Genomic DNA, 144179 nt, shown 5'->3' with positions numbered 1-144179 from the left:
ACAGTAGGCAGAGAGAAGCGGGGTGTGGGGCGGAAGCAGGCTCCCCGCTGAGCAGAGAACCCGATGTGGGGCTTGATCCAAGGGCCTTGGGATCATGACCTGAGCTGAAAGCAGAGGCTTCAACCCATTGAGCCACCCAGGCTCCCCATGTTTGCTGGTATTTTGATTGTATTGCATTTAGTCTATAAAAAATTTAGGGAGAATGACAATATTGAATCTTCTCACTCAGGGTATAATGCTTCATTTATTGAGGTTTTCTCTAATCTTTTCAGGATTGTTTCATAGATTTCAGTGTACACATTGGCATCTCCTTTATCAAGTTTACCCCCAAGATTTAATATTTTTGGTATTATTGAAAATGATACTGCTATCTAATTTCAATTTATGTTTATTGTTGACATACAGAAATATAACTGACTTTTTGAATACAGACTGGAGGACTTGAACAGCAGAAATATATTTTCTGGAGGCCAGAAGTCCAAGATCAAAGTGTGAACAGGATTGGTTTTCTCTGAGACCCTTTGTTAGGCTTTCAGATATCTCTCGTTTTTTGTCTTTGAATGGTCTTTCTTTTGTACAGTTCTGTATCCTAGTCTCCCTTCTTATAAGGACACCAGTCATATTGGATTATGGCCCATGTTAATGAACTACATTGAACTTTTTCTTTTAAAGACTTTATCTCCAAATATATCACATTCTGAGATATTGTGGGTTAGGGCTTCAACATATGAATTTGTGGGGAACACAATTGAGCCTATAACATAAAGTAAAGTAGAGAATTGAGGGTTTTATTTTGGAGTTCCTACCTAATTAACAAGCTCTTGGTTTTCCCTATCTACTTTTGTTTGGGTTTGGGTTTTTCATTCCTTCCTTCTTCTCCCCAACTCCTCTCTCTCTCTTATTTTTTTATTTTACCATTGTATTAATTCTCTATTACAATAAACTAATACTTTAGGCACATTGCTTTCTTCTGAAACCTCAAATTCAGTGTTTTGATATGTTTTCACTCATTCTTTCTTGCACTTTACCTTTGCATTCCATATATTTTTCTCATCCTTTTACTTTAGATTTTAAAGTAAAATCACTTTGTTTTAGGGCCATCTCTTACAGACGACATAGGTTCCCCCCCCCCACCAAACTCAGTCTTTTTTTTAAATTAATGGTATTATCCCATTTTTATTTGTTACTATGACAAACAGACTTAGCTTTACTTTTTGTCATCTCATAAGTTTTCAGTTTTCTATGAGTTTTATTATTTCCTTTGTGTTCTTTATATCCTATCAGAGAGTTACTGTTCAGTCGTCATAACTGTTGTTGTTTCTTTTCCTACCTGAGCAGATTTGGAAGGTGTTCAAGCAGTTTTCAGACCATTTGTTAGTTACCTTTTGCTGAGCTAAAAACAGCCACTAAACACTCTATAATGGAAACATGCTTCTTCACAGTCATTATTTTTCACTGAAACCTTTTTGTTGTTTAACTGCAGGGTGGGTTTCTGTATTATAGTCACCATAATCAAGGACATGTAGTCTATGCTTATTCTATGGTTATTACAGCTTTTTGGATTAGGCATTGGAACTTCCCTTTCAATATCTAGTTATGATGATAAAGCATCATTCAAGGACATTTTATAACTTCCATAAAAGAATAATTTTTGCCTTGCTTTACTTTCATCTCTTGAAATACAGACAACAGTTTTTTCCTCACAAAAGAGTTTCAAGGATCTTATCATTTTTAGATGATTATGGCTTGTTCTGAAATGAATAATAACCATCATGATCTATCTCTAGCAAGATATAAGGGTTACATTAAAAAGAAATATATTCTATATGGTTGCTATCCTGACAAATATTCTTATCAGGCATCTGCACTATGATGAATATGGCTTCTAATATAATTTATCTTTAAAAACTTGTTTTAGCAGATCAACTATTGTTTACTTAGTGAACAGAAATGATGGACTTGGCTTAACACTCATATAGCTTTTGATTTCCATATAAAGCTCCATTATCTAAACAGACCACTAATCTCCTGACTCAATTCTCTGTCAGAATCTAACTTTCAAAGAAGAGCATGTGCTATTTGTGAGTAGTAGGTCTATTGTCCCTTTAGGTAACTTCAGCAGTTGTTCTCAAAGCCTACCCAAAGGCTGAAGGTGAACAAAACATAGCAGAATTTAAGAATTTAAAGTTGGCTTTTCAGACAAAAATAAGTTGAATAAATTAGCAAAGAAGTCTTTTTTTTTTTTTAAGATTTTATTTATCTGTTTGTCATAGAGAGAACACAAGCAGGCCGAATGGCAGGCTCCCTGTTGGACAAGGAACCCGATGTGGGACTCGATCCCAAAACCCTGGGATCATGACCTGAGCCGAAGAACCCGATGTGGGACTCAATCCCAAAACCCTGGGATCATGACCTGAGCCGAAGGCAGAGGCTTAACCGACTGAGCCAACCAGGCGCCCCCAGCAAAGAAGTCTTTAAGAAAGTCGTCATTTGACAAAGTAGAAGTATTCCATCTTCTCTCTCACTTATACCATGACTTAGAAAATACATTTATATTACAAGACATTCCTTAGATAGTGCATCCAGATAAATAGGTATCAGAAAGGGTACTTAGATAAATAGATATCAGAGTTGGCTCTCTTTCTGCTTTACGAAGTTTTATTTCCCACAGGCACATCAACAATGTGAACTAAATGGTATCATTCCACAACTCACCTCTCAGTGCTTCAGTCGGGTGGTGACAATTCTGAGTTTAGCCACCTTGAATAATAGGTTGGAAAAACATATAAAGAGGCATTGGGAGCTGATAAATAGACTCAATTTTGTTATTTCTTAGATGGATGAGCTGAAAAACAAATCAGGCTAATCTGAGACTTCACTTGGGAGTTATGTTAGTTCTAAGTTAAAGCTGCCACTGAATAATGCCTTGCCTAAAGGTAATCTTGCGGTCAGTCCTTTAGGATATGTCTCATTCAAAGGTACTGCCTCCATGCTTTTCGTGCTGGGTTGTCACTGTGATTGAGCTATGAACTTGTTCTGTTTTACCTCTAGAAATTTTGAGAATTGTCTAAAATTATTTTTAAGGTCAAGATAATATTAACAGGTATTATTCCATGTAGATAATTCCCATTGAAAATAGGACAAAGTAATGATTTATCAAGACATGTAAAAGAAGAGCAAGATTATAAAAAGAAATGTAAAGCATAACAATACATGTAAAAAAAAGTGAGTGAATGAGAATCCTCATTTTTTAAAAAGGTTTTACTTATTTATTTGTCAGAGAGAGAAAGAGCACAAGCAAGGGGAAAGGCAGGCAGAGGGTGAAGCAGGCTCCCTGCTGAGCAAGAAACCCTACGTGGAACTCCATCCCAGGAACCTGGGATCAGTATCTGAGCTGAAGGCATATGCTCAACTAACTGAGCTATCCAGGTGTCCCCAGAATACCTCTAAAAAGAAGAATTTGTGGGGCGCCTGGGTGGCTCAGTGGGTTAAAGCCTCTGCCTTCGACTCATGTCATCATCCCAGGCTCCTGGGATCGAGCCCCACATCCAGCCCCGCATCAGGCTCTCTGCTCAGTGGAGAGCCTGCTTCCTCCTCTCTCTCTCTGCCTGCCTCTCTGCCTACTTGTGATCTCTGTCTGTCAAATAAATAAACAAAATCTTAAAAATAAATAAATAAATAAAAAGAACTTGTACTCCGAGAGAAGATAAAGTTGAAAGGACTGGAGAAGTTTCTCCAAAAAATTATTAACAAACCGCTTTACACCATAAATAGAAATGTACTTAAATCCTTGACTGATATTTGAAAATTCTTTAATTCAGAAATGCAAAATTATTTGTTTCTGAGAAATTTCTCCAGGGATTTGATATTTCTCAATAAGGATATCTGTACATCTGTTTTTAAAGCTTTGAGTTCATAAGTTAGTAGCTGGTCAAAAAAATTGTGTAATTTCTAGACAACAAAAGAATTGGGCCTTTAATACTAATTCCTTCTTCAGTGTTAGTATGACAGTAATCTCATGTCTGGAATTCCCTTAAAATGTCACTGGAAATCCCCTGTATAGTTTTTGCTCTGTGAAAAAGACAGGAAATTATGAAGTTATCAAAGTGATATCTGTGCCAATATTTGCTCATCCCAAAACTATATTGCCAAATCCAAGTTCCTTCTAATGTATCTGTATAGAAACAGGGCTTTCAAGAATGGGATTGCATGGAATAGGACACAGATAATGAAGGAACTATGGTGAATGGGGTGGGAAAAGGAAATTCTCAGACATGATCTGATGATCCCAAAGATTTTGATGTTAGGAAGGCAGAAGATTTGGGATCGACTTTAGCTCCACAATTTCTCCAGTGGAAACCTGGAAAATTTACTTGATTTCACCAAGCTTCTTTCTCCTTTAGCAAAATGAGTTTAATGTTATTTATCTTGCTGAGTTACTATGAAAATTAGGTCAAATATTGCCGTTGAAAATACTTATAAATTGTAAAGCAGCTGCTGTTGTTTTTGCTGCCATTATGTTCTTGCTGTCTGTGTACACTCTGTCCGTACTTCTCAAGCAGGGCTATGCATAAACATTCACAGTGGAACAGCTTCAACAGGCACATGCCTGGACTCCATTTAGGTGTTGAAGGTGGGCTCAAACATAACTCGTTTGAAAAGACCATCCAGGCAACTCTGGTGTGCAACCCTTGTTAAGAACCATGAGATTTATTATACTCTACTCCCAAGCCTTCGATTTCCTGGTTCCCTAATGTGTTATCACTGCCATGAACTAGAAGGCCACGAGGAGGCATCCTCTCTGTTTACAGTCCCAGGTTTCAGTCAATGGTCATTTTAGCCCATAAGTTTCTAGTGAAGTGCTGACATACGACTTTTACTATAACAGTGAAGAGTTGTCGTTTGGGGGATAAACAATTCAGTAGCTTAAGGAATGCCAGTATTTTTTTTTCCGTCCAAAACTAGCTAAATACCCATTTCAATTCTATGTAATCTACCTATCCCAAAGCCCATTCCCAGACTGTTGACTGACGGTGGTCTATTCCTAAAGATTAGTCATTCTTCTCTCCATCTTCTTAGAGGTATAAAGATGTCAGCGTGCATGCTCCATTTGCTGCTTACTGTATCTCTCGGTGGAAGACAAAGAAGTTGAAATCTGCCCTCTCAACACACACAATTGCCGATACTTACTCATTTCACTATGTCCATGTAGCCCCCGTATTATATTACAGGCACTGAACTTTACTTAGGAAATACATGTAAGTAGTGTTTGGTGGTGAGAAATTCCTGTCAAACAGAATCACCAGAAAGCAAATATAAGTACCAGCAATTATAATTTTGTGTAGACATGCAATAAAAGGAAAATGAATAATGTCTTCAAGTTAATTTAAACCAAAGGCAGGACATGAAGAGTGCACTAACCATGAAGAAAACCTCACAGCCAAAGCTGTGGTGATTAATATTGCTCCTATCTGCTGAGCATTCTAACCCCTTCCAAGGCTTATCTCTGTTTATTTTAATACCATTTATTATTCTTTACTGCATGTAAACGCCCCAATTGATATGATCTTTTCCCACCAACCCTATTTGTTCCATTCACTCATAATGGAATTTGTTGCTTGGGTAACTCATATCCATCCTTTCAGTTCACTTCAAGAGTCTCTTTTCCTCTAAGTCTTCCCTGATATCTACTCTGTTCCCTAAACTTAGGGAGGTACTCCTCTTTAGCTCTTCCTTGCTGCACCCATAGCATGCTGAAAACTGCCTTCTAAATTTCTAGGTTTCATGGTACCTACTTAACAGTTCATGAATATGGAAAATATCTTAATTACTTTAACTTTCTTTCATTCCTAGAATCCTCTTTTTCCTTCATAACATTTGTCAAATTTCTACATTCCTTACTCTTACACATTTGGCCCAGTTTTTAGGAGATCTTTAAGCATTTCAGTCACACAGTTTATCTTTTAAACTGGTTCAGATTTTGCCAACTAATATGTGACATCACATACTTTCACAAAAACAAATGCATGAATTGACCTTTCAGGCTTAAAATATTGTTGTGCTTCACACTCTCCAAGAAGAGCATAACTTAAAGATAAGGAAGCTATGACCATGTGTGTTTATGTGTGTGTCAGCTATATAAGCAAAACAAAAAATTTTTCCCTTTTTCAAAATTATGACACCAAATCATATAGTCTGAATCAGTGATTCCAATGTCCTGTGTGGGCCTGTCATCCTAAAAAGTGACATAAAATCAATATAAGAAGATTAATTTATTTTAAGATAGCTATGTGTATACATATATGCTATTATTTGGTTGATGCAAAAGACAGAAAAAAATCAAAGCAGAAAGTTTATGCGAAGGAAACTCCATATCCACCACCTTGCAATAACCACTATAAATAGTCTGGCATGCATTTCCAGGCTCTTTCTGCTATACCTATGACATATACCACACACACACATACACACACACACACACACACACACACACACAATTTTACATAAATGGTATCATACATCAATTTGATAATTATCCTTTTCGCTCAGTAATATATTGTAGACACATTATTATGTCATGAGTAATATATATTTATGTATGTAACAGTGGCATAATATGCTATTGAAAGTATTTTAAAACTTTGAGGAGAAATAACAATGATATACTGAAATAAGAGGGCATCAAAATTTCAGGGTAATCCCAGAACTTTGCATGGCAGGAATTAGTGCATTGAGCCATCTGGGAGGCCTCTATGAGCCAGGCTGATATCCTGTCAGCTCATAGTTGTTCATGCCTCCACTGTGCAAGGCCCCAAGAAAAAAAAGACAGATGCATGATTACACTGCCTAACTCTGAACTCCCTTTTGTCTGTTGTCCTGTTCATTATTCTTGGTTTGACTTAATCATCCATCTTCAGCTTTTAATTGTAATTTTCATTGATACCACATGGTCTTTAAATTAACTTTAGTTTTGGTTTCACACACACAACAGATATTCATAAATCCAGCTCAGATGAGCCTGCGTATTTTGAAGGCTCCTCCAGAGACAGAGCTAATGGAAACCAGTCCAATCAACATAATCATACTAAATATTCAGTAAAGGCAACAGTGAAGTCAGAGGATACACACACACACATACACAGAGGGACAAGTCAGAATAAATATTAGATCAAAGTCAATAAAAATCAGAAGCTTTTGAAGAATACCACATGTACAGAAAGACTCACCACACTGAATAGGAAGTAATTTCTAAAAAGGAATGAAAAGAGGAATCTTGGATTCTGTAACTATCTGCTTTCTTGTTTGTAATCAGAAGTTCTAAGTTAGTTATCAGTCAACAAAAGCATGTGGAGTTTAGTTTCTGGTCTTGCTGTGACCCTTCCAACATGAAAGAAACCCAACTCTCCTGGCCCCTGGACCCAGTATTTGCCTTCGTTTGAGAGTTCTTGAAATTAAAACCCTTAAATAAATTCCCAACATGTAAGACCTTTACTCTCAATCCTCCTCCACATCATAATCTTCATAATACTGTGTACTTCTTTGCTTGAACCCAGACTGTCTTAACTATCTTTTATACCCTGCGAGTGGGCCTTGCCAAATTACCATTTCAGAATTTGTTAATTCCTCTATATTTTGGCCTCTTCTCTGAATTCGCTGTCTACTTTTTGCTATCTCTGCAACCTGCTCTTAACCTTAAAATGCCCTCAAGCTTTCTCAAGGGAAAGCATCACATTATTTTCTTTCATCCCGTATACCCTCAATCTAGAAAGTATGATTGATGTTTTCTTGTTCTTCATTGCTACTTTTAGGTCATTATCTCCACATTCTCAAGAAGAGGAGAGGGAGGGGAGAAAATGGGAATGGGAATGAAGGGGAGGGGTGGAGGAGGGGAAAGGAACAACTCTTTGAGGCTTACATCATTCAATCATGTCAAATTCTCTACCTCTTAAATTCTGCCATCTTCTGAAGTCAGGATCACTGTCAGTGAACACTAGAGAATTTGATTATTGGGTTGTTATAGTCCTCACCATTCCCAATAAACATCCTTGTTCCCTTGGGTCACCTGGCCCAATACTTTGGGATCTTAGGTCCTCAGTCTCTGCATCTCCAATGAGTGTGATCTTGCCTTGGACTTCTCTATGTCCAGTAATGCAGTGATTCAAATATATTTCAAATATATTCTTTTTCTCTCATTTAAAAAAAATTATTTCTGTTATAACAATTCTTTGACTTTGTCATGATCTCCAATCTAATGCTTCCTCTGCTTTCCTCCAATTTATGTCCCTCTTCCTTCTTTCCCTTCTGAGACCATTTAGAATACATGCTCCACTGTTTCACTAATACTCTTGACAATGCTACAAATTTCATCGCCTTTCTACTTTATTCATTACTCCCCTCTAAGGAAACCCTGTAGCTGAATGTTTGTGCCTCTGCTTTCTTGATGAGACCCTTTAAGGAGCAGCATGCAATCAGAGAAAAATCACACAACAGGCCAGGTTGGCTCCATCGTAAACCTGCAGTCACCAACTTAAAACGGTGCCTTCAACACCTCCTAATCTCATCACCTCTCTCCAGTTTGGCCCCTTCACTCTCACGCTCACCTCAAGAATTATTTCCAAAGTTTTCCACTCTCCTAAAACCACTCCTAAAACCACTCTCCCTAACTCAGCAAAATAACCTTTTCATAAGATATAGGAACTTTACAAAGAACTGGGAATTTACCTCACTTCCTTGGTATCAAACATCCATTTACATTTTCAATCATTGGAGCTTTCTTTTTTCCTAAAAAAAATTAAAAGCTTCTCTATTCATTCATCTGTTGATGGACATCTAGGTTCTTTCCATAGTTTGGCTATTGTGGACATTGCTGCTATAAACATTTGGGTGCACGTGCCCCTTTGGATCACTACGTTTGTATCTTTAGGGTAAATACCCAGTAGTGCAATTGCTGGGTCATAGGGCAGTTCTATTTTCAACATTTTGAGGAACTTCCATGCTGTTTTCCAGAGTGGTTGCACCAGCTTGCATTCCCACCAACAGTGTAGGAGGGTTCCCCTTTCTCCACATCCTCGCCAGCATCTGTCATTTCCTGACTTGTTGATTTTAGCCATTCTGACTGGTGTAAGGTGATATCTCATTGTGGTTTTGATTTGTATTTCCCTGATGCCGAGTAAATATGGAGCACTTTTTCATGTGTCTTTTTTCCCAGCTGAACATCTGAATTCTCTACCACCTCTGCTATGGACTCATTGTTATCTTGAATGATTAAGAAGGTTTTGTTACTGACTTTTTTCCCTCTTGCCTATGTATTCAATATCTCATCTCTCAACTGAACTTTTCCGTTGAGTTTTATTCAGTTTACATTTCTTTCATTCATTCTCAGCAGTTCTTTATTCCTCTGCGGCTACTTCCCCAGTCTCTTCTTTTCTTCCCATTCAGAGTTCTCAGGTTATCTGAACCTTTTGTTTATGTTTCATTTCTTCACTCCTCAGCCTAATCTATCATCTGGTTAAATGACTTCCCTGAAATAAAGTAAATACTTCCCCTCTATAAAGTAACAGACCTCTGTAATAATGCTTAATTCAGCTTATATTTTTTATCTTATTTGGTCCTGCAATGCAGTATGTCACCATTAACTATTTTCCTTCATGTGATCACTTCACTGTGATCCCTTGATAAATGAGAAGAGGAGAAGGCCTAGGAATTAAACTCAAGAAGCCTCATTATCTGTTGACTTCGGAGGGAAAGATGATCTTTTGAATGTAGCAGATAAGGCCTATGCCTTGTGGTTTTTTCACTTACTCAAACTTTCATCCTGGTTTATCTGTATCCACAGCCTTAATATCCAACACCCACAGGACTGGAAAACTTTACATCCAACCAGTACATTTCCTCTGAGCTCAGAGTACTATATGCAACTATCTATACATCTTATTCAGGAATTTCAAAGACACTTCAACAGATGTCCAAAACCAAAATATATATATTCCCCTGAATCTGGTAATTTTCCATTGTTTTAAAACTCAGCACATGGTAACACCACCCAAATAATTAAACCAAAAATGTACATGTTTTTATTTCCCTCCACCCTACATATTCCATATTCATTCTCATCAATTTCTATTCATATTTTATCCTAAATATCCCTCAACATTGTCCACTTTTTCCTTGCACACCACTACCACTCTAGTCCAGGCTATTGAGAACTCTCTCCTAGATTAATGCAAAGGTCTTCTAACTAGCTGGTCTCCATTCATCATAACTTCTTCTCATCTGTTCTCTGTGGTAAAACTAGTGTTCTTTTAATATTAAAAAATTAATATTACATTATGGTTAATTCTTCAAGGTCTCCCAGTTACTCTTAAACTCAAAATAAAAATATGTAATATAACCTAGGAGGCCGTGTGTGGCCTGGCTCCTACTTATCTCTCCAGTTGTATTTCGTATTATACATCCATTACTCTCTCCTTCAAAGTTACACTGACCTTTGCAGCCCTTCAGACTGAGCAGAGCCTTTGAAAATAGTTTGTCCAACTATAATCCTCACCTACCCTCTCCTTACATAATTAATGGCTATGTATCTCTTACTTCTCAACTCGAGTGTCACTTTCTCAAGGAAACCTTCCCTCTCTTAGCAGGGGTAATTCTATTCTCTCTCTATCTTGGCCCTGTTCACAGTTGCATTTATACACTTCTTTGTGAAATTAGATGATTAATATCTTCTTCCCTTTGTTAGATGGGAAGTGACGTAAAAGCAAGTAAAGGTTTGTTTTCTGCTCATTGTTTTATCTCTGGACTTAGGACAATGTTTAATAGCAAGCAAATATTGGTTGAATCAGTGAATTGCCTGAAGAGGATTGAAACTCTCCTAACTCTGGTGCAGCAGACTTTTATCCCAGAGAATTATTTTATGAACCCCTGAGTCAGATCTCATTTCTGTGCTTCCGTGACCTACGATTCTGCACCTCCTTTCAGAAGCAGGCATTTCCCCTCTTTACACTTGCCCATCTGAGAAGCATCATCAGTAGAGGAGATAAGTGAGGAGAAAAAGAAAAACATCAATAAAAGACTACCCCTTTACTCTTCTGTTAAACATACAAAAGTCAAATTCACTGTGTACCCAATTCAATGTCATCTACTCACTCTGTACTCAGGTACATGCCAGAGGACACTAGAGGCTTTGGGTCTCAATTGGGTTATAGACAAGTTATTCCTCCATCCTGGGGGGACAATTGAATGAAAATCCATGCATGGCATAGTTTAATCTATTATTTTAGGTAACAGTAAGCTTGAAACACTCAGCACTATTTGTCCTTATGATATGGTGTGGGACTCTAAGCTTTGATTGTTTATCTAACATATTTGCAAACTCACATTGCATGAATTTAAACTTTGCCAATCATCACTCCTACTTTACTCATTATTGATGGGCATGGTCTGCTTTAGTCTATTTAGCACATTATATTGGATGACATTCCAAAAGAGTAAATGTGCATTTTCTCTAAGCACACACAATAGATTACAGTCCCAATAGCTTTTTAGGCACAAATGTTGACTCTGGTAATTTAACCATGACCCTATCTCTGAATTTGATTATACAGCTCTTGTACACTTTGGTAGAGCTGTAAGTCTCAAGCAGCCAAAAAGAGGCCAAATGCTAACTCTATAACATCTCAGTCTTGGAACCAGCCATTTTTAGCAGAAATTTCACAGGAAAGACCTTTAATTTAAAAAGAAAACAAGTAAAGTGCAAGTAGCAATGGGTATGCAATGGTGAACTAGCACTATCCCAGGCTGCTGTAAACAAAGTCTGTGAGAAGGACATAGGTAGCAGGTTACACTTCATAACCCCTGCGCTGTAGTGGATGCTTTTGTTTTCCCAGCTCTGACTACCGGCTCATCTCCAAGTGGAAGATAAGCCATCAACGAGTGGAAATTGGGACCATTTTTCTGGGAGGAAGTGTAGCAGTATGCATCTAGAGGTTTTAAAATAGTCTTAGGCTTTAACTCAGAATTTCCATTTCTGGAATTTATCCTGAGGAAGGGTTGCGGGAGAAATACAGAGGTAAAAGTACAGAGATTCTAGTTAAAGCATGGTTTGAAATAGCAAGGAAAACAAGTGGAACAAATAGAGAGTGGTTAAAATAATTATGAAAATGCAAATGATATAATAAATACAAAAGGCCAAAGCCAGTTGTTAGAAAAGCATTCATTTGGAGAATATTTAACAACTAGGGAAAATGTCGTATATGATATTGAATTCTATCGTAATTATGATACTTGCTTAATAAAAGACATGTTGTTACATATATGCAAAAAAGGTGTCAGAAAGGAAAATCCTTGAAGTACGAAGTGTTTAAGTGTGAGCAGTAAAATCATGGAGGATATTTATTTTTTTCAGTATACTTTGGCATATTTTCAAAATGTCCTTCCTAAAATGGTATTATTGTGAAATAGTGTTGCTTTTTAAATAAACAAGAATAATGAACTTTTAAAAATCTCCCCACCACCTCAATATGTATCAGTATCAGCTAAGAAATATGCAAAGTGAACAGAGAGGACCCCGGGCCAATAGCAATGGGGATTATACCACCGGAAAAACAGTAAGCAGGGCCTGCCGATCAGGGTCAAGGAAGAGATTTGTTTGTTCCTTGAGACTTGCCTATTGAAAACTAAACAAATGCCAAATACTGCGCTAGCTGCTGTGGGTGAAGTAGCAAACAAAACAGATGCCTTCATATCCATGGAGGTACAATTCCACTGCCTGATGGAAGAGGGAAACAGTAGATAAATTGGAAAGAAGATAAAAGGAGGGCAGTATGTGTCTTGTTGTTATCTGGCTATGATTTTATGAATTCTTATTGAGAAATGACTGAAAGTTACTATCAGAGCTCCACTGTAAATTATTGGTATGATGCACATTAAATGTGTACTACTTTTATAGAGTTCATTGTTCAGTGCTAGTTCAGCCAATCTCATTTAGTTTTCTTGAAGTTCATAATAGAACCACCCTTGGATCTTATTGTAGATGGCATACAGGAACCTGATTTCAATCATCACTGTAGTTAAGATTCCAGTGCCTGCAATGAATAAACAGATAAACTGCTTTTCTTTTGTTACTGAATGGCAATTTTCCTCAAGGTAGCCCCAAATTGGCAGCAATTGCATGCTATCACAAAAAAGATTTTATAATCTACCATTTTGTTGTTGGGTTTTTTATTGTTGTTGTTGGGTTGGTTTTTTGTTTGTTTGTTTTATTTTGTAATCTCCTTACTATTTAAATACTGGATGAAGTTATGGCAGTATTCCCTGGAGGAAATTGAGTTTGACAAACTTTTGAAAATTCCTAGAATAGTCTATTTTTAGCTGAACTTTGAAAACTGAAACTATATTTATCTTTCCAAACATAAGGAATATTAGAGTTAAGAACCACGTTTGTTTCCTACAAAAATTAACCATTTCCTAAAGACCATCAAAGATTAGTAAGGGTACCTGGGTGGCTCAGTGGGTTATGATCTCGGGGTCCTGGGATCGAGTCCTATATCGGGCTCTCTGCTCAGCAGGGAGCCTGCTTCTCCCTCTCTCTCTCTGCCTACTTGTGATCTGTCTCTCTCTGTGTCAAATAAATAAATAAAATCTAAAAAAAAAAAGATTAGTATTAATGGCAAATTAAAGATTAGTATTAATTGCCATCACCGGTTATGTACTCTTCTTTTAACAAAGTCTAACAACTTCTATAACTGGCTAGCTAATTGCCTAGTAAATACTACAGCAATGTGCTCAGTGGTAGGGAGAAGTCAAGTCACTGACTATAATCTAGTCTTAACACGAGCGAGAGACACTCATTTGTCACATCAAAGGAAATCTGTGCAATAGGTGCCCACCTAGGACTTCAGTATTTTGGACAGACAGGAGACTCAGAAGAGATTTCAAGAATTGAGAAAAATTCTGAGACATAATTCAGCAAGAGGCATTCTGTATTCTAGTATTCTGTAGTCCCCTATCCCATTTCCTGTATCATGTGCATGGAGTTCTTAATCCTTTCTTTAGAAGGTATAATGCAAGGCAGTATAATTCTGCTCCAAAGCTTCAAGGCTGCGTTGCCTCCTCAGTCTGGATGTGTATTTGATGACCAATAGATCATTTAGTCTGCTAATTCTATGTCCAATTGAGTATTCATTTATTCATTATCTATTTGTGTGACAGAAATGTTTTCCTTTAAAAAAAAAAAAATGAAAGGGCTCCTGGAATATAACGGGGATATACTAACTTCTGCACTTCGTTAAGGTAACTTGTAAGAACTGGAAAAATATTCATGTAAAAGAAAATAGTATTTTCGGTATCCTGGGGAGAAAGGGCTTTTAGGCAACAGTGTTTATCATGAAGTGGTGATGAGGAAGAGAGGGCTTTTCAGAATTACCAAGTGTTCAAGATGACAAGAACTTGAATAGATCTTAATTCTCCCACCCCCGTTTTTGGCAGGTGGGGGGACAGGTGGTTGCAGGCAATGTATTTTGCCTACACCTTCTGACTGCTTCAAAAAGGCAGGTTCCAGGGCGCCTGGGTGGCTCAGTGGGTTAAGCCGCTGCCTTCGGCTCAGGTCATGATCTCAGGGTCCTGGGATCGAGTCCCACATCGGGCTCTCTGCTCAGCGGGGAGCCTGCTTCCTCCTCTCTCTCTCTCTCTCTGCCTGCCTCTCTGCCTACTTGTGATCTCTCTCTGTCAAATAAATAAATAAAATATTAAAAAAAAAACAAACCTGTAATTCTTTAAAAAAAAAAAAAAAAGGCAGGTTCCAGTTTCATAGGTCAGAAATGAATCACTCTGCTAACCTCAAAATTCTATTTTCTTTTATGGGATGGATGCAATAGTTAGGCCCCTCTTTTCTCTAATAACATTAAACAGCAAGCTGCAACTTGAGAGAGAAACTTCTCACTGGAAAATCTTGAGAATTAAATGGTTACAAGTGTAACATATATCTTCTGGGAAATATGCATAATAATCTTAGTGTAACTAATTCTAGAGCCGTAGATGAAATTACCATTTGTTAATCCCATTTGTTTCTAGGGAGAGAAAAAAAATCATTATGGGATGGCAAATGTTGGAAACCTAATACCTATAAAGGAGCATTTTACCAAGGCTTTCCTGCAAACCTCTGGTTTAGATGGTATTTGGCTAGTTATACACTAGGAAGTAGGATGGAGTAAACAATAGCTTCAGTGATAAGAAGTAAAGAGGACTCAAAAGAGCTTTTCCACCAGGACAGAGTAGTGCCTAAAATTCCCATCACTGATTATTCCTATGTGTGAAATGTTTTATATCTTACATTACATATTTTTTCAATGACTTATTTCCCACTGCATGTTTTTGTCTTCATTATAATCCTAATAATTTTGGATTATGATTAATGAATCTTCAGAAGATTCCAGTATAATTTCATTACAAATGACACAGGTGGTAAGACCGATTGGTCTTTCTCTTAGTACAGAATTGATAAAAAAAAAAAAAAAAAAAGCATAGATCTTGCAGCCTGACAGGCTGGCTTTGCATCACAACTTCACCTTTAACTGGTTGATCCTGGACTTCATATTCCTCATCTGTAAATGAGAACTTAAAACAAAACTAAACAAAAAACCAAGGGGCACCTGGGTGACTCATTTGATTAAGCATCTGCATTCAGCTTTGGTCACGATCCCTGAGTCTTGGGACTAAGCCCTGCATCGGGCTTCCTGCTCAGGGCAAGTCTGCTTCTTCCTCTTCTTCTGCTCCTACCCCCCTCTGCCCCGCTTGTGTTCTCATGCTTTCCCTCTCTCTTCTCTCTCTCAAATAAATAAATAAAATCTTAAAAAAAAAAAAAAACCCTACATAGAAGGGTTCAAAGAGTAAACAAAATAATCCATAGAAAGACATAACATATACAAGATAAATATTAAATATTATCACCTAGAGAACAATTCCATTTAAAAATCAATGTATTTCTTCTCTACAATTTGCAGAAACATTAGAAAAAATGCACATAGCTTGGGATTTCATAAATATTCAAAATAAAGAACAAAAAAAGCACCTACAAATAATTTTTAGTTCCTTTTCATTCCATACCTTCTAGAGAGGGCACATCTCCTTCAGCCAACAAGCCCTGTCACCTTTCAACATCTCATTTCTCTCTCCTAATAAATGAAATGAGTAGACTAAGTGCACAGGCTTCAAAAGTTTTTATTGTTTCAGTTGATGAGATGCTGTTCATTCAAATGAAAATTTCCCAGAAGCTCAACTATTAAAAGCGGCTCCATTTAAATTTGGGAATAGGTTAGGAGCAGAACTGTACCTACCCCACTAGACCAGAATAAAATATGTTACTTCTGTTAATATTCTGTGATCCCAAATACAAATTCAAGGTTCTTCAATACCATACAGGCAAAGATTGAAGGCAATTGCTGATAAATGAAGTGATAAATCATGAAGGAAACTTTAATAGCATTATTTACTTAGTGACTTGATTCTGCTGGTTATTTAAAACTAGGTTTTAAAAAAATAGGCCAAAATTTCTTATTGCAGGACACTTCCACAAAGTTATGTGACATCAGCAAATGAAGAGTGTGGCATCACGGAATAAGATCAAGCATTTTTAAGTGCTGTAATTATGGGAAAATAATAATAATAGTTGATAGATACTGAGGATCTAGTTATGTACCAAACAGATAGTTCTAAGCACTCATATGAGTTAACCCATTTAATTCCTATGACAATACTATGGAATCACATGCTTTTTATGGAAAAAAAAAAGAAAAAAGAAAAAATGCTTTTTATGATATTCTATTTTACAAATGAGAAAACTTCAAAAATGTTAAGTAATTTGATCAAGATTATATAGTTTAGTAAGTAGGACTTCTGGGATTTAATCCTAGAGAATCTGGGACTCTACTAATATGTCCTTAAAAATATTTCAAAGATTAGACGAGGACAAGGGGAGATGGAGAGGAGAAGGGAACTGAGGGAAATTGGAAGGGGAGGTGCACCATGAGAGACTATGGACTCTGGAACAATCTGAGGGTTTTGAAGGGGCGGGGGGTGGGAGGTTGGGGGAACCAGGTGGTGGACAGGCTTCAAAAGTTTTTATTGTTTCATTGTTTTATTATTAGGGAGGGCACGGATTGCATGGAGCACTGGGTGTGGTGCACAAACAATGAATACTGTCACGCTGAAAAGAAATTAAAAAAAAAAGATTAGACATGATTTTGATAAATAAAGAGAAGAACCCATAGAAGCATACATTAAATAATGATGTAAAATCATATAAATATAAATAAAATGCTTTAAACTCCATAGAGGTTAGAGACATTATTAATTGATAAGGAGTTTTAAACAATTTAGTTTTTCTTTCATGATATCTAATTTTATTTCTATTTCATTTTCTGTTTCATCTTCATCATTCAGTTTATTAAAGTAATTTTTAAAACAAACAATATTTAATTATAAATGTTTTTAACAAAGCAGATTATTACAAATTATATAAAATATGTTGACCCTTTCAGAGGAAAATTGGACAGAGAGTTAGATTTCATGTTAGTAATGCTTTATTTCCTATAGTATGCCTATAAATAAACTCAAGAGCGTCCACTGTGTGATGTCCTTCCTTTGGAGAAAAGAAACAATAGTAGTTGCTTTGAAGTAAGGACATCGTAGGTTTCCCTTGAAGAGGGCTACTCTACTTTCCTTTGAGGATATCCCCATCTTGTGGAGTCTCCACTGCCCTAAGGGCCTGTCATGTGGAAACTCCCGTTTGCTTTTCAAACCAGAGGCTAGAGTTCTCAGATAAATACCGTCACTTATGAACTGGGCAAAAATCCCAACTTCCAAAGGGGTGTCTACACATGTTCAGTGCGTATGTCCAAAGCATGTGCCCCAAAGTCTCAACCAGAGAAACGTAGAATTGTTCCAATGGCTCCAAACTGTCTTTTTGAAGTCTTATCTCCTGTGTGTTCTGATTACTTTGGCTTACCAGCAGGAAGACTGTTTTTGCTAAATTAATGCACAGGAGATGTGAGGAAGATGAATGTCCTCCCCGTTGAGAGGCAGCAGGAGGGCCAGCTGCGGTGGCAGATGCTGTCTGTTTAAATACCTCCGCTCTCAGCCTAAGTGCCCCAACCTTGAGGAAGACTGCCCGAGGCTGGAGTCAAGGTTGTCAGACTCCAGCACACTTGCTGCCCTGATGGCTCTCCTGCTTCTCAGCAAGAATGTGTGCTTCCTGGTGCCTGCTCTCTGTAAGAGCGTTAAATTCACAACACAGAGGCGTGATAGTCAGCACTGTGCTAGGAAAGAAGTGAGGTTATCTACAGAAGAGACTTCTAATGCCACAAAACAAACTGAGGGGAGCCAGGAGGAGAGGAGTAGGGAGAGGGTAGCAGGGTTATGGACATTGGGGAGGGTACGTGCTATGGTGAGTGCTGTGAAGTGTGTAAACCTGGCGATTCACAGACCTGTACCCCTGGGGCTAATAATACATTATATGTTTATAATAAAATTTAAAAATTAAAAAAAAAAGAATAAAGACATTGTTCAGGACTCCCAGTGCACATGGGCAAGGGTTGTTCAGCTCTCTAGAAAGTAGTTTATGCCTTATTGGTGAATCAGGAAATCAGTTTTGTGAGAGGGGAAAGTCATCTGTTTAAAAAAATGAAAATAGATGAAGAATTAAAACATCTTCTAACCATGTATTGTATAGTATAACATACTAAATACACATACACACATATATACATATACATATAAGTTGTGAAGCAAATTAAATCATGACCCACCCCTAATCCTTTTACTTGAATATTACCTATCCCTATATCATGTTCAAAGTACATGTGGTCCTTTCATAGCCCATCTCTTGCCTCCCCATCATAGTCCAGAAGTAAGTTCTATCCTGAAGGACATTTCTCATTCTCAATATTCAGAACTACAGTCCCTTATCTGAAAGCCCATAGAATCAGATGTGTTTCAGATTTGGGATCCCCCCGCCCCCCGAAACATCACATAGGTCATATTCTGTGTATGACGGACACTCTCAACAGAGTCTGGAGAAAATTCTGTAGTCAAGCTCATTAAGACATCCAAGGCAAAAGAGGCAAATACTCACTCCTTTTATAAAGAAACACCACAAATAGCCTTGTGGGTTATTTTTTGTTTTTGTTTTTGTTTTTGTTACCAAATAATAAAGTTGCATATGAAAATAAACTTCCGTGGGGCACCTGGGTGGCTCAGTGGGTTAAGCATCCAACTCCTGATTTCGGCTCAGGTCATGATCTCAGGGTCCTGAGATTGAGCCCCTGGTTGGGCCCCATGCTGTGCTTAAGATACTTTCTCCCTCTGCCTCATCCCCCTGCCCTCTAAAAAATAAATAAACTCTCTTTTGTAGCTGTATAGATTTTGCAAGTGCGGGTAAAGGAGCTTGTGTCTACAGTTAAATTTATTAAACTTTTCTCAGGTACTTAATCCTTTTTGCATTTTGTTTAAGAAAACTTTCCTATCCTGCAATCATAAAGATACACTTCTAAATCTTTTTCTCTTATTTGTAAAATTTTACCTTTCTTAATATATTTAATTCATCTGGAAATTATTTTTGTGTATGTTATGAGAGACTATTCCAATTTCTTCTCCCCCAATGATAAATAATTATCACTGTTACATTTCTAAGACTCCAGCTCGGTTATGTATCTTATTTCCATGTATGAGATCTATTTCTAGGCTGGCTATTCCACTGATCAATTTTTACCCTTGCACAAATACCGCACTCTCTTAATTAGCTTAGCTTAATAGATCTGGTAGCTGGTAGGGCAATTCTCTTAACCTTATTCTTATTCATCAGGAATATCCCGACTCTTCTTGACCCCTTGATCTTCTATTCAAATATTATCATAAGCTAGTCAGGTTCCTCAAAAACCTCTTTTGGGAGTTTGATTGGATTTGCCCTGAAACTCTCATTTAATTTAGAGAAAATTGACATCTTAGCAATATTGATTCTTCCTAACCCTGAATATGAGAATATCTCTGCATTTATTTTCTTAATGTCTTTCAGTGATGTTTTATAATTTTCTCCATACTAACATTTCACTAACAATAAAATTATTGCACTTATTTCTGAGTATTTTATAATATTGTTTATATTGAAAATAGTTCCTTTTTTAAGTTGCTTTCTCTCTTTGTTGCATGTGTTTAGAAATGCAGTTGATTTTTTATTTGATCTCATATCCAGTCACTTTCTTAATTTTTCTTATTAATTATAAACTATCCCTACACCTGTTCAAATTTTCTGTACAGTTATTATTTTTAAAGATTTTATTTATTTGAGAGAGAGACAGTGAGAGAGAGCATGAGCGAGGAGAAGGTCAGAGAGCGAAGCAGACTCCCCATGGAGCTGGGAGCCTGATGCGGGACTCGATCCCGGGACTCCGGGATCATGACCTGAGCCGAAGGCAGTCGTCCAACCACTGTACAGTTATTTGTAAATAAGTTTTGTTTCTTTCTTCCCAAAAGTTTTATTTATTTCTTATTTAAATTTCACTGGTCACAAACTCCAATGCAATGATGAAAAAAAAAAAAAAAAAGGAAGGAATGATAGAAGTCCTTGTCTTGTTCCTAATTTTAAAAAGAATATTTTCAAAATTTATCATTAATAATGTTTGCTATAAACTTTTGATAAATATTTATGTTGCTAGGTTGGAAAGGGGGATAATCATGAATGGATGTTCAATTATATGGAATGATTTTCTGCTTCAACAGAGATGATCAAATGGTATTTGTCCTTTAATCTACAAATGTGGTGAAACATATTAATTGATTTTATGATGCTAAAACGACTTTATTCCTGGGATAAGTTCAATTTGATCATGATATATTATCATTTTTATAAAAACCATTGGATTGGATTTGATAATACTGTGTTTTTCATTTTGGCGTTAATGTTCACGAACACAATTGATCCGTAATTTTCCTTTCACATACAGTCCTTATCTGCATTTGGTAGAAGGATTATACTTATATTAGAAAAGAAGTTGTGGAGATTTTCCTCTTTGTTTATTATCTGGAAGAATTTTTGTAAGTTTAGAATTACCTGTTTTTCTTTAAAAATCTGAAGAATTCATTGATAACATTGGGCTTGCTGTTTTCAGTGTAGAGAAATTTTTAGCTACTAATCTGAATTTCTGTTTCTTACTGAGTTGGTTTCTGTAAGTTAGAGTTTTCTATAAATCTATACATTCCACCTATGTTTTAGTGAAATTTTTGATAAAAAATTATTACTCTTGTGCCTTGTCTTTGGATTGATAAATACTACCACAGGTCCATCTGTTATTTCAAAATAACTAACTTTTGGGGCACCGGGGTAGCTCAGTGGGTTAAGTGTCTGCCTTTGGCTCGGGTCACGATTCCAGGGTCCTGGGATTGAGCCCCGCATGGGGCTCATTGCTCAGTGGGGAGCCTGCTTTTCTCTCTCCCTGCTGCTCTGACTGCGTGCTCTCTCTTTCTCTCTGCCAATAAATTTTAAAAATCTTCTTTCTCTTTCATTAATTTCTCTTACTTATTATCTAACTTTTATACTTTGGATTTATTTTGTTGATTCATTTCTAAAATCTTAAGCTTAATAATCAGCAAATTAATTTTTAGCCTTTCCTTTTTTCTATTTTTAGCATTAAAGGCTAAATACATGTATATACATCACCTTCAAAATACTCATTATTCTTTGTTTTATTATGTAGTAGTTTTATTATTATTCTGCTTTAGGTATTTGTTATTTTCCAAACAGATGATGACTGCAAATTTTGTCCTTTAATGTATGATCTCTTTCTTAATAGTATTGAGGTCTATGTGATATTATTCTTTGAAATGCATAAAGGTTTAGTATATAAAGCTTCATGTGTAATGCAGAAGAACATGTATTCTCTAATTATTGGCAGTATGGTTCCATGCATGCCCATTAAATCAAACTTGCTGATATTTTGTTCAAATGCTCTGTATTGTTACATTTCTTTTTCTTCTGCTTGTCCTAAAAATAACTAAAGATAAGGGGAATTTGTAGATTTGTAAATTTCCCTTGTTGTTCTGTTGTGTTCTGGTTTTATATATTTTAGTGCTGTTTAGAAAGATCCATACAAGTTTAGAATTTTTATACATTTCTAATGAATTGAACTTCTAATAGTTCTATAGGGATCTCCTTTATCCTCAATAATGCTTTGTGTTTTACATTTTATTTTTGTTCCATTTTTTAAAAGATTTATTATTTATTTTAAAGCGACAGAGAGGGAGCACAAGTAGGGAGAGGAGGCAGAGGGAGAGGAAAAGAATCTCAAGCAGACTTCCCACAGAGCATGGAGCCTGACATGGGTTTCTTCTCATTACCCTGAGACCATGACCTGAGCCCAAATCAAGTTGGTTGCTTAACCGACTGAGCCACCCAAGCTGTTTTACCTTGCTTGCTTCCTTGCCTCTTTTTTTTTTTTTTTTTAACATTCACCAAATTGAGCAACAGAATATTACCAGTTTCCCAGAAGGCCCTTGGTGTTCCTACCAATCACTATCCCTCTGTACTCCCCAAAACAATCATTCACAACTTCTTGTTTTATTTTGTTTGACATGTTTCTGGTTATCTCTCTTTTCATTCTTTTATGGTCAGTCTCTCCTGGTTTTTATGTTTCCCTTAAATTTAATTTGATAATCTCTTTTAACTGGTAGTAGTTAAATTGCTGTAATTGGGAAAATCATTGCATTTTTATTTATTTATGATATAAATAACTTGCAAACTTAATGTAATTACATTTATTGCTCTTTGTATCTGATCGCTGTTTATAAATGTTTATGTTGTTACCTTCACATCACGGAAGGAGAATACTTGCCCATTCCTTCAATTTTGGCGTGGTCACAGGACTTGACTTGGCAAATAGGATGTAGTAGACTTAATGCAGCATAGGACTGAATTATGCCTTATGTTTCTTTGCTGTAGCCATGAGGAAAACATCCCTAGGTTAGCCAGCGATTTTTGGAGGAAGATGAGAGATACGGAGCAGATCCAAACCATTTAGCTCAGGCGCAACTTGATTATCAATCTTCAGTCCATCTAGAGACCCATGAGCATAGATGCTTATGTGTTAATTCACTGAGCTGTAAAAGGATTTGTTACTAAGAAATTTGTGGCAATAGCTAAATAATATATTCTTATTGATATGCTTATTTATTTGTTTCTACTATTTTGACTTTGTGTTTCTTATTTGTCCCACTATTACCTCCTTTTCCTTTAGGAAAGATGTCATAACTGAGATTCCGTTGGTTTATTCATTTGCTTTTTTCTCATTGTAATACCTCCCCTATTTCTTTGGAGGTTTTATATTCCTTTTCATTTTTTGATAAATACTCCTAAAATTTTATCATAATTACTAAACAAAGTCTAAAGTTAATATATCTTACCCTTTCAAAAAAAACAAACAAATGAGAATTTAAGAATAATTTGATTTTAATCACTTCTTTCCAACATACCATTGTTTTCTAGTGGGTTAGTTATTTCTTTTTTAACTCCCAAATTAGGTCATTAAATTAATATTTTTTACAGGTTGCTTTTTAAAATAATTGTTTAAAGATTTTATTTATTTGAGACAGAGAGGCAGAGACAGAAAGCATGAGCAGAGTGAGGAGGCAGAGGGAGAAGCAGACTCCCAGCTGAGCAGGGAGCCTGATATGGGGACTCAGTCCCAGGATCCTGAGATCGTGACCTCAGCGGGAGGCAGATGCTTAATCGCCTGAGCCCCCTAGCCCCCCTCCCCATGCAGGTTATTTTTATCTAGGTTTTTTGTCTTTTCTTTTTTTTAAGATTTCTTTAAATAGTTCTTCTTTCTTCACTCATTATTTTTTCTTCCAATTCAGGTCTTCATTTTTTTTTCTAAAATATAATCTTTTTTTTTTTTTTTTTACTCGCCTTTTTTGTATTTTATATTTGCCTATTTAAGTGTACATTTCTTTTGGTTTATAGAGGACTCCCCAAATCACGCACTTCATTAGACGGTTTCCGAGTTTTCTCCTAGGTGATGCTCTTATCAGCTTGGCTGGCAGAGGCAAGCGGTCCCCAGCGTCGTGGTGGTAACTAAAAATAAAGGTCTTTTAATGGTATATTCTACCAGGGCTTCTTTATTTTAAATACTTTCATTTTACTCTTGTTTTTAATTTAATTTAATTTAATTTTTAAAATTTTATTTATACATTTGAGGGAGTGAATGAGAGAGAGAATCTGAAGCAGACCAACATGGGGCTCGATCCACAACCCCAGGATTATGACCTAAGCGAAACCAGGAGTTGGACATTTAACCCACTGAGCCACCCAAGCACCTCGTACTCTTGTTTGTAAAACTTAGTTTTGATAAATCCTAGTTTCTTCCCACATATTGAAGATATTCCTCTACTATCTTTTGGCATCTATTATTGCTATTAAAAAAGTCTGCTCTTAGTATAATTGTTACTCCTTCATATGTAATATGTATTCTCTTTCTATTGTCAAGATCCTTTCTTTGTTACTAATATTCTACCCTATTGCAAAAAAAAAAATTTATATGATTTATTTTTTATTTATCTGCTTGGAATAAAATGAGGTTCCTGTGTTGTAGATTTCTGTATCAGATGTGAAATATTTTTGGCCATTATGTTTTTAAATATTTCCTCGATTTAGATGCATCTTAGTTTGTTTTTTTTTCCTTCTAGCTTCCATAATTATGTAACTTTCATATTCCATCTCTTCCTCTTTCTGTGCTGCTTTTTAGGGTGCTTATCTAGATTTATATTTTAGTTCAGTCTCTCTTCAGTGGCATTAACTTTGGTTAAGACATCCATTGAGCTCTTAATTTTAGTATTTACATTTTTTATATTTGGAAGCTCTATTTGGATGATTTTCAAATATGTCTATTTCTATATATTCTTGTTTCTTAATTTTTTTATTCTGTATTTTAACTTCAAAAAATTAGGGTTGTATATTTCATATCAACAAATTCTAATATTTGAAGTCCTTGGGGACACACATCTGTTGTTTGCTGTCCCTCCAAATCTCTCACGGTGGCTAGTTGCTAGTTGCTTTGGACATTTTTACTGTGAACTTATTTTGTTGAACTTATTCGGAATGCAAAATGCCTAATACAGGCATACTTATATTCAGAAAAGATTTGTACTTACTTCTGTTGAGAATCAGAAGTTACTACTAAGCTAGGACACATTATCCTATTATCCTATTGAAGGACCCTGAATTAATGAGAATCTCAGGTTCATCTCTTCTGCTCTACTGCTTATCCAAGACTTATTCTCCATTTACAAAACTGATGTGTACTTTTGCCTAGAAAACCCTAAATTTCACCTTTGGGGTCCCCCCCCTTCTATATTTAACTCACTGCTCTTTTGTTTTATTTTTTAACTATCATTTTGTTTTGTTGATTTACCTTAGAGATTTCCCTTACTCTCTAGGAAGAGCAATAATCCATTAAAAATTCTAATAAAAAAGTTGTCTAATTGTTGCAGAACCTAAAAGTATACTTAATGAATGGGACTTCAAATATCTAATGACCCACATTATCCCAAAATATTTTTACTACATAATCCTGTTAAGGCTTTAAAACAATTTTGTTGAGGATGATGATGCATTATCACCAATATCAGATTAGAAAGTTAAATCTCAAGTGAATTATGACTCTGAGGACTCTGACTCAGAATGTCAAGACTAAACATTCGTCAAGGCTGGTACTTTGGAGAGAACCTGGAATTTATGCATTGTAGGACTCTGACCCAAAGAAGCTTTCAGTGTAATGTGACATTCTTATTAAATCAATATTTGGTTTTCAAATGAAACAAACTTTTTTCCAGTAAATAATATCCTTTTGATATTTTAAAATTTTTATACCTGCCACCTTTAAAAGTTGTTTTAAATTTTCCTAACTTAACATTTAAAAGTTCCTCAAATATTGCAAAATTTGACCAAATATATCAATAGGCATTAGGATTTAATGAGAATTTAACTTTAAAAATTATTTTTAGCTCTAACTTCATGGAGACTGAGATAACAAAAAGCTGGCTTTTTTTTTTTTCTCCAAATAAGCCAGTGTTCCACAGTAAGTGATTTTGAAGCCAAAGTGGGATTTCAATTTCTGTATGGATTCATAACCATAACTTCTCTGGGGAATTTTCCAAGTCTGCAAAATAATACTTGAAAATAAGTACTTGAAAATCCATAGCACTATTCATGTGAGCCTGAGCATCATTAAGCTTTACATGACATATTCCATCTTGCAGACATTGATATAGAAACACAGAAGCATTAAGTGATTTTGGCAAAGCCACAAAAGGTCAACCAAAGCTGAGTCTCTAGCAATATATTTCATAAGTATCTAAAATAAGAATCATTTCCAGGGGATTCTCAGGCTTAAGAGACTCTGAAATATCTTAGGATGGTGGTTTTCAACACCATCACCCAGGAACTTTGATAAAAATGCAAAGTCCCAGATGCTATCTCACACCTACTAAATCAGAAACTTAGGATGGAGCTCGTCAGGTCATTCTAGTATACCCTACATTTGAGAACTATTACTATAGACAAAAGTATGAACAAAAGACATGATTTTCCCCTTCCCATTTCCCTGGACAAACTGCAGTAACTTTCAGAAAAGAGATGAAAAGCAGTATAACAGATTGCAAAGTCCATAGGTGCTACCTGACAATATGGTTTTCTATAAAGTTACTTTGTAGGACTGGTCCTCAACCTTGATGTCAGGCTAAACTGTCCTGATATTCTTTTAAAAGATTTTATTTATTTATTTGACATACAGAGATCACAAGTAGGCAGAGAGGCAGGCAGAGAAGCAGTCAGAGAGAGAGAGGAGGAAGCAGGCTCCCCGCTGAGCAGAGAGCCTGATGTGGGGCTTGATCCCAGGACCCTGAGATCATGACCTGAGCCGAAGTCAGAGGCTTTAACCTACTGAGCCACCCAGGCACTCCATGATATTATTTTTGAGGTAAGCAATATGTTACTACTAATAAAATAATGACTTTTACAAATTATTAACTTCATGAAAATAGTTACGAGTTTAATTATATCCTTACAATAATGTCTCACTCAATCATGTATATTCTGATTTATTTCTCTAATTTCAAGAGAAATATTCAGAGTTACAGCTTGAGTGCTACCAACTTGTCCATATCCTTAGGGTATCTTATCTATGTGACAGCCAAGAGTGAGAATCATTAATAAAGCACATGCTAATAGTTTTAGAGCTACAAGATTGTTAGAGTACCGTAATTCTCAAAAATTTTGTACACATTTATAGAATTGTTTTATGTAAACAAAATTACACATTCTAGGCTAACAACCTCCCACAATCTCCTAATTTAGAGTAATTTGAGTGATTAGTACAGAGCAATAAGGAGTATGGAAGAAAACAAGCAAGTCATGACCTGGAAGAAACCAAGTAATGTTCTATTTAGCATGGGGAATTGGGAGCAGAGATAAGGGAATGAAAGACTATGTTTTACATACTTTTGCCTATAGCAACAGCTCCAAACTTTAGGGCATACCAGCATGATCTGAAGGGCTTGTTTTTCTTTTCTCTACCCCAGCCACACAGACTGCCCCAGAAAAATCATGTGACATACCAAAATTAGATGCATTTCAGATATTGGACAGCATCATTTTAGGGGGTCCAACCTTACAGGCAAGTGCGGTCAAGGAAGAAAGTTGACACTAACAAAGACCCTGAGAGAGTGAGTCAGGGATCAAGCATGCAAGAGACCACCCATGAGCATAGGATCACCCCCAGGACAACATTACTGAGGAGCGAAGGATGGTTTAAGCTGTGTAAGAAAATTTGGGGTAAACTGGTCAGAGGTCAAATGCCAAATGTCAGAGGTAGAAAATTAGTCCAAACCAAGATATGGGAAATAAGATTCTAGTGCAGGTATTATAGAAGAGCAGAGAGATCATCAGAGATCTCTGAATGAAGAAGATAGAATTTTCTGTAAAGAAAAGACAGTGACTACAAGTGAAAGTAATTAAATTTTTGTTATACTCTCTTACATCTGATTCTCTACTTCTCTTTATTCCTAAATACAAAGATGATTTCTATAGTTCTTAACTTTTTCCAGGTTGTGCATTGCTGTAGATAACACAATCAGAAGTTAAGATCAGGCTCCTGACTCCGGAAGCTTACAGGATAAAGCAATAGCATCCAAATAGAGAGAGATCTGCTTTGGGCTGTGACTGAGCAAGCAATTGGTTTTGGACTTACCCTACCACCATAAACTACTATAAAACTCATCACTTTTAAAAAAAAATTTTTATTTAAATTCAATTAACATATAATGTATTATTGGTTTCAGAGGTAGAGGTCAGTGATTCATCAGTCTTATATTAATACCCAGTTCTCATTACATTTCGTTCCCTCCTTAAAGTCCATCACCCACTTATTCCATCCCCTACCCTTCTCCCTTCCAGCAACCCTCAGTTTGTTTCCTATGCTTAAGAGTCTCCTATAGCTTGTCTCCCTCTCTGATTTCATCTTGTTTCATTTTTTTTCTCTCTTCCCTTGTGATCCTGTGTTTTGTTTCTTAAATTCCACAAATCAGTGAGATCATAATGGTAATTGTCTTTCTCTGATTGGCTTATTTCGCTTTCATAATACCTTCTAGTTCCATCTACCTCATTGCAAAAAACTCATCACGTTTATCAGATATCAGTAAGTGCATGAAATTGGCTCCATGTTACTTGGGCTTTCTGTTTCAGGTCAATTTCCTGGCCTCAGCACAGAATAGTAAAGCTCACCTGGAGAGCAGTAGTCTTCCTAAGATGAGACAGAAACAGGAGTTTAGTGCTGCTGAGTTGGCAGAAAGTTACAGGAGAGATGAGGAAATTTTACTTTTGGCAAAAATAGCAAGAGTTTGTATGGGGCTTCTGCTTAGGTCAATGACTGAGAACTAGGATGTCATGCACAGTGAGAAATATCAGGAGGCCAACCAGAAAATGTTTGCAGTCAGACTAAAAGCTGAGCAGAGATGTTGGTGGTCACACGTTTCTGGGAGACACTAGAATTCTGTCCCAGCAAGAGTAAAATCCCAGTGGACACCTCAGGCATTCACTTGGAGCCTCAAAAATATCATGCTGGGAAGAAAGGTCATATCCTAGGATACTGAGGACACAAAGAAAATATTTAAAAGACCAACCACGAGAGTATTAAGAAAATATACCAGTAATTTGGCTATCTATCTGGCTATCTTTTTTTTTTTTAAAGATTTTATTTATTTATTTGACAGAGATCACAATAGGCAGAGAGGCAGGTAGAGAGAGAGGAGGAAGCAGGCTCCCTGCTGAGCAGAGAACCCAATGTGGGGCTCGATCCCAGGACTCTGGGATCATGACCCGAGCCGAAGGCAGAGGCTTTAACCCACTGAGCCACCCAGGTGCCCCTCTATTTGGCTATCTAATTCAACAATCTCTAAAGGAAGACAACATTATCCTGACTCCCTACCATATGAAATCTACAGTGTTGCGCACACAATAAAATTTATGAGACATGTGAAGAAGCAGAAACTCTGATCTGTAATCAAGAGTAAAAGGCAGTCAATAAAAAGGGACCTCAGAATGACCCAGGTGTTAGACATAGTAGATAAGGACTTTAAAAGATATATTTACAAATATGTCTAAGGACTTAAAGGAAAAATGAATGTAATGAGAATGCAGGTGCAGAATCTCAGGCAAAAAAAAAAAATTTAAAGAAGGAATTCTAGAGTTAAAATGCACAATATATGAAATTAAAAAAAAAAAACTTAAACTGGGTATGCTTGCTGGCAATTTGGACACAGCAGTAAAAAAGATCAATGACCTTAAAGATCAATAAAAAGTATCTACACTGTAGAACACAGAGGGAAAAGGTTAAAAGAATTAATGGATTTTCTGTGACTTACAGGACATACCAAGTATCTTCATAGTCTTGATACTTGATAGCCTTAGAGGAAAAGAATGAAGAGAATAGTATAGAAAAAAAAATTTAAAAAATAATGCAAAAATGTCCCCAAGTTTGAGAAATATGTCTGCTTCAAGAAGATCAACAGTCTCCAAACAGGATAAATACAAAGAAAATCATTCTTAAGCATATTATAGTCAAATTGCAGAAAAATAAACAAGACAAATTTAACAGAGAAAGAATGAAGAGAAGAAGTAGCTTAGAAAAACAAAGCGTGAGATTGACTGGGACTGAATTGCTTGGAAGATTTAGTGCATATATCAGAATTCCAGAAACTGTCAATAGGCTGAATGCACTTCTCTGTCCTTGCTTAGAGATTTAGATCCTCAGTCTCTGGTTCCTCCTCTCTGGAGAGAACCATGGACCTACCAGAAATGAATCACCACACCGTATTTGACCAAGTAGGAGTGAACCTGCATGCTAGGCACCTGAGCCCTCCAGGTAATGACACGTGCCCCTGTGCTGGTGGAACTGGAGGGTGAGACAGATCTCCTGCTCATCACCATGAAAGAGCTCAAGGTCTGGAAAATCTCCATCATCATTCGCTGCTACCTGCCAGACAGGAGCTATGAAGACTGGGGGGTAGATGGGCTCATCATCACCAACTGACGTGAAATCAGCTTTCTGACTGTGCCTCATCCTAGTTTCTGTTTCCATGTTCTTAATACATGTAAATAGTAAACTGTTCAACCTTTTGCCCACCAAAAAGAAAAAAAATTAAGAAAAATGTATAAAATTCCTGACGGTGAATTGGTTTACAAGCTCATGTCCCCCATTATTACTTCTTGTCTTTGTGCAGTTGGATACAAATGTGTTACAGGGCTGACACGGGGGTGTACACATCCCAGCCTGAAAAGCAAGTAATGCTCCACAGCAATATTCCCAAATCACATCATAGAAGAATAACTCCAGTCTCTCATCACTGTGCCATGATATACCAAAGAACTCTCTAGGATAGGAATTCAGAAATTCTCAAAGGGTCAAGTTCATAGTTTTCATCCTTGCTGCTGGGCCTATAAATCAGATAAGGTTCCTTGAGCTTGAAGAATATGCACAAACAGTAAAAATAGGGAGCGAGAGACTTGATGTGGTGCTAATAAAGCTTGCTGCTATAACTGCTGGTCATGGACCATATCTTTGCCAATCAAGTCTTAAGGTAGGGGATGATCTTGCTGCAGTTAATGATGTTTACACTGGTGCAGATTCCTACTAGAATACAGGCATTCTTCAAGTTGTTATCTCATTCAAGAGCACCTCACTTTGCTGACTTGGGATCCAGGGTTTCTGCCTTGTGATCTGCTTCCACAAATGAAGGGCACTTTAATTCAGCCACCTCTACACAGCGCTGGTAAAGCACCAACACCAGTGCTTACAGTACTCCACACAGAACTTTACTGCAACCTGAAGCCAAAGGACCGCAAGATGGGGAGATCATCCAGACAAGCTGAATCTGATCGTAAATCCTTTAAAACATAGAGCTCTAGATGGCCGTGTGAGAAGGATTCAACTTGTCATTGCAGGCTTTGAAGCTGGAGGAATGGGACAAAAAGCCAAGGAGGCCTTGAGAAGCTGTGAAAGGAAAATGAATCTCCACAAAGGAGAACAGTCCTTTGATTGTAGCCTTGATGTTAGCCCAGTAAGACCCATGTGAGACTCCTGACCTACAAAACTCTAAGATAATAAGTTTGCATTGTTTTTAACCACTGTATTTATGGTAATTTGTTACAGCAGCAATAGAAAAGTTATGCAATCTCTTCTTTCTTGGCTAATTGCCAGTCTCTGCCACTAGGACCTAGGACCACCTGGTTTTACCCCCTGGATTAATAGCTCAAAATCCTCATTCTTTGAAAGATGAAACTGGTACATTTGGAAACTTTACATATAACCTTTCTTACAGACCCAGTTCAAACCTTGACCCTCTTCTCTCATGGAAGATCAACTTAGAAGACTGGCTTAAAAACACACCTGAAGTGGTCAGGCTTCAGTAGACTCAATGCAGAATAGTTAGAGAAAGGAGAAGAGACAAAGGAATTAAGAGAGGCTGACACAATGGGAGATGGGGAGGGGGCAAGAGGCAAATGATATCATTAACAGTTTAGAATATCACTTACACAGTTCAGCCCTTCACAGAGCCTAAAGCGTCTAGATAAAAAGTGTGCTCAATCGAAGTTCAGCTCCACGTATAAACGGAGTTTTAGCTTAAAGTAAAAAAAATCCTTTAAGCCCCTAAAAGTGATAAATTGCAATCTCTAATATTAAGCTAATTCATGAGTAGTTTGATTCACTTGATTTTCACTAAGCTTTTAAATACGAAATGCATCCACAAAATCAATTTCCCATCTGCATTTCTAGGTAGGAAACGGAAAAAACAGAAGTAGTTTGAACTAGAGGTCATTTATTTAAAAAGGGGGGTGGGTAATAAACTTGGCCAGAGAACAGTAATCTGCAAATTTTAAAGGACAATTTTACATGATAACAGAAAATTGTATGTAATCTTTGCCTGATGCTAGAGATCAGCATATTTGTTCAAGTTTGCCACATGCACGTCCTTGTTTTGGAAGTGATTCTTAAATGTATACTTTCCCATCCGTATGCAAATAAATGTTAAGTGTCATCAATAGCTTTTTTTTTTTAATCTAGAGTAGCCGCCTTCCTCCTCCTCCTCCTCCTCCTTTTCTTCTTCTTCTTCTTCTTTTTTAGTTTACAAACAGGGTCTAAGGATTTACCAAAATCCTGAAAACTAAATGATACTGAATTAATACCTAGAAGCCAAAATAATAATACTTACAGAAAACCCAGGAGTGCTGTTTGTTCAAAAACAAACAAAAACAACCAAAAAACCAAAACAAAACAATTAGGCAAAAAAAAAAAAAAAAACAATAGGCGCGCTGGTTAAAAACAAATGAATTGTTTTATGTTTTATTTTTTGTAGAGTTTGATTCTTCAAATTCCCAGATATGGAAGACATGGACAGGGACCCCTTTGGAGTTTTTAGAGAATGTAGTTTCTTCCCACTGTTGGCTGCAGAGAGAACTTGAGATCCCCAAGGCATTTCAACACTGCCAAGAAGAATCTCTGTCCCCCACAAACTAATGAGCCCTCAGTAGCAGATGTGACCCTTTGCCTTTCCTGGGAGAAAACAAGGGTGGCCCAGGTGGAGCTGAATATCAGAAAAAAGCACTGTAGATTTTCACTGTTCTAATATAAGTTATCTATCAACTGAGCTTCCTTTCCACATATTTAACAGAAAAACTATTGTTAAGGTATGAAATGAAAATTTTTAAAACTTGACACAATATTACATAAAGACGGTCTTACAAGAACACATATATATGGGCATACATATGGGCATTTGATGTAATATTCCTCCTCCAAGTTTATTTGAAGAAACTCTTGATAAATCAATATAATCCTACAGTTGTATTTTATGTACATATATTAAATATAAAATGTTCAGGTATGTTGTATTAATTTTCTTTTTTAAAATCCTTATTCTGTTTGAGTTTAATACCTTCTACTAACAAGACACCTGGAGCTTGGGTTCTACTGATTGGGCAGCAGCTATGCACTGAAACACATATGAGGCAAATTTCCCTACCTTTAGAATAATAGAGGTGTGTAACTCTGTGAAGAAAATGCATTTTCTGACCTAGGAAACCTTTCCCAGACCTTAAAAAAAAAGAGTGGAATTTTTTTCTATTAGAATTTTCTTCTATTACTAGAATTTTCTTCTATTAGAAAAGTTCTAATATGTTTTTAGAATTTTTTTAAAACTTATCATCATTTACATGTGATGACAGACTAATCATATAGAGAGACTCTATTACTCTTTGGTTTAACAGAGACTTGCGTTCAGAAGAACGTAGTACTAAGAGAGTTGATCACCAACCTCAAAAGTTTTACACTTTAGATATACAGATACAGTGATATACATACATGCATTATTTTTTTTTGAAACGTATTGATTGTATATTTATACAACCAGTTGTATTTCTGATGTAAAGTAGTATCAGGGGAAAATTACACTGGACAAAGTTAAACAGACCAGGGAGAGTTTATCCAAGCTATTGCAATAGTGGAGAGAGATCGAACTCTGTTCCACAAAAAAAAAAAAAAAAAAAAAGAGTTGGGAGTTGGCTGAGAACCAGGATGAGCTAGTGGAAAAGTACTAGAGAACATTAGTGGAAGTTTGATCATTTAGATTTGTGGAGCACATTCCCAGCTTTACAAATGTTTTCCTCTGTGATAATGCCTACTGTGTTTGTTAGCCCATTGAAGTTTGGCTCCTACGCCTCACTCCTTAGCCCCACACAGAGACCAGGAGACAGAGGTGCTCCCTCCTTTGATGTTTCCATTTCAAAGACATGGTTCCCTGGTCCTTTAGAAAGACCTATCCTGAGTTGTAAAACCAGCAAGAAGCTGGGAGAAAAAATTATATCATTTTAAAAGAGCTGAGAAAGAATGTGTAAGTTTTCTAAAGTAAATGCTATAAGGAAAGGGAGATCATGGTTCTAGAGTAAGGAAGACTAAAGTTTCATCAAGGGAAATTGTAAGGCCATCTTGGTCTAGACCAAGAGAAGGGAGACTCTAACAACGAAGAAGTTACTTTCGAATATTATCTTCAAAAAGGAAAGGCAGTAGCCTCCTGGGAAGGAGGGAAAATGGTGCAAGGCTGAGATGGGGCTCTGCCAAGAGCAAGCTGACAAGTTTCACCCAAAGACTGATAAACAGAGCCTGGGAGCCAGAGAGGAAAGTCTGAGCAGCAGTGAGTGAGGGGTGAGGATGGCCCTTAGTTACAGGAAACCAGGGGGTGAAGGGTCTTGACACCTGTGATTAAGAGTGCTAATTTGGCTTAAGAGGTAATTGGGCATTGGTACAGGACTCTGAGAGGGGAAATAATGCAATCAAAGAGAGGCCAGAGGAAGACGACTGTGACAGCTGTGAGGGATTTCAGGGTGCAGAGGCTGAGGCGGGAAGACCAATAAGGAGGTCATTATCACGCTGCCTGGATGTTAGATCCTCCATCTCCCCACTCTTTCCCACTCTGTCCCTTTTTCTTTTGTGAAACACTTTTCTTGTCTCTCCTGCTTAATTATCTTTTCACACTCCAGTTCCTATGACCACCTTTTAAAAAATCCAATTGCCCTTCTTGTTTCTTTGAAATCTCTCCACAAGGCACACTTCAGCCAGAAGATTTAAGATGTAATTAAATCATCAGATCCTTAAGGCAGAAGATGTGAAGCAGTAATTAAGATCCTTTCCCTTTGCCTGATCGTAAGACCCAACCTGGGACGGTTTTTTAATACAACATGCTTAATGTGTTTTGGCCTTTTTGAAATATTAATCCCCGGGCCCCAGGGCAAGCCCACCAAAACCCTATTGTCCAGGGGTGGGATACATCAATCTGGTTTTTTTGGTGGTTTGTTTGTTTTGTTTTGTTTTTTGTTTTGTTTGTTTGTTTTACCCCAAGAGAGTGCCCAAATGATGGTTATGATCCGGCGGTTTGGGAAATGTGTTAAGGGATCACCCATAGCTGCTGATGCCATGGCAGAGGCTTCGTGGGAGAAGGAAGTGTTTAATGAGTTTTACTTTCTGTTTTGGTTCCTGGCGGCAACAGTACATTAGGCAAGTGGTGGCTACCTAATGAATGTTTTACCTGGAAAACTGGCAAAACACAGTGGAAGTATGTCCCTGCTAACCACTGATTGGCTTGAGAGAATAAATGTAATCAGAGAAGACAAATCTGCAGAGCATGAGAATGGCTCTGTAGGCAGGATCACCACATTGGGGCTAGGCCAGAGACTGAGCATGAGAGTGAAGTCCTGGACACCCAGCTACTGACGTACTTTTTTGAAGCTGAATTTGTGTGTCTCTTTAGCCTTATGACAGTATAAAAGGACTATTGTAGGTCAAAAGCTGAATGAGGAATTGAATATTACACCATATTGGTACTGCCAGGTTTACTTTATTAAAAAAAAATTGTGAAGAGGGGCACCTGGGTGGCTCAGTGGGTTAAGCCTCTGCCTTCAGCTCAGGTCATGATCTCAGGGTCCTCGGATCGAGCCCCATATCCGGCTTCCTGCCCAGCAGGGAGCCTGCTTTCCCCCTCTCTCTGTCTACCTCTCTGCCTATTTGTAATCCCTCCCTCTGTCAAATAAATAAATACTTTTTTTAAAAAAATTGTGAAGATTTTATTTGTTTGTTTGTTTGTTTATTTTACTTACTTATTGAGAGAAAGAGAGACTGCAAGTGGAGGGAAGAGCAGAGGGGACAGGGAGAGTGAATCTTGGGCAGACTCTGCTGAGGGAGGAGACTGCTCGACCCTGAGATCATGACCTGAGCCAAAACCAAGAGTTGGACACTTAACCCACTGAGCCACCCAGGCGACCCAACACTGCCAGGTTTTTATTGCTCTGCACCAAGTGAATCAACATTGAAAATGCTCCTTTAAAGTTTTGAACAAATGCAAAACGAAAGTATCTCAAAGGAATAAGATTTAACCTGCAGTATTATTTTAATCAGCCCAATTGTCCCCATTAAGGAAGGACATTAATATATCCATCTTGGGCCTTCATGAAAGCAAGTTGAAGGAATCTGAAGAAAAAGTTGAAGGAAGCACTTGGAGTCACACCTAAAACAAGGGGACACTCTGGTGTCATTTGCATTTTTCTGCTAAAGAGCTTACCACCCAGTTTCCCTTGCCTAAGTATACCAGTAGCTGCTGAGCAGAGAGCTAGACAGAAAGGGGCATGCAGTTTGAGTTGGGATTTGAAGGTTGGACGAGAGTAGAACAAGATAGTAACAGCTCTCACCAACATCTATCACTGTCTGGCCAGCTCTGGCGGGACACAGTGCTCTGATTGTTCAAAGATCCTATTTGTCAAGACCACCATTCTCTCTTCCCAGCTGATCCAGATCATGTCCTGAGAAACTCAAGTTATTTTCTTTTTTCAAAGTGCTATCTTCTTTTGGTCAGGACCGTTACCTAATCTTCAAACAGAAACAAAATAATGAGCAGTCTCTACAGACCTTTCCATGTCAAAAGTTCTTATTCTCTAAGCATGTGGGGAATTATATATGCAAGGTTCATGTACAGAGTGACATGCATGATGCTAACAATAGCCGCGTCCTGTCCCACAGTGGAGAACCCTTGGGATACTTAATTTGCTTTTCAAATGCAATGGAAAAATTGAAGGCTCCCCCCTCCTTGTATTTTCTTCTAACACAAACAGTACAGAAGAAATGAAATGACAGAGAAGGCAGGATATTGAAGTTCCAATATTATAGTCTAATATAGACATATTCTAGAAAAGATGTTCAGCTTTATTGAAGTTTAAGTCGATATGTTGATTTGATATACTTATGTATTGAGAGGTGATTACCAAGTAGCATTAGTTAATACCTCTGTCACCTCACTTAATTATAATTTCTTTTTTGTAGCCAGAACGTTTAAGATCTGGTCTCCTCACAACTTTCAATTATATAATACACCATTGTGAACTGTAACCATCATACATCAGATCCCCAGAACTCACTCATCCTTTTTTTCAATTTTAGCTTTATCAAGATATTATTGACATACAAAATTGTAAGATATTTAAAGTGTACATTGTGATGATTTGATATACACATACATACATTGTGAAAGATCTCCCCCATGTAGTTACTTAACACATCCATCAACTCCATATTTACCTCTCTCTCTCTCTCTTTTTGATGAAATCATTTAGTTCTACTCTTAGCAAATTTCAGTTATACAATACAGTGTTATCAACTATAGTCATCATGTTTTACATTAGATTCTCAGACCTCGTTCATCTTATAGCTGAAAGTGTGTACTTCTTCTACTAACCTATCCCTATATTTCCCGTGCCCTTGCCCCTAGGAGCTACCATTTTATTCCTTGGTTCTGTGTGTTGGACATTTTTTTCCTTAATTCCCCATATAAATGATACTCTGCGGTATTTGTCTTTGTCTGGCTTATTTCAATTAGCATAATGCCCTTGGGTTTCATTCATGTTGTCACAAATGCAGGGTTTTCTTTTTTAGGGTTGAATAATATTCCATTGTAGATACAAAAGATTTTTAAGGCAATTTGTATATGTGCTGCTGAAGTGAGCACTGTAAAGCAGTTTGAATATTTAATGTAACAGAAAAAGAAATGATAAGGTATTAGTAAAAATGGTAATGAGAAGAAAAATATGTGTGTCTGTTGCATAATATGCTGGATTTGTTACAATAATAACTTCTGGCCACTTTTAAGAACTCCATGTGTTCTTCCTTTAGTACCTTGATGCTAATTTCTGGTAATTATGGTCTAGAAGATGATGCCTGTTCTCTTATTATTGTGATTCGTAAATATCAAATTAAATTTATTTTAAATGTATTAAATAAATTACTAAAACAAATATGTTAAATCAGTATCTTCCTATTAAAGTAAATACGGTATTTGGTTATGATATTTATGAATAAGGACTATATAGCTTGATTTTGAAACATATGAAAAAAGTCATAAGTAAACTTAAATTGCAAATGACAAGCTTGGAAGAATGTCTCCCAAAGTTAAAATGTCTATATTCTTAGTATCGAATGAGCTAATACAGATTACTAAGAAATATTATTAACATCCTAACTAAAATACAGACATAAGCAGATAATCCTTAGATGAAAACTAATTATGAATAGGTTCAATGGCCAATTCCATTTTATAATAATTTGCAAATTAAAAAATGAAATATAACTACTTGAGAATATTTAAGATTGGCAAAGGTGCAGTGATAAAGGCAAACTGTTTTATGTCTAGCAAAAGTATTAATGGGCATAATTTTTGTGAAAATTTATTTGGTAATAGGCACTGAAGTTTAGAGGTTTGCACTCTAAACTCACAACTAGAATACTGTCCTATGCAGTAAGTGATGTGAAATGATTGACACAGAAGGGTAATTCTCATAGAATTATTTGTAATAATGAAAAATAGAAATAGTCCAATTTTCACAAGAATAATTGTTGTTACAATAAGCTTGTAGAAGATTTAATGAAACAGGGAAATACAGCCATATGACATTGTTTAAATAAATAACATATAAAATACATACAGATTATTTGTTATGTTATGATCCTAATGATATATTTTAAATATATTGACCCACAAGATCTGTTACTTCAGGAATATATACTTTGGAAGTTCTCACATTTTTAAATATTACAATGGCATATACTTTCCCCAAATTCAATTTTTATAGCACCTAGAACTCATTATTCTGATGTATACATAGTGTGGGGGATTCTTAGACCCATTTCTATCACAGAGTCAGGTCACTGCCAAATTCCCTTGTCCATTTTAGCTAGTTTAAAACTTGAATTTTCAGGGGCTCCTGGATGGCTCAGTTGGTTAAGTGACCAACTCTTGATTTGGGCTCAGGTCATGATCTCAGGGTTGGGAGATCAAGCCCCATGTGGGGCTCTGCACTGGGCATGGAGCCTACTTAAGATTCCCTTCCTCCCTCTCCCTCTGCCCATCACGCCCCCCAAAATAAATAATTATAATTTTCATTTTCAATTGAACAACCATAATTTCTCATACTTTCCACTCTCCCTTCATGTTCTTGGCACTAGATGCTGGTTTTCTTTTCAGGAAAAAAAAAAAAAAAAAGTCAGAGGACTTTTACAAGCAAATGAGATTTTTCTTACTCTATAAAAGCTGAGAGATTGGAAAGAAATAGAACTTCTTCATAAGAAGTAAACTTCAATTCATTCTAGAAAACTTTTAGAAAAATTTTGAATCTCAAATGCGGAACATCAACTAATTGAGAATATTCATTCAAAGGGGCTGAGAGGAACAAATTATGCTGTTGTAATCCTGTTGGAGTACTAAAGATTTTATTATTGATTTATATGGGCTTTAAATTTTTTAACAATTAACATGTTTTGTTTAAGTTATAATGTATTATAATTATGTATATGTTTATATATTATATAATTTATATATTATAATATAGTTATCATAAAGCAGACTTTGTTTCTGGCCCAACAAGACAGTATATTTAGATGAGTGGCTAAAAGCAGGAATTCTGGCTCTATTGAGACTGTCTGGGTAATCTTAAATAAGTTATTTATCCTTTCTGTGCTTCAGTTTTCTCATCTGTAAAATGGGGATGATCAGAGCACCTACATCATCGGGTTGTGCTGATTAAATGGGTGAAGTAGGTGAAGGGCACAGAGTAGTTGGCAGCCAAATAGTTAAGTGCTGTGTAAGTGCTCACTGTAAGTATTTTGTTCTAAATAAATATGTTTAGTTATGAAAACTAAATGGCCTGAAATTTAAAAATTAGAACCAGTTTTGGATAATAGCTATTCCTGAGGACTGATGTAAACATTTTATTTATTTGAGAGAGAGAGAGAGAACATATGCACGCACAGGCTGGGGGGACGGTGCAGAGGGAAAGGGACAAGGAGACACCCTGCTGTGGCGGAAGCCTGACACAGGGCTTGGGGCTCGATCCCAGGACGCTGGGATCATGACCTAAGCTGAAGTCAGATGCTTAACTGACTGAGCCACCCAGGCACCCCAAGGACTGATTTAAAAAGCAAAATGCCACTACTAATTACTTAAATCATTTATTTGGTTTTTACCTTGTGCTAGAGACTATCCTAATCACTTTACATAGATTTATTTAATAACCACAGAAAATGTTATAAGTTGTACATTATTATCCCCATTTATAGAGGAAACTGGAAAAACACAGTTTTAGAAACTTACCTAAGGTTATAGAAGATGGAAGTGAAACACCAGAATTCAAAGTCAGGTCTTCCTGCCTCCAGGATTAATGTTCTTAATGATTAATTTTTCTGGCAGGTATAGTAAATTAGCCCTAGCTGTAACTAAAATATTGTTTATTTTATAATTTAGTTTGTAATATTCTTTAAAATTTTGTCTGAATATTAGTAATTAAAGATCAGTTGATATTGCTTATTATTTCAGCAAAGAGGTCATTTATTATAAGCAATCAGTAATATTATCCATGCCTATTAAAAATCTACTTGTTTAGGGGTGCCTGGGTGGCTCAGTGGGTTAAAGCCTCTGCCTTCAACTCAGGTCATGATCCCAGGGTCCTGGGATCCAGCCCCGCTTTGGGCTCTCTGCTTAGCAGGGAGTCTGCTTCCCTCTCTCTCTCTGCCTGCTTCTCTGCCTACTTGTGCTCTCTGTCAGATAAATAAATAAAATCTTTTTAAAAAATTAAAAAAAAATAAAAATCTAGTTGTTCGGACAATACAGCATACCATTGTCACTATATTTCTGTGGTGACTTTTACCAAAAGGCAATGCTAGGAGGAAATAAACAGCTCCTGATGGCTTACTCTCACAAACTCAACCAATATTACCATGAAAAGATAGAAAAATTCCAATGATGTTGTTACAGGCATGAATGCATCATACTGTTTTAGAATCGCTGTTCCTTATGTACTAATGTACCATTTTTTCAAAAGAAAAAAAGCAAATCTGGCACAGTTTTGAATATTCAGGTAGTCTGATCCCAGTGGAGTGGGATATCTTAGAAGATTCTTGGAAGGATTCATGAGGAGAAATGTTCTTACTCTGGGAATGGGCATCAAGCTCCACTCGCCATTTCCAGATATATGTGTGCATTAATGGGGCTTCAAAATGCAGGACTAGAGAAGAAAAAGGCTCACGTACTGCTTTAAACTGTTAATGAGCAGTCAGGGAAGAGATACTCACCTTGGAACATCACAACTGCTCTCAAAGATGTGCCCAGTATTCGATGCAAGACATTCTTGGAAAACTCTCCATCGCTAACAAAAGAATAGCAGAAGATGGATGAAGCTTTGAAATTATCTTATCCCTAATATAAATTATAAACTCTTCATTAAATCATCAGAATATGTTCTAACGAGGAGTGTTCAGCTGAGAGAGGCTGTTCTGCCACTCTCCATGTTGAGACCATTCCAGGGAGAGTAGATTCTATGATTAAGGTGATTAAGGTAATCAGCCAGGCTGATTCAGACACTCAATCCAGCTGCTGCCAGTGGACCTGCTGGTAATCACCAGAAGAGTGCACTTTGGAGGAGAATTTCTCTCTACAAGTGCTCTTGTGTTTGTTCAAGTTGAAACTAAGTTGGAGAAAAAAACCGTGCTTGAAAGTTTTCTAAGCTGTGCAAACTATAACCTTCAATGAAGTGCGTCCCTGACCAGAAGGCCCTGACCACATACCAGGGATTATGCTCCTGGGTTCTGCATCACATTCTCACTCTCTTTCTCTTTTTTAAAATTTTATTTATTTATTTATTTGAGAGAGAGAGATGGAGATAGCGAGAGAGAGCATGAGTGGGGAAGAGAGGGAGAAACAGGCTTCCTGCTAAGCTAGGAGCCCTATGGGGCTCTTGATCCCAGGACGCTGGGATCATGACCTGGGCCAAAGGCAGCAGCTTAACCATCAGAGCCACCCAGGGACCCCTGCCTGCATCACTTTCTCATAAATTGCTCTACACACAGTGAGCCCTGGATAAATTGTGATAAGGGGACTAAAATATCTCTAACTTTCATTAATCAAGATCCCTTAATCTTATGTTTCTTTCATCATATCCACCATCTTGATGGTGTGATTTGAGAGTTGATGAAAGCTACCACTCCTTGATAATTTTTTTTTTTTTCAAGTGCCGTGATATTTGCTAGCCGTATTGACAAAGTTCATTTTACCCAAATGTTTTAGTCCCGGTGCCCTTCCCTTCTTCTAACTACACCAATATTCTGACTTGTGGAAATCCTTCCATTTTTTAAATTTTAGAGCTAGGAGAAAACCGAGAGAGAATTTAATTCAACCATCTCCCAAGTGGACCCATTTTCCAGTGTGGCAGCCACTAACCACATGGGGCTATTTAAATCTAAATTGATTAAGTAAACTTTAAAATCAGTTCACCAGTTGCACTAGTCACATTTCAGGTGTCCAATACCAACACGCAGCTAGTGTCTATCATACTGAACAGTAACAATATGGAACGTTTCCATCATCATGAATTTCTGTTGGATAGCACTGATATAGACTAAGGAGGGTACTACTAGTGCTACATGATTATAGGTGGTACACAAAGGATTTTTTTTTTAACAGCTATTATTTTGACGTGCGCTCGAAATTATATAACTTATGGGTCAAAGCCATTTTTTCCACGGGTATTATTGCTGAGGATAAAAGCTAAAATGTGCATTTAAGTTGAAAATGAGAGTTGGTTCAAAGAAAAATATAGTGCAAGGCTTACTTAGATATGACAAAATTGTGAAAGTGGTAGGTGAATGAAGGAGGCTTGGGAAGTGGGAAGGTGTTAGATTTTAAAATAAAAGTAAAAAAGAAAGGGTAGCGCTTCCATTATTAGCCTGGAGCATCTTATGTCCTCCTGACAGAGATTATCAGATAAAGTAACCTACCAGGTCGACAAGATGAGAAGCGAGATGTACAGGGCAGAGGAGTGTACACAGGGAGGGTAGCCTGAGGGCCATGGTAGTGCGAGAGGAAGGAGCAGAAAGGTCATGTCTGGGCACATCAGGCACTTGTTGGGGAAAGCACAAACAAGGAAAGAGAGTATGGATTTTCAGTTCAGGCAAAGCCAAGAGCCTCATGAAATCCTTCACTGTTATTTTCCAAGTTTTGAGGTTTGATGTGTATAGCAAGTGTCTAATGTGAACAAAGTTCCAAAACTCTCAAAACTATAATCTTCCTCGCTACTTTCACTAGCTGTGAAATTTTATTAGAGAAGATTTGAGTGGAAAGGTAAGAGCAATCACAATAAAAGATTATTTAATCTCCTAAGTAAATTTTCGAATTTACTGATCCTTGAGCTAATCCAATAAAACCTTCTCGTCTTGCCAAGTCACATTCTGGGGAGCTACAGGTGTTGATGGTGCTCCTCCAGTGATCTATCAGACAACCGCAAGCGTTCGTGACACGGCCAGCATGGCAGTACAAGGGGCTGTAACTCACATATTCGAACTCACTTTTCAAATCCAGTGTCCCCTAGGGAGTGTTTAGTACTTTCAGCTAGATTTAAGAAGTCCAAGGAATCCAAGGATCAGACTGAGAGTGTATATGCAGAGAGTAGAAGCTGTGTCTTTACAGCAAAAGCAGCAGAGGAGAGATGTCTTCCTAGAGAAGCTGACAGACAAATGTTACCAACAAGATGTCAGCTGGCAGCTGTTGTGGGGATATGAGAGGTTGCCCTGGGAATTCTAGAAACACTTGGATGGATTTTTGGAGGAGAGATTGGAAGGTGTGAGGTACAGTGGTTTTGAAGATGAAAGCAGCTGGCCAGCAAAATCCGATGATCAATGTTAACACAACCTGACTTGTCACCACAGAAATCCACATTCTCAGGTTGATAGAGTTGCACTTGGTCTTAGTCTCGCACAAACCCTGTGAGCATGTTATCCCCTGTGAGGTATCATTGCCATTTCACACTAGAGGATCTTGAGGTTCAGAGGAAATATGTTACTCAGCTTGGTCCATCCTGTGGAACCAAAGGAATTTCAAGCCCATACCCTGAACTTCACTGCTATTTTAAGAAGATGAGTTAGAGCATGGGGTGAGTAAGTTAGCAAGCGCAGTAGATAAAGACTTTGGGTCACTGGGCCTGGGAGGCAATCAGATTGCATTTCACTAAGGATTGGTTCTGCTTCCTGTATGTAAGCGCACAGGTGTCCCCTTAGGTCCAATGATGGGTATGAAAAAACAAAAACCGAAAGAATTACAAAAGCCTAATACCTATCTCTCCTCTTCCAGGAACTCTTTATCACAAAAGATGGACATATAACTATGTCCCACTAAACTATGTCCCACTAAACTTATAACAATAGGCCCACTAAAGATGGCCTATTTTAATATAAAAGAACCTATTCTAAAGGGATATCATCAGGGGAAAAAAAAAAAAAAAAAGTCATTATGTAGTATGATCAAAATATTTCCCAAAGCTTCAGTTCATATTTGCCTAGAAATATCTCTGAACTTGATTATTATTGGGTCTAATATTCATACCAGAAAGAAAGAAACTATTCCTCTTATGAGTTTACTTTCTCTTTTTGGGGGGAAAAAAAAAAGGCTTTTTTTTTTTCTTTTCTTTTTGGCTGCCTAGCATCCATTCCCCACCTCTGACATTCCCAGGTCTCAGATTTCTTTAGAGGAATTAACTACACCCATCTTTTACAGGCAGAATAGCAAATCCAAGTGCCTGCCTTCCTGCTATGAAAACCAAAGACACTCCTCCTACCAAAACTCCATCTCGTCACCATACCACTGTCCCGTGCCACCAAGGAGTGGGCATATGACCCACGGTATGCCAAATGAACTTTGCTAGGATTTTGAATCTTGACTTGAGTTGTCCAAAGATGGAAGAAATAGAGTCCACTCTCCCCAGCTGCAGCGCTCGGGATGGTCAAGCAATTCCAATCACTGAGACTTTTCAAAACTGCCCCCTTTTCAGTAAATTCTATTTTTCTCTTAAACAATAGTTATTTGAAACTGTTTTGGTTGAATTATGTCCCTTCAAAACTCATATGTTGAAGTTGTAAAACCAGGACCTCCGAATATGACCTTATTTGGAAATGGGATCATTGTAGATGTCATTAGTTAAGACGAGGTCAGGGGCACCTGGGTGGTTCAATCAGTTAAGTGTCTCCCTTTGGCTCAGCTCATGATTCCAGGGTCCTGGGATGGAACCCAAAGTCTTCTCCCACTCCCTCCCGCTCCTGTTCTCAAATAAATAAATAAGATCTTTATTTTAAAAAAAGAAGAAGAAGAGGTCAGACCAGAGTAGGGTATGCTCCGAATGCAGTATGACTAGGTATCTTAATAAATAAAGAAAATCGGACGCAGACACATATGCAGAAAACATGCCATGTGAAGATGAAGGCAGAGGTCAGGGTGAAGTTTCTGCAGGCCAAAGAAATCTAGGATATTGATCTTGATCTCAGACTTCCAGCTTCCAGAACTGAAACAAGAAGTTTCTGCTGTTTAAGTCACCCAGTTTGTGGTGCTTTATCACAGCAGCCCTAGCCAGCTAATAGAGTAACCAAAACACCTAACCTGACTTTTCTTTTTTAAACATGAATGTTTCTGAAGAGTTTAAGGGAACACATTCATATTAAGTTATTGGTTAGGAAAGACCTGGGTGGCCTGAGGAGAGGAGTCGTTAAACTGGGGAAATCTACATAGGAAGATAATAGGCTGAGCTCTAAATTTAGATATGAATATTTTATAAAATGCTTATTTTCCCTGTAGTCACAGTCTAAAATTTTGAGGAGAACAAGCAGATGATTTTGCAGTTGGCAGATAAAGAAAAGGCTGGAAATAAACAATAATGCAACTTGAACAGTTTGAGTTTAGAAAAGGTATACGATGCACGACTGTGAGGGTAAGTTTCTCTATTACAAAAATTAAGTGTTTTGCTTTAGCTTGTTGTCTAAAAAATGACGGATTATATTCATTATTCTCTCTTGATATAGTGTTAGCATCTGCTCTGAGTCAGATGTTAATAGGGTGTGGGCAGAAGGCCCAGGTTTGATCTGATCAAGGTAACTGACTTTTTCTCTCTAGTGCCTGAGGATTAAATGGTCCCTAATTAACTCTTTTTTTTTTTTCCAGTAAATATCTATAGAGTATATACTCTGGGACAGGATAGGCGCGTGAATAAGACCAGTAGGTTTTCAACTCCACCTTGGAGGGAGGAACAAATGACACAGGAATGAATGGTCTGGTGTAAATTGTGGGGAAGTAACATTTCATCTGACAAGTGAAGGTCAAGTGAGATTTAGCAGACTCAAAGCAGGGTACATTGTCTGATGGAGGACTGTCCCTGGCAGAGTAGAAGTTACTGTGAAAGCCTAGAAGTAGACAGGAATACTTGGGCAATATGGAGACAGTGAAAGAAGTTCACCATGGTCAAGAAGTGAGACTGGGGAGACCAGGAAAGCTAAATTAAGGAGTGGGAATTATCCTAATGGTAACATGAGGCACCATCGAAGAATTTTAATCTGGGAAGTGACTTGATTAGATTTTCCTTCCTTAAGAAATCATTCTAGTCACTGTTTGGAGAATGACACATAGAACAACTAACCTAGATGCATAGAAACTGATTAGAAATCTGTTGTCATGGTGAGCAAGACAGAGATTAAACTAGGATAGTGGTCATGGAAGAGGAGAGGGTGTCATGTCTGGGAGAGGAAAAATGCCATGTCGCCTGACTGGGGAAGTTGCATTTTATGCCAGTTTGGCCAAGACTGCCATTCTGGCTTGTTGCCTATGGGTTCTGTGAGAATGTATGGTAGTTCTAATGTGCCTCACTATTAAAGATCAGTGAACCACCGTGGTAGATTTCCCCATGAGACTTGGAGGGGGACTCTGTGATTTCTGGCAGATGCCCAATAGACTGGCCATGACCCAGTCCTTTCATCACTTATAGCACAGCAGATCTGGCAAGCCGATAGCCCTCATCTCATCTACTTTTTCCAGACAACTCTTAGAACCAGGAAATGTTGAATTAAGGAAAACTAGGGTATGTTTTCAGCCCCGGGCTTCCGTTCACCTGGGAGTTCTGTAACTTCTCTCCCGAATTGCCTTTTCCTTTTTTTCAACAGTACAGGGGCAGGCAGCAAGTCTACTGGCTAAGCAGAAGTCCAGCTGGGAAATAAAATGTAAATGCCGTGCAGCCATCTTCAGAAACATTGAGTTTCCTAAAAGGGAACTCTTTCTCTCCACCCAGAAGTCCCTTTCTGTTGACTGGGGGAATGGGGCAGTTGTATTTAAAAGGCTTATTTTCTGCAAAAAGTTGTTTGGTCCCAGCAATGGTTGGTTCCTTGCATTCAGAATTCTGGGTACCTGGTACTTTTCCTGCACAGATTTGGAACTTGCTACAACTCAGAGCAAAAATTAAAATTCTGCTCAACCTCTTGTTACAATAACTCAGATATTTTATTATAAATTTCCTTGAGGTCCTGAATATGGGAATATAAAATTACAGCAGGACACTTTAAAAATGGCAGGATGGGTTAGATACCTACCTTCTGAAAGCATCTGATTGGGCTGTGTTGTCTTAAGTATTGAAATGCTTATATTTTAGTATATGTGCTGCCGAAGCGAGCACTGAAATGCTTATATTTTAAATGTGGCTACTCACTTAGTAGGCAGTGACTATTATAAGTACTTTAATTAAATAATTAATTAAAATTTTATTTAATGCAATTTAGTTAACATATAGTATATTGTTAGTTTCAGGGGTAGAATTTAGTGATTCATCAGTTGCGTATAACAGTGTTCATTACATCACGTGCCCTTCTTAATGCCCATCACCCACCTACCACATTCCACCACCCACCTCCCCTCCAGCAACTCTCAGTTTCTTCTCTATAGTTTAGAGTTTCTTATGGTTTCCCTTCCTCTCTGCTTTTATCTTACTTTATTTTTCCTTCCCTTCCCCTATCTTCATCTGTTTTGTTTCTTAAATTCCACATATGAGTGAAATGATACAGTATTTGCCTTTCTCTGACTGAGTGATTTTGCTTAGCATAATTAACCCAATACCCTCTAGTTCCATAAGTACTTTATTTACATATAGAATATATTTTATATTATATTTATGTGTCTGTATATATATATACAGACACACGTGTGTGGGGGTGTGTGTGTGCATGTGTATAATGTATATATGGGATTGACAAAGAGGCATAATTAATTGAAAGAAAGGCGTTTAGGATATGATTAGTCAAAAAGAAAATTGACTTGTGTGGCTCTCCAGTCCAAATCAACAGTCTCATTTTTTTTTAAATTAAGAGTTGATTTATAAACCAGCCTTTCAAAAAGATGTATTTTAGGGTGATTGTTGAATCCACTGAACTTGAAGTTCCAAAACTTTCCACAAGTCAAAGGTTAGGTATCTCACACAAATGGGCACTGAGTTCTCAATATAATTAAGGCTGCTGCTAATGGCTGTATTTCTGAGGTCACCAGGCTTGCGTGGCTGATTAGATTCCACTTCTAAGAACAGTTACTAAACACATTCTCAATGACAGCAATTGCTTTAAACTCCTTAAAGCCTTCAAAATAGAGAAAGTTTAATTTAGAACTCTTAGTTAAAATAATCAGCAATTAAGACTTCAGGAAATTATGTTTAAATCATTCCTGTAGCAGCCTCGAAAACTTCCACACCAATTCAGAAGTTCCTGTACGATAAAAGAATAGATGGTTCATTGTTAAAACTTTTGAACTTCCTTTTTCTCCACCTTTTTATTAAATCTAACGCAACCTGGCAACTTGGACGTAACTCTAACTGAGCACTAAGCTCTGGGTAGGTATAGTTCCAGGTAAAGAGGCCCACCCACTGGGACGTCTTCCTTGGCAATTCGATGAATAATGGCTTCTCTTCAGCTTCGTCCTAAAATAGGAAGCCACCCCTATCACAAATCCAAAGATTTCAAAACATGCTTCCTCATTACACACAACAATCAACTTGGGTTTTTTAAATTGCTGTGTGCATTTATCAGCTAGTATTAGTTCAGCAAAAAGGGAACAAAAGCTCACAAACACCCTACACAGTTTTACAAGACACATTGTAGGGGGAAAAGTGACTTAGAAGGATCAACAATATCCTAGGGCCTTGGGAGATGCATTCCTGAGGAGGTGGACCTCTAATACCTGGAGAAAGGGGTCTCATTCCTGGGGTGGGAGGACATGCCTACTGGCGTCCTTCGAGCAGGGAAAAGCCCAGTTGGTGGGCCCGTGAGTGATCTCATACCAGGTGGAGGAGCCATAATGCCTGGAGGTGGTGTTACCCAACCCACAGGAGTGAGTGGGGTACCTCCTAATAGTGGGTATTGAGTTGTAGCAGCTGCTACAGTGGCTTTTCCCTCTGGAGTCATTACCTGTTGGGATGGCTCCCCAACTCCTTGGACAAGACCTGCTAATCCAGCAGGAACTTGGGGAGTTGGACAGCTAGCTGGCACTCCTCCGCCAACCCCAGGGCCTCCTGCAGCTCCAACAAGTGGTTCCTGAGCAATGCCGGTATCTTTGTGGGGGTGGTCTTGTAAACTCCCCCTGTCTCTGAGAAGCAGTTCTTTCAGCAACTGGAATTTAAAAGGTGATTCTGGGAGCTGCCCTTGTGAGCTTATGGCAATTCTCAGTCTTCAGTTCTGCTCCACCCTTCCTGTCCACTCTTTCCCCTATTCAGGGTCCATTATTTCCAAGTTACGGGGCCCTATACATCCTTCTGAAGGAAGAAGGATCCCTCCAAAGGCAGTGATTTCAACACACTAGCCCAATCCTGGCTTACCTTTTCATCAGAACTTCATGCCCTGTGTCCCAAAATCTTTCAGGAAGTCAGAAAGTTGACATGCTTATTTCAACATGTATTTCTACAAAGTCATAATGCGCAGCAATGGCCTGTCTTTCTCAGAAAACATTCGCTGTCATAGTCCAGCCTTCACTTCATAAATCTAAAACAGGGACACTCTGCCAAAGACAGAGGAGGAGATCTTGTGACACAGAGAAGCCCTTTGGCTCTTCCTCAGTTTACCACTTAGTTTTATAACTGGCTGCATGCACATATTTCATAAAATTATACAACCTTAGAGGTGAAAAGGATTAGTCAACACTTTTGCTTCAAAGATAAAGAAACTAAAACACAGAAAAGTTAAGAAAACAGTCCTACAGTCCCTGAACAGCGAGAGAAGCCGGCACTCCTGGCTCCAGTTCTGACGCTTGTCTCCTCATCTCTTAGACTCTGTTGATGAGCTTTCCAGAAAAACACATGTGCACAGCTAATTCTATCTGTGATTTCCAATGGGATGAGGGGAGTTGGGTTGGAGAGAGCATATATAAGTGTTTCCAAAAGGCACGTTCAGATTTAAGAACCATAATTAATATCAGACTATACTTCCAAATTAGGAAAAGGAAAATGCTATTGCTTCAATAACAAGAATTAGGAGAAATAACTTGTAACAAGATACTGGCAGGGAACAATTCCATCCTATCCATGTCAGTGATTCTCAGAGACTGATGATGGTGGGCAAGGGGCACATCAAACCCTCCACAGGAAGAATGAGGCATCTAGCTTTATCTGAAATATAGAAATTAGTTTGACTATCTATCTTTTGAAAGCTGTGATTCCAATTATGAAATGTTTCAAATACAAAAATACAGAAAAAGCATAATTTCACATGTCTCCCCACTATTCAAAACATATTGTTCTATCACATTTGTTTAATAGGTCTCTTTATTGTTTAACTTTTTAAAAGAAGTAATAGGTACAGGCACAGATAAAAATCCACCAGCAGTATGTCTTCCTTCCCCTCTCTTTGAGCGACAGGCACCCTGATGAAGTGTGCATGTATTTTTACCTTTTAAGTTGTTCTCTTTTAACACATATGCATAGATGCATAAATAATGCATATTGTTGTTTGATGTATTTTTAAGGTTTATTTAAATGATACTACTAGTGCCTACATCTTTTTACAACTTTTTCTTTTTCATTACATATACTACTCAGGAGGGTTTTGTTTTGTTTTGTTTTGTGATATTGACATCTGTAGAGCTAGGTAATTCATTTGACCTGCTGTGTAGTGGTTCTTGTGTAAGTAAACCCAACTTACCTGTCCAGTCCCCTGCTAAGGGACAGTTTTATTATTTTTACTTTTTCACTGTTGTAAACAGTGTTGCAGTGAATATCTTGACATACGACCTGTTGTGTACATGTGTGAGAGTTTTTCTAAGATGTATAAGTAGAGATAGAATTTTAGGATACATGAGTGTCCATGCATACTAATTAATGAAACATTGTTTTCCAAAGTGGTTGTGTCAATTTATCCTACTGCTAAAATTACCTGAGTCTTGTTTCCCCACATCCTTACCAACATTTGGTAATATCAGCTTATCCTTCTTACCTCTTGAGGATGAAATGGTTTCTCACATTATTTTAATTTGTATTCTCTATATAACAATGAAGTTGAGTATATTTTCATATATGTATGAAATACCCCAGTTTCTCCTTCTGTGAACTGCTTTTTAATCTCCTGTATCTATTTTCTAAAAGTTATTTTTCTTTTCCTTATTGATTTATAGAAGACTTTATGTATTCTGAATACCGTTCCTCTTGCACTTATATAGATAGAAAATATCTTTTCTTAGAGTGGGTTTTTTGTTTTATCTTATTTTTTGCTCTATTTATAGTATATTTTGTCATACACAGTTTTTTAATTTAATGAAGTCAAATTTATCATCATTTTCTTTTATTTTGCTATTTTGGGGGGGTTGTTTAAGTAATATCTCTCACTTGAAGTCATATAATACTGTCCTGTATTTGTCACATTTTTAAATGTTATATAAAATGATATTTGCACTTGTTTAATCCATCTGTAGTTTGTTTTGTGTATGGTGTTAAGTAGGAGTCTGCCATTCTTTCCTCTGTGAATTAGCCTGATGTCACAGCACCAGTTAGTGCGCAGTCCAGCTTTCCCTCATGCATTTGTAAGGCCACTCCACTTCACACAAAGTTCTTACATAGAGATGGTTCTGTCTTTAGGTACTCTGTTCTCTTCTGTTGATCTCTTTGCCTCTCCCCATGTCAATAATACTGCCTTATTCAATATGATGATATCAAAGTTGACTTCTGAAGGGTTGTGCCTCTGCTTTTTATTCTCCTTCTCCTCCTCCTGAGTCTTATTCTTCATCTTGTTCTATAAAATTATTTTAGTCCATCCTTAGTGTTTTTTACTTTTGTATGACACTTAGGTCATTTTATAAAGTCCTGTGAAATTAAATTTACTTTATAAATTAATTAGAAACTTGTCACCCTTTTTATATTAAGTCTTTCAATCTTTGTAGATGTTTTTTTCTCAGTGTATTTAACTTTTCTTTTAGGTCCTTCAATAGAATGTTGTGATTGTCTTGATAAAGATATTGCACTTCTTTTGTTATATTTACCTTTATGTATATTTGCTACATTTTATGGAGGATATGAAGATACACTGCTGATTTTGTACATTGGTCTTGCATCTAGAAATCCAGCTGAGCCATTTTTGGTACTAATAGTTTATAGATTTTTCTACTTTTTTTATGAGACAATCATATCATCAGTGATGTCTTATTTTTTTCTTTCTTATTTGTTCATAGTTTAAAAGTTTTAATTAATTAATTTTTCTTACTGCACTGCCTAAAATCTCCAGTTTAATGTTAAAATGAAGTGGTGATTTTATAAGGGATTTAAATGGAGTTCTAATGTTTCTCCATTGAATCTCATTTTGTTGTAAGTTTTTTGTTGATACTCTGTATCAGATTAAGGAATTTTCTTCCTATTCTCATTTTACTGTAAATGTGTGGATTGCTCTTTTTTTTTTTCTTTAACCCTGAATGGGTATTGAATTTTGTCAAATAATTCAATCTGTTGAGATAATTATGCCTTTCATCTTCAGTTTCTTTATATAATGAATAAAATTAGTAGATTTGTTTATTTAAACCATCTTGATATTTCCAAAATGAATCCCACTTGTTCATGCTACATATTTTAATACATTGTTTGATTTGTTTCATGAATATTTTATTTATGATTTTACACCATTGTCATAAATGATATTAAGCTAATAGTATTCCTTTGAGATACTGCAGTTCTGACAAGTTGGGGTTTCAAATGTTTACTGGACTCATGAAATGAGTGGTAAAGTATTTTCTTCTTTCTACTCTGAAAGAGTTTGTTTAAAAAGTAATTACGTATCTTTCTTAAATATGTAGAACTTGGCTGTAAAACCCTCTCTTTAATTTACTTTATTCGGATTTATTTGTAACTACTGATTCAATTTCTTTAACAATTATAAAACTATTCATCTTGTGTGTAGTAATTTTGGTAAATTTGGTAATTTTTCTAGAATTTTTTTTTACTAAAGCTTTCAAATTCATCTCTGTATAGTTTCTGAATACATACATACACACAGATACACACGTTCAGTCTGCAATTAAACTTTATATTCCAAATAGGATTTATCTGCACCCACACTATTTCTTTATTATTGTTGTTCAAAATCTTCTATTTTGGTTCTTTACCACTGTTCAGCTTTATTGACAATATTGTGTTTTTTTTCTGTTTTATTCATTTCATTATTCTTTAATGTTCTAGTCATTTTTTGGACAAATTGTATATAAACTCCTAGGCTTGGAGTTTCCCAGAGTATTGCAAAATCATATCTAAGCTCCAGTGAAGCAAAAGCAAGGGATTGTGATTTCCAGGGGAGATGTCTTCATTTTTACTCAGCCTCTACATTTTCTTTTTCTCTTTCCATGCTGCCTCGGTAGGTCTTATTAAGGCTGTCTTTTCATTTCTCCAAGAGACTGGACTTTAAGCAGTACTCTCAGTGTTACCTTCCCTTCCTTGTCAGGACCCAAGACCTCCTCTTCTGATTCCATCTAGGTGTTAGAACCTAACCATCAGGATTTCCAGGGCCCCATATACCTCTCCCTGAGCAGGATTAGCCTCCCTCAGTTGCCGTTCAGGTTTCTAGTTCTTTCTTCAGTTGTAACTCATGGGGAGAATTCCATTTCTGTTTTGGGGGTTCAGATAGCCAATAATTTTGTTGTCATTGTTATTTTATATCTTCCCATTTTCCAGATGTTTATAGCATGAGGGTATGTCTGTTATCCTAGTTGACTAGCTTGTTGAAACAGAAAGTTTTCAATTTATGTTTTAAGACACATAAATTCAATATTTAGAGAATTCACACTTCTGTTTTTCTTCTATACCATTTATAGAACATGAAACAATGATGCAAGATACTTCGTTTTGATTGTTGTACTTTGTTTTTAGAAGAACTATTTTATAGGTGAAAGAACTGAGGACTAGGGTTATTAAATCATTTCACCCAAGTTCACACAGTTACTAAGCACCAGAGGATGCAACTCACATCTGTTTGACCTCAAAAGAGATATAGCTGATTCTCAAACCACTGGGGTTTTCCCCCATCTTAAGCTGCCTTTTTTTTTTTGGCGGGGGGAGGCTCTTCTATTGTTAAGCATCATTCCTTTCTTATATACATCTACCAGTTTCAGGGATTTCAGTAAAAATCTGAGGGGCAGGAAAAATTCTCTATGACTTTCATTTTAAAGTGCTCCTTAGACACTCTCTTTATCCCCTAAAAAATTAATAACAATGTTTGAATACTAATAATTTATAATTATTAATATTATAATTTAAGGAGAGAATTAAGGAAAGAGATGCATGGATTTCAACAACATCCGTTGGATTCTTTTTGAAGGTGAATTCCAAACATGCAAATTTGTTTCAAACCTTCCCTGAGGATTGAGTGCAAAGCAGCTGGCTGGTACTTTTAAGCCGCTCACAGTTCGGCACAGTGGCTCCTAATGCTGGCAGAGCTCCTGTGTCACCAGGATCTGCAGAGCGTGGCAAGCCAAATGAAAGAGGAAGTTTGCAATTAATTAAAAATAAATGAAAACAAAAATCTTCCCCCAGTGGCTTGCTTCTCATCTTGGTTGTAATCCACAATCAACATGTGGAGGCCACGTGGGGCATTTACCAAATGGAAAAGGTATAGGACTGTGTCGAAGAAACCACAGACCGCCGCTCTGGACCACACTAATAATTCTTTTAAATCCTCTCATTCCACCTCGTCAAGAGACACAGCAGCATTTTAAATCCGACTGACCCATATAAATTACCTCTCTACTCATCCGGCTGTGAAATTAACAGTTGAGGAAGACAGGTCCTGTCAAGCTTGCTGTGCCGAGCTGTTGAAGGGTTCAGAATAAATGGGGGGTGGGGACAAGAGACACCGTGCTTTAAGAAAACAAGGGACCCTGGCGAGCTGTGATCAACACAGTGGTCTCTGATACGGTGCCTGCTGTTCTGGAGCCTGGTATCAGCTTGGGAAGGGGGTTCATCAGAAAGGCACAAGTTGTGTGGTGCCAGCTGTCGCACTGAAACACAAAGTGCTGTGAGCCTGGGGGCCTGCTGCCAAAGTGGCTGGGAGAGATACCACTTACCTCAAAAAGGTTAAGCCATTGGAACTTGAAAAATAAACCCAGAAGTACTCTCCATTCTTCGTGTCACCTAAATTCATTGGTGCCCTGAAATAGGGCACTTAAACTTTCTTGGTCTTGGTTTCCTAAATATTTATGTAATACTGTTTCTAGATGTTAATTAAAAAAAAAAAGTTACCATTTAATGAAGCTTCATCAGTAAATCATTCTATAAATCAGTAAATCCTATAATTTTGTGTTGTTTGACGATGTCATTTAGAAGAGGTAGAATGAACCTCTTACTTTCAAACTCCCATAATTTATTCCACAGCCTCACCAATCTCCAAAATGACAATGCCAATATTTTTTTTTCCTCGATCCTTCCATGTGTCTACCTAGTCTGATTAAGGAGAATTGGCTTTATCTTTTGTTCTGCATCAGAAAAAGACGAGTCTTATCATCAAATTCTTACACATTAGAAGTTGGAACACAACGGGGCAGGAAGATGACCTTGCCAGTTCTGCTTTGGGCACATGCCTGTGCACGCCGCCTGCACACACAGAAATCTAGGCTGCTGTAAATGCAGCAGCACCTATGCACGTTTTGGCCTGCAGTCTGTGTGAGTTGGACACATGCCAGCTCGGAAGTAGTAAGTAGGCGAAGAATAGCTTTGATAGCACTGCATCCCAGTAGACCAGAGAAGCGCAGGCAAGACAGTTACTTCATGATTGCTATTAACCATTTTATTAATATTATTGATATGAAGGATTAGGTTGGTGACCTTTCATTTGTCACCTGATGTTTTCTTCAAAAAGATTTTGGACAGATTTTATTATCCCTCTTTCATAGATGAGCTACTTGGGCGCAGTAATGTCATGTAATATCAAAGATCACAACTTATAAGACAGAACTGGAATTAAAACCAAAGTTTGATGCCAAAATGTCACAAAGACTTTGAACTCCAGAGTCCTTTGTAACTCAGAAGAGAGAAGACTAACACTGAAACCATAATACCACTAATATTATAGTAGGCAATATCCTCCTTTCCTCTTCTCTTTCCCCAAACCCCTACTTCCAAAAGAGAAAACAAAATCAAGAACATTCTAGAATGAATGACTTCTGCTCAGACAACTGAAACTGAAAACCCTTGAAGATCATTGCTCATATTCCTCTTTCAAATAGAGAAAGCTGAGACTTAAAAATGGTCTCAGTCTCTTATGACAGAGCCAGGACTAGAAATAGACAATTCATATTCCCAGACCAGCACTCTCAATTTCATTACAAAAAAAAAAGAAGAAGAAGAAGAAGAAGAAAAAGAAAGCATTTTCAAAATCAAAAAGTTGCTTTCCTGATTGTTCACCTGCTTCCATAGTTATTAGTCCAGAAACACTAGAATAATTTGGAGAATGGCAAAGTTTTCTTTCTATGTGCACCCAATGCATGAGTTTATAGTTAGTGCTTTGTCTCACCAGGAAGGAGAAAATCAAAGCTATTAGAAAATGTTGTGTCACTTTTCAGAGAAGGCTGTATTTTGACATCAATATATTTTTCTTTTCATCCTTAGCTCTGACAAGGAAAGTTTTGAATGAGGTCAGTGATATTAATTTTACTTTAATTTTAACTTCCCGAGTGAGTTAGTCTGTAGAGTTTCTATTTTGGTAATTTGAGTTTTAGCAGTTAAGTTGTACTCTGATATTCTGTATTTCCTGAAATTAGACACTGGAGGGAATACATTTGAGACATGAAGAAGTCTCCAAAGAAGAAATTCATAATCTTCAAGCTAGAGAAAATTTGATTTACAGGAAAGTTAAACAACAACAAAAACCCGAAGCAAAATAAATAGGGGTGACGGGAGCAACTCTGCCTGTGCAGTTACATATGAATAAATAAGCGAACATTCATATTAGAAATTTAATCCTACTTTGAAAATGCAATTGAAATTGATTCATCTTTATTTGCGTTTCTAACCAAAGTTAAGAAAAATGAGTTTCTAAAAGTAATTTTCTGGGCCGTTTTCTCTCAGTTCCAAATGCATCCTTCTTTATTTTTTACTGTTTTGGGAAACTAGGGCTGGAGGTCTGCAAAACATATTTCTCCTTTGCTGGCTGCCTTCCTGCTGGGTTGCTCAGCTAGGAGGTTATGGAGGGAAGCTGAAGATTGGAGAAGGGGAGCAAGTTATTTCCTCTCCCTCTTGGGTTCAGTCTGAGGCTTCCTTTGGCACACTTAGAACCAGGGTCATCATCCTCTTCCCAGGGATAAGAGCATGAGGGAGGCAGTTCCTCAAACTCAATCACTGAGCCCCAGCTAACTAGAGGCTGTCCAAACTGCTGTGGGGCCGCACCAGTGGGCACCATGGCCTTCCCTGTTGCCTGATTGCCAGCATCAGAGGGCTCTTTCTTGAGCCAGTGAGGTATGGCAGCAGCCTAGCACCTCTCCTCAGAAGTCTGAGGGCCAGTTCCACAGAGTTCCCTTTTAGGCTCCTGGGAACGGCATCCTCTCTTCAATCCCAGCTCTGCAAGGCCCCCTTCCCAAACACTGGATTCCCCTGAGGATCCCCAGCCCTAGAAGGATAGCTGCATCTTGTAGGGATTACCTCTGTGTGTTCGCTTTTTTCAGTCCTCCAACCCTGGTTTAACCAGTTCCCTATATTAAATTATTTTGGGAAATACCTTAGCATGTTTTTGGTTTTCCCACCTATACCCTGACATAGAAGTAAAAATGAGAGGATATGCGGAGAAATAGGGCAAGTTGGTGGCCTAAAGGAATTGGAGTGAGGAACACTAAAACTTGAAGCTTATAACTATTATTTTAAGACTTAATGAGAACATGAGGGAAGGAATCTCTCATTTTCTTAAATGCAGAGGTCTTTAGTCTTCCAAGACCTGTCATGTGATGGAGAGTCTTTAATAGTACTAGATACCAAGAGGGTAGAACTAAGGGGTCCAAAACAGGACAGCTTGGCAAAGCTGATTTTCCTTTTCCATGACAAAGATCTTTCTGACCGTTAGCAGAATCCTAAGCTGGGAAGATCAGTGAATAGGACTATTGAAGAAGAGATTCAATTTAATATTCTCAAAACCCAAGAATCAATGCTTCTAGCAACAGCTGACAATCAATAGAAAGGTAGAGGGGGACTGTGCATTGGAACATCCTTATGCTAGGTTTCATATTCCACTCCAGAAGCAACAGGGACCAATCCCATTCCCTGTCAGATCAAATCGATGACCCAGAAATTGATCTCAAAAATGCCTGGAAAAATGCAAATGATAATTAACATTGTTGCCTCCTATATGATACACCAAAAGCAATATGAGAAGTAAGTAATTTTAAGAAATCATGCAGGGTTCTATAGTAGAGTGTCATCAGGGGGGCGAACTAGCCAGTGTGTGATATCAAAGACTCTGGAAACTGGAAGCACAACTCTTAAAAAAAGAAAAAAATTCTTGTAACATTCGAGTGTAACACTGTTCTGAGATTTCCTTGCTCAGTATCACATTTATGTAAACTTCCAGTCAGGAATATCCAAAGATGGCTGAGGGAGACTAACTCTCTAATCAAGATTAAAATAGAACAGAAAAGTGAAAATGAAAACACAGAGACCTTCTTCTGGTTGGCAGGTGTTCCTGCATGCTGCCCCTCTTCTTTTAAAAAATTTTATTTAAATTCCATTTAGTTAACATAAAGTGTAGTACAGGGGTAGGATTTAACAATTCATCAGTTGCATAGAACACCTAGTGCCCATCACAAGTGCCCTCCTTTATGCCCATCACCCAGTTACCCCTCATCCCACCCTCCACCCCTCCTGCAACCTTCAATTTGTTTCCTAGAGTTAAGCATCTCTTATGGTTTGCCTCCCTCTCTGTTTCCAACTTATTTTATTTTTCCTTCTCTTTGCCTATGTTCATCTGTTTTGTTTCTTAAATTCCATATATATGTGAAATGAGTGAGTATTTGTCTTCCTCTGACTGACTTTATTTCACTCAACATAATACCCTTTAGCTCCATCCACATCGTTGCACACGGCACGATTTCATTCTTTTTGATGGCTGAGTAATATTCCGTGTGTGTGTGTGTGTGTGTGTGTGTGTGTGTGTGTGTGTCACACTTCCCACTAATTTCCATAAAGTCTTCTCCTCAAATCCATGTACTTACTCCAGTGCTCTGAATATAAACTTTTAAGTTCTGTGATACAAGTTTGGTTGACCTTTTCCTCTTAGCGCAGAAGTACTCCATAGTATTCAAGCCATGAGAAATTCCCAAATAGCAGTGGCCCTTCGAGGTAAAGAGAGTTAGTTATAAAAGCCCCAATAACATGTATGTTCAATGTTTTCAAAGGCTATCTGAATGTCATGTGTTGGCCCCTCGGGAAGTTTCTGAATGTAAGTAATGAACACAGATAAAGGGGAAGGAAAAAGTCACACATCTTGCCTTCTTTTCATTCCATCTTTCTGTCATCAACCCCTTACCTCCCTAAGTGCTATAATTCCCTAAAAGCAGTTTAGAATTTATGCCATGGGACTTTCGTTTGATTTTGGGAAACATTTATGCCCCCTGAAAATCTGTTGGGAAATTTCAGTTTTCACCAAGAAGTTTAAATCAGAAATCAATGGGGGAAAAAGTGCAATGCAAAACAGCTAAAGTTGAGCTCAAACCCCAGAACCTAAGGATAAAGCTCTGTGCAATTTTAACCATACCCTTCATCCAATAAATATTTACAAATACAGATATGACAAGACCCAGCCAAAGAACTAGCATTATAATGTCACTTCTGAACAGCTGTTTCTTAACATACTGTATGGTATAAAGAAGTCTCACTGCTTGTTTGCATCCTTTGGTAAATGGATTCTTCCACATCTCTAAAATACATTTACATATGATGGCTCTTTGAAATTTTGTTTTGGTATGGTTCACTTTGTTTATTAACACAGTGAGCTTCAATTTTGAGTTTCCCTTAAAACTTGCCTAGAGAATGCCAAATGCTGGTTTGGGAGACCTGCAGTCAAGAAGTCAGGTCTGCATACCAAAAGCAGAACATAGCTAAATGCAAAATGAGGGAATTTAATCAGCACCTGCACAGATTTGTTAAGAGTATGGGTGGTTAGTGGGGCACCTGACTGGTTAAGCCTCCAACTCTTGATTTTGGCTCAGGTCATGATCTCAGGGTTGTGAGATCAAGCTTTGTGTCAGGCTCTGCTTTGGGCATGGAGCCTGCTTGATATTCTTTCTCTCACTCTCCCTCTGCCCCTTCCCACCTCCCTACTTTACCCCCAACCCCATTCATGTGCTCTAAAAGAAAAAAAAATGGGGGTTGCTAGTTACACCTCTTCATTTAAGCAAAAATGGACTCTTATATGAGTAGCCTGTGAATTCAGAGCCAACCTGCAACTGACCTGGAGGGCAGTTGTTGCTTTCCCTAAAGTTCTTACCAACACATGAGGCCACCATGGCCAGTTTGGAGACCCACATGTCCACTGACCTAGAACTGATGTCACACAAGGACACAGGCTGAAAGCGATCATTGGAGTTATTAATTTGATAAGAGATACGTTAACCACATATAAAGACAGTGATACAGCATCCTTAGCTTTGATTCTGCAGAATGAAATTAACTTTTTATCTTCACCTTTGTGAATATTTCTCATTCTTTAAGACTCAGCTCCAATTCTACCTCCCCCAAACAAATCTTCTTAATTATACTCAATCAGTGTTCTCTTCATCCCCTGAAGTCTATAACATATAGTACTTGCCTGGGTTAGCAATTATCTTGTCACAGGCATATTGTCACCTCCCCAACCAGGTATTACATTTCTTTATATCCTTCAAAATGCCTAGCATAGTGATAAAGACATAGTAAAAACTCAAAAATACGTACTGATTAGATAATCAATTGGTTGAAGGTTTTATCCAAAATCATTTAAAATACTTCCTCCAACCTTCAGTCTTTTTTCTTTGCAGGGAGGATCTGGATTTTTTTTTTTACTTTACCAGTTTGGCTTTCCAGTTTACTCATGAGTTGTACGTGATTTTGCCTTGGTCTACACATGTAGACCAGGGATGATATTCAAAATATTTAAAATATATTGGTGTACAGACCAATCAGAATGCAACTGTTTACCAGAGGCCACCTATTGTGTCGGGCATTAACCCTTTGATGAATTACAGGCAAGGCTCAGGTATGTAAGGGGATGACCCAGAATGGCCAGAACCACTGGAACGTACTAGCATGGCAAGGTCTCTCTCTACCAACAGAAATGGAAGTACTTTAATAGTTTTCAATAGTTTAACAACTAGTATTGCTAGAATGGTGCAAACTAATAATTACCAGCCTGGCCCTGAAATCAGCAGCAACAGCAAGCAGGGAAAATAAGCAGCCATCAGGCAGGGTCTGTAGAGAATTGAGTTCTCACTCTTAGGTATAGAGGTTTTAAAAACAAAAAAACAAAAAACAAAAAAAAAACAAATAGAAGAATTCCCCATCCTTTTTCCTAGCTTTGTGTTGCCAGAATTTACAGGTACTTTGGAATTAGTTGAAACTATCATAAAATTTGTTTCTAAATTACAGTTTGCAGTAATTTATTTTAGTATTACCTAATGGCACTTAGTTTTGAATATTCGTATTTGTCATTTTCTATGCATTCACTGACTCAAATGTTATTATGATAACTGTTATCTATGTGCACTCTACCTTGTTTCAAGAAAAATGCTTAGGAAAATTCAAAAAAGATCCCATGCAATAAGATAAAATATTTGTGGTGTATGTGGGATGAACTAGATAAAAGTAAAAGAAGAAAAGATAGAATTAGGAGTGATGCTTGTATTCAGAGTACTTGCTATAAGGTCTGATATATTTGCAAAAAGCGAGCTATGAATTTGGGCTCTAATCTTTCTAGCAGATAAAATGCAGAGGGAAACATCAGTTATAAAATATACAGAATCCATCGAGATAAAAACAAACCAATTGCTCAGAGAAACACACTGATTCATTCTCCTGAGACTGCTATCAATAATAAAGGTGTTTGCTTAAAATGGAATTCTTTTACACAACTACTTTCTTTAATCAAAAGCTTAGTGTAAAAAGCTAATAAACAAAAACCTTGACTTTTGCAGGTTTCCCACTTACACTGAACTTAGAGTTTATTTAAACCTCTTTTCTCCCAACTAAGTTCTGAAGACAATCCAAACCTTTATTAGTAAATAAGCCAGTCTTACAATTTTGAATATTGGACTAAGTAGTCTAGTCCTATTAGAAGTGTTTATTCCCTCTTAACTGTCAAAACCTGAATGAAATAGATGTAGATTTTATAACAGGTTTTTGGCCCTTAGATCTTCTAAAAGAAAACAGTAGTCAAGCATCAAGGACAAGCTCAGACCTTGTAAATATGCCACAACATTGCCAACCTCAAGCCTGGAATCCCATTTTGAGCAATTACTAGTAGTCCTGTTTAATTTGAAATTCAGTTTATGTGGCTCTTAATTCTAAGCAACTCTGCTATGAGGGAGAAACTTTTCTAGTATATATTTGGGATATGTCCCTTTGTGTTTCTGAAGAAGAGATGTGTTTTAGAACTTTTTTGTAATAGGTTGGTGTAATTGGCTTCAGTGATTCAGAAACAGCGTTCATTTCTGAGGCATTTATGGAAAATACATATTAATAAGCAAAGAGTCTCCCTCTTTCTCCCTTCCCCACCCCCCAACCCCATTTCCCAAGAGGCTTCTTGGAGGAAACTGTAAGGTGTGATTTCTTTCAGTCATTCCATCATGCTCTCTTTTCTCATTTGATATGCTAAATCAGATAACTGCAAGGAGCAAAGATAAGGGCAGGGTTGGAAAAGACATGGGCATTTACGTCTCACTGTGACCACAGCCTCCCTGACGGCTCAGTACCCAGAAACCCAAAGTCCAGTGGCTGGTACTGCCATGCCTGGGAGGCATGTAATTAATGGGATGCAGTGGTGGTGAGTGAGAGAACAAAATGTGTGTCGTTTTGATCATCTTGCTATCGCCCTGCCAAATCATCAAACCTTCTGAGGCTTAGTTGATTGTTACGGTTGGTTTGCAGAATACATGATAAGGCTGAAGGAGGTACATTTTCAACTTTTTCTAAAATTCAGAATGGACCATTAGTATTACCTTGCTTACTTTAATTGTTCTGAAACTATAGAGGACTTAAGGAACTATACAAAATTATTTAGTTTAATGAACTCAGTTTTCAACTTATCTAAGTCACTAATCTTATTTCCTTTAATAAGGGCATGAACAGAACTCCCCCGCTCATTAATCCTGAAATCAGAAGTCGACTCCAAAGGGAGTAGTACTTAATATACTTAAAATGTTGAACATTTTTACAGCCCTTTCTCATACAAAGTCTTATTTAAACCTATCTTATGAGAAAGGTTTTTTTTTTTTTTTTTTTTTTTAGCTTTGAGAGTTTTTCCCTTAGCACAGGTACCCTCAGTGGGCATATAATAGAGCCTTAACAAGCACTCATTGACAGAAAAGGAAGGAAGGAAAGATGGAAGGGTGGAAGGGAGGGAGGGAGAGAAAGGTTCCTTTTACATGTGAGAAAATTCAGAGGAGTTAGTGATTTGTCAATGCATATTGGGCTGGTGGGAATAACCTGAAGTCTTTAACCCACTGAGCCACCCAGGCGCCCCTAACCTGAAGTCTTCAAATCCACTGTTCTTTATTGCTCAAAATGGCTTTTGCTCTGCCTTGTATATAAAATTTTGCACTTTGTAGAAAATCACAATACCATTATTTGATGGTATTGATCTCCAAATTGTTGTTCACTGATAACACTTGATTTCATTTCTTCACCAGTCTCTTATTGTGATAATTTTTATGATTATTCTACTCACTGTAATGAAATATTAACTCTAGCCGCAAACATATCCCAAAATTAGACCAACATTTTTGAGTGTTACTAGCGGCTTTAAGGCATGACTTCGGTATTTAACTTTTTATGCTAATTCTTAATTTGTTTCCAAGGCTTTGAGCAGAAATTTCTCATTTGCAACTCAAATCAAAGGGGCATGATTCCTTACTTTTTTATTGTTGCCAGTTTCTCCATGTCACTCATTTTAGCTCCTAAGCAAATAACTGAATTTTTCAGTTATATCACAGTGAAATATCATAGTGAAAATAAGAATACTTAAAGGTGCAAGACATATACATGGAAGATAATGTAGTTTCCTCAGGCTTAAAAGTGAATAATAATTTAAATGCTGATATTATTCGTTTCATACTGTTGATTGTGCAATCCCACTGTTGCAGATTAAACTGTATTCCCTCAAAATTTGTATGTCCAAACCCTAACCCCCAGTGTGATGACATTTGGAAGCGGGACCTTTGAGAGGCAGTTAGGGTTAGATAAAGTCATGAAGGTAGGACCTTCATTATGGAATTAGTGGCTTTATAAGAAGAGGAGAGAAAGATACCTCTCTCTATATCATGTAAAGAGGGACACAGCAAGTAGGCTGCCACCTGCAAGCCACGAAGAGAACTCTATTAGAACCAGGATCAAACCAGCCTGAACCTTGATCTTGGACTTTCCAGCCTCCAGAATCATGAGAAAATAAATGTCTGTTGTTTGTGCCTCCCAGTCTATGGTATTTTATTATAACAACCATGTGCCAAAAATTTTAATTTAAAATCGAAATTATATTTAGTCCATAATTAATGAGATGATTAAGACTGTGTTTTAGGCCTTTAAACATTTAGCAAATGTTTCCTGGTCATCGTCATTATTAATCTTTACCAGTGTCACAGGTAACATGTCAGGAGTCTCACCTCCTTTTCATAAACTAACTTGATGTAGGCCAGGCTATTAAAATATCGTGATCATTTACCAGATTAGTCACTGAGTCAACCATAGTGACCAGACTTCAACTTGGGGGTCAAAGCTTGTTTCTTCAGACTCACTTAAACTCATCCTTTATGAGTCATAGATTTCTGAAAAGGGCATTCAATAAGGAAAGTGGTACAAATTAAATTGCCCCTACCTCCTGGACCTTAGTCATTTTTCTATAAATGACCTATAAACCTATATGAATGACCTATAAATGACCTATAAACTATAGGTCCTAAATGACCTATAAACTATAAATATATATAAATTTATATAAAATGTAAATATAAACCTATATGAATGACCTATAAACTATAGGTCCTAAATGACCTATAAACTCTAAATAATATAGCATTATATTTTTACATAGCAAATTCTCTCTCCTGGGCCCTGGACCATGTCTTATGTGTTGTTGTTTTTCTTCTTAGCACCTGGCATGGAAACTGGCACAAAATGAACCTTTGCAATTGTTTGGTGAGTAAATAAAGGACTGAATGAAAAGACTGACTAACATATAAATGCAACACGAGAAAGCTATTAAGAGTATGGGCTTTGCAATCAGGCAACATAGATTCAGATCCCAGTTACGTCGCATCCTAGTGAGTGACCACACTTCACTAAATTTCTTTTCCTCCTCTGTAAGATGGGGCTGGTAACAGTGCCTCACTGAAGTGAGGAAACAACAAGGTAATGCACATAAGACTTAGCATAGTATCAGCATCACAGATGTTACGTGCATGAGTTGCCCCACCTCTAACTATCTGTGTTGCCTCGACCTAGTTTCTTATCCCTCTTTACCTTAATCCATGGTGGAAAAAACGGGGGTCATGAGGTTTACCTTAGAGGAGTAAAAAAAATTCAATCAGAGAAGATAGTGAGCTTGAAAATATAATACAAATGCTAGGAACAAATGTTACTATTTTACTGTCCAAAAAAAAAGGAATCTCTTGGGAAAACTGTAGGAACAAAGTGTAATGAGTATCAAAATGAAGTTTGAGAACCAGGTTCTAATCTTAGTTCCACCATCCTAACGCTAGACAAGGAGCATAAGTATCCTGGGCCTCTGTCATCTTGTCTAGAAAATAAGATGGTAGTCTAGATCATTTTTCAAATCAATTCTTGTCTAAAATTGTATCAGCTTAAATCACTGTTATTTATACAATCTGAATTTTTATCTCTTGCTTGAGAATATGGCTATAAAACATTACCATATCTCTCTAAGGGAGATGAGTAGCCAACAGGTGTTTTAGAAATGGGTAAACTGAAATGCTGTGTGACCAGTCCCTAGCCTAGCAAAAGTCACTGGTGGAGGACACAGATTCAGACCAAGAGATGCCTGTGCCCTGTTTAGAAATATACTTTTCTACTGAGTTTCAACTGATTCTATATTTAAAATTCTCCTGGTTAAATAAGTTATGGTACCTGTAGAGGAATACAATAGACTCACTAAAATGACCTGGTAGAAAAGTTTTAATTAGATATAACGATATTGATGAAAAATTGTCCCAAAATGAACATATTAATATCCATTATGGACAAAAACACAGGCACGTGAACACACACCCACTCCACACGTTAGTGATAACAGCAGTTTCTGGTCATGAAAGGACATGAAAACTCATTCAGATGGGGGATATAGTAAGGAATTGAAAATACATTAAAAGCTCTAAGGGTCAGACTAATGGATTGAGTTAAGTGTCTTTCTACAGGTGCACAGTTCTCTAATACCTCCGATTCTATACCTTGTTTGGAAGCTATAAATATGGGAGCTATTGCTTGTTCAACAATTTTTTGAGAAAATTAAGGGAGAAAATATATACTAAAGCCTCTACCCCAGTGCCTGTCCACACTAAATGTTGAAGAAAAGCTAATTCCCTTGGATTCTCTGTGTGAAGCTCTACTTAGAAAAGGCAAAGGAAAAAAAAAATCCTTAATTCTTGTTCCATAATTTAATCTCTTTTCTCAAAATGGCCTCCTGAAAAAGGCTTCTAAATAAACACACTTCCCTCTTGATTGTAGAGGCTGGGAACAGTAGTTTATTACTCTATGTCTGTCTAATTCAGTTTTGGTTTAACGCTACACGTTTGTTATCTGGACACATTTTGGGAGAAAGATTGTATGAGATATGAAAGCAAAGCACTACTTTTTATCTGTGCCTACCATAGAGTTGCATAATATATTGATTTTTATAACTCACTCATCTATATCCCTTGAAGTCATTAAGCATTTTTCTGAGTCCACTGATAATCTACTTCTTAATGCTAAATTTTATTTCTGACACACACAACCCTGCCCACACACACACACACTTATTCTTCCGTCCTTCTATACTTTTTCTTTTTCTTCTTTTTTTCTTTTTTTCAATTGATCTCTTATTAACAAAAAATGAAGGAGATGTTTCAGGCACAGAGTAAATTTTAGAGGTAAGCAAACTGAAATGGACTGAGTGGGTTACAATATACCATTGTTCATAAAAATATGAGAAGACTTTTGTTAATTCCATTGTCTTAGTTATTTTATTTATCTAAAATATTGGGTTCCTGTTTCTTTCCCAGGAAACTATTCCTTCTGCCAAGGTACAGCCAATCAGTTCTTTTAAACTCATGACCACACCATCCATTTCATTTTTCAACATCAGCTTAGGTGGGTGTCCTAATAAGAGGTGGTCTGTAGCAGCACAGCAGGTGCAACTGCAATCTGTGTGTTCCCTAAAATATTAGCACTTGAATTTCTTTAACATCCAGTCCTCTTCAAAGCTATGCATCAGACCACAGCCAACAAATCATGGAGCAGGAGCAGGATTTGAGAGATTTGTTTACTACTATGAAAACTTGCCAGCTGCCTACAGTACCTATAGGTCTAGGATATTATGCTAAGCCTTACTCTCATTAAAGAAATACAAATTAAAATAATTATAAGGCAGTAGTTCTGAAGCTTTAGAGTGCTTTGAAAGTTTGTTCAGCATGGGGATTTCCAGATCCCATCTCAAGAAACACTTTGAGAAGATCTGCAAGAAAGCTAGATTTCTGAAATTTTTAACAAGCATCCCTAGTGATTCTCATTCAGAAGCTTCATCTCCCATGCTTTGAGAAAAATTCCTTAGTAGTCCAAAAACATGCCTGATGAGTAAAATAAAATAAAATATTATAAAATCCACAGTTGATGGGACTGTGAACAGGAACATTACTAATTGCACAATGAATTTATGATAAATTAGACAACATGCACAGCAAAAACTGTCAAAACAACCAGAGTCTGTTGCCTGGTATTTCTTTGGGGGGAATTGTAACCCAAGGAAATACTCTAGAATATTTACTTTAATGTTAATATTTAAAGACAGTGAAATTCTATTTATAATATAAAAATACTAAACAACAAAAATTAATAATAAGGCAGTTTATCTATTAATATATGTTTATTTAGCACTACTGTGAGAGATAAAGTACTAAGCCCTATATAAATATTACCATTTAATCCTCATTTTAAGAAAACCTTATTATGACTGAGCAAATAAGATTTATTAACCTGAGCATATACTTTATAGGTATTTTAATCTTATATGTTTGGGTCATAATGATTCATAGAGATATAAAAACTAACATAAGGTGAAAATGGCAAAACACAAGAACCTAATTATAATTTTAAATAGAGATGTAGAGATTATCAAAGATTATCGAAGGAATTAGTGATGTAAAAGAATAGCAGTGTGTGAATATTAGATGTTTAATTAAATTAGTCGCTTGACAATTTTTTAAGAACACATAATTCTGTGTATTCACAAACTAAAACAAGGAATGAAATCATTTCAGTGTGTCAACGATATGAAAATTAGAGAATGGAAATTATAAAACAACCAATATATTCAAATGAATGGTAGTACTACATATAAAGAGAAGCAACAACAATGAATTTTGTATAGTCTAGATTAAGATCTGAAGTTCTGAGTTAATTCTAAAGGATTTTTTGAAACTGAGAAATATTTTCCAAAAAGTCTGGGTATATTTTAGAAGCCAAATAAACACTGGATTTCACCACTTCCCCTAGTGTTTTTCATCAGCTTTGACTAGCAAAGGCTGGTCAAGTTTCTCTTGCCATCAGCAAGACCACCTGGACTCCATCTCCTAGATTCCCTTCTTTCAGCAATGCATCATGATTTCAGTTATTCCCATACATACTGTCAAATAAAAGCCACAGGACAGCTGTAAAGATAACCCCTATAATGGCTCAGATCCAGAATTACAATTTATGTGAGATCAATCTCTCACTGAGTTTTTTTTTTTAAGTCCCTTTGAATTGGCACATGGCCAGAAAGGGGCCAATATTCTTGATAGTTGTAGACTCAAAAAAACAACAACAAAAAATTAAAAAATATATATATATATATACATATATGTATATATATACACACATATATGTATATGTAAATATATAACAATCAAATATAAATCTCAATATATCTAATTTTACACACACACAAACATATATATGGATTTGCATTAATATCAAAGTCCATAGGAAAAGTTATTTTAAGTTAATTGACATTTAGTCACTTGGAGGAAAACTGGCAGATTCATTCCAAAATAATTAATTTTTGCTGCAAACACTCGGAGGTCTGTTTTCCCAAAGCAGTCCTGTGAGCCATGTGCTTCACTGGTGAGGGCATACTTCACTGGGCACCATCATTGCTTTCCCCATCTGGCAACAGGTGGCCATTAATATGAAATGTTATACTAACCCTGAAATGAAATCCATGCATAATCAGTGATTCTGGAGAGGACAGAAGTGTTTGAAAGTCTGAAAACTGTTGATTTCTTTAAACAAGCAAGCGTTCATTCCAAACTCTTCAAAAAGAGAGAATGAGCCATGGGTACCAGCTATAATGAAGTGGTTTCCAAATTTTTGCATTTGTAGAACTTAAATCACCTGGAAAAGTGACATGTAGAATTGGAATCGTTCTCATTAAGAGCAGAGTAAGCTCTGTGATAGCCTGTCACAATAATGGTAGCCCTAGTGGATGCTCTCTGGGGCACATTTTATTGGTCACTCTTCTGAAGAAACCTTTTGGGCTCACCAGGCTTCTAAACGTGGTAGCGAGGGAACTTAGGCAGAGGGCAGCTCACACCCTCGACACTATGAGTGAGAAGCTTTAATGAATAATGGCTTCAGCTCTTACACACAGCATCAGTCCATATATCTGGCACACTCAGTCAGACATGATCTGAACTCAAAATGTGTTGGGGCACAAGTCAAAATCAAAGATTATCCTGAAGAATTTATATCTGTGCCTTTGTTGATTCTGGTTTGCACTATGCCTTACTTTTATCAAGGGTTATTATGTAAAATATACACAGGACTTTTAAACTCAGAATAAGAAAACAAACAACGTGCTTAAAAAATGGGCCAAAGACCTTAACAGACACCTCATCAGATGAGATATACAGATGGCAAATAAGCATAATGGAAAGATGGTCCACCACTTATGTCATCCAGGAAATGCACAGTCAAACAACAATGAGCTACTACAATATACCTATTAGAATGGCCAAAATCTGGAACACTGACAACACCAAATGCTGATGAGGACTTGGGACCAGAGGACCTCTCGTTCCTTGTTGGCAGAAATGCAAAACGGTACAGCCACTTTGGAAGACAGTTTGGCAGTCTCTTAGAAAACTAAACATACTCTAATAATATCTAACAATCACACTCCTTGGTGTTTATTGAAAGGAACAAATATCTACACAAAAACTTAAACACAGATTTTTATGGCAGCTTTATTTATAATTTCCAAACTTGAAAACAACCAAGATGTACTTCAGGGGCGCCTGGGTGGCTCAGTGGGTTAAGCTGCTGCCTTCAGCTCAGGTCATGATCTCAGGGTCCTGGGATCGAGTCCCGCATCGGGCTCTCTGCTCAGCAGAGAGCCTGCTTCCTCCTCTCTCTGCCTGCCTCTCTGCCTACTTGTGATCTCTCTCCTCTCTCTGTCAAATAAATAAATAAAATCTTAAAAAAATAATAATAATTTAAAAAAAAAAAAGATGTACTTCAGTAGGGAAAGGGATAAACTATGGTACACCCAGACAATGGGATATTACTTAGCACTAAAAAGAAATGGACTATCACGCTGTGAAGAGATGTAGAAGGGCCTTAAATACATAGTACTAAGTGAAAGAGGCCAATCTAAAAGGTTAGGTAATACTGTGTGAGCATAACTATATGACATTCTGAAAAAGGCGGAACCATGGAAACAGTAAAAAGATCAGTAAAAGATCAGTAAAAAGATCAGTTTGGAAAGTGGGTTGGGATGAATAGGCTGAGCACAGAGGATCTTCAAGGCAGTGAAATACTCTGTATGATACCATAATGATGGATACATGTCAATATACATTTGTCCAAACCTATATAATGGTGCATAATGTGAACTATGGACTTTGGGTGGTTATCATGCATCATTGTAAGTTCATTAATCATAACAACAGATACCACTCTGGTGGGGGATGCTTATAATGGGGGAGGCTATGTGCATGTGGGGGAAATTTGTGATATATGGGAAATCTCTGAACCTTCCCCTCAGTATTGCTGTGAACCTAAAACTGCTCTAAAAGTCATCTTAGTTTAAAAAAAAAAGATCTAAGCAAAGTAGAATCATTGGGCTAAGTATCTTATCTTATCTATATCTATAAGATAAGTATCTTATCTATATTGACTGCTTTAAAATATATCATACTCATTTATGTATCTACCCTACCCCTGCCTTTCCATGCCATGCTCACACTACTATAGCAGATCACATATATATTTGATTTTTATGTCCAAGGAGCACAAATTAATTTTCTTGAGGAATATTTGTGAGAAGCCCTTACCACTCCAGGCTGTTTAGAAATGTGAAAAACAAATTCGAATGTTCTTTGAATCTGTAAAACAGTGTATTCAGTGAACCCTATGTGAAAATATTCTGCCTTTAACCTTATAGAATGTCTTGTAGAGAGCCAGATTTGTTAACGTTCTTTGGTTTCAATACCTCCCTTTTATGCAAATGAGCCCGACTACCTAGCCTTCCTGTCTCTTCTCCCCAGGATGCCTACTGCTTATTTCTAATAGGTGTGTCTCAAGTTTGAGAACTTTACCAAGATCACAAACTGCTAGACCAACCTTTCTCTTTTTAATTTCCTTCTTTCCCCAACTAAATCCCTAATTGTCAAAAATATTAAAATGGAGATAATCTCTCACTGGAGCGTTTGTGAAAATTACAGAGTCCTCAGTGACTTCCGATGTGACTGGAACCAGCTGCTGATAGTAACTCAGATAACAACGTGTTTCAAACAGCTAATCTAGTGAGGCTTTCTAAAAATATTAATAATAAAATCCAAGTGATTTAATTTCTCTAGATGAGTATAACGCAAGCTCACTGACTCCGTGCGTCATCGGGCTCCGGTTGCTAGGAAATCCATGAATAGAACTTAATATGCATTCAGCAACAGGCTGCAGACGCAATTTATCTCCATGGATGCTCCCTCAATTGCCTTTGAAATGACATTAAGATAACTTTGAAGCATTTGAGACAAGCCAGAGTCAGTGAACACAAAGGAAACAGACCATTTTTGGGCAACCATCTGGACTTCCTGCATAGCTCTTTGAAGTTCACACTCCCTGGGCTGTGCATATCTTAATGTATATTCTATATAGGTAGGGATTATGGAGCTATGGCCGTACTGTGAGCAGCAAATGAGGGACGAAGAATGATACAGAAATGTGGGCTTTGGAGACAGATGCATCTAAAATCAAATTTCACTTTAGAATCTCACCAGTTTGGGTACATAAACTTTCCTGAGCTTTGGTTCCTTCTTTTATAAAATGAGAGTTACAGTACTCACCTTACAGAATGATTGTAAGCATTAGATGCGTGTATCTAAACTCCCTGATATACTATACCATCACAGTTAATGACATAACGAAACTAGCACTGGAGGGAAGTAGCAATGGTAGGTTTAGTAGAATCACAGCAGCACAAGTATGAGAGTAGTTATTGCTATCAGTACTAACACCACTATAACTACACTACCACTACTACTGGGAATAATTTAAAGCTCTGCATGATCACTGTGACCTAAAAACAAGCTAAAGGGGAAGAATAGTTTATAAAGAGCCACAGATCAGGGTGGGTGCCTGGGTGGCTCAGTCAGTTAAGCATCTGACTCTTGGTTTCAGCTCAGGTCATGATCTTGGGGTCCAGGGATCGAGTCCCACATCAGGATCCCTACTCAGTATGGCATCTTTTTGTCTCCTTCTCCTTCTGTGCTTCCCCAACTTACCCTCACCTGTGTACATTCATGCACACATACACACTTTCTTTCAAATGAATAAATCTTTTTAAAAAAGAACCCCAAAATAGTCACTTTCACCAAATTTCACTAAATTTAGCATTATTATTAATATTGTCCTGAGGATATAGGGGAAGAAAACTTTCCCCTTCTTCTCTTCTAGGTTCTTTGGCTTGACCTAATAATTAAATTTTTATAAAACAGGTTAATGAGAGAAAAGCCAATTTAATTACATATGGACTCGAGCTCCACAAAGACATGAGAGGTTTCCTGATAGGCAATTGAGATTTATATGGCATCTTGAGCTAAGCAGAAGGGGGTGGAAAGTCTAGGACTCAAATAAGAGGAAGACAATTCACAGGAAGATGGGAAGAATAAATGTCTGGTTAACAAATGTTTGCTGTGCCAAGTGAGAAGACTTTCTCATGTTAAAAAAAAAAAAAAACAACTCTGGTCTTAGTTCTCTTCCTGATACAGGCTCTTTAATCTAAATTCTTCCAGGCAGTTAATGGGGAGATTAAAAAACAAAAAACAAAAAACAAAAAACAAAAAACTCTTCTTAAGTATCTTGGGCCTTAATCATCTTCAGCTCAAAATAATCCACATGGCAAAGTGGCAATTCTGGGGTAAACTACCCTGAACCCCATCACTTATCAAAGGATGTGGATAATGGTGCCATCCACTGATAGGGCAATTTGTTGGTGATAGAATTTTGGTTTTTGTTTTGCTTGTATTATGAAGCCCAAGTTCCCTAATTCACAATATGAAGAGGTCCTTGTTTTTATGTCGGAGTAGTCCTCATGACAGAGAAAACAAAGACTTAAAAAGTATATACTCCTTCCATCTACACCAGGAGGTATCTTTCTCTTCCTTCATCAACGGTCCAGAAAACATTGTAAAGCACTTGCGCTTAACTGTTAATCTATTGGAAAGGACTCTACAAGGTTCAATCAGAATAACCTTCAGGTTGCCTGGGTGGCACAGTTGGTTAAGCATCCAACTCTTGGTTTTGGCTCAGGTCATAATCTTGGGGATGTAGGATCAAGCCCTGCATCAGATCAGGGTGCACTCAGTGCAGAGTCCACTTGCGATTCTCTGTCTCTCCCAGTCGTGTTCTTTCTCTCTCTCTAAAATAAATAAATACATCTTAAAAAAAAAAAAAACCTTCCATATAATCCATAACATCTACATAGCCAGGCGATAGGAAAAGAAGTTAAACAATCCTTAAGATTTAGAAGAGTAAACTTCCCCAATATTTTCCCAGCGTGACTTGAAACTGCATGCACCCATTTCTGTGCTCAGTCCTGGGGAAGTTCTAGTTCTCTTTTCTTTCTAGAATTTGAACCAACATAAGCTTCTGAAAACCCGAAATAAAGACTCATTTGATTTTAATCATGAAAACAAACAATTTTTTTCTTTAAAGACCCCAGGAGATGACACTGCATCAAAATTGTCTGTACGTGATTGGAAAGACTTTTCCCCAATTCTTCTGCTTCTCTGCCTAGAAATTCCCTTTTATAGCTGTACTCAGCAAAGTAACGATTTAAAATGTCTTGGGCAAGCAGTGTTCCACATAGGAGAAATATTGCTTAATGAAAGATAGCTTCCCTTCTTTCCTTATGGTACTGTTCTACTCACATTGAGTGCTGTGTCCTGTCCCCCAACTCTCCGCACATACCTAGGGCACACAGGATCCATCCACCCAGTGTCTTGCTGGCCATACCCTTCTTGGCACTGCCCTATCAAAGACTCCTGCCCCATCTCCTATCCTGTGACACTTTGGGGCCAGGCTAGATAATTTAATAAAGTATTTCATACTAAGGTGTTAAAAACTGATACTTATTTCATTGATTCAAAAATAGTTATTGTCTGGAGGCTGAGGGTATAGAGGAAGGAGCATTGGATCAAATTAAGGAAGATAATTCTAGCCTCCTCTTCTTGATGACTTGGAGAGATGAGCTGTGGCAAGGAATACAGACTTTTTACACACCGAGGAAAGCCAAAGAATTCTAGGCATTTAAAGTGTAAGTAAAGTAGAATGCATGTTAAATGTATACAACACAGTTAAAGTTTCATTTTGTGGTCACAGGGGAATTGCTGAAGGTTTGGAAGAGAAGAGTTTTATAACCAGAGTTGTAATATAGGAAAGGTATCCAGAAGTCGAGTACAAAATCAGTTGTACTTAGGAGCACAGAAGTAGGAGGATGAGTTCACTTTGCCTCTGCTCTCTCCATCTGGCTCAAAGATAGTTTGAGGTCTGCGGGGCGCCTGGGTGGCTCAGTTGGTTAAGCCACTGCCTTCAACTCAGGTCACGATCCTGGAGTCCTGAGATCGAGTCCCACATCAGACTCCCAGCTCTGCCAGGAGTCTGCTTCCCCCTCTGAACTTCTCCCCTCTCATGCTCTCTCTCTCTCACTCTCTCTGTCAAATAAATAAATAAATAATCTTAAAAAAAAAAAAAAAAAAGATAGTATGAGGTCTGAGCAGAGTGGTGGTTATGCAATACAGGAGCACTAAGAGCGACATAGGCATCTCTCTGACTCCTTGTTCTCGGGATGTTTTGGCTACTCCTGCTATCTTTTTTCCCCACACACATTTTTGCTTGGGTCTGTCCTCAGAAACAGGTCTAAGAACCTCAAAAATACTTGCACACAGGCCTAGGAGAAACACAGGAAGTGTGAAGATACCAGCTCCAACAGAGAAGTATTTCTTTACTATTTACTATTTTCTACTAACAGTGAGCTAATTTGATTATAACAAAAGGACAAGATGGTAAGTGACAGAGCTGAGCAATCACTTCCACCAATGTCCTCAAAGTACAGAAGAGGTAACTGAATGACTGAGATGTTGAAAGTCTTGTCCGAAGTCCCACACTGAAAATAAGAATAAGCCCAGCCTACTGGCTTCTTCTCGCGTGCCATTTTCAGGCTCCACCAAGAGCTTCCTGCCAGCAAGTTGCACTTTTCCAGTGACAAAAGTATCCAAGTTCACTTTAGGATAGAGATTTTTCACCAGGGGAAGGAGGAACTAGAGGGTATCAAAAGGCAGTCCGTCAGTGTCTCAGTTACTACCCAGATTTACTGATAATCATAAAGTTCCTGCAATTCCTGGATATCCTACACTAAAATCATGTAATAGTCACTTCAGTATTGAAAACCATCCAACTTTATGTTGCACCTGTCAAAACTTTCTCCGCGTGGATATCTGTTGTTAGGGGTGATTGAGGTCACAGGCAAGCTGTGTTTGTGCTCAGCCTTATGAAATAGGAGCCTCTTTTCCAAACACACGTTCAGGTTGGTTTCTAATTCCACCACTGAAAATGAGGATTTTTGAAAAATAACCCTTCTCTTTTTAGTAATTAGGGAGTTTTGTTTGACCATCAGTTTTACTTTCCACCTTCTGCAGAGAGGAGCATGAAGCATATAAAGAAGCAGGGAGCATATCAGAGGAGATCTGACTCAAACACGGTTTGCTAGTTCAAGGGTGGCAACTTCTGTTTAAATGCTTTGGAAGTACTCACCCACATTGATCCAAGAAATTAAAAAAAAAAAAAAATCGCAAGTGACATCTAGACAGCTGGTTTTTAAAAAGTGGTTTGGCTTGAAAACGTTCAATTTGACGAGGAAATTGTAGAGCAATAGAGTAAAATAGCTGTGAGAAAGGAGTGGGTTTGGTCAGGGTCTGGCCTTCCCTGGCAGAGTGGCTGCCTGGCAGGCATGTAGCCTTGCCAAGATGCAGTTCCCCATCTGAGAAATAAGAAAACTAAACCTGCCCTCACAGCCTTCTGAGATCATTGGTATATGTTATAGACAAGAACATTGAACTCTCAGAAATTTCCAAGAACTGCCAAGTTCACAAAGCCGGTAAGAAAAGAGCCAAAATTCAAATTCAGGTCAGCTCACTTCCAGGATGACATTCTGTACTAATGGTTTTCAGCCTGTGCTCTGGGGTCATCTGCCAGATATTAGGGTGGGGATGGAAGTGGCAAATGAGTAGGGATCTAACACCTCCCACTCTAGCTTCAGCAAGAGTAGCTCTGTATGGTCATTTGTATATATTGACATTTCATACATAACTTTGTTCAAGAAATTGTTTTCTATGCACAAAACACATTGAAAACCTCTTCTAGATTATACTGCCTTCCAACATATGCCTTTAATTTCTCAAGCAGTGTTATTCCAATAAAATTTTTAGTGATGTGGGAATATTCTATGTCTGCCTTGTTCAGTACAATAGCCAGTAGCCATTTGTGGCTATAGTGCACTTGAAATGGGGGTAGTGTTAAAAGCAAATGAATTTTTAATTCTATTAAATTTTAATTAATTTAAATTTAAGTAGCCATACGTGGCCAGTGGCTACTATATCAGACAGTACACAATCTACAGCAATAGATGAGGAGGGAAGGCCCTAGGGTTAACCAAAATTGAGCTATGATAATGACAAAACTTTAAGCTTAAACACCATTTGGAAAAGGTAACAAGAAGCTGAAGAGTTTTCACTTGAAAAAAAAAAAAAAGAATCAGTGTGTCTTCTATTACTGTTTGTTCTTATAGTTGTTTCCTAGAGGTGATTAACTGGCTGTTCTCATCATTATAATATGCAGGTGAGAGAGAGCTACAATTGAGGATATCTGTGTTCCCTGCATAGCTGTTTGCCTGCACCGAAACAGAAGCTCTGCTTGTCTCCATAAGTTATTTTATATTCATCTTGGTATTTACGAACAGGTGATTTTCTAATGCAGCAATTTTTTCCTGTCAATAGGATAACTGAAAGATGAATCGCAATGTACTTCCTCTCACATGCTTTTAAAGCGGACCACCCTCTTCTCCTGGGCTCTGTTCCTCTCCCACCCCTGCTGGTGAAAGCCCCAGCACCTGCCAGCCAACTGACCCCACCCTGAACGGAAGGGAGAAGGACCTGGGGCAGTGAGACAGGCTGGGAGAAGTCCCCACTTCACAGCTCACAGAAGTGAGAAAGTCGTCAAGTCAAATGTCTGTCTCCAAGGGATTATGTTATAGCTGTCTTCTTTCTCAGCCCCTGAATAAACACAAAATCAGAGTTCATTTTTTCACCTGATTCCAGAGAAACCAGTGCATTCATAGTTCAATTCTCTCCACATAGGTGTAGCCTTGCCTACCCCCTCACCCCCATAGCTCAGTGAATCAGGAATCAGGCCACCTGACAACAGAGGCTGGAGCAATCATTTCTCATATTGTCATATGATGAATAGTCTGAACAATGCTTCGTTTAAACAAAATCTGAGTCTCACAGCTTCAAGATGCCAGTACCTTTCCCCCCAAGCAATTCCACAGTGGGTCTGCATTAATTCATTCAGACAAACTAGAGTTAGACATTAAAATAAAAATATTCTGAACCAAATTATTCCTCTCCATTGGAATAGAAATGGGTCAATGGATCAAACCTGGAAGGTAGAATGTAGAACCGAGACAGAAGACTTGGTAAGGTAAAATTCTTTAAGGATACTGCTTGCCTACTTTTACCCCCCAGAATCTTGACCGCAGTCTTTAGGCAAGGTCAAGAGTATCTATATTAATAGATAAGTGTCTATATTAATAGAACTCAGAGTATCTATATGAATTCTCTCATGTAACCAACATTTATAGTTAATGTAAGGATATTCCTTTATGGCGGGCACCCTGACAAGTCATCAGGTTACTACTAAATACTAATACTGATAGACAGGTTGCTCCCACAGACCTGAGGTTTAATAAACCAGTAAGTAAGATAATTCATGATTTTGTGAACATTAAGAGCTATGAAGGAACAAAATAAAGTGCTGTTGAGAGGGAGTACGGCTACCTCAAATGGTGTGGTCCAAGAAGGTCTTTCTGAGAAGGTGATGTTGACAGTGAGACCTGAAGCAGAAGTAAGTTATAGAGTCTGCTTGGTGATGAGGGTCCAAATGGAGCAACAGAAAGAAAAGAGCTAAAGCAGAGAAGATACTGCCATGATGGAGGAAATGTGACTAGCGTGGCCAAGCACAAGGAGGGGGTGACCAACCACTGAGGTGAGAAGTAGAAACCAGATTCTCCAGGACTCTGAGGGTCAAAAAAGCAGTGTGATGTATTTCCAAGTGCACCTGTGCTAGGGTTATAAGCAGGAGAGTAATAACAGCAACAAGACTTCATGAAAATGACAATAGGGCTTTTTGAGAATGACAAAGGCAGAACTCTGTAAGAGATCAGGTTCTCTTCATGAGGCAGGAGGAAACTTGTAGTTGGGGAGAACTTGTAGCCTAGGGAGAACGTTCTAGATCCAACTGTCTTTGGTTTCTGTGAGTACCACATATAGGGCTTGTCATGCCAGCCTTCTGCAGGGCCTCATCCTTTGTACTTGTTCATTGTACCGTCCTAAATCGCTGAGCCTCACAAAGTCAACTGCTGTTCCCTCCATCTGGAATGAGTTTCTCCAACTATCGGCATGCTCCACACTTCCTTGCTTTCTTCAGGTCTCTGCTTAAATTTCACATTATTAGAGGAGTTTTCTCTGCCTGCCCAAACTAAAACAGGCGCCTTGTCCTTTCCTTTCTCTCAGTTCCCCTTATTCTGCTTTATGCATCTTTATTTTTCTTCATGGCAATAATCACAGCATGACATGTCATATATTTATCTATTCATCTGTTTTTTGTTGGTCTCATGCAAATAGAATATAAGCTTCTGGAAGGTAGGGTCTTTGCCTGTGTCATTCATTCGTTCATCCTCCATGTCTAAATTAGTGTCTAGCACATCATAGATGACTGATAAATATGTGCTAAAGGAAATGCAGCCATTGTCCCTTGTCCTTTTTAGAGAGCCTGGAATCTTGTATGGGAAGATCTGTCAACATCTTCTGCAGTGGCAGGAGGAAATGAAGCCCATTTTGGAAAGAAGATCACCTCCTGCTCAAACACTAAACTCAAAACAAATACCCCATGCAATCCCTCAATTTTCCCCACTGAGCAGTTGCTCAGGAGCCTCATTGGATATATATTTCATGCCAGTATCTTCTATGGAAGACATTTTTTCTTGGAGGGTAGAAAGATTAATATATGGGTCAGCAAGGAGTGAAAACACCCTACTGTGCGTGCATTAAAAGCCAAAGAGGAAGTGTATGAACCAGACTTTGTCCATTACACCATGATTTTCTCAATGGCAGATACCGCAATTGTTCACCAAGGCACCCACAGCACCAAGGAACCTAGTAGATTATCATTTTGTGTTGAATAACAAACACTTTAGCTGAAGGGACATGATTTACACACATAGAAAATCAACTGGAGAGCCAGCCCAGCATGATAGGAGTTGAAAGCCAGAGCATCCCCACTTTATCTAAGCCCTCAAAGCAGAATCACACACAAAGAAATGAGTTCTCTGAAGTATAAGGATTGCCTCCTCCAGCAAGCCTTCCCTAAAACATCTGGCCCAAACAAGATTTGTTTTGTCTTCCTACTTGCACTTCGCAGTTTTTGAAATCTTTAATAAGGATCGCTTCTCTTCAATACCAGCGTCTTTGAGAATTGGGTCTGCATCAGATATTCTTTTACACGCCAGCACAGTACCCCAAACCATGTGAGGAAAGTAAGCAGTAAAGAGTATTTTCTAGGTATGTACTAGTTAATTAACAAGCAATCTTTTTCCATTTCCATTTCTCTAAACCATAAGCAATTTAACCATGTTTTTCCACTCTTATTTGCATATCTACTTACAATGTCATCGTGTTTTACATATATATGTTCATTTTGCTTACACAAAATGAAGCTATTTTTCTGCAATCACTGGAATACTGTTAACATCCAGAGCCTAGAGTTTCCCATCTGGTAGCAAATCCCACAACAAAGAGCCTTTTTGGAAGCTTGGTTAATCCTCTAAAGAGATGTATTTCACAACTCAACTTTTATCTGATGTCAACAGAAACATATTTTTGTAGAATATGGTTCATGTGCAAGTATGCTGAATTCCTAGTTTAAAATACAGAAAGATGGAAAGGGTTGTGGGTAAATTTGAAAAGGGAGAGTAGTCTCATCAGTTAAAGTCTCTGAAATGGCCTTGAGGCATGACCCCTTTGGCCAGGGCTATAAAGAAAAGAGCTTCTAGTCAATTAATGAGGCCAACGTTTTTCAAGCCCTTTCTCTAAGGAAGACCTCCTGCCGGAAGGTCAGTGAAGGGAGTTCATTTGGAAAAGATCGACAAAAACCAATAGAAGAATAAAAGAAGAATTCCTTCCCTTTTCCTGGATCACTATTTCATTCTTACACTATTTCATTCTTACTGTTTTCCTCAAGTCTCTAGGCCTCCTCCCTCCCTCTCACTCTCAACTGAACTGACTTCACATTTCATTCAGGGGGCAAAAAGTAACAGGCAGTGAGAATCAAATTTCTACAAGCACGGCCACGGCCACCATTTTTTATCACAATATATCAAGATATCAGCATCTGGGCCCATTCCTCTGACTTTCGTCCCCATTACAAAGGATAAATGGTCCTATCTAAGACCAACCCCTCTCTTAACTGTTGACAGACACCACTACTGCAGTGGTCCTCTTTCTCACATGTGTTTTCAGGGTTTCTGTCTCTTGTTCGTCAGTGCATCATCATAAAAACGAAGTTAGGATCCCCTACTCTTTCTTTATTAGTTATTTTTATTAACATATAATGTATTATTTGCCCCAGGGGTACAGGTCTGTGAATCGTCAGGCTTACACATTTCACAGCACTCACCATAGCACATACCCTCCCCAATGTCCGTAATCCCCTCCTCTGACCTCCTCTAGCCACTTCCTGAGTTCTCTGCTTCCCTATACTCTACGACATTAGAAATAATTGTCTACATTTGCTCCCTCCAGTTCTTCTCTCTTTCAACTCACTCCTGTCAGGCTTTTGACCCCGTAAATTCACCAACAGTGGAATCTCCAAAGGCAAATTCTAAATCAGCAGCATTGACACAGTTGGGCACTGTCTTCCTTCCCGAAAAAGCTTCCTCACTTAGCTCTGTCTTTTGGGTTTCCTTCCCTCTGACTGGCTGCTTCTCCAGTCTCATGCACTAGGTTTTTCTCTTCAACATTCAAGTGTTCCTAGGAGACAGTTCTCACTCTGTCTAATGAATTTAAGGTGGGTTCTAGACATTGGCAGCTCCCAAATATGTACCTTTTCTCCTGTATATTAGACCTATATATATCCATGTACCTACATCATGCCCCCATGTATATATATCCAAATTCTTGATTTCACTCTCAAACTTGCTCATATCACTGTCTTTGTCCAGTAAATGGAAAGTCTATTATTCAAGCTACTCAGGCCAAAATGTAAGAGTAGGGGGCAGGGTTCACAACATTTATATTCATCTCCTATGTGCAGTGATCCCATGTGGTAATCAAATAGCCATTTTCCCACCATCCTGGCATTCCTTTTAGGTGGGGTTCCACCATAGAGGACTTAATCGAAGGTAGTATAAGCACCATGCCAAAGACCGGAGGTGAGAGAAAACTTCATTATCACTAGGTATTCTCTGTAATCAGCCTGGCTTTCAAGAAAGAAAAGAAAATCCACTGTCTCCCCCCTACACTGCATGCCTCAATTCTGCCCTGATCCTCAATTCTTGCTTGTCCTATTAGTTTTATATTAAGCTATATTATAGATTAAAGAGATTTGGAGGTAGAAGCTAGTTGGAAAACGCAACATCATTCATAGTACTATTAGTATTGAGAAGAATGTGTTGCCTTTCAAACTACAAATTTGTAAGTAAACTTTAGTACTTCATCCATTAACATAGGAAATAGGATTTCTTGTTCTGTTCTTTGTGATTTGTACTTCCACTTCTCTGTCAATTATTCATTATTATGCTGCTTCTAAGAGGACATGAAGTTAACAATAAAAATTATATTAATAATAGAGTGAGTTATTAAAATTTAGTTTAATAGCCACTATATTTGTGATGATAATTATAGTTATGACTAACTATGATTATAACAGTCATTGTAATCATAATAACCTCAAGGATAGCTTAATGCTAATTACTCCATCATAAAGAAATGAGAATATAGAACTGTAAGTGAATATACTTATGATTGTAATGCAAAAGAATATATGTGGATATTAATTACTGGAGATTAGCCTTCTGGAGCAAAGAAAAATTTTGGTAAATTCAGACTTGGTTCAGATCTGCTCTAGGTCTCCTGAGGGGGGGAAAAGAAATCATTCTTAAAACTCAATGTCTTACATTGAAACTGATTTGAGATTTAGGGGATGTCCTGAAAAGATATGGGGACCTTCTTTAATTCCGAGCGGGCTAGAGAAAGAAAATATCATAGATCATAATCCTTGAAGCCCACTAATGGAAGAAGCTACCCCTCCATCAAGATCATATTAAAATACCTACAAATGGAAATTTCTGGGGGGCATTTTTATTGAAAAGGCTCCTGAAGCACTCTTGTCTTTTCATGTCCATTCCTACAAGCTCTAGGGGACGTGTCAGTTTTGGGAGAACAATGAAGTGTATGTGCCTAATAATTATGGAGATGGATGGGTGAGATTTTGCAATTCATAAATCTTATAAAAATCAGCATACTTGCCCAGTGATTATTTGTCTTGAACTCTATCTCACCTTACTTTTCCTTCTATCCCAGAAAGATGTCATTTTGTAAAAATTCCATGAGTCACATAAGAAAGCTGGTAACTTGGAGTGAATTAGTTCACCATTAGGCATCCAAGGTAGAAGAGGACAAACTGAGCCAACATGATCTTTATTAGATAGAAGAAAATGTCAAGCACCACGTTTTTAAAAGAAACGCAAGATATATTCATTTTCACACATATTTGCTGCAGATGGAAATTTCATTTCATGATGGCTGGTTGTGGACCCTGGCCAAGGGCTTATAAATACCAGCAAGACTTTTTATTGTATAAGACAGCCTCACTAAAAAAGCAGCCACCTAGAGACCCCAAGAACACCACCAGAGCTGGTTTCTAATGAAATATTTGACAGTAATGATGATGTCAAGGTTCTCCATTTGAACCAACATACATTTTTATGGAATCATAATAAAAACTTTGCATAATAAGAATTTTCAAGGCAATTAAGAATAAGAGTAATTCTTAACAGTTAGAAAAGTCCTATTGGAGAAGGGAAAGAAGGAAGAGAAGATTTATTGCCGATCTTCAGTGGTATGAAGTTAAATAAGTTTCAGTTACATCATGAGTGATGAGCATAAGAAATCTTGTATTGATTCTCAATCTGTAGTGAATATGCCAGCCAAGAATTTTCCAGAGCTTTGTTGGCTCTCCACACTCGGGCCTCTCAAGCGTCAGAGGCCCTCTCACCAGTAGAGGATGCTGTTCTTCCATACATAGGAAGCACCCCCCCACCCTCCCCCAGCCCCCAGTCGTCCAATCCCATCCAGAAAACCATCCGCACAGGAAGGGATTCCTATCAGGCCATTCCGTAAGTGTGATTTTGCAATTCAAACAAAGAGAAGAGAATCTTTCTCTCACCTAAAGTTAATTTAAATATTTTCGTAGTGATTTCTAGGTCTGTTATTTGTAAGAAAATGAAAATAATGGAGGGAAGTGGGAATGAAGTACATGTGGCTGCCTAAAATATAAATATCAGCCACTGTTTTCTCTTCTGTGAATTTCTAGCTCCCACGAGTGAATCTGAAAACAATGCATTTCAATGAAGGGAGGGTGCTTCTTGACTTGATCAGAATTTTCCCTCTGGTAAATAATGAGGCCAGAGTAAAGGCTGGGGGCTGAAAAGCAAATGAAAACAAGACAGTCATTCAAATTAATAATAATAATAATAATAATAAAAAGCTGAAGGGGGAAAATTTATCTCCAAGGGAAAATGAAAAAAGAATGAGAGAGAGAGATGGGATTTGCCAAGAGGGAAGCAGAGATAAAACATAAAGCCCAAGAAAATGAGTATAATAAAAAGGAAAATAAGAAAAGAAGTCGTTCCTCTGAAAAGAAGAGCTTGTAAAAATACAAGCAGGATAAAATTATACAGGGACCTTTCTCTCCCAGTAAGTAGCCTTTCATTCATTTGACAAGCTTTTCTTGAGTGCCTTGCACTTGCAGAGAACACTAGAAGTGCAGGCACAGAGCTGAACGGCACCTGGTCCGATTTCCAGGAATCTTAGCATCTAAGAGCAGAAATACAGCATATAGAAATGACAGTGTAGGGAAGAAAGTAATAAATGTCGGGAGAGAAATGGGTATCAAGTATTACATATGACACGAAGAGGGAGAGTTGTCCCTGTGTTGATGGATGCGTCAAAGAAGACCTCATAAGAGGGACAGGTTTTCAGTTTGACCCTTAAAGGATGAGTAGGATTTCAATAAGAGGATTTGGGCATTCTTTATAGAAAGAAGAAATGACATGATTAAAGGTTCAGAGTTGGAAAAATAATTTGTTTTTACTGTGAGTGCTTGAGGAGAAAAGGAGTGGGATGCCTGGCTGGTGAGAGGCTCTTAAAAATCAAATCATGAAGGCCTTGGAAAGTCAGGCTAAGAAGTGTAGACTTTGTTCTGCCAGCCAAAGTTTTAAAATCTGGGTTTGTGCATAATTTTCAAGGAGCCCGTTTAACTCCCTCTGTATCATTGTGATTGTGCTTTTTTTCCTCCTGGGAAGAAAGCCATTAGTTTTTTGTTTTTGTTTGTTTGTTTGTTTGTTTTTAGAGATTTTATTTATTTATTTGACAGAGATCACAAGTAGGCAGAGAGTCAGGCAGAGAGAGAGGAGGAAGCAGGCTCCCTGCAGCACAAAGAGCCCGATGCGGGGCTCGATCCTAGGACCCTGAGACTGTGACCTGAGCCGAAGGCAGAGGCTTTAACCCACTGAGCCACCCAGGCACCCCTGTTTGTTTGTTTTTTAATCAGATTCTCAAGTGAATCCATAACTCAAAACAATTTAGAACATAGAGAAGACACCTCTCTTAGGGTGTCTGCCCAGCTCACAAAGTCTCCCCTTTTTCTGGATATTGACCTTGACATATAAAGATGTGGCCTCTAGTGGCCTGAGCTGTATAGTCTGACCTTGCCACAATGGACACAGTTGAATGAAGCTGGGGAAGCAACTGATCCAGGCTGACACAATCAGATCCCAAGAGTATACAGCTGTGAACTGAGAAAACTGGAGGCAAGAGGGTGTGGGAAATTAGACCTCTTAGATAAAATATTCATGATTTCCTTATTTTCAGGCATCCATCCCTACTTTTATTTCTGCCTTTTATGGTGCTAAATTGTTCAAATCTCTTTTGAATTCTGTGAGATAGCCTCAGTATCCTTGCAATATCCTTTTCTCTTTTCTTTGATTGGCTAGCCAGAGTTGATTTCTTTCACTTGTAACCAAAGGAACTTTGACTGATATAGAAACTGTATCTCAAACACTGAAATGAGGCGTGAGAAAGTATTGGAATGTTATCACAGAGGCATGACATTATCTAAAAATCATTTCAGAAACATTAGGGTTGTCTTTATATTTTTCCTCTATCTCCAGTCTTCAATATCAAATCAACACTGTCCTTTATCCATTTTGTCTGCCCAAGATGTATAGTATCCATTCCCACTGCAGCAATCCTGGTTCAGGTCTTAATCCTTCTCTTCGTAGACCATCAAAACGAGCTAACTTCAGGCTCTAATCCATCCCTCACAAGGTTGACAAGTGTCTCTTGCAACTTGCGTAAGATCATATGCATCAGCTCAAAAATCTTACCCCACATGTTTCTAGTGAAAAAGTTGAAACTCTCCAGCATTCAGAGCTCTTAAGAGTCTGGCCACAATCTACCTTTCCAACATTATCAATCACAGATAATACTGTCAAAGTGGTCAGACTCGATTTCAGATCAGATCTTGGACTCCAGGTCTCTACATCCACTGCCCCCAATGTTTGAAATGATATTTCTTTTCTTTTTACCCTGGTCATTCAACATAGGCGACATCTGTGTTGTCCTTCCCTGCTCTAACTGGGCAAAACTGTTCTCTTCATCCTTTGTTTTCTTGTAGCAGAGTCTTCTATTACATTTCAACATAGTACAGCTGTTTGCTCACCTCTGCCTCCCTTTCTGTTCTATGAGCTGTGCAAGAGCATGTCTTATTTCTTTATCTTTATATTTAGGACCTAACACAATGCCTTCCAACAGTGGATACTTGGTAAATAGTTAAGAAAAATGGTGGACGTAAGAATTAATGAAGGGAATAAAGGAGACATTGCAAGAGAGGTATAGAGAGGACTCGGTGTGTAGCATGCTTAGTCTCAAAACATTCCAAGAAGGATTTGGTCAGCAGTGTCGGAGACTGGGCAGAAGTTTTTTTTAAAAAAAAAAAAAAAAAAAGGACTCAGGGTGGGGAAATGTCAGTGAATTCAGTGATGAGGCTGTGGTTATGATATATTCATAATATGAAGAACAGTGGCTAGAGAGGTTAAAATGCTGTTATGTGAGGAGGTGGGAATGAAGCAGAAGAAAGAGAAACAGGTTACTTCTTTGCAAAGTATGGCAATGAAATGAGGTTTACCTCGGGGAACAGTCGAGGAGTGAAATCAGAATGGTCCTACAGAAGCAGGCGGAAGTTGGAGGAGTTAGCATTGTCAGAAGAGAGAAAAGCCTCCTCTTTGAAAGAGGAAATAGGTTTGGATGCAATGATTATTTTGGAAGAAAAATGAGATTTCTTAAATCCAAGAAAAGAATAAATAGAAAGAACTGCAGTCTCCAGTGTTATTCATTTTCACTCAGCAGTACAGAGTATTTCCGTTGCCTCTATCAAGAACTCTCCCCCAAGCAAAGTTCATCCAATAGAGAGTCAAGACAAAGGTAGAATAACTATAATTTTGTAAAGGAGAGACGTTAAGGACATAAAGACAGCAAAGATCACTTGAATTGTATCCGTTTCACGTCAAGGGCACCCTTATAATCACATTTAGTTACACATGGATGGGCTGTAGAAACAGCTGGGTGGACCTTAATTTAATTTAACTAATTGATTTATTGGTTTCATTAATTGCTGTCAAAGGATACAAATACTGTCCCCAAGGGCCACAGTTTAGTTGGTCATCACTACAGCTTCTAGAAAAGTAATTGGATTTCTTAGTTTAGCCCTGGAGGTGAGCTATCAAAGAGCTAGCAGGATTTAACACTATAGTGCCATTGAAAATAAAGACAGAGAACTACCTATTGATAGAAACAGTGCCTCCTTCCTTCTCATTCTCCTCAGTGGCAAAGGTCTTTTTCCTTTAATCTTTTTTAATTCCTTTTTATCAGAGTAAATTTCCTTCATTTCTTCTCTAAGCACTCTCTCTACTATCCTTTTCTTTGGATTTCACCTTTCATTCTTAATCTTGGCTTTTCTCTAATTATCTTAGGTGGCATCAGATCTTCATACATAAATGGGAGATGAATCAATAAATAATTGATTAAACTGTTAACTCAGAAACTGACCCTTTGATTTTCTCTGTTGTGTTGCAGTCTTTGGACATAATGCTGAAGCCCAGAACCTTGAGTTACAGAGGTTTCTCTTTCTTTCTTAAGTAACATTAACACCTACTTGGGTTTGTTTGTTTGCTTGTTTGTTTGTTTTTAATATCAAGTGTTAGGAAGAGAAAATGAATTAGAATCCCAGATTTCTTACCATTGGATCTTTTCCCTATGTATATAGATGCTCTGGAATCTCAAGGAGAAAGAGCACTAAGTAAAACCTTCAATGGCTGGTTTACTCTGTAACATACTAAGGCAGAAGCAGCACTTTTAACCATGAAACAAAATCAGAGAGAAAAATATTGTCTTCCCTCCTTCCATTTTCCCTCTGATCCCCCCTCCCTTCCTTCTCTACCCAGATTTGGCATGCCTAGAACCTGTGTCAGTTCCCAGTAAAAACTAACAGTGCCGGACACTAGCTATATTAGTATATTAGTGTAGTTAATATACCTGGGAGAACATAAGCGTCTGTGGGTGGGGAACTAGAATGCTAGGCAAAACAGAGGCTGTGGTGTGAAGTGTAGCAGCATTCAAGGTTAGTCGATTATGCCTGTACATATAGGAAACATCCCCTTTAGATACTTTCCAAATATTTGGGAGAAGAATAAACATTTTGAGCTGCTCAAGACCAGAATCAGTCATGTAAATAAAATGAACCAATGAAATTTGAGCCATGGCCATTGATGTGACCTCATTCATTTGCCAAGTCTTATAAAGCCCAGGAAAATTCAGGTGTTAGGACATTCTTAGACTTCAGGGGCCTAAAAACATTTGTGCCCCATTTCATAATGTGTTCTTCCTTTGTCATATCCCTTTCTGTAATTGTTGGACATATTCACTGCAAAATGCAGATTCCCTTTTAAATATTTAAATTTTGATTCCCAAATTAACTTAAGACTCCAGTTTTTCTGAGAGCATATATAAAAATTATCTTACAGTGGCAGGATGAATGCAACAATGTGTATTGTGATTAATGCAGGAATAAAGAGGCTGAAGACATAGGGATAATTTCAATATTCCAATGTCAACTCATGGTTTAGAATAAAGGTTCTATAAGAGAAACTCTGTGTGTCCTAAGGACTGCTAGAAATAAACATGCCTATCTTAAATCTATAGTTCTTAGTTCTCCTATTTAGTTTGTGGTTCAACACTGCCTCCCATGGCATTTTACACTTGAATAACATATATCTATATTAACGTGTGTGTGTATGTGTGTGTGTATCTGGTGCCTTTGCTATTACACCATATTGTTGTTATAACATTAGGGAACTATTGAAATACTAGAGTTCAGTCTTTACAAAATAATAATAAGCTTACTTTAACTGCCTGTAAAATACAATTTGCTTACTATAGTGACATTCACATTGAATTACAGTACAATTTTGCATTGTACAATTTCTTAAGACCCTCAATATGTTTTTAGCTCTATGACTGTGATTTGATTTTAACTGTATACATAAAATATGAATACAATGACTACAGATGATCTGTTCTATGTAGTGAATCAAATGATCTCTATAGACCAAGAAAAAAAAAAAAAGTGAAAACTAACTCAGTGTTTTCTATCCAGGGAACTTTTTTTTTTTTTTTTTAAATCAACATCACTGTTAATATCATCTTGTCAGTTGGCGGCCCTTTTACGGAAGAACTTATTAGGCAATGTCTGATGCAAATATCATCGTAGCAGGGTCTTGAGTAGCTGTGCGGCTACCTAGACTCTCTGGGGCAATCAGCCCTTTTGATAATAATTCTGAAAATGGGTTCATGGGCTCTTACAACTAGAAAGGCTCTTAGAGATCATCTTGTACAAACAAACTCCGGCAATTGGGACCTACTTCTAGACACACAATGGATCTGGTTCTACCCTCACTATTTCACTTAGCTTTGCTTGGGCAGTACCGCTTCCTGTTCAGAATCTGGAGCTGTTGCAACAGTCTGAATAACTACCCCTGTGAATGCTTCAGATTTTATTTCATGTCCATTAACCTGAAAGCTAGCGTTTCTATGGCATAGCTCTTTTTATTTAATGTGAAGAATGGGAGCCACAGAACAGAAGCGGGACAAACCTCGAGGCGATTTGCACGAGAAATTAAGATTGCACAGCTCCAAGCACTAGCTGCCCAGCCTGCTGTGGCTGTCCTTGGAAACTGAGGGAACTGAGGGTCAGTCAAAGACCGACGAACCATGAGCTGCGTGCCATATGAGGTCCCTGAATCCTGCCCATTCTTCAAAACCCAGGTTAAATATCCCATCCTTCTTACTAGGATTAATAATTAATATCACTTCCCCTGAGTCCCAAGTGCTTTGTACACATCTTAACTTCAGTTGTCTAAGAGGCTGCCTGCCAGTGAGATTACGTAGTTCATTGAGAAAAGTGACTCTATCTTAATCACTTTTGTTATCTTCAGTGCCTAGAATAGAATAGTTGTTTAATAATATCTGAATGTAGAAGAAAATATCAAAGAAAAACGTGAGGATAGCATACTCTTTTTACTGAACATCAGGGAGCATCAGGAAAGGGATGTAAAAATGTAGGAAATCTCTTCTCCTCTTTGTTTGACCCAAAAAGCCTATGAATAGAGTCAGATAATCCTAACCAGTGTAGTAAATTCATTTCTGGAAACGAGGCACGTTTACATTGTCTCTGCACCCCTGATGACTCTGACCAGTGTTATTCAAATTGTTTACTCTTTGCTCAGGTAATTCTCAGGACAGCGCGTCCTCCCGTAATGTTAACCAACTACACACTCACAATACGTAGATAGATTGTAGAAAAATCACAGTGTTTGCTTTTGTAAATCCCCGCACACAGCACACAGAATTGTCATGGCAAGTCATTTTATTAATGTCATTTGAAAACCAGATTGACTTCAGGAGCTATTGTCTGTGATATTTTGCTGGGGTTTTCCTTCTTTTGGCGCTCCGTACTGTAGTCTTCACAAAAGAACACTAGAGGGATCAGCTTCATATTTTTCAGAGGGCTTTGTGTTAACCAAGCCAAGTACAATTATGGCTCTTCCCAGAAGAGGGAAAGAATAATGTTGGCAATAGGGTGTTACCACCCAGAACCACACAAAAAGCTGCAAATGTAACCAAAATGGCTTTCTCAGCCTTTATAAACCCAGAAACCTACGTGGCATTTTCCCTGGCTAACGGCAGCACTTTAAGAAATTACCTTTAGAAAACTGGTTAGAGGTCTATCGGAGCTTTGAAAAGACCTCGAAACCTGGGGAGGGATTGAAGGAATAAATAAGCAGACTTGTTGTTTAATAAGGCTGCCAATTTTTTTTTTTTTTTTTTTTTACTTCCAAGGGACAAAATCAAGTAAATGTCAGATTTTTCCCAGCTGGTAAACACATTCAGATTTCAAACTAATAAACCTCCAAAAGGAGTAGGGCTGACAATGACAAAGTAAAAGAATCATGAATTCCTTTTTTTTTTTTCCAAAATAGGATAGAGAAATAATTCAGTCATCCTTAATCTGGACATTTTTCCTCTTCACTTCGCCTAAATTGTGGATGTGAATAAAGACATAAATGGATGAAACAGTATAATTTTAGTGTTTATGGATGCATAAGAGAACTAATCAAGCTGGTGATCTAAGTCTGTCAGAACTTACACAGTAACTAAATCAAATAAAATTAAAGGGGAAAAAAATCCTCTTGTCTATAGTGTCACTCTATAGCTGTAATCTGTTGATTTCAGAAAGACCTTGTCAGCTCCTACACAGATCTGGTTAGTGAACTATCACATTTGCTGATCCTGTCACCCCCAGCCCCCATCCCAATCCCTGCGGTTTGCCCTAATTAAAATAAAAACCATACTGCTCTAATATTTGACCCTACCATTTCTCTTCTCGAAACTATGCAGCGGCTTTTAATTGCACTAAAACCTGGAATCCAATTTAAAATCGATTTGGGGGCTCTAAGTCCATGTCTCAGATGTTCTCAGGGAACTGACCCCACTGCGGGCCTCCCTGCTCCACACAGCCAGGGATGTCACTCCCGGCAGTCAGTCTGCTGGACTCCAGTAACATCCTGACATGATTCCCCTTGTTCTTGATTCTGCCTTTCTCTTCTCCAATAAATACACACTCGGCTAGAGCGCAGCCACAATGGCCTATTTCTGTTGGTTATGCCAGGTTGTCATTTATAGGATTTGATGTGCAACGTATCTTGTCTTGTTTCTTCTGAAATCAGAAACTCCATGCTTTTTGACTCCTCAAGAAGTCCACAGCATGGGGGCCTCCTGGGTTCTTTCACTGGAGGAGCTCTGAAAGGAGGCTCTTCAGTCTCTGTTTTTATAAGCCAAGAGTAATAATGTAATTTCAAAAATTTCTGGAAAGTTGCTGTGATTCTCTTCAGCCATCCCTCTTCATTCCTCACCCCTGATTTGGTCATGCCCCGCTCTGTAAAAAATAGAAAAAGAACTCTGGCTTTCCTATATTGTGGAACTTTCCAGCAATGTCCTTCCATAAAAGGGATGGGTCTTGTTTCAGAGCCAAAGGATCTGTCTCCGACAGTTTGGGCTGCATGGTGGTAGGGTGGTTTTGTGTGTGTGTGTGTGTGTGTGTGTGTGTGTGTGTGTGTGTTTATTTTTTATACTTTTAGACAACGTGGAAGTGTCTGGAATGGTGCCTTCAGTCCTAGCCATCCTAGGAATTACTCAGTGTTTCAGGGCCCTGAGCCAGTAACCACTGCCCAGCCACCTCTGCCACGTTAGCTCTGACAGGGAGGTGGATGAACTTGGGTTCAGGAAGGCCAGAGTGTTGGGATCTCCCAAGCTGAGAAGTCCACCACAAGATCAACAATAATTCTGATAGGCAAAAAGCACCCACCCCCTTAATTCCTACTCCCACCCCCTATAAAACCGCAGCAAGTGAGTGAGTTATTCAGATCTCACTCCCATCTGGGCTTCTCAAAGTTTAAGGCACCAAAACTCTTTGCAAGGTCATGACCCACCTATCCAAATGCTGGGCAACCCCAACCCCGGGCTGCACCGTTCTAGACAGGGCTCCTCTTTCTCTCTTTCTCTCCTTTCTTTCTTTTTCTTTCCTCCCTCCCTCCCTCCCTCCATCTATCTATCTTTCTTTCTTTGTATCTTTCTTTCTTTTGGGAGATGGCATGCCTCTTCTCTGCTGTGATGTTTGAGCCGTCTCCCTTGCAGCTTTCAGGCTGGTAGATGCTCCCTAAAGTTACAAGCTCCTCAACCTAGAACCAGAGAATTTGAACCAGTACACATCAGTAGGGTTAGGGTTTTTCTTTTTTAAGATTTTATTTATTTTAGAGAGAGAACACTGTGGGGGGGGCAGATTTCGCACTGTGCCACTGCGCACAGAGCTTGACATGGGGTTCGTTCCCTTGACCCTGAGATGATGAGCTCAGTCAAAACCAAGCTTTGGATGCTTAACTGACTGAGCCACCCAGGGTTCCCAGGTTGAATTTCTAATGAAATTAAATGTGAAGAAAAAGGTGAGGCTTTGTTAGACTGTGGGCTTTTCAAGAAAAATGGATCTCTTTGGTTGCCGGCCTTTAGACTAGGTGTCTTGCTCTGGCCAGCTTTACTCATTTGTGTAAAGTGCTACTCTAACCAAGAGGTTGCACTGTCCTTTTTATTTTATTTTAAGATTTTATTTATTTGATTTTATTTATTTTTATTTATTTATTTGATTTATGTATTTTATTTATTTTATTTTTATTTATTTATTTATTTATATGAGACACAGTGAGAGAGGGAATACAAGCAGGGGGAGCAGGAGAGAGAGAATCAGACAACCTGCTGAGCAGGGAGCCTAATGTGGGGCTCGAACCAGCACCCTGGGATCAGGACTGGCAGATGCTCAACGACTGAGCCCCCACCCCCACCCCCACCCCCCCCCACACACACATGCACTTTGTTCCCTGCGAAGGGGAATCAAAATGGGTTTCAATCTTGCCTGCTTCTGACGGTTATGACTCTGACATATTATTATGCATGAGTCTTAATAAGTTCATCTATAAAATGGGGTAGAACTGATGGTATGCCCACTTCTCTCCCTTATAGTCTATGCTCACTTTCCTAATATTTTAACATGAGTGGTCCAAGTCTCCCTTGGTAATCTAATTGAATGGTTATGGAATGTTAAATCTCTTGGTAGTCTTAGTAATCAAATGTTAATCTCTGTTCTGGTCATAATGTAACCCTTCTAGGGGCAGGAACCTCATGTCTTATGTTGCTTTGTATCTTCAGTACCTTCAGATGTGCTTGTACAGCAAACATTGGTTGAATTAATGAAAGGCAGGAAAATCTACTTAGTCTTCAGTTTCAACCCTGCTGCCAAAAAGCTATAAGTAACCTCCAGCAAGTCATCTGAGTTGCTTGGGCTAGTTTCTTCATGTGTAAAACAAAATGTTTGCAGTACAGACGCTTTGGTTCTCTAAAATCCTTGTTCTCAGTTAGGAGATTATTGTGACCTCCAGTTCCTTTGTCTCCTGAATTTTCATCATCTTTGGCATCCCCTTGTGATTCAGAATTCAGGCTCCAAGCCCACTGCTTGGTTTTGTATCCCGGCCCTCCCACTAACAAGCTCTGGGTTTGGGGGCAGTCTCTTCAACCTCCCTGAGCCTGTTTTTTAATCTTTAAAGTGGAAATAGTAATGGTACTATCTCTGGGGAGTTTTGGGGATGAATAAGTGGCTACATTCATGCAAAGAATCAGAAAAATGTGGGATAAAGAGTAGGTACTCAAGAAAATTTCACCTTAACTATATGACTGCCTTTCCTTCTCACATTTTGAATTTAGATAAGTAAAAGTAACGGGTATTTGGGACTTTGAACAGAATTCCAGTTTTTATTTCAAACTTTTTCTGATCAGCGATAGTCTAAATTCTACACATAACCTAACTAGGTGTCAAGTGTAAGGAAAATAATTGCTTTTTAAGAAGCCCTACATGCAATAACCATCCCATTTATCAAGAATTCGACTAATAACATCTTCTAAAAACCAGTGTAGTATGTGTCCTTATGCTAATCCGAAGCCACAAATCAACAGACTTCAACCAAGTTCAGCCAGTCTTGACTTATGTATCTTTATCTTCATGAGGAAGATTTTTATTTCCTTGCATTTAAGATCAGTTTTATTACTTTCTTCTTTAAGGAGTGAAAAAACTTTTCACTTTAGAAATGAAGAAACATTGATAAAGTCACGTTGCTTGTTCTTAAAGTTTTTAATTGTTACCATTATTAACCTTGCTTCAGCCACAGTACCAGAACATAATTTTCCCTGTGGTAGAACATGGTCATTTTATCTGTTCTGAGCAAAGTTTGTGAAGACTGAAGTTGAAAGAGCTGTGAACTATGGATAACCCATACATTCCAAAATGGTTGTTACATTATTATTTTTCTCACAATTATCCAAAAAAAAAAAAAACAGATTTATTTAGTAAGGCTCAGAACAATGAAATAAATACAGTACTGATTTCAAATGCAAATGTCATGTCATTCCTAAATGAGTCAACCTTCAAAAGACAATGATAAATCAACCAGATAATTTCTGTGTGTCAAAGAGTTTTAAAGGTGATAGCTAGTAAATTGAAGTACACATCAAAGTTTCTCAAATAAAAATGTTAAATATAAGTTACTTCTTCATACACATCTAAAACCTGTCAAGTGCAAGGGAAAATAATCTGTCTCACCCCCACCCATTAACTGAACAGATCACAGAAGTAATTGGCATCTTTCCACCTCCCAGGATTGGCCCCAGAGTAGAGTGGCAGCATCATAATTCCAGCTGTGTGGGAGTATCACTGTGTTCTAGCCCCTCTAGCAGCAATCCTGGCAGGGCTATAATATGTCCAAATCCAAGTGGCAATGCCCAGCACACAGTTAGAATGCCAGATTCAAAAGCCATTTCTGGATGTGTCAAGGCTTGAGACTGTTGAGTTCTAGCTTTTGGTCATCTCTGCCAAGAAGGACAAGGGGTGATTTATCAATATATGTGCATACCCCGTGGCAATGCATTTTGAGGAGGATTCTGGAAAACAGTGAACTTCCCTTTTTTAAAAAAAAATCTTACTCATTTGACAGAGATCACAAGTAGGCAAAGAGGCAGGCAGAGAGAGAGGAAGGGAAGCAGGCTCCCTGCTGAGCAGAGAGCCCAATGAGGGGCTCCATCCCAGGACCCTGGGATCATGACCGGGGCCAAAGGCAGAGGCTTTAACCCACTGAGCCACCCAGGCGCCCCAAAACAGTGAACTTCTTTCCAGTCAAGCAAGCAGGGTCTTGAGCTATAAGATGTGGGTGTTTGAGTTAATGACAACACCTATTTTCACCAGCTCACGAAGCCTGAGCCCCCCAGGTTACATGTGTCTTACGTATTTTGAAGAGAGATTGATGCTACCTGTTGTTAATTTATGAAGTGAGTGGGCTGAGAATTAAGGAGGCGGATAAATCGTGACATGCAAATGATTTTTCCTCCCCCTATGGATCAGAACCTTAATCATAAAATAAATATTCTTACTCTTCATGTGGATGATGCAGGTGATCTCAATTCACAAGGGCATGTAAAATCCAGTATGTATTTTCCATTCCCAAGGCAAGAAGATTTTAAGTCAACTGTTTCCTTTTTATTGGAATTTGTGCTTATCAATGATTGCCACATAAACAACGCGGCTGGCGATTACAGAGGAGCCCAATTACTTGATGCACCCTTCTCTCTTAAGCCAGAGTCCCTGCGCTGTGCCTTTAAGGCGGGGATGGTGGGGGTGGGGGGGTGGGGGGCTTGCTCCCAACTCCGGGCTGAACTCTGCCCTCCAAGGCAGTGAGTCAGACTCCACAGGCTCAGACAAATGGAAATTCCCCCTGTGAGAGCCCACAGCATTCTGCAGCGAGAAGACATCAGAGTGCCTGAGGGAAATATTTCCCCTCCCACCTACTTGACCTCCTGGCTCCGAGTATTCTTTACTGAAAGGTCCAGAATGTCCTGAAAGCCTCTGAAAATTGAAAAGTGTAATTCATGACACAAGCAAAACTTTTCCTTCCCCATCATCTAGGGCCACCTACAGAAAATATAGGTACGGGCCAATGCCAGATTCAGAGCTAAGGGAGTAGACCCATAGCCAACTTTCTTTTCAGCCTTTCCATAGTACCTGAAACACACACACACACACACACACACACACACACACATGCATGCACGCACAGTTCCAAGGGATCAGAAGAGAAATTCTGTGAGAGACTACAGCTCTTCCTCCACAGTGTGTGTGTGTGTGTGTGTGTGTGTGTGTGTGTGTGTGTGAGAGAGAGAGAGAGAGAGAGAGAGAGAGAGAGAGAAGGAGGGGAAGGAGAGAAAGTTACATCTAAAAGCTAATTTTTAACAACTTTTTAGAAGAAAAGAGAGATTTAGAGCTGAGAAAGAGGAGTAAGAAAGGAAGTGGCGGGGGGGGGCGGGGGGGACAGGGACAAGAGAGGGAGTGGGAGAGAGAGCAAGATGATAAACAACAATCAAAACAAAGTTTCTTCTCCCTTCTTCCCACACTTGCAGATTTTTGGGGGGCAGCTTCCAACCTTGCTGACGTTCCCAACATCAAGTTTTAAAGACATGCTCAAGAGCCCCACAAAACTCAGTATGTGGACACCCTAGAAACTTTCTGTCTCTGATGGCAGCTCTAAACCTGGGATGTGGAAGCGTTGCCTGCAAATGCTGCTCTTAAAAAGAACTCTATAGCCCTAGGAGCTGTTCCCTTTCCCTCCTAAGCCCCCAGGGAGAAAAACTGTGGTTGCCCGGCCATATCCACCCAACCCGCAAGCCAGTGGTCCCCTGGAGTCCAGCTCAGGACCACCCCCCGCCCCCCGCCCCCCCCCGCAACCCCCCCCCCCCCCCCCCGCACTGGCTGGGGAAACCATCACAGACTTTTGTTTGTAAATATTTCTGACCTGTTTGTTCAAATGTGCAAAATAATATCAGAAAGAAACCAAAAAAGTAATGGCTTTTTTTTTTTTAAGTTCAAAGAAACTTTTCATGTGAGGCACAGGTAAAGTGAAATAGGACCTTATTTTATATCCCCAATCGAGGAATGAGATAGATGATTTATATAAGGAAAACTTTTTCCTAAAAGCAGAAATTAAAGTTTACTTAAGCTTTATTTCATAAGTGTAGTGCAGTATTAGCTTGTAAACTGACGTTGATATTTACTAGGTTCATGTTCTGTAATAGTTACTTGATTTAAATTTAAATACTAAGGTGGAGATTAAAGTTCTGCTAATAATTTAGTCTTAATTTAAAAATGTAATCCAAGAAGATATAACTTTTAATAACTTAGATTCTTTGGGTAACAGCACAACCTTCCTTAGTTAATGTTGTTAGCCTAGCAACAAATTTATCCACTGATTCAATATCTTAGATAATAATATGAAAAGATTTAGAAACCATTGCAATATATTATTGATTTTATTTCCCTCCTAAAAAGAGATTTCCTTGGGTTTCCTTTCTCCGGTAACCAATTCTTTAGCCTAGAATCCAAAGCCTTTTAATCATCTGGTTATTTTCTTTCTCCTTCCCTTCCTCCCTCCCACACTCCTTCTTTCCTTCCTTCCTCCCCTCCTCTTTTTTCTCTTATTAATGTCCTTATGAGCTTGGATCCATCTCTTTATGTCCCTATAGCTTTCCTCATGCTATTTCCCTCTTCTGGAATGGTTCTCTAACCCCCTCACTCTGCCCATTTCCATCCTGCTTATCCTCCAGAGTCTAAACAGAAATTTGCCATCAATTTCAGTTCTTCCCACTGGATTTTCATCTACAGAGGGTTAACGTATGGCCTCTATTGTGCCTGCTTATATTTCTTAATGCCCCTCAGTAGAAGACATTTTCTCTGTCTTATTCTTTATCATGGTCATACCCCCCTCCCCAACTACACCTGGCATAGCCTCCATGTTTTAAAACAAAAAAACAAAAAACTAATTCCCTGAACAAACCCCCCAACCTTGCAATGAACAAGACAGAAATCATCAGAGCAATAACTTAAAATTTTTTTCTCAGTCATCTGCTGTGGTCTGCTAACATAGAGATGGAGTTTTCTTTAGTGCATACAGATACAATTGCAATACAGAAAAGTAAACCTTTAGATCTCAACCCCATAGACCTGTCAAGTAAAATGAGCAACTTGAATAATCATACCAAGCCGAATTCCCAGAAGTTCTCCTCACCCTGGGTCTCCAGATCACTACCATCCCATACAACTATGGGGATGTGTCTCTGAAAATTGAATTGACTAAATGTGTCCATTTGTCTGATTTGGTTTGCCTAATCAATACAAAACAGGTTTACTACAAGGACCTTTCGAAAGTGTTCTTGTCTATTCCTCTAAAAATCTTAGACCTTAATCTGTTTTCATAGGATCAGCTACTTGAACTCTTCTTTATTTTCCAGAGTCTTCCATTTGGCTTATGAAACACTCCACCAAGTTGCCTAAAGGTAGATATTAATTTACTCACAGAAACTGAACTGTTTTCCCCTTAATTAAACATTGCCTTCTCAACCGCATTATATGCTTTTCAAATGAAAAAGACAAAACAAAACAAAACAAAGCCCCTTCCATTTGCTGAAAGGGTTGAGGACTTTTTGAAGCATTTCAACTGATTTGTCAGAAAGCAATATGCACTACAGCTGTTCTCTACCCCTAAAGCTGGCCTCTCAGATTTTTTCCAGTGTCTTTTTTTCAACTCTCTCCCCGCCTTCAGGCATACTTTTCTTCTCTGTTATTGCTCTTTCTTGCTTTCTCTTTGCCTGCACCCTTTCATTCCCAACTCCTCACTTGTGTGTCCCAGAGGGGGGAGACAGGGGTGTGAGTGGAGAGCACAGTCACTTTGGCACACATCCATATCCCTAATGGGCATCAGAATAATTCACTAATAATCACTCAAATGCAACCAGAGCATTCAACACAGAAGAAAATGTGTAAGTACATTTTCTAAACAAGCTATCCTGCCCTCTATGAGGTTAAAAAAAAAAAAAAAAAAAAGGTACACTGCTTGGGGAAAATAACATATACCTCAGATCTCCTGCTGGATATAAATCAATGTGTTTCAGAAGTCTAGATTTTTCTGTCTAGATTTTTCTGCCTAAGCTTCAGAACTTGGAGTACAGTTTTCATATTCTTAAAACAAACACCAAGTTTAAGAGACATTAACTTGAAATCAGGACATTTTATGGATCAAGATCTTGTTTTTCATCAGTATTAACTGTTTTATGTTCTTTCTCAGGAGTAAATTAAGAAAACAAATCAAAGACAATGCTGAACCTCTCAAAAATGAAAACTAAAATGCTTGATCTAAGAATTATAAGTGAGTGCCTTTGGTTCAAGGTAGAAAGGGAAGGGGTCAGAATGAAACGACAGTGACCTCCCCTGAGAATTTATAGGTTCATAAGTGTCAGGGGTATCACAGAGTTATATCCAAAGCTAGAGAACAGAGCCAGGCAACAGGTGTGGCATCTTCCTTATAAAATGTGGGATATTGGGCGGGGGGCGGGGGTGCCTGGGTGGGTCAGTGAGTTAAGCCTCTGCCTTCAGCCCAGGTCATGATCTCAGGGTCCTGGGATCAAGCCCCACATAGGGCTCTCTGCTCAGCAGGGAGCCTGCTTCCCCCTATCTCTCTGCCTGCTATTCTACTTACTTGTCATCTCTCTCTGTCAAATAAGTAAAATAAAGACCTTAAAAAAAAATTTTTTTTAATGTGGTATATTGGGTGCCTGGGTGGCTCAGTTATTAAGCATCTGCCTCCAGGTCAGGTCATGATCCCAGGGTCCTGGGATGGAGCCCAACATTGGGCTCCCTGCTTAGCAGGGAGTCTGCTTCTCCCTTTCCCACTCCCCCTACTTGTGTTCCCCATCTCACTGACTCTTTCTGTGTGTCAAATAAATAAATAAAATCTTTAAAAAAATAAAATGTATATCTATCTATCTGTCCTCTATGCTTTTATATATTTATTCATCAGTGCTTATAACATTCTAGGCACTGTGTGGATTCTGAAGATGTGGGGAAGAAGAAAACAAAGTACCCGTTCTCCTGATCCCTGCCTCCTAGTGGAAGAAGACTGAGAAAGGAGAAATAACCAGATAAATGGTATGGCAGATGGTGATAAGCAGTAAGAAGGGAGGAGCTGTTTCTTTAAAGAGATTAATTTTAAAACCTCTCACAGAGATGACATTTGAGCAGAGATCTGAAGGGAATGAATGAATGAGTCACGTAAATAACTGTGGGAAGACTGTCTCAGGCAGTGAGAATAGCAAGTGCAAAGGCCCTGAGGTTTGTCGAGTATGTTTCAGGAATAACAAGGGGACCTGTGAGGCTGGAGCAGAGTAATTGAAGGGGAAACAAGTATGAAGTAAGAAAGTCAGAGTGGAGAAGGGCACATCCCATAGAAGGCTGTAAGCATTTAAATGGGCTCTGGATTTCACTCTCGATGAGATGGGAAGGATTTAGATGGTTCTGAGAAAAGAAGAGGCATAACCTTAAATATTTTAAAAGGATCATACGGCTGCGTATGTAGAATAGACTAAGATAGCAATGGTAAAAGTGGTCATAGGTGATGATGCACCTTGAAGATAGAGCTACCAAGATTCAATAGATAGATTGGTGCAAAGAATGGAAGTGGGTGGGGGCAGCGAGAGTAAGAAGGAAGGAAGATCCCAAGGTTCTTGGCCTGAGCAGTGGAAAGAGAGAGTCGCCAGTTATTGCAATTTAGGATACAATTGAGTCAGGAGAGGGGATTTTTTTTTTCCCTCCTTTCCTTTTATTATTTTTTTAATGAGAGAAATTACACCATAATTATTCTGATGGTTATGATCCAATAGAGAAAGAAAAAAGTTACTGATACTGGAGTGTTATCCTCAAGTAAGGGAGAAGGGACAGGATTGGCTTTGGTTAAGAAGCTGGGAAATTCAACTATAGGAACAGGAGTCAAGATAGATATCGGTGGGTTGTTAGAGGTGGTATTGGGAAGTTGCAGACATTCTCTTCCATTTGGTTCTATTTTCTCTGGTCTTTGATGAAGAATTAGGATAAAGGATGTTTCTCACTATCCCCCTCACTTTACCCTGACCCAGTTATCACCTCTATACCACCATCCAAACCCTTTCCTGTGCCCCCTGCCCAGAATAACTTGTCCATAACCAGCAAGCTATTCCCCCTTCCCACTTATTTAGTGTTTTCTTTCAGCCCATCCTTACCCTTCTCCACTTGGATCTACATGGCTGGGGCTGGGAGATTGCAAACATACTTGTGCAGGCCCCCTGCCCGTTGCCTGCCTTCTGCCAGTAGAAGACGGTGTGGAGAACAGAAGGTGGGAGGGAGGGAGCCGTTTCTTGCTTCTGGCTCTGATGGTGTGCTAGTCGTTGGCAGTTGTGGCCGTGGGAATCAGAGAACTCTGGACTCTGGCAGCCCAGCCAGGGCAGCACCTTCTTAGTGGTTCTAGCCTGGGTGAAATGGATCCCAAACTGACTGTGGCAGTTTCTCCAGTAGCCCAGCAGCAAGGGCTGGCTTATGGGCATCAGCAGCTTCTGATCCCTGAGAATCCACTCACCCCTTGTACCGCTTCAGCCACCTCCTCTCTCCTTTCGTTCCTCGCGTCCTGCCAGACATATTGTAACCAGTTCCTTGAATAAAATTCCCACACTAAACAGCTTCTCTTTTCTTGACCACCAGTCTCTGTATGATACACAACCAACACCCTCAACCCCCTTTGCAAGGCTCCCTCCATCTCCTGCCTTAATTAAAATGGACCTTTTCCTCAAGGACACTGTTGCTTTTCAACACACTCATAGGTCACTGTTTATTATCTCATGCCTCAACTATTCCCGGTCCAGGATAGAGTGTTAATATTGTCATCTCTTCGGGGCGCCTGGGTGGCTCAGTGGGTTACGCCACTGCCTTCGGCTCAGGTCATGATCTCAGGGTCCTGGGATCGAGTCCTGCATCGGGCTCTCTGCTCAGCAGGGAGCCTGCTTCCTCCTCTTTCTCTCTGCCTGCCTCTCTGCCTACTTGTGGTCTCTCTCTGTCAAATAAATAAATAAATAAATAAATAAATAAATAAATAAATAAATAAATAAATATTGTCATCTCTTCTTATTGCTGCAGACTTCCTGCCTGTTTTCTCAAATCCTGCTCATTTAGACCAATTCTTTTTGATTTTACTAATCTTTACCATCCCATCAGTACTGAAGTACAGTACTTTCTTTAATGAAAGGTTTTGGCATCAAGCCCCAAACCTGGTTTTTATCATCCAAGTCCTGTTGAAAGCCTGAATGATCTCCGTGTCTGCATGGATGACCTACTGACCCATCCAGCATCCTCTGCTTTCAGGTGTTTTGTTTTTGTTTTTGTTTTAGTTTTTTCCTCTCTCAAGTTCTTTCCCACTCCATTTTGGCCCCTCATTCTTGTCATTGCTTCTATTTTACCCTTTTCATAACCAAACTCACTAATTCCCCTTCTTATTCACAAATCCTCCCACCTCTCCTACCTTTAGCATACTGGACTAGGTACCTTGGCCTTCTTTCAACCTCATCAGCACTCCCAGTGGGTTGAGCCCTCTCTTTTCTCATACTTAGTCATTAGATTTTTTTTTTTTTCTGTCTCTCCTCATTTTCCTCCTGAGATAACCTCGTTTTATGATTCATGGTTTCAATAGCATTCTTGTTGATGTCTTAACTCTCTTACTATCTTTTCGTTGATAAAGGTCCAGCAAAACCCCAATCCTGAGTTATCCAATTCTTTTTCCATGCCTGTACCTGCATAGGTAAACATAGCTAGGGAGGAAAAAAAATCACATAAAATAGCAAAGTGGTTAATTCCTTTAAAACTTCAGAAGCCCAGTCTCAAACATGCTATGAACTTAACCAACTCTGACTATCTTAATATCTCTAGTCTACACTATCTCACTTTTTCCAATGACTTAAATTTATTTTTTTAATTTCCTTAAGTCTTTGGCCCACCCTTCAGTGCCTTTGCTTTTAGCACATGGTGATCTCACATGTTAATTCATAGAGCAAATAGATGTCCTAATAGGGCTTCTCCTCAGTTTCTTGACAGCAAATGCACTAACCCATATATAGATGCCCATCTTTCTTTCTTCCTGACTATCACCAGAAAGGGGCTATGAAAGATTATTTTTTCCACTTTTGCTTTAATTTTATCTCTTCACAATTCTCAGAAACCTACCACTCTTTATTAATGTTTTTCTCTGTTTTTCATCTCAAGTTTTCCAAGTACTGCTTCCCTTTTAAAAATTTTGAGGTAAAATTACATTATGTAAAAAATTACGTAAAATTAACTATTTTAAAGTATGTAACTGAGTGACGTCAGTACATTCACAGTGTCGGGCAACCATCTCTTCAGTCTAGCTCCAAATATTTCATCACCCCAAAAGAAAACCTGTTTCCACTAAGCAATCATTCCCCATTTCTCCTTCCCTATAGCCCTTGGCAACCACTAATCTGCTTTCTAGCTCTGTGGATTTACATATTCTGGATACGTCACATAAACAAAATCCTGCAATATAGGACCTCTGTGCCTGACTTTTTTTTACTTAGTACAATATTTTTGAAGTCCACTCAAATTGTAGTATGTATCAACACTTCATTCCTTTTTGTAACTGAATAATATTCTTTGTAGGAATATACCACATTTTATTTATCTGTTCATAATCCGGTGGACATTTGGGCTTTCCCACCTTTTGGCTACTGTGAACAGTGTTGCTATAAACTGTCTGTAAGTTTTTGTGTTAAACACTTGTGTTCAGTTCCACTGGATATATAGGAGTGGAGTTGCTGGGTCATATGGTAATTCTATGCTTGACTTTTCCAGGAATTGTCATTTTCCATAGTAGCTTCCCATCCAATTTTGAACATGCTCGTATCTCTCTAATTGGAAAAACAAAATCTAAACCTTATGCCCTTCTTCAGCTACTAATCTTTCTCTCATCTCCTCTAAGAGCAACTTGTTGGAAAAAGTTGTTTATAGGCTTATCCTTTTCTCCCCAGATATCAAATGTTGACATTCCTCCAGACCCAGGCCTATGTAATTTTCTCTTCTTTTCTCTACTGTTTCCTCCATTGATTCTGGCATCCCTCCAATTTGTTTCCCAAACTGCAGCCAGTATGACCTTTTCAAAATGCGAATCTGATCATGCCACCCTTGCTTTAAATAATCAGAAGATTTCTCTTGCTCTTGGATAAAATAAAAATTCCTAACCTACCTGACCCTGCCTGGTCTCATTCCTTTCTAGTTATTCCTCCCACCACGTGCTCTGTTCCTCTAGAAATCCAGCCATATGTCCTCACATGTCCTCACAAAATGTTCTCACATTTTCTCCTCCAAGACAAGACCTTTCTCTACCACCAAATCTTCAATTTTTACTTTCCATTCTTCACATTTTTGTTCATCCAGCAGTTCTTTGAAGCCATCCTTGACTTCCACGATTTGGTAAAATCTCAGTTCTTATGGCACTGTTGTCTCGGTCAGTTCAAGCTGCTATAACAAAAATATGGTGCCTTAAAAAATAAACATTATTCCTCCCAATTTTGGAGGCTGAGAGGTCTAAGATCAAGGCACAGGCTTATCCCATCTGGTAAGATCCCACTTTCTGGCTTGCAGATAGCCACCTTCTTGCTGTTATCCCCACGTTGCCAAGAAAAGAAGCAAGCTTTCTTATGTCTCTTATATCTCTTTTTATAAGGACACTAACCCCATTCATTTCATCTCTGTGACCAAAGTACCACCCCAAAGCCCAACCTCCAGGTACCATCACATTGGGGATTGGGCATATAAATTTTGAGGGACACAGACATTCATCCCATAGCAACCGTAATAAATCGGCTGAATGGTGATCCTCCAAAATTCATATGTAAAAGTCCTAATCCCCGGTAACTCAGATTATGACTGTATTTGGAGACAGGGCCGTTAAGAAAGAAATTATAGTAAAATAAGATCATATGGGTGGGATTTAACAATGTGTTCTTATAATAAGAGGGAATTAGGACACAGATAACATACAGACCAAGGAGGGAGGTAACCATGTGAATATACAGGGAGAAGCCTGCTATCTCCAAGCAAAGAAGACACCTCAGAAGAAACCAAACCTGTTGGCACCTTGACCTTGGACTTCTACCCTCAAGAACTGTGAAACAATAAATTTCTGTTGTTTAAGCCACCATGTGTGGTATTTTGTTATAGGAGCTCTAGCAAACTAATACAATCACCGAGAGTCTTTCCGTTTTGATCTTCAAAGTCACCTTGTAGTTCAAGATGCAGCTGGGGTGGGGGGGAGCAAAAAGATAAAAAGGACTCTGTTCCCAAATAAGTCATTTTCCCTTAAACAGCTCTCCTAGAAGTCACACACAACACTCACTTCATTGGCCAGATGTTGATCTCATGACCATGCTTAGATGCAAAAAAGTGTTGGGAAATGTAATTTCTCTGGCTCACTGATACCCTCAATAAAACTAAGATCGCCCTTGCTAAGGAAGAAAGAGATACTAGAAACTGTATGGCAGCTAGCAATCTCTGCTATACGTGGCTAAATGTCAGTATAACCCTGGAATTTACTGATGAAATAACTGATGAAGCAAACTAAACCCATAGTATTAATTAGTTTGAAGGTAATATATAAACACAATCTATGTATTTTTCTGTTTTTAATGCATTAGAGAATTTGGTATATTGGAGTATCCAGTGCATTAGTTTTGTGATTCGCATTTAAATTGTATAATTACATTTTGTTAACATTTTGTTAAATTACAATTTGTTAAACTTTTATTTTAATTTCAAAGGCATGGAAGAGTGTACTAAGTTTATAAATAATACCAAGGCATTTTAAAAGAACTTAAATTTCATATTTCAAAGTTAAATTAATTGGATGTCTTAAGATTTACTTAAGTACTTAGAAAGATTTTTCTTATTAATTAGACAGTTTTGGATCTTTTAAAAATCAAGTATTTTAAATTTATAAATTTAATTTAAAATGTTTAAACAATTTTAATTAATTAGGTTTAAAGATCCCCTTGAAAGTGGTTGCTGAAACAAGCTACATTGTTAATAGAATAATAAGATTCCTAAGTTGAATGTAAAAGATTAAGGAAAAATTAAGTTGGATCCATAATATGTCAAATATGAATTGAAAATCCAAAAGAATTGTTAATGGTTTTTTTCTGTGCATAGAAACTGCCCTCAAGGACACTAGAAAAACTTCACATTGACAGGCACATGTTTGTAAAAGACTCAGATGAGTCAGAGTGATGAGTTCTGAGTATTTGGGTTCATTGGAATTTTTAGAGCAAAAGAATGTCGTGATCATGTTTTTGTTTCACAAGATAATTCGGATGGCAGTGAAATGTCCATTCCTACTTTTCTGCCAGGTGATCCCTACTCAATTCTTCAAGCCCCAGCTCCAAGGTCACCTCCTCCATGAAATCCGAACCAATACACAGCCCCCAAGCAGCACTGAGGGCATCTGTCCAGTATGGTATTGCATTTTGCTCATCCTATATTATGACCATTTTCTTTTATTGAGGTCATTTGTGTCTGTCTCCTCTAGAAAGCCATGAGGCAATACTGCCTTATTCATTTTTAGATTTTTTCATGTGCCTAACATGGAACCAGATACATCATAGTCCTACAATATATATTTCGATTGGACAGAATGCAACTGAGATGCAAAACTTGGGACTTGATTCTGAATTCAGAGTAGAACATCCCACCCAAGTATAGACATCACATGACACTCTACCTCAGACACAGATGATGTCTTTTTTTTCTGCCATTTTCTAATTTTTACGGCAATCATAATTAAATAAATAAATAGCTAGGCATGATTATTAATTATTTATGTCCAAGACATACCTCGCACCACAGAAAAAGAACTGGCTCTTCCAGAACTTCCTATCAACAGGTTTTCAGCTGTGTACTCACTTGCAAATGATTACACATTCGCAGGAAAGAAATGTGTTTTAGTTGGAAAAAGTCCCAGCAGGCCCATTGGGTGGGCATTTGATTCCTTGATAAAAAGCCAAGTCCTGCTGTCTGGAAAGGAGGAAATTAGAAAAGGGGCAAAGGACCATTTGCTTCGGGGCCTGAAATAACACCAATTTCAGCAAGAACTATGGGCAGCAAGATAGCTGAATTAAACAGTGGAAAGAAAAATTGCTAAGACTTCTTTAGCTATGAAATAACTTAGAAAATAACTTCAAAATAATTTCCCAACCCATGACAATATTTTGACCAAGAATATATTGAAAGGCCATTTAGCAAGATGTTCTGGAGGACTTTAACACAGTAAAAGATCTAATCTTTTTAGATCCAGGGGAGATAAATAAATATCAATCCAATAACACACAACCTTTCAGGTACCTTTTAATCCTGAGATTATATTTTGTGTATGTGAGTTATTTTCTTTGTGTATATATGTAGGTGTCTCTTCCCAAGCCATCTCTCTCTCTCGCTCTTTTAATTATACTGTAAAAATCAAGCCAGCAGGAACTGCTTCTTAACATTTAATCATTATTCACCCTAGCTGTTGTAAATTTCTTTTTCTTCCCTTTTCATGGAGAAATTTTTCTTTCTATTGCCTATACTTCTTCCCAGCACATTAATTATCTTTCCTGTGACAAGCCCCTAATCCATTTTTTTCCCCATGAAATCTGTAGCACTTAATGAAGATTATTCTCACTTTGTAAAGGCTTTAGAAGGGACTTTTCAGATCCTGTCTAAATGAGGGCCTCTTAAGTCATATGATGAGCTAAGATTGGAGCCCTAGTCTCTCAGATTTGATTAGCAGGTCCCGATGGCTTGCTCCTACTTTGCTCAGCTCTGTGATTTTAGCAAGAAAAAAAGCAAAAAGAAAACAAGAGTAGCTATCTGGATAATAGCAGGAACAAGTCGGAGAGGCGAACATTCACCTGCCATACGCACTAAACTGAATACAGTCATTAGCTACAGATGCCTGGTAATTCGAAATGGGGGCCTTTTTTGCCTCTTATCCTAAGTAGCCTCAGTGTTGAGACCAGTATGTATAAATAATAGCCTATTCATCTTCCACTGGGGCTTAGAATTAGTGATTCTACCATGTGGTTTTCCCTTCCTGTATCTTCATGACCTTTCTGCCTTTTAAACAATCAGCACTTCATGATTATGGTATGCTTAGGTCTGCTTCCACTATGCTTCCTCAAGAAGAAAAAATATATAATGCATCAAATCCCAGTTCTGAGAAAACAGGGTCCAGGTCTAAAAAGCAGATGTCATTGTGACTGTCGCTATGGAGGTCTGATGACAGTCTCCCTTCTTCTCTCACAACTCGGGGGGAAAGCCATATTGCAGCCTTACCCTGTCAGAAACAGAGACACCTTACCAGATGTTAGTTAGATTTGGAGTTGTCATCACTCAAATAGTCCCCCAAATTAGTGACAAATACCCACCCAGGGGTTTTAAATCTGGGCTATGCATCTGGCAATTATGGACTGCCCATGGCTGGGATGGTAAAATCAAAGTCTGGGAACAAGATTCCATGATTCTGAAATCAATGTAAAGAATAAAGAATAAGAGAAGTGATGGCTTTTTTCAGTAACAGTGAATAAACTGGCTTCTTCTGAACCCCTCTGAATCCGATGAGATAGGAATAATAATGACAAAGACAACAGTAACAATTGACATTACTCAGTGTACTAAGGTGTACGTCTCACTAATTCTTTGAGTCATCATAAGGAAGGTCTTTTAAATTATGGCTTCCATGTAAAATGTATATGGGAAGGAAGTTGTAAGTTTGTGTTAACTCTCCCAAAGTCTTATATTTTAGAAGTAGAAAAATTGCATTTTGAGGATTGTGTCAGTGTGTATGTCAGAGCTGTACTCTTAGTTACTACTTCTTCTCCCCTGGGGCCTTATCGTCCTAGGGCCCTGACCCTACCAGAGTTCCAGAGAGAACTTTGCCCACATCCCTCCTTCCAAGTCATATATATAACCCAGATAATATATGGTCATATAGTATATGGTCATATAATATATGGTCATAATATATGACCCAGAACACAAACAAACAGAAATACTACCTCCTGTAAAATGTCCATCCTTAGCCTGATGCCCAAGGCTATATAGCCTGAAACCTTTTGTCTTCCAGCCCTCACACACGCTTTCCTCTGCCTAGAAAATTATTTTATTCCCCTTTCTCTGCCCTACCTCAAAGTTGGCTTCACTTGGGGACTCTTATTTTTGCTTCAGATACCCTAAAACTTACTTCCTCTAACAAGTCTTTCCTGAGACCCTAATCTAAGTGAGAAATCCCTATAAGGGTCTCCTGCGGCCCTCTATATTTTGCTTATTATAACATTTATCATCATTCATCGTATTTTCTTTTATCCTTTCTTCCTTTCTAGATTATAAAGATCCTGAAAAGTGTTAAATCGTATTTGCCTTATTTCCCAATATATGGTAGAGCCTATATAAATAATTGCTGAATTTATGAGCTAGTAAATAAATGATGAAGCATCACATCTCTTGGCAGGACAGACCAAATCTGAAATACCTTTTACAGATAAAAGATAGAAGTGTTCTTTTTCTGAAAACCCTAAAAAGCAAGATCAGTAGTTATCTATCTAAGATGGGCTTAGAGTCCTTACTAGGTCCCTTCTAGTCCCCTAATCCACTTACCTCCCCCCCTTTTTTTAAAGATTTATTTATGTATTTGACAGACAGAGATTACAAGTAGACAGAGAGGCAGGCAGAAAGAGAGAGGAGGAAGCAGGCTGAGCAGAGAGCCGCATATGGGGCTCGATCCCAGGACTCTGGGATCATGATCCAAGACAAAGGCAGAGGCTTTAACCCACTGAGCCACCCAGGAACCCCCACCTACCGCCTTTTTAATAGGAAAACTGCCAACATAATCTTTGGATGAATAATAGCATTGTTGTCATTATTTCACCACTGCAGTGGTGCCTACAATGGACGTGAATAGTGGGACTGGCCTTCGTCTTAATCAAGCACTAAACACCACTTGTCTCCAGGTGTGATGGCAACCATTCCACTTCTCAGCATTATTGCCATTAGACAAAAGAGGCAATAGACTTCTGTTAAGTAGAAGTCTTTAATCTGTATAATTTCACCCTCACTGCTGATTAATTTACTAACCTTACCTCCTTTGTTCCAGGGCATACAGATTAAAAAGAAAAAAAAGTTGAACTCACACGTTACCTATGTGAATTCTGCACAAATATTTTACTATGTTTATCTGACAGAGATAACTAATTCACAATATGCCACTTGAAACAATTACCTCTGCTAATGCTATTGATTCATCTGCAGGTTCTCATAGAATCAGAATAACTGGACTGAACAATTCAGTAGATACTTTTTAACACAGAGTATTCAGCACCCTTTTCTAGATTGATTAGGGGCCATCGTGTATGGAAATTTATACTATTATTTTTCCATATGACCAAACATAGGACTCAACAGCTTACCACTGAGATCGTAAACTGAAATAGTCAACAAAAATAAAAGGAGGAAAGAAGGAGCATCAGTCATTAACATAAAATACTCCTAAATTCTCATAGTCCCTGAAAGAGCCACTGAACCCATTTAATTTATGTTAAATGAGAAAACCAAGGCACCAAGAAATGAAAGTCTAATATATTTCAGGAACCAGATAAGTGAATGAATCAACAGTGGTCTGTGCCCATTTTCCTTGGATTAATGTTCACCATCCTTGACAGGGCTGAGGAGGCCCTTTCCTTAACACTCCAGTGTCTTAACATCCCTCTACCCACTAGACAGAAAAAACTTCTTACCTTTTTTTCAGATGGGTTTTGCATTCTTTTTGTTGGAAACTTCCAGCATGCTGTTCCATTTACCTGCAGCTCTTCCCTCACCTGGGGGTGCTTTAGTTTCAGCTTAAATAACGCTTCCTGGGGGATGTCTTCCCTGGCCCAGTCAGCTGCTTTTTCTGTGCATCCCCAGGACCTGCATTTCCCAGTCGCAGCACCTTGGCCACCTCCGTCGCGTTGCCTACCTAACTAGAAGTCTCCCAGCAGACTTTATGCTCCAGGACAGGTTGTGTCTGTTTAATACTACTCAGGTTTCTTTTTGTTGCAAGTGACAGAAAAGCTGCTGAAACTCACCTAAACTAAAAGAAAGATCTGGTAATTAAACAATTGCCCCCTGAACAACATGAAGGTTAGGAGCACCAACCTCCCACCCACCCCCGTGCAATCAAAAATCCAAGTGTAACTTTGACTCACAAAAACTGAAAAGTAGCTTGCCTGTTGATGACCAGAAGCCCTATTGATGCCGAGAACTGGTATTTTGTATGCTATATGTATCGCACAGTGTATTCTTACATAAAGTAAGGTAGAAAAAGGAAAAGTGTTATTAAGTAAATCGTAAGGAAGAGAAAATGCATTTACAGCACTAAACGGTATTTATTGAAAAAAAAATCCATGTATAAGTGGACGTGTGCACTTCAAACTTGTGTTATTCAAGGGCCAATTGTACTATGCTTGGTAAAAGGTATCCAAAAGCACTATACATAAGGTCATATCACAAGAATATCCAGTGGAAGGTTAATGTATTTTGATGATTACATAATGTCCTTTAGGCTCCTAAACCTATTCCTAAATGCAGGGAAGCCTAACTCGCAGTTGTGCCTACAAAAGTCTCACCTTCAAGCTCAGGTCTACATTTATTATATAAGGGCCAATATGTATTCTAAGTAAGGGATGGTATACATATATCTTTATTTGTATGGTAATATATCTCAGAATTGAGTCGTTCTTGTGCCTTTAGTGCCTTGGGGCTAATATCTGCCTTTTGTCTCATCTGAGGCTCTGTACACCTTAACATGACCTTAATCATCCTGACTTTGTTTTCCTTCATGCTTGGGCCTCAGTGGTAGCATCCCTCTTTGTTTACTTAAAATTACCTTTGATTCTCAGACTTTGGATAAATTCATGCCTGCTGGACTTTTTTCATCTTCTATTCCATTACTGGCTGGGTTAAAATGGTAAGTCTTAAAAATCTCAAAATCTGGATCAACTTACATCACTGTACTCAATTTAGTTGGGTCCCTTCCCCTAAAGAGATTTGCTCATCCTGAATCATCTTTATATGCTCACTATTCACAGATGAATAGCTCTCTTGGACACAGACTTTGTTTTGACCCATAGATTTGCCTGGCCCTTTCTGTTATGGTCTATTTTCTAGCTATTCATTCCAATTGAGATAAATGATAATTTTCCAGAAAATTCTATCTCATTTTGAGCTTCTAGAAGTAGTAAATAGAGATACATTAAATAATGACTTCTATTTATAATCTAGCATCAGAAATTTACCACACGGAAAGAATAGAATGTTTATCACACTAATTAGTTTCCCCAGGAGGATGGCACATTGTGCCATTTGACTCTGAAATGCCCTCATAAAAATATTGTAGTCAGGTCAAATACTTCCTTACCCAGGAAAGAAAAGCCTCAATGATTACCACACAGTGTTTTATTAAACACTAATTTCTTTAGTCTCATGAGGACACGGCATTAGCTTTCAATTGTATCCTTAATATAATCCCCAGAATGTGCTCATTTTAACATATATTTAAATGTTTGTCTGGCCATTTGTGTTATACTGTTAAACATACCATCCCTAGGTGGCTCTTTCTAAAAATCACAAAAACTTAACAGTTCCCAAACCTGAATGTTGATGTAGTTCCTTATTTTTGTAGTCGACACAGAACTGACAGAAAAACCAAAAAGTAGCCACTAACCTAAATATCTGGAGAGGAGGGCTGCTTTTCCATTATGTGTCAAAGTAAGAACTCCAGTCATCTGTCAATTTGAATTTCCAAGAGGAAGAATAAGCCACCTTGTTTTTCTTACTGTTTTCAACATGGGCATCTAGCAGGCAAACTATGCTCATGCATTCATTTGATTTTATATTTGCCATCATGCCTATCAGCATTCGTCATTACACAAACAATGGATGCCTAATATATATCAGGACAATGCTAAACACTGCTTATAATGGTCAAACAATCCATCTTGAATCCTAAAAGTCAATACTCCATCTCACCACTAAAAAAGAAATGCCAGGAGAAATTTTCTTCTCCTATCACTTAGTGATAGAATTGCAGTTGCTTCCCTTTAGTATGGCTCATCTAAGGAAATCAATACATGTCGTCATGGTCATGACTCAGATTCACACTGTAAGTCTCATACATGAAACATCTGATACGTACAGATTTCAGAATTAATTCACTAAACAATTAGGCATGAGAGAACCCGAATAAAAGTTCAGGTCAATGTGTCAGCTTTCTTGACGTTTACTGTTCCTAACTCCTTAACAGGGCATTTTGAATTTGACTGAAGAACCCACAGTTAATTTTATGTAAAATGCTCACAGATGATTCAGGAATATAATAAAGGGATAAACCTTATTTTGCCTCCTGGGGATGACTGAAATGATATAGCCAAAAAGAAGTGCTCCCAGGGCACCTGGGTGGCTCAGTGGGTTAAGCCTCTGCCTTCGGCTCAGGTCATGATCTCAGGGTCCTGGGATCAAGTCCCACATGGGGCTCTCTGCTTGGCAGGGAGCCTGCTTCCTACTCTCTCTCTCTCTCTCTCTCTGTGCTTGCCTCTCTGCCTACTTGTGATCTCTCTCTCTGTCAAATAAGTAAATAAAATCTTTTTTTAAATTTTTTTAAAGATTTTATTTATTTATTTGACAGAGAGAGATCACAAGTAGGCAGAGAGGCAGGCAGAGAGAGAGAGAGAGAGAGGAAGCAGGCTCCCCACTGAGCAGAGAGCCTGACACGGGGATCCATCCTAGGACCCTGGGATCATGACCTGAGCTGAAGGCAGAGGCTCTAACCCACTGAGCCACCCAGGTGCCCCTAAATAAATAAAATATTTTTTTTAAAAAGTGTCCCAAATGTAGGTATAGGAAAGTTCCAGGGATTTCTCTCTGGAGAGCTATCTTTCTCTCTGGGGTAGCTATCGTGCAGGACCTGACTCCTTTTGCTTTCTCTCCCCTTGGTCCAATTGCAGCACATCTGTTAAATTTTAGGTTTGGTTCAGGTAAAACACTTAGTAGGGAGAGGCTGAAAATAAGGGCTAAAATAAGGATTGAGATTATCTATGAACATAAGTTTTGCTTTTTGCCAGGACCACAAATAATAAAGAGGGTATTTTTAAAGGTTAATAATTAAAGGCAACTCCACCCCCCTTTCCCTTTGGTAAATAGGGAAAACAGGCAGTAAGACAGTGCAGTCTGCAATATTGTGGTTCTAAAGGAATGAGTGTGCTAACGTGGCCTCCTCCCTCTTGGAACCAAAACTATATCATTTGGAAAACCTTTATTCATTATGCAGAAGCTAAGAGACACACAATATTCCAGCTGGTTTCTGAGACTAATGTTACTAACAGCCACGTCACCTTCTCTCCCTTTCTCTTTCTCTCGTTCCTCTTTTTAGTTTTCTCTCTTCTCTTCGTTATTTTTTTCCTTCCTCCCTCCTTTGATCCATTCTTTTCTACCTCCCTTCTCACTCCCTTCTTCCTTATTTCCCTTCTTTCTTTCATTCCATCATTCCTTTTTTTCCTTCCAAAGGAGTGAGTTTCCCATTTCCCATTATTCTTTATTTCCATACCTTATGCTTAGAAAGCATTCTTTTTTAAATGATGACAACCAAGTGTTACTGGAGTTGTTCAAGGACTGGGCTTTTTTTTCCCCTCTCCCATCAACTTGGCTTGGAGCAGTTAAAATAAAGGCTAATAAATCCCTTTTGAAAGGCCATTGCCCTTTTCCAGAAAGTTCGCCCCTTTGTAGCAAGAACCAAGAGATACGCCCTAGAGAAGCAGCATGCTGTCCCTAAGGCAAGGGGACTACCAAGAACAAGACAGCTTGCTCAGGCCAACCAGGTGAAATACCTCCGGTTTCTGTGTGGGACCCCATCCTCAGCTGGAGGAAGGGAACGAGACCATAACATAAAATGATTGTTCAAAAATGAGGAAAAATTCCCCATAATTTTAAGACTGTGTGTTCATGTGTATTGAACAGAAGTAACTTTTATAAGAAGAAGGGAATTTTAAAAGAAATAAAATTAAATTCTGGCTACAAGGGAATACAAAATCCCAGAAATTTATAACTGAAAGCGTTTCTCAGACTGTACAACTACTCATGAGTTTTTAGTCTTCTTAAAAACCTCCTTAGTAATAGAAAAACATCATGAGTGTCGAGTTTCTGTTCTGCAGCTGATGCTAGTCTGCCTGCCTGGAAACACAAAGAGTAGTGACATATGATTTCAATTAAGTTCACAGTTCCACGAAATATCCTTCCTACAAAATGGAAAAAGAGCTAGAATAGGTACCAGTGTTACTGAAGGCCCATGGGTTTATCCTTGGGCATTTTAGTGCATTGTTCCTGATAGATTTCCAGTAACAAGACAATCACATTCCCAAATCCTTAGCAAAGCCTAACTTGGAACAATATATAGCTAATAAATGAAGGAAGGAAAGAAGGAAGGACATTAGTCACATGACTCAATAAATCAAATGTTGCATGATTGAGTCTAGAGAATTCTTCTTCCATTTTCTAGGCTCTTCCCTGTGGACAACCGTTGTTTCAATATTATTTGTTTTTCGTTCTCAAAGGAACTTTGTGAGAATTTGTTGGATAGCACCTCAAAAACATTTTGAAAACCACACAAAAGTACATTTCAAAACACTGTGCCCCCACGTACCAAAATTACATCCGCTCTTGATTTTTTTGTACCTTTCAACTACCTAATTCTCTTCTTTGTCCCTAGTTTCATAGAGAAAGAATAAGAACAGAAAATTTCCTTTTTGTACAATCCTTCTGGCTAGTTACATACTCACACCCTAGAAGCTATAAGTAGTCACACATCTAGAAAGTACTCTAAAAAAAAAAAATCATTTGCCTCAATTCCATGTAGAAATAGTCTTTGCTAATTAAAGTTATAGTTTAATAATTATGTTTAAATAGAATTCACAAAGATAAAAATGACTCCCTAACTTGATCATTTAAGTTGGTTATTATTCACTAGTATCCTTTATGAAGGAAAGCATAAAACTGAGTTAAGCACATCAACTAAAAAAACACCTTTCCCTCCAAAATGTTTTGGGTATTTGCATTAAAATATTCAGATAGCTGTGATCTTCTGACCATTATAGTCAATCATAACAGAGCTCTCAGTTGTAATGAGAAGTTTTCCAATACTTGGGGACGAAACAGCTGCTGTGTTTATGCATTCTACTTTGTCTTTCTGCATAATTATCTAACACTGAAAATAAATGTAAAGGATGTGTCCTGGAGTTACATCCACACTCACTCTAATCTAAACACCAAGGCCTCTGTAGGATGGCTAGGCATATGAACAGCGCTATAATAAGAAATGCCTACAATTATACTCAATGGGAATGGTGCCATGCATCCCAAAGCCAAGGAAGTGATGTCTCTAGTCACTGACTTGCATATGAATATTTCATACAACTAGATGAAGAGTTGTGACAACGAGGGAAAGTGTGTGATTCCCTCCTGTTAAAAGAGAGTTCCAAATCTAGAAGAGAAGCTGGAGATCATCTGGCACGATATCTTCATTTTATGGATGAGGAAACCAAGGCTCAAAGAATTCAATCTCCTTTTCTGAGGCCTCCTATTTAGGGAGCCAAAGCAAACTGAAACCAACAAAAACAAACAACCTTTTAAATAGGACTTATTTCTGAAATGTAGCAGTAGTCTTAGCAAGCTATACGGGTTATGTTTTCATATTTCCCCCAAGAGCTCAGCTTCTAGGAAAAGGGGTCGGTCTCCTTCACTGCTAATAGACTTTCAAGCCTGAGTCTAACTAGTTTACCAGGGCCAAATTAGTCTCATAGAATTTTTTAAATTTTAGATCCCAAAGGACCTTATGGGACACTTTACCAAAACTCTTAATTTATAGTGGAGAAAACTGAGACCCAGAGAGAATAAACACACTGTCCAGAACACAAACAGAATGTACGGATGCAGATGCAAGATATGCCCTTCCTACTGTTGAGGCAGAGACAGTGGTGATCAAAGGCATCAGAGAAGGCCACGTTAAGAAATTGCCACTGGAGGAAAGACTTGAAGGACAGGAAGTGAACTATGTGAGTATCAAAGAGAGATTTTTCCAGGCAGAGGCATTTTCCAGGAATAGGACTTGGGCCACTGTGGCTAAAGCTGTGTGGACCAGGTAGAGAATAGTTGGAGATAAAGTCGGGGAGGTATTAAAAGGCTAGACCATGGAGAGCTCTGACAACCATTTGAGGGACCTTTGCCTTCACTCTGATTGGAATGAAGAGGCACTTGAGGTTTCTGAGCAGAGGAGTGGTATACCTCTTTTTCTTAAAGGATTGGCCTGGGAGCTTTCTTCAGAATAGATTGCGGGAGGACAAAGATTGCAGCTGAGAGGCCACTCAGAGGCTCTTCCAGTAAAATCCGGGCATGAAATGACAGAGGCTCAGACCTGACTGTAGAAGGAGGTGGTAAGAAATAGTCAGATTCCACGTGCATTCTGAAGCCTGGCAGACTGTGAGGGAAAAGGAAAGGTCAAGTGTAATTCCCAAGTTTCTGGCCTGAGCAACTGGAACGGATGAAGTTATCATTAACTGAGACGAGAAAGGCCACAAGGGGTCCAGGGGTAAGGGTGAGAAAGAGCTGGGACAGGCAGATTTGGTGTATCTGTTACACATCAAGCGAATGTGTTAAGTGTGCTTCTGGACATACAAGTCTGTGATACAGGAGAGAAGTCCGGGCCGGACATGAACATTTGGGAACTATCAGTATATATTTGGCACAGATGGTATTTAAAACACTTTTCTTAAACTAAACAAATAGAAAAACAGTATGTCATAACATGAATTGCATTTAGCTATAATTCCATGTCTGCTTGAAAAAAGGTAGCAAAAATGTAATGAAAGAATGACTCAAACCCTACTAAATTTTAGGGTCACTTTGTGATTGTGTTTCTTTGTGGTTCTCAATATTAGGAAACTTCAATTTTTCTGGATAAAAGTATAGTCAGTCAGCAAGATACCATAAGGTTGCCTTCTTATGATTCCTTGTACATTATGATTCCTTGTACATTTCCTTGTATGTATACATTTGCTTGATTCTTGGTATGATAGCTATTGTATCAAAGTCGACCTCATTCTGAGTTCCGCCAGAAAGTAATCTTTTAGTTTGACATTTAATGATGGTTTTCTTCACTTTTCATGATCTGAGAAAATGAAGAGACCTAGTCTGGGTTATTTGGGAATGGGACCCTGGCTGCCTTACCAATCACTGACAAGGTTTGATTTACTCTAAGTAACATCTTGCCTCTTCCCTAGGAGAGCACTTCAGAAAATACACAAAAGATGTGTTTCATGAGTATGTAATACCCATTAGCAAACAATTTAAGGATCAATTAATTAGTCATTAAACTTTCCCTATTAAGCGTTTTGGCTTATATCTCTGTGGTAAAGCCACTAATGAAAGTCACATATGCTGAGGTTTCATTTCCCTTGAGAGAGTACATATTAAATCGTTTAAATTAGCTCTCTTTAAATATATTTAAATACCTCACATTTAGAATATTTTAAATAAAACTTTCCGCCTAGGTTTAGGAATCTCCTCTTTAAAAAAAAGAGAGAGGAGTCTTATTAATATCTATTCCTAGAAAGAAAATCTCCCTACTGATTTTGTTTTAAACTGGGAAAATAATGAATAATTAGAAGCTGTTGAAGAAGATACTTAACATGCAAATAATCTTTGGGGGAAAAAAAAAACCCGAGGTAAGTTAGTCCCACTGCTAGACTCTTAGGAGTAAATTTTTGTGTTAAGACAAGATCAACTGATTTGTCTGCATTCTCTGCAAATTCCTGCCTCCCCCACAAAACAAAATGTACTTGGGATATATTTAAAGTAGATAGGAAACTATAAAACAATACTAAGGGAAACTGAAGTGAAGGCAGCTGTTGGATTTATTTTGTTTTGGCAGTGTAGAAAGGTAACTAAAAACAGAGAGGCATATGGATGGGGAAAAAAAAAAACCACAAAATTTACAAAAGGCATAAGCCATCTAAATATCCAAAATACACACTAAGAAATCAAAACACTTTATGCACAGACCATCATCAGCGAATAAACAATCTGCACATGACATGTGTTCCCCTTTTCTATTCTTATTGTGAGAGTCTCAACTGTCATGTATTAGTCATTCAGTCAACAAATGTTTTTAAGCACCTCCTCCGTCCCTGCACTGTGCTGGGCACCAAGGACGCAGCAGGGAATAAGCTTGTAGAGCTTTCAGTCTAGCGGGAAAGATGAAGACTGGAGCAGGCAACCGAAGTAAGGGAAGAGCACTTCTGAAGGGGAACCTTGGTTTCCCCTTCCCCTTACCAATCTCTTACTACCATTGTCTTCATAAGCAGCTCTGCCTCGAGTCTACTGTTCCCCCCTCTGCCCAATAATTACCATCTGATCATCTAAGGGATTTCAGAACCCAACTGCTCAAGCCCATGAAGGTAAGCTCCTTGTCTCCTGGACGGGACTCGGCATTAACTGCTCCTACAAATATTTTAGTTCCTCTCATACATACTATCTTCTTCTATGTATAAGCCACTGGAGGACCCAGAAAAAATAAATCATGTTCTCTGCTCTCGTGAAGCTGACCCTGCTGAGCCAGGACAAGTATGAACATGAATAACTCTAACACAAGGCACCATATGATAAAGCACCCAAAGTCATGCATAAATGACATCATTTGGAGGAGCCAGGATGGTGGAAGGAAATATTGCATTCACATCAAGAAAAAATGCCCGGCTAAAGAAAGATATCTGCGGTGGACCATGAACAATGCTTGGAATTTCAATTCAATCCAATAAACAGAGAAGACAAAGAACAGTCCGATTTAAAGGCAAAAGATAGAAAAATCCCAGAAAGGGAAAATAACATGAGAAGAAGAGATGGCAGGTGGCCTGGAAGAGCTGGGGCATGGAAAAACACGTTGCTTAGTCCGTGTTCATGTTTGTTCACTCGTGTGTTTGTGGAGGAGCGTTTTTTGTGTATCTCTTGCATATTGATACCCCATCACAAATTCTCAGAAGTATTTAGGTATCAAAGTATTGGTCCTGGACTCAGGAAACCTAGGATCCAACTTTAGTGTCTGTGTGGCTGTGGGTATGCCCCGTCTTTGTGATGTCAGGTTTTCCTTTTCTGTGAAATGAGGAGAGAGTCTTATCTTCAAGAAGAGTCCAGAGGTGCGGTAAGACAATACCTTTGAAAGAATCCCGCATTGTAATGGTTGTGAAAATGCTTCAGGTCTTTCCTGATACTTAACAGGTCCTCATAAAGGGTTTTGCTGTTTCATAAGTCAGTACAACTACAGCCAGAGTCTTTATTTAATTTCAACTTATCAGTTTTGCTTGACAGTTTCACCAGAGATCACTCTGTCACAGCAAATTGAACCCACCATTACTCTTCCAAAAATATTTAGTCTTCACAAAATAATGACACTGATATCAGCATCATCTGTAATAGTTAACTGTATTTTAATTTGGGGTTTGGGATTTCTGTTAGGGAGAGATGGTATATCACTTTTATTAAAAAAAAATCACAGCATCTAACATGGCTGTTATCACTTTCTGCAGGAATATTACAGTTTATGAAAGTTCAGGGTAGCACGATAAATTCTTAAAATTAAGGAGGAGAAAAAGAAAGTGCAGAGGAGATAAAGGAATAGTTAAGAGGTGATGCTATTTCATTTCCTCTCCATGTCTGGAAGACATCTCCTAGAAAGTACATGTGAAGTTCAAAAACTGAGATAAGAAACATTGTTTTAAGCCCACATGTAAATGAAAACTTAAAATCTAGATTTAATAAAGACTCCGTTTCTGAAATTTCCAATTGAAAAGTTTGTGTTTTCTCCCCTGGAGTGGCATTTTGGTATATGAACTTTACCAGAAACTCACAACCACTTAAGAGAGTAGTACATATTAGATTGTCTCTGTGAGCTTCTGTCATTACCAAATGCAAACCAGTTTTCTTCTAAATCTCATATTTAAATATCATATAAAAAATTTTTAATGCTCCCTTGTGTCTGTAAGAGGATATACTAAAATGTATTCAATTTTCTTTTTTGAGTATTCCATTGAAGGAGAGGGCTTACACCTCAATGAAATAAATGGTATTTTATATATACCATGCTTTCACAAATCTGTGCTGGTATGATTCGGTATGAGTAAATAAAAGTGTCACCTCCAAAACTGACCCGGTAACTCACATCTGAGGTAAGGGCCACCTTGTCACTGGGCTTGCAAAAAAATCCACATTAGGTAGGAGACTGCAGGATGTCATGAAAAGAGCAGTGGTTTGGAAGGTAGAGAATGTGCGCAAGTCATTGAACTTCTCTGGATTTTGTTCTCCTCATTGACAAAATGAGAAGCCACAGACAGAGTTTTTAAAACAAAAAGAAACAAAACAAAAAACTATAATTCTAATCATCATTTACTTAGCAGTTACAAACAGTTAAGACGCACAGGGGCACCACAATAACTCATCTCAGAAAATTAACAGAAATAGGGGTGCCTGGGTGGCCCAGTCGGTTGAGCATTTGCCTTTAGCTTGGGTCATGATCACAGGGTCCTGGGATCTAGTCCCACGTCGGGCTCCCTGCTCAACAAGGAGTCTCCTTCTCCCTAGGCACCTCCCCCAGCTTGTGATCTCTCTCTCTCTCTCTCAAATAAAATCTTTTAAAAAAGAAAAAGACAATTAGCAGAAACAATCAGAAAAAAGTCCTGACGTAAAGAACTACAAGTCCTGCTTTTCTCAAGAACTACAAGTCCTGCTCCCAGCCATACTGGGGAATGAAGGGGTAGTAAAATGGAAGAGAATTGTTGGAGCAAGACTGTGAGAGAGTCCTGAAATACCTTAGAAAAGGATAAAGCTGTTCATTTGGTTTGTGTTCAGTTCCAAATGGACCACCTATAATCATCCATTCCTGTGCCTAACTCAGCAGCAGCTGAGTCCGATGGGGACCCATCTCTCTTCTAGGTCAGACACAGCCCTAAATTGTCTCCATGGTGAGTTCTCCTACCTCTGTTACTCCCTGAGCATTTATGTATAGTGACACATCATTGCAGTATATTTTTAAAGTATAAACATTTTTTTTCCTCAGATAGATTGCAGATCCCACTTTAAAGATTTTTTTTTTTTTTTTTTTTTTTTTTTGTTATATAGAGAGAGAGAGATACAGAGCGCAAGCACAGGCAGACAGAGTGGCAGGCTAGAGGCAGAGGGAGAAGCAGGCTCCCTGCCGAGCAAGGAGCCCGATGTGGGACTCGATCCCAGGACGCTGGGATCATGACCTGAGCCGAAGGCAGCCGCCTAACCAACTGAGCCACCCAGGTGTCCCGATCCCACTTTGAGGAACAAAGCAAGCCCACTGCATCCTTCTCTGCACTTGAGGCCCTGCTGAAACTGCAGCCCACAGAGCTTTTTAACATAGTGACCGTGAATAAATATTTGTTTATTAATTAATCAATTAGGTAAGGAGATTCTGTAATAGCTTCCAGTGATCCCTACCTCCTGATCTTCTGCCCTGTGTTATCCTTTCCCCTCGATTGTGGGCTCGACTTAGTGATTGGATTCTAATGACGAGATTACAGGAAAAGTAAGGAGAGAGCACTCCCAAGATTAGCTTACTTCCCTTCCAAAGAACGAACTTCCATCTTGTTTGCCATCTCGTGCTTTTTCTCAGACTCCTCGATCTAAGTGACCAAGTTCTGAAGAGCCCTGTGAAGAAGGCCACAGGGCAGGGGACTGATGTCTCCAGCCAGAAGCCATCTCGATCATGCTAACAACCATGTGAGTGAGCTTGATTCTCCCTAAGTCAGTTCTCAAAATGCCTAGAGCTCTAGCCAGCACTATGATTGCAGCACCGTGAGAAACCCGGAGCTAGAAGGCCCAGCTAAGCTGCACCCAAATCTGTGAATACATTTTTGTTGTTCTTAAGTCTCTATATTTTGGGACAAGTTATAACATAGCAATAGATAACAGATATGACTAGCAAAGCAGTGAGAATGAAGATAACATTCAGGAATCTAACATTCAGGGATGTATAATCTTCTTGGATTAATTTGCTTTGAAGCCATGTTGGGGGGGAAAAACCCATCCCCAGTATTCTTCACCGTTGCCTCCCCTCACACATACTTTCCATTAAAACGAACCACAAATCCATTTCTACACTTGTCGTAACTTTTTGTTGGTCCATACCCCATGCATGCCATTAGAAAAATCGATCTTAAAAGAATCAAATAGAGAATGGTGAGGTTCATGTACAATCTTGACTATTGAAATAATTAAAGCTATGATTCCCCCACAGGCCCAGTCCATTGTAGTAACCCAAATGAAGAAGCTAAATGGCTTGTGCTTCCTTTGTCCTCACAGCTGGTCAGCAGCTGGGTGCTTGTGCCCGGAGCTCTCTGTTCAGTCCTGGGGAAAGCAGTGGGGATAATGTACAAAGTAGCCCACTCCAATTCAACAGTTCAGTCTCAACATGTAGAAATATGTTTTACACTAATTCTTCTCCTTTGGGTCAAGCCTGTATGTCCAGAAGGAGGAAAATATTAGGTTTGGTAGCAGTCGGCCTGTAGAAAAAGAAGAGTATATTTGGAAGACACCATGAAGATTCAAAACCTGTAAATACACTCTGGGAAAAGGAAAAAAGAGCATCTGGGTTTCTCAGTAAGTCCAACATACTCAGAAGACGGGCCATTTTCTGCCAAGTTCTGCTACCATATGCGAAAGGGTTTTGTTTTATTTTATTTAGTGTTTTTGTTTTTTTAACTTTTTCCACTCACTGCCATATACCTTACCCATCTGGGGCACTATCTGGTGCATATGTGCAATATTGTGAAACCTAAATCCAGGTTTTAACCACCTCAAGAAACAAACAGCAGTACCCCCAAGCATAACAACCATGGCTTCCTGCTTTCTTAAGTGAACAGGAAGTTCCTCTTTCTCCAATGTTCTACTAATCTTGCTGTGCACAAAAATCCTGAAAGTAAAAGTTGATCCCCCTTGGAGTTGGCTCCTGGAAATCAACTCTAGAAGACGTATGTGCTAGAAGTTAGTACAATGGACAATTAGCACATCAGATCTGGGCCCTTGTGCAGAGATCTACAGGTCATGGCCCAAAGAGCAGAGGAAACATTCTTTATTACATACTCAGTTAAAAATGAGTAGTAAGTTCATTCTGGAGGCATTTCCCAAAGATCCCAGGCCTACAAAGACACCCCCTTGCTCTCACCACCACATCTTGATTCTTCTCTTTTCCTTATATACCTTATGAATCCAATCCTGTTGGCCTACCAGGAATGAGGCCAGGATACATTCTGGTATCACATACCAAGAGAAACCAGAAGCAGGGATTCAGCCCTTGACCTTCAATATAGAAGACACTGAACACATACCTTCTCCCCCAAACTTTGTTCATTCAAACCTCATTTTAAATAAATAAATAAATAAACAAACAAACAAAAATAAACACAGTACTCAAAGCAAAAAATGTGGAGCCCTGATCATACACTTATTATAAGCCATTCCTGATTTTTATACTGGTCTATAGAATCAAATACACATAATTGTACAGTAAGTCTCCCTACTCCAGGTATCAATGGGCATATTAAAGTAAGGCAGTATATACCTTTACAACCCCAAGCCTTTGAATGAACCAAAATGTTCTATTACCCGTGGCAAAAATGGATCTTCTCCAAAGTGTGACATTAGCAGATGTTCCTGATTGGACAAGCACTTTAGAATAGGTCCTATGCTAAACACAGGGAATGTGAGCATGAACAAGTGATCCTCTCTGCCTCCCAGAGTTGACCTTCTAGTAGGAGAGACAGATTAGTGATATAAATGATAAACCCAAGTATGTGCTAGATAAAAATTATAACATTGAGCAAGATAAGGAAACACTTTATAGCGGAGATGGTTAAGCTGAGTGGGAAGCTGCCAGGTCATTTCAAGCAAAAGGAACAGCCTGAGCAATGGCCTAAAAGAGCCTGATTATTAGTGATATTTATCACTCCTGCCTCATCCTGCAACACAGCTCCCTTAGCCACTTCTGCAGTCACCGCAATGAAGTACTTTCTGTTCTCTGAATATGAGTAACATGTACTTTCTCACCTTTGCAAGTGATGTTCTCTGAAGCATTTACTCCTTGACCTCAACTCCTAAGCCTTGGATCTGAGTACTACCTTCTCAATCTTCTGATCTTGACTTGGATATAATGAATTCTCTGGTCTCCCCGGGTCTGAGTTAAGTGCCACTTCTATGTTCCCTACCTATATTCCATTACTTCCATACCATAGAGCTTAACATACTCTAGTGTAAGTTCTGCAGACTTATCTGTATTCCCTGTAGATTGCATGGTCTCAGAAGGCATATCAAGACTCTCTCTATCTTGCTCACCATCGTGTCCCCAGCATCCAACCAAGTGTCTGCCATAGAGCTGTCAGTGCAGGCAGAATGAACCAGTTGTTCAAAGCTGGAGAAAGGGTAGGTGATAAGATTGAATTTATAGATAAGGTGTAGGTGATAAGATTGAATTTATAGATAAGAATTAAAGCTCAGAAGACCACATGTGCCCTGCAGGGTATATATGTTATCCTTTATTCAAGAAGTCATGAAGTGTTATAAGGAAGAGGAGAGTGTGACAAGGCAGCAGTAAGAGGGTCTGAAATAATGGCAGGAGGCTGGAGACAAGAAGACTGATTGCAAGAGATACTGTATTTAAGAAGTTATATTTCCAGGACTTGATGATTTATTACAAGCTTAGGTAAGGGAGTGGGAGAATAGGGATGAGTCACAAAATTGGCAAAATGAAAAGATCTATGGGGAATATCTTTATCTTTCGCTTACATAAGAAAGATGAGTAATGTAAACAATAAGAAGGCCCTGGGTATTCAAGACTGAAAACATGTTTACAGCTTATTACTGCGTGTCTTGTTATTGTCAGCTCAATAAGCTACAGAGAATTTGTACGCTCATGGGTGGAGAATTCAAAATTTCAAAGGACTACTTCATAATTAAAATAGGAAAGGAATAGATAGGATGCCTTTTTATAATTACACAAAATTAATCATCTTTCAGTTCTTTAAGAAATGGGTAGTAAGTGGAGGTTGAATCACTAAATCTTGACTTAGAAAAATGACCTATTATCTGCCTAATTTCTTACTACTCTTTGCCTTCAGATTACCAAAAACTTTACCAAAGATGAAAAACAAAAACTCTAGCACACAGTGTCTTCCAGGAGATATTTATCCAACTGGAAATACTGAAGAAACAACATAGTAATAGAGCAAGGGGAAGGATATTCTTGATAAGTGAGAGAAACCACCAACGTCAAGGGAGGAAATGGTTCTCAGAAAACATTTTGAAGGGCGCCTGGGTGGCTCGGTGGGTTAAAGCCTCTGCCTTCGGCTCAGGTCATGGTCTCAGGGTCCTGGGATCGAGGCCCGCATTGGGCTCTCTGCTTAGCAGGGAGCCTGCTTCCCCCTCTCTCTCTGCCTGCCTCTCTACCTACTTGTGATCTCTCTCTGTCTGTTAAATAAATAAATAAAATCTTTAAAAAAAAAAAAAAGAAAGAAAACATTTTGAAGAGATAAGGGAGGGCACCAGGCAACAACAAAATGTCTTCATGTGGCTGGGGGATAGGGTTTGGGAAGAAAACAGAAAATCAAGAGTGCTGAGCGCAGAGAGAATAACTCATAAGAAAGATGAAAAAGTCAGGGAGAAATGGAAGCAAACTTGTGGTTAGAGAAAACAGTTACAAAGAAGCCTCCTACCCTCCCAAATTTCACTCTAAGCTAAGAAGCACAGAAAGATCACGAACAGGATTAGAATTGGTTCTGAATTCCTTACCTCAGTAATGCGAGCCTCAGTGTCTTCATCTATAAAAAGGGGTTACAATTATGGTTGTGTTCGTCGGGTCAGGCCGTCATAACAAAATACCACAGACTAGGTGACTTAAACAGCAGAAGTATATTTTTTCACAGTTGCAGAGGCTGGAAGCCCAAGATCAAGGTCCAGCAGGGTTCCTGGTTTGTGAACTGTGCCTTTTCCGAGTTTGTGAACCTCTGCCATTTTTCTTAACATGGCAGAGAGAGGGCTCTCTGCTGTCTCTTATTATAGAGCCACTAATCCCATCAGACCAGGAGCCTACCCTTACAACCTCTTTTAACCTTAAAGAGTTCTATAAAGGCCCCATCTCCAAATACAGTTGTTTTGGAAGTTAGTGTTTCAAAATATGAACTTTAGGAGGACACAGTTTGGTCCATAGTAAGATTGTCATAAGAAATGTGTGAAATTATGCAAAGCATATTGTGCCTGGCACATAAGTAAGTGCTAAATAAATGTTAGCCAGTGTTAGCTATGAAATCATCATCACTGCTGGCATCATCTCTGAAGTTACTTATACTTTTATATGTGTGTGTGTGTGTGTGTGTATAATTTTATTTATTTGACAGAGAGAGACACAGTGAGAGAGGAAACACAATCACAGGGAGTGGGAGAAGGAGAAGCAAGCCCGGTGCAGGGCTCAATGTGGGGCTCGATCCCAGGACTCTGGATCATGACCTGAGCCGAAGGCAGACACTTAATGACTGAGCCACCCAGGTACTTCCCCCTCCTTTTTTTTTTATATACCTTTAAAGGACTGCTACAGCTGGGAAAGACACCTGTTCCTATTGCCCCTGAAAACTGCCCAGCTGCCTAGCACACTAAGATGTTCTCAGGCCTGTTTTATAAATATCGTCCAAGGCAGAAGTAGCTATAAAAGGAGCAGAGAGATGGTGAGAGAGTGAAAGAGGACTAAGAGAAGGAGAGGTGGGGAGAGAGAAGACCAGGGGGGACAGGATGAGGAAAGACTGAGATCCTGTAGATTCTGTCTTCTTCAAACACAGTCACAAGTGTGCATCCAAGCTATCTGATGAAAGAAGGAGCATTAGAACTACTACCTCCAGGGATATTCACTGCAGATCTCTACTGAGAAGGAGGCAAAAAATGCCATTATTTCAGTGCTAGTGCCATGCTAGTCCATTCGGAAAGACTGTGGTAAGCAAGAGACTATGGTAAGCAAATAAGACTAACATCTCAGGGGGTCACAAACTTAATAGAAAGATTGTTTTGACCTAAAACATCTTTGAGTTTGCAAAACATGCTGCAACTTTTACCCAAAGGGAACTGTACACGTCAGGATCAAAGAATAAGACCAGCTATGGACTTAAAGTGTCCGTGGAAGCAAAAGAAACACCGTAAAAAGTGCCATGAATTTTCCATCCCATATTCTAGATTTTTAAATAAAAATACAGATAGAAAACCATTGCATTACAAAGCCAGGGAAATATAGCTTGTTTGAATCACTTAAATGATCACAAATCTTCATGATGTGTTTTAAAACTATCTACCTTCTCTAAGGTGTGACATCTTCTAAGTTGAAATGATGCCCCACTTGGCACTACTATAAGCAGAATGACTGATATTTATTTAGTGCCTAGAATGGCAGGCACTTTACAAACACCATCTCATTCATGTATTCCTAAAAAAACCTCTTGGGGTTGCTATTATTTTTACCATTTTACAAATAAGTAAACCAAAGAGTTTACCCAAGGTTATACAACTAATAAATGAAGGCTAGAATTCAAACCATGTCTGACTGCAAATACATCTTCTCTCCTTTATACCAGACTTATCATCATCCTTAGGGTGTTGGGACATGTGAGCATGACTAGGAAAAATGGGCCAGGTTGAAAAAAAAAAAATGTTGGCCTTGATTCTGAAATCAATGTATTTTTTCAATGTCATTCTTATGAGTATTTACTTACTTGGATTTTTTAAATCACCTGCAAATGCCTCAATACTGGAAAATCACTCTACTATTCTAATTCCTTGATCATATAATGGGCTTTTTAGCCTAGATTCTAGAGCAGAAGATATGAGTTGCAATTCAGTGTTCCTCGTTCTAAAGTATGTGATTTCCAGCAAACTCCTTATCTCCTCTTAGCATCTATTCTCAAGGGAACATTATCACCTATGTCACAGGGAAATTTTAAGAATTACATAAAATAAAGTCTGCAAAAGCATAGTCAACTGCCACATTAGCACTCGGTGTTTATATTTAAAAAGTTAATGAAAACATTGCCGACATCTCTATTTCTGAATGAGAGTAAACAAGAGAGACTGTAAGGATTTTTACAAAGAACCATAATGCCTGGGAATTAGGACTCATTACCATGTAAACTCCAGACATAATCAAAGTGGTTTTCAAGCTTCATTGTTCCAATCTAGTTTATCTCCCCCCTCACCCAGTTATTTTGATGGGTTTTCACAAACTATGCAGACTTCAATAACTCACTCTCTAATAATATACTCTGGATAATTGTTAGCTTCATGAAATACAATTGCCTATACTTTAAGTTATAATTAAAGGCATTACTTAAACCCTCAAATGGCCTTTGGAAATCTGAAAATGCAACTTGAATTCATAAATGCTAGGGAAGAATAGGAAATCCCAGAACCCTAAATCAGCAGACTCAAATTCATGTGAACTTAACTGAAAGAGAAGCCGCCTAATGCTTTGGTTATAACCACCAGACTTATACTGACATTAACACCAGTACTAAATGAGGAAATTGGGCACACTGAGATTGGATCTTCAAAGTTAAGTATATTTACTGATGAAAAAGCCTTTATGATTCAGCTGAACAAAGGAAATGCAGTTTTAAAAACAGACCTGTTGAGTAAGGGCAATTCTAATCATGAAGAAAGTCTAAATGTGCTTCTGTGGCATCTGACAGAATGGGAATGGTGAGTTTTGCAAATTAGGCATCTACGATCTGATTTGGTCAATTTGGGACCATTTTCCCTTTTTCTCATATTATTGGCTGCTGTCAAAGAATGCTATGATGAGCTATACAGAAAGACCCAAGTTGCTGCCATTACTGAGAGCTTGAGCAATGTATCGTTATTTTTTTTAAGTAATAATTCACCTATGTTTTAATAACATTATCAAAAGAACTCTGTTGTATTTGATACTCCAATATGAAGTCAAGATCATCTCACCCCAAATTTCTGGTCTTTGTTTCCATCACTGCTTAAGTTTAAGTCATATATATATATATATATATATATATATGCCTGTGTGTGTATGTGTATACAGGTATCTGAATATACAAACACACACACACTCATATATATCATATCACATATAACCTAAATTCTATTCTTCCTGCCTACCTATAAAGATCGTAAAAATGTAAAATCTGGGTTTTTAAGTATAAGACTAAACTCCCCTCTCGATAATGAACGATAATATTGATTCTTCTATTAAGTACTATTTAATACACATTTTTTTAAGTTTTATGACCCAAGCATTTGCTATATTTAGGGCCATATATACACAGATAAATAAGCCATGAATCCTTCCATCAAAGATGTCACAAAAGAAGCCAAGTTTACATGACACCTCTACTTTATGAAATGAAGATGGCCAACGGTTCATACTGTTACTATCTTTCTTTCAAGACCTATAGTCCAAGTTTTTTTCTTGGGTTATCTCTAGATACATCATTCCACTAACATTATTGACTGCCCACTTTCTTTTCTTTCTTTTTTAAAATTAGAATCAGATTAATAGAGCAGACAGTGACCTCAGATCATTGAGTCCAAACTCCCATTTCACAGATTAAGTCTTTCCAATTCTGCTAACACAGGCAGTTGAAGAAACAGGAACCTATTTCTGTTAAACCGTGTAGATATGTATGATAAAATGGAATGGAGTAAAAAACACTTCAATACATAGCCTGGCTCAAAAGAAAGAAAGGGGGATTCCTGGAGCCAATGGGAGAAAGAAAATTCCTTTTAGCAGGAACGGTAAATTTCAAATAACCCTGCCTCAGTTCCTAGAGGTTCTGCACCTCCCGATTGGTTATATCTCTGGCTGCCTCAATTCTTTTTCTGGCACTGTGGAGCTCACAGTACTTTCCCTGGCTGCCCCCAGCCCTTGGCTGAGCATAGGATAGAGTACAAGAGCCAGTGCATTCCTACCTGATACTGGACTCTTCCAGCAAGCAACCTCTGGTTGAGGAGTCCCCATCAGCCTGGAGGATGTTTTCTCAGAACTGTGCCATGGCCAAGACTCTTCCAATCCAATCCTCCCTTTGCTCTTTCTTCTACAGGTGTCAAATCTGTATTGACTTCTAAAGGCTCTCCTGCCCGGGCCATCCTATTCCTTTCTCCTTTCTCCTTTCTCCTTAGCAAACATTTTCCAAAACAAATCCCTTATACATCTATTTCCCATCTTGGTCATCTACTTCTCCAAAAACCTGAACTGACACAGATCTGAGTACTTTACTGTGGTATGGTACATCAGTTGGGACCTTGCAAAGCTCTGGACTGGAGAAACTTCCAGACATGTACACAAGGAGAAATTATGCAATGATGTTTAGTACAGCATAGGTTGAGATAATAGGAAATTGGAAACAACCTAAGTGTTCAAATATACGGAAAGGGAAATTCAAGGTATATTTATTTAATGGTACAAGAGGTAGAGAATAAATCAAGCTACAGGTATCAACATGGATGAGTCTTCCAACATAATGTTAAGTGAACAAAAGAAGTTGTAAAAATATCCTCACAATATGGCATCATTGGTTTAAAGCTAAAAGCATATAAACAGTACTCTACCTAGTTTTTGAAAATGTTAATAATTTGGGTAACAAGAACAAACATCCACTACAAGAGTGGAAATCTCTGGAATTAAAAGGATGCAAAATAGGGTAAGGTGGGTTTCAACCCTTTTCTGTGATATTTTATTCCTTTTTTTCTTTCTTAAGGACAATAACTGTTATTGATGGATACATGGGTATTTATTATAGTATCCTCTGTACTTTTCTATGTGTTTGAAATATTTCCAGATTTTTCAAATGAAATAAAATAAATATTTGTTGAAACCGAGGCCCAAAGAAATTGTGACATGACAAAGTTCACATATTTAGTTCATGGCAGAGCAGATATTCTTGGCTCTTGGATTGGTTCTCTGGCCACCACATTGTGCTGCCTCCATTGTCATGAGTCTGTCTAATAGGGAAGACCATGATTGATAAGTCTTTTGTATCCTGCACAATGTTTGGTAGCATCATATATGCAAGAAAGCACTTAAAATCTACTAGATTGAATTGAAAAATGTAGCACTATACCTCAAATGCAAAATTATTTTATCACTGGGACTATATCAAGAAAAGTAATCTCATGCTATAGTTCTGACTGCAAAGTGTTCAGAAATGTGTGGGTCAAGCATTCAGCAGCTCTGAAGGGCCTAGTTGCTGACCCAGATCTTGTCCAGAAGCACCAAAAAAGGGAGGAGGTAGTTCTCATCTAAAGAATCAGAAGTTAAGCTGCCCAGTTGGAAGACAGTTAAAGTACACCCATACCATGTAGGTGATCTTGGAGAGCTTACAGTTTTCCTCTGTGGATTCACATTTACAAGAGCCCCACTACCTGCTATACTAAGAAATCCCTTTGTTCAGAATCTGGGGAATTCAACTAGCTCTACTCTCTCTATCTTGTAATGATAAGGTAGGAAAATTCTTCTTCTGAACAGGAAATGGGGACTTTACTGACTCTTGATTCTGTGGTCCTACAGAATCCAAATGAAAACATCTAAAAAAGTAAAAATAAATTAAAAAGGAAAATATGTATTGTCTGTTCCCAAGAGCTCTCCAACAGAAAGGCCCAACAGCAACCAAAACAAAACACACTTAGGTATCTTAAAACTGAAATGTACCTGGGATAATTAATAACCACAGACAGAAAAGAACAATTAGGTTATACATTCATTAGGGTCCTTTTTATATATTTCCATTGTGAAAGGCAATTATTTTTCTGACTTCAGTAAAACCTAATGCCTTTATACTAATTTCAGTAGCATGAAAATTTGAGGTGAATATGTCCTTGAGGGTAAGCTTTGTCTTTTTCATCAGTATATTTTTAAAAGCTGGCAAAGTGCTTGGCACATTATTAATGTTTGTTGATTGAATGAAAGGAGGAATAAATGAATATAAGTGAAATTAAGACATATTTCTTACTGACAGACACTAATGACTAAAAAAGGGTTCCAACAAATGAGCAGAGTTGACAATTAAAGTGTAAATAGGAATCTAATGAATGTTTTAATTGATCTTCCCTGCTTTAAAATGTAGCCAGGATTTTTTAACCTTGAGATACAATGCTCAGCAAATTAGTAGACTGCCTTTGTATGAAAATCTCTTTAATCAATCTAATAGTTTGTCTACTCAACTATAGACTTTAAGACCTCTGCCAAATTAATGTTTTGTTTTGTTATTCTTAACAAGAGTTGTCTCTTAATAATAGATTCTTATATAGAAGTTGGGTTTAGCAGTTAGATTTCTGTGAAAATCGAGATCATATGTTAAGTTAAAAAACAACAACAACAACAGCATCAACTCTTCAAAGTTAATAAACCTAGCAGGGAAAAGAAAACTCTCATTCTTTCTTGATGATTCTACCACCAAGAAAACAATACACCTTTAGTATCTGAATCAGGTCTTAACAAGATTTTTTAAATGGCTCCTTTCTCCTTAGTTTTATAGAGGTCCCAAGACAATGGGTGCTAAATATTTCTTTAACCATTGAAAAGTTTGATACCATCTATATAAGGCTGAGATGTGGTTAAAGAAAGAAAGAAATAGGCAAGCAAGCCTGATCAAGCCACCCATCTCTACCATGTAATGGAGGATGGAGGCTAAAGGGAAATTGGAATTTAAAAATAAGATTTGGTAAGAGAGCTGTTCATGAGTGTTGGGTCCCTCTTGTTCTCCATGACAGGAAAAGTTAGGCATGATTTCCCTCATCTTGAACCCACAGAAAGTGGCTTCGATGGAACCACTTAAGAGAGTTCAAGGTGTGCCCCAGGGTTGACAGAGGAGAACAGAATAGAAAAACTCTAGCAGACGAGCAACTCTCCTCTGATGGAAGACAAGAAGGATTGCTACAAAGAAAGATTATGAAAATTTTTTGTGCAGAGGAAGTGTGAAAGTTTATGTGAATGCACGAGAAAAGAGACAGACAGCCTTAAGGTCCTCTAAATACTGCCCCAAATGACTACTTCGAGGCACACAGTAACTCTTACAAAGGACCGTATGCTAGATTCCCAGGGACCCAGGGAGAAATATCAAATAAGCAAGCATCTGCAATGATGAATTTCCCAGTACTTCAAGAGAACTGCAGGTCAGATACCCCAGTGATTTGGGGATGGAGGGTGGGCAATTTTCAAATAATGCACTCAAGTTTGCCAAGAGGAAATGTCAGCTTTAAAAAAAAACCTGCCAAGTACAGAGAACACAGACTCATTTCACCACTGATCCAATAATACCTTTCCTTTCCTCTGACCTCCTCCCCCTCTCTCAGCCCTCTCCTATGGATGGAGCTGGCACCTGCAGTAGCCCGGTGGAGAGGGAGGAGGGGGTGCGGAAGCAGGAAGTGGTGACTCGGAGATGGAGCTCCCCAGTCTGCCTTCCCCTGCAGGTCACCTCTTACAGACCTAAGCTAAGAAAGACCATAAGCCTCGACTTCCAATCACATTAACGTTATTACACGGAAGTCAACATTTTAATAACTGAAATAAGATCTCTTGGGTGACTAGAACAGCACAAAGGGTTCCTCACTACCTAATACACCCAAACAGTCACTGTGTTCTTCCTGGAATTCTTCCAGCAACAGAAAAGAGTTTGGGGCGGCGGAGCTCAAAGGTGTCTTGTTATTCCACCCTGCCCATCCACTGTAGCGAGGTTACTCTGGCACATCAAAATTCTATTAAGTGCTGTATTCTGATCTTTACAATAAGTATTAAAGGGGAGAATGAGGACGAGCGCAGACATCCTTGTTTCATATTGATGCGGTTGAGAGGGAAGAAGAACTGGAGACAAGTGACGAAAGAACAGCCCAGTCCTACTAAGGTAGCCCAGTGTTTCACCAGCACTGAGTGAGGCAGGCAACAATCGCCAGGATTCATTTTGCGGCGGAAAGTTCAATACCAGCCGAGGCTGTTTGTTCTTGCGCGGCCCACCGTGGTCTCTCCTAATGCCTCGTACGAACTGACCAGTTTGTGCTCTGACTGTGATGGTAATCTGCTTTCCTGGAGAGACCTGGACCCTCTGTCCCACACACCCTGCCAGGATCCAGGGTCATTCTCCCGACAGACTAATCTCCTAGACTCTCTGTGTCTGCCCAGCTCTATCCATCATCTGTGCTTCCTCTGCCCTGCCTCACTGACCAGATTCAGGCTCTTTATAGCAACACCCGCCCCACCCACAGCCACGCTTTGCCAGGTCTGATCCCAGCCACTACGCCTCAGCCCTTGCTGCTGAAGTCCCTGTATGCCTTGCGGCTGAACCCATAGAAAGTTGGGACGTAGAGAGGACTTGAAGTGACTCATTTGCAACTATTTCTTGTCATTAAAAGTGGCATGACCATTAAAGAAGAAAGGTGGGAGGTAAAAATTGGGGCCTTAGAAAGTAGCCTTCTGTTATCCTATAAGACTAGGAAAGTAGCCACAAAGTGTTCGTAATGTTCCTCAGTGGTTATCATTTCAAATCAGACTCAGACCAGGAAGATGCAGGGATAATCATGAAATATGAGGCATGGTGCTGCCGAGCACCAGTTAGTTCCAAATGTGTTCATTTATTCATTTGCAGTAACGGCCTCGAAAATCAGTGGAGTGGTCTCTAGGAAGTAAAAGAGTAAAATAATTTTCCAACTCTCATAGTCAGAGGGCTAATTCAAGTTTCAAAAGCAACACTAACTTGCTTAAAGTACCATAAAAAGAGAGAGAGAGAGAGAGAGAGTGGAAATTCCATCCTGCTTTAATCACTGTCCACTGCAAGTTTCCTTAATGATTTCCAGCTGCCTCCATTTAAAAGTTGTTGCTTTGACAGAACTTTCATACAAACTTGGAACATGCTCATGTCCAAAAGGAAAAAAAAAAAAAATCTTACTTTGCTCTCAACTGCATTCTAACCAAAAGCAGATTTCTCTTGGATTATATAAGACTATGATGAGCTGGAAGGGGTGGGGGAAGGGAGAGGAGTCAGGCTAGGCCTCTGTTTTCTGCAGTCTCCACAAACCATTTCACAAGAGGCACAAAGGAAAATGTGAAACCCCAGGAAGAAAGCCCACACCCTTGGGAAAGCCAAAGTATGCTTCAACATACCGCTGCGTTCTGATGTGAAGAAATGCAACTTAGAATTAAGCTAACATAAAATAATTGCCTCCAAATTCCTATCAGTTAAAATTTTGTGTGTGTGTGTGTGTAAGTGTGTGTGTTAGTGTGTCTAAGTGTGTAGTGAGTTAGTGAAATATTTACAGCCAAAATTGTGCTGGACAAAGAGTCTGTAACCAATCCTACATCATCCATTGCTTTGCTTGGGGAGGGGAGCCCAGAACAATAGAAAGGATGCACCATACTATAAAAGGTTACATGTTAACAATTGAATAGGTATTTTGTTACAAATCATGAGCTTGAGGTTTCAAGACCCTTTACGTTCATCTTTCTTTCATACAAGTGTGTATGCTCTTTAAAATCAAAGAACAACCGTATCTCAGTAATCTTTGCTCCCCCGTAGTCCCTTGCACTAGCATCTGCTACTGCAGGTCTTCAACGAAGACATGCTACAATGAATAAAGGAAAACTTTCAGAGATGGTTGTTAGTTAAGCTATAGGATATGTGGAAGGGGAAAATATATACAGCTTGATGATTGATGAAATAATGATTCATGAATCTATAATTTGTTCACATATCATTAAGTTTTCCAAGTAGATAGAGTCCTATATTATTACCCATAGGGCAGGAAGAAACTTTGATAGGTCTTCAAATTACTCTCTGAAACTATTCCAGCCTACTGAAAATCTACTCTCCTTTTGAAAATGAGTCCTATAAGTTAACTGGGTAGTATTTTCTCTTGTCCACCACATCAGTAAGGAAATAATCTGCCTACCCCAAGTCCTTTATTTTGCACATTGGATCCTTCGATGGTATGGGGCCTTTCATCCCATCCATTTTTAACAATATTAACAAATTCATAATAATTTTCTTTTTAGGGCACCTGGGTGCCTCAGTGGGTTAAGCCGCTGCCTTCGGCTCAGGTCATGATCTCAGGGTCCTGGGATCGAGTCCCGCATCGGGCTCTCTGCTCAGCAGGGAGCCTGCTTCCTCCTCTCTCTCTCTCTGCCTACTTGTAATCTCTCTCTGTCAAATAAATAAATAAAATCTTTAAAAAATAATAATAATTTTCTTTTTAAATCCAAAAGATGTGCAGAGGAGGTACAGGAAATAAAAGCTAAGTCAGTCTTGGAGTCACTTCTCTTGGAGTCATCTTCATTCATTCTGACAAATATCTTTGAGTACTTAGGGTGAAGCAGATGCTGAAAGTCCCATAGATATTCCTCATAAATCTTACTTCCATCATTTAGGGACATGTGGAGGCCTCAGAATTTCTACCTAAAAGAGCCCTGGGGGTACTAATCTGGTTGGCTGGCAAGGATGCCAACTTCCATCCTGAATCAGCCGCCTGTGAACGTTGAGCACAGTTTTACTCACACGGCATCTTTACGGGGGGTGGAGCAGGGTGATTGGAGGGTTAGGTGCCCCCAAGCCATTTGGTACTGTCCTTGTGAAGGACCTTGTTTTAATCAATTTCTGGATTTTAATTCTGGTTCTTTCCAAGCTGTCTATATTATTTTCCAATTCTAGTACCAAAAATTATACAGAGGACTCTAATGTGCGCAAGCACAGAGATAAACAAATTCATCATTTTTTTAATTGCTGGGTTTTGCCTATTTGTAAACCTCAGTAATTGTTCTTGCTATTTGAACAAATTCACTAAAATTTCTTATGACTAGATCATTTTATCTGAATATCACTGTAGTCATTTATATTCAAAAAAGGGTTCTGCAAAATGAAAGCAGGCTGTAATATAGAATGGGAGCCTGTTACGTCTGTACCGAGCCTTCTTGTTGCCACTCTTTTAATGTATTCTTACTCCTATTTTTTCTCTTATTTTTCTTTCTATTAAATATATTAATATATAAAATACTATTAATAAATATTCCTGTGACACATTTTTTTTTCTTTCATGGTTTGTGTGCTTTGCCTTCTTTTTTTTATTTTAAAGATTTTATTTATTTTATTTGACAGACAGAGATTACAAGTAGGCAGAGAGGCAGGCAGAGAGAGAGAGGAGGAAGCAGGCTCCCCGCTGAGCAGAGAGCCTGATGCAGGGCTCGATCCCAGGACCCTGGGACCAAGATCCGAGCCAAAGGCAGAGGCTTTAACCCACTGAGCCACCCAGGCGCCCCTGCTTTGCCTTCTTTACTAGGTTGTAAGTTTCTTAATTATAATGACATTGCCTAGTTCATCTTTGCATCTCACTGTCCCACATCGGGCACACAGAGCATTAAGAATGGTTTGTTGAGTGAATAAATGAAGGTACTGAACCCTGGACCCTGGAAGAAAGATATAAAATAAATCTTTAAAACTTTAATAAATGGATTCAAAAGCTGTTTCAGATAAACTATTAGCAAGTCGTCACATCTAACACTTCTAGAAGGCCCACCAGGGAGGGTCACCATAACCCCATAAGGGTGTAAACACAGCTGTTGTTCTCTTCAGGATATGATTAGTTTTGATTTATTGCACATGTCCACCTGCAAGGCTTCTCAGAGCACACAGAGTCATAATCTCCAAAGTCACCTAGTGACAAGTGAGTCCCTCAGCTCCATTGCTCACCTGGATCAGCGGCTCGCATTTATCTCTCAGGCAGCTCGGAACGGCTCCTAGCCTCAAGGCCTGCAAACTTAGACTTTGTCAAATCAAATGGGCAATAATTTACAATATAAGTATCTTTTATAGAATAGTGAGTTATTTCTCTTCTTCTTTGTCTTTTTTTTTTTTCCCTTCACAAAATAAAATCCTGGAATTACAGACCACAAATATAGTTAGTGCCTTTCTTTTTTAAAAGATGAGTGCATATTCCTGTCATCGGTCACAAGGAAGATGAGATAGGGAATTGAAAGGATTTGAATAAACATAACAACATTTACTCTAAAAGGGCTCAAAGTGCATATGGTAAACTGCAGATCACTCCAGAAGAAAGGAGGAACATCATAAAACTCAGTTTTGAAACTGAGGTGGAAATGTAAACCACCAATAGCAAAGGCAGAAGAATGTCCACCAAGGAAACCATGACACACCCCCCCCTCCCCGACCAGGAGTTAAAAATGCTAAATTCTAATTAAATCAGGTTAATTCTAATTAAATCAGATCAGGTTACCACATGTACCTATAAATTTCTTCTGTGAAGTTTTTCTTATTTCCCACTAAAATAATGCATGGACAGTAAATACTTGGCCATGTGCAGAGAATACCATAAATGAATGGGAAAAAGGAAGTTATCCTTGGAGTTATCCTGTATTAAGAACACCACTTAACACAGGATCCTTGAATTGCCCTGCAATTAATACCCTCATCCTTTTTTAGCCGCCTCTGCGAAGAGAAGGGAGCATCTCAAAAACTTACTTACTTACTTACTTATTCCATTTTATTTTATTTTATTTTATTTCTTTTCAGTGTTCCAAGATCCATTGTTTATGCACCACACTCAAAAACTTATTTAGCTACTGATTCAAATAAGCACACCCACCCCATCCCACAGAAGCAGCTACTAGTTTGGAGGTTTCAAGTGATAGTGTGAAACTACCTACCTAATTCTACATTATTGGGAAGCCAACTTTATTTAGTGAAGAGCACTGAATTGAGAATTAAAATTCATGTTCGAATCCTGGCTCAATCCCTTAGTACGTATGTGATTTTCAGTAAATTACTTAAGATCTATTTTTCTCGGTGATAAAATGAGGGATTAATGATACTTGCCCTAATAACCTCCAATATGGCTGAGATAATTAAATGTTACATTAAAATGTGCTTTGTGAACGTTAAAGTGCTATGCAAATGTAAGATACTGATTGAATACATTCGATGACACAAATGTCTGTCGTGGAAATTTTTCTACCAATCTGTGACAGAAAACAGCTCTGAGTCTCTCCTATAGCAAGAGAGCATATAAATACATAGCTATAATGTTACATAAACAGCTTTTCCATGTCCACAAACCACCTGTCCCTACTAAAAACAGCTACTAAAATTATAGAGGCAGGGAAATTCTTCCAGGTAGTTTCTTTCTCTTGCTTTCATTGAGCTTTGGGGAAATATTTTTTAACTTTTAGTCTATTCCTCCTAACTGGTTTCTGATGTACATATGAAGGATAACTCTCTAGATGCTCACTCTTTCCAGAAAGTATTTACTTAGAGAAAATTAGAATTTAATTTATACTGGATGATCAATACAGACCTTTATGTATGCAATACATCTAATACACTGCAGCCAGATTAATTTCCCTAGTCAGTGATTAATTGCCTACTCTGTCCCAGGCGCTGGAGAAGGTGCCTGGAATTCAACAGAGAGCATGATGGGCAGGGTCTCTGCCCTTCTAAATGTCAAATCCATAGTTTCGTTTCAGAGCTCATCTTTCTCAACCTCTGTGACATTTGATTGTGTTGCCAATTTACCTTCTTGAAACTTCCTTCTCTCTCTATTTTGAAGGCATAATTCTTGCTTAATATAGCAGATACTATTGGGCAAGTTCCCCAGCCTGAGTTTCCAAGTCCTTCTCCTTCATCTCCTTCCAGCGAGGGTGCTTTTGCCCACTTAGATACAAGATGAAGTCTATGCTAATGTTCCTACGACAGATAGGCAGCACTCCTTCCTCTTCCTAATTCTTTCTGCTGCAGTGTACATGTGTTGACTAGACCAGTAATCGCCAACCTGCAGCCATGGGGAAACTCAAGAGAACGGCTTTGTGGTAGGTACTGCCTAGGAGTAGATTATGCCGAGTTACCTCTAATTTATCCTCAGTCACAGCTTAAATCGCCTTGAAGAGACCTCCCGGAACCTCCCAGTATAAATTAGCACCTCCTACTAGATACTTTCATGGCACTTTGTGACTTTCCTTCATGACTTATGTATTTTTTAGTTCTGTATTTCACTGCATTTGTATTTCTTTTACATCTTTCTCCTCCTCTAGAAAGCAAAGGGATAATTAAACCTTTCTGTAGCCATTCCATATTCAGTGTCTCACAGATTATCTAGCATGTTTTATATGCCTCACAAATATGTGTTGAAATTGGATGGTTTCTCCAGACTTAGGTTTCAAATTACACTCCGGGTATCTCTACTTGAATGTTCAGCAGGTCCCTCAAAACCATAGGCCCAAAGTATATTATATCTGTACTGAATTTCTTTTCCCAGTTAATGGCATCACCTGGTACCCAAGACCTGATTCTACAAACTTAGTATGTCTTCACCCTCC

The 144179-nt window shown here is 38.4% G+C and overlaps 1 pseudogene; it reads right to left on the bottom strand.

The window, feature by feature from the left end:
* Window positions 1–49655: 49655 nt before the first annotated feature.
* On the bottom strand, window positions 49656–104175 carry LOC116568769 (annotated as a pseudogene).
* Window positions 104176–144179: the final 40004 nt, after the last annotated feature.

The sequence above is a fragment of the Mustela erminea genome, chromosome 11 (assembly GCF_009829155.1).
Source record: "Mustela erminea isolate mMusErm1 chromosome 11, mMusErm1.Pri, whole genome shotgun sequence".
Classification (NCBI taxonomy): domain Eukaryota; kingdom Metazoa; phylum Chordata; class Mammalia; order Carnivora; family Mustelidae; genus Mustela; species Mustela erminea.
This window is presented reverse-complemented; position numbering and strand designations above follow the sequence as displayed.